This window comes from Panthera onca, chromosome C1 (assembly GCF_046562875.1).
Source record: "Panthera onca isolate mPanOnc1 chromosome C1, mPanOnc1 haplotype 2, whole genome shotgun sequence".
In the NCBI taxonomy this organism is placed as follows: domain Eukaryota; kingdom Metazoa; phylum Chordata; class Mammalia; order Carnivora; family Felidae; genus Panthera; species Panthera onca.
In genome coordinates, this window is record NC_138346.1 from 31,954,889 (window position 1) to 32,099,067 (window position 144,179).

The following is a 144,179-nucleotide window of genomic DNA, read 5'->3' on the forward strand; positions in this document are numbered from 1 at the left end:
TTACAATTTCCAATAATATTTATTTACATCATTCTTGTTTCCCATCATGCCTTTTGCACATATTTTGTTCTCCCCTGTAACTTCCATTTGCCCCTGTTGCCTGCTGCCCAGACTCTAGGACACTACCTTGTGGGTTTTTGGAATCAGCTGTGACTCAGCTGAACTTGGCTGAGCATGGGTTAACCTCTCATTCCATGAGCCAGGTTGAAGGTGTAATGGCCACTTAAGTCATGCTCTTCTCGTGGCCATGGGCTGTGATGCAAGAGAACAAGCAGAACTTTACTAAGACTGTTAAAGTCTGAACTTGACGGTGACACACTCACTTCAACACACATTCCACTGATCAAAGCAAGTTACATGTCCAGGCCCAATGTCAGTCAGGCAGTAAAGTATCCTCAGCCCATAGAAAAACCGTGGCCTGGGTGGAAAGGAAGAAAGAATTTTGAACAAATATTATAATATATCACAGTGCATGGAATTGTTCTGAAAACTGTAAGATAACATTTGGATGTTGAGACAATAATGATGATTACTTTAGCCTTGGTTGGTTAACAGTTGGAACTTGTCTAACAAAAGATGAGATTTGGAGCTTTGTAGAGAACAAAGCACTCAGGCACATACTTCTACATTTTTTTTTTTTTTTTGAGAGAGAGAGAGAGAGAGAGAGAGAATCTTAAGCAGGCTCCACACTCAGCATGGAGCCTGAAGTAGGGCTCGATCCCACAAACCTGGGTTCATGATCTGAACCAAAACCAAGAGTTGGGCATTCAACTGACTGAGCCACCCAGGTGCCCCTATAGTTCTTTTTTTATTTTTTTTATTTAAAAAAATTTTTTTTAACGTTTATTTATTTTTGAGACAGAGAGAGACAGAGCATGAATGGGGGAGGGGCAGAGAAAGAGGGAGACACAGAATCGGAAGCAGGCTCCAAGCTCTGAGCCATCAGCCCGGAGCCCGACAGGGGGCTCGAACTCACGGACCACGAGATCGTGACCTGAGCTGAAGTCGGACGCTCAACCGACTGAGCCACCCAGGCGCCCCTATAGTTCTTTTTTTAAATTTTATTTTATTTGAGTATATTTGACACAAAAGGTTACATTAGTTTTAGGTGTATAACAGTGATTCCTCTTCTCTATACGTTATGCTATGCTCACCACATTACCATCTGTCACCATACAATGCTATTATGATATCATTGACTATATTTCCTATGCTGTGCCTTTTATTCCAGTGACTTATTCATTCTATAACTAGAAGCCTGTATCTCCTACTCCCCTCCAACCATTTTGCCTATACCCTCACCAACTTCACTCTGGCAACCATCAGTTTGTTCTGTATATTTACAGGAATGATTTTGCATTTTGTTTTTTTATTCATCAGTTTTGTTTTTGAGATTCTGCATATAAGCGAAATCATGTGGCATGATGTCTTTCTCAGACTTATTTCCCTTAGCGTTATACCCTCTAGGTCCGTCCGTATTATCACAAATGGCACTGCCTCATCCTTTTGTATGGCTGCATAATATTTAATTGTATATAAATGTTACAGTTCTTGAACATAATCTCAAAGTCTGGATTTCCAGCTAACTAAGCATGCAACTAATAGCCAAGCAGATACAGATTGGAATATCCTGATAGAAGGTCTGATCAGTGAGCACAGCTTCTTGAGTTTTCTCAATCTTTAACAGAAGATGTGTTAGAGTTGGTGGATTCTGCCTATTCAGGAGAAGGAACTGCCAGGACACAGGATGTTCCAAAGTGAGGCCTTAGCAAGCCTCTTCTATTGCTAGCTATGTCACATGAAAAGGCAGTCTGGGTCCTTCATGTAGTTTTGTAAGCCATGTCACCTGTTGTGTATTTCTACAACAGGTAAATAAGGACTAGCCTTCCCATCTTTCAGTGTACTCACTGCTACCATATGACATCAGCCAAACTGAGGGCGTGAGTGACAAGCCACCTCCTGTGTTAACACGCCCAGGAGGGGCAGGGCACAGACGGTCTGGCCAGGGCTCTCTACCCATTTCACAAATGCTCCTTAAATTTGCAAGTGCTTGCAAACTGGCATAAATGATGGTATCTAGGATCAAAATTATAACTCTACTTGGCAAATCAGGGGAGTGATTGGAAATAAACAGGATAAATTTTGATGGTGACACAGGGTAGTAAACACACAGGGGTGCAAAACAAAACTGAAAATTTCAGAGGCAAGGGTGAGCCAACTATACACAAAGATGACTGGAAAAGACAGGAAGTCCCACGGCAAGGCAAATGCTTACTGTGATTTTCCCAAATGACCATGATCCTACCCTAGAGCAGCATTCAGTTTCCAGCCCAGAGCCAAAATAATAAACACAGAGAGAATGCACCTTTTTTTTAGGAGGATAGAGTACAGAAGGACAGAGATTTTAAAAGAACATTCTGCAATATACACATTATTTATTTAAAATATATTTTATCTGGTATCTATTTTGTTCCTTGCACGGTGCTAGGTGCTGAAGACACCAACATGAGTGACAAGGTCCCTACCCACAAGTATGTAGAGCCCATGACAGCCCAGTCTGTGTGCATGACCATGTGTCCAACATGTGTATGAAATGTGGGAGGTGGACATGAAAACAATCTTGTAAAACACAGTGGTTATGTGCTTGCCTAAAGTTTACCACAGTAATGTCTGTCTTCTCTCTTAGTCATCATTAACCAAGAGGAAACTGGAAAACTGGGCAGATTGGGGGTGGTTAGAGCTAACCCAGAGATTTGGATAGTCTTCAGGTTGGGCTGGGTCTTAGGGCAAACTGGACCACTCTGGATAGTGGACCTAGGGGTCCTAATAAGATTAAAGTGAGCTAAATGGCTAGAATAATCCAAAGGAGAGTTATTGTCACTATAGGAGTCTGTCTGACTTCGGGCAGAGGTCACATTCTCAGCTGGGCCTAACAGAGAATATGAGGATGTGTACAAAGTGCTCCTGCCCTCAAGATGCATATGGTCTGGGGTGGGGAGGGGGGGTTACCCATGTATCTTACCTCCCTAGCAAGCTATAACAAGCTTGCAGATCCTAAGCTGTGCATCATTCCTTTTTTACGACTTCCAGCCTCTAGCAGGTACCGAGGTTGGAAAGAAATGGTTAACACAAGAGAATACATGAATAAAAGGCGTTGAAGGTGAGACGAGTATAGATGAATCTGAAAAGTCTGAAATTTAGCTACAATCCTAGGCCAGAGCTGGTTTTGGAAATATGTGCCCCCTGGTGCTTTGGTTCTTGTCCCTAGTGCCTCTGTAACCTGCTGAAACCATGGCGTGGCCACCATACCCTCTCTAGGGTCAGAAATGGAGAGAAGACATTGAAATGGTATCATACCTCCATTTCCTAATCTGTACAATGAGTATAAGAATATCTATTTTGTAAAATTGTTATGAGAATTTAATGAGATAATATATGTGGTAGTATTTAGCCCCACGCCTGGTGGATAGTAAGAGCCTGATGTCAGCTCCTTCTCCTTCCACCATAAATAGTGGTGTTCTTCAAGTCCTGAATTTAAACACAGAGACATAAAATTAATCACACATAATATGTTTCATAAGGAAACTTGCTCTCCAAAAGATTCACTATTAGTTAGCACGTATTCTTTCTGTCCAAACCTACATGCCATATGACAAAAATATCACCAGGAGAAGGATGTGTATCTATAGATGTGTGCATATCTATAAGTCATTAAGAGGATTACATGAGTTAATAAGTGGAAATGGTTTGAATGCTGCCTGGTGCATAGTAAAAGCTCAATTATTGTTGATTATTATTATTATTATTATTATTACTTTCACTAGTAGTAGTGGCATCATTATTATTGGCTGAATTGGCCACAGATTTCTTGCAAACAGCTGACTGGTCTCATTACAGATGGATCCCAAGCTTTATAACTCAAAGGCTCAGATGGGTTGAGGGTGTCCAGGAGAGAGAAAGGGAGAAATGACTGTTTTGGCTCTGAACAGCCCTGTTTCTGGTACTGGGGCACTGATCCTCTTTATGGCTACCGGGAAAATTGAACTAACATGACAGTCATTTGTGGACCATTTCCAGGGTGCCTGCACTTGCCTTAGAAGGAGGCACTCTGGCCCATTTCCAGGAAGATTGACAGAAAATCCCGGTTAGTGGTTCAGGTTTGGGATTTAACCCTTCAACTTCTCTGAGAAGGAGGCTTTTTGTTGTTGTTGTTGTTTTAACGTAAGGGCAGGAGAGCTGTAGAAATAAAGCCCAGAAGAAACTTAGAAATGATAAAGCATAATTGCCAATGCTTTAAACACCATTGTTGCTATTTTATTTTTTGACTATGACTCTTTCATTATCAAATGGCCTGTGTGTAGCCCGTTTCTCCACGTTCATGGAATTTGGGAGAATCTCATTGCAAGACTCACTTTCTCACAAATGGAGATAAAGAGGAAAGATCTCTCCATCTCTTTACCTATGCGAGAACCAGGCCTGGAACGATCCTCCTGGTAATATTACATAGCTCCAGTGGCTTTTCAGTCTGTCCTTTTGGTACACTAGCTCATAAGCTGACATGATTCTGAAGGGGTTTTAGTTGTAAGGGAAAAGGAAAGGTAGCAGGCCGACAGCTTACATTTTTGTGACCAGTTCTCCACACTGCAGCAAGAATAAACCGGATTCAGGCATAGTAGCTCAGATTCCCTCACAACGTGGGAAAAGCAGTAAGAAATGGAGATGATGGCTCTTGCCCATCTATCCTCCCCATCTTACTTATCTCTACTCCTTCCCAGGAAAGGTGTATCCATCGCTAAAACTCTTTACGTGGGCTCCTAAGTCCCCTTGAGGTAAGAATTTGAGATCAGAGCTTCCTCTCCAGGGTTCACGTGGAAGCAAAGGACTCTGACAGGGGCACACATTCAAAAGCCATTTTAAAAATATATAATTATGTAAAACCTCACAACAGCTTAATTAAGTTTGAGAAAAATTCAGGTTGGATACCAAGAGGTTGACAGTTTAAGTCATAGAAGGGAGTTCTCAGGGGTCTAATGAAGTCACCCCAGTTTTGGAGAGCTTACTTCTGAGCCCCAGTATTGTCCTTGGACGGCAGCTGCCTCAGCTCCAAGCAGCAATGAGCTTTGTGTCATGGCATTAGTAGTGTCTCGGCCAAGGCCATATGGCCAGACAGGAGCCATGTCCCTGGGGAAATGGGGCCCGGTGGGATTGTCAGATGTGGGTCCATTTTCACTGTAACAAATTTTCCTCTCTGCTTCTTCGGCTGTTTGCTCTCTGTCAGCAACTTCACAGGTGGCCTTGACTCCAAAAGCTGGTCATCAAAGACCATGATCAAAGAGAACCCTTAACACAGAGTATGGACCACCTGCCTAGAAAATGCCTCAGTGCGCATCCTCCCCCTTCCATTCCCAGTGACCAAAGATTCACATGATTTTCGATTCTTCCCTCTGATGCAAGCTCCAGGCATCAGTCTGTGTTATTAGATTTAAGTAGCCAGGTCAACAGCATACATCGCCAGCCCACCTCACATCTGGGAGGACCGTTGCTGAGTCTCTTTTATACTTGATGTTTTCATTTCAGCTCATGGCTTCCTCCTTCCAAGGGCAGTGGCATTAAGGATCATTAGGGTAAGGCAGCTGAGAACATGAAGCAGGGTTGATCACGAAACCAGAGACTAAATCTCCATGCTCACCAGGCCTGGCACGACCTTGTCTACCTCTGGGCTTCTGTGTGTCTGGAAAGGAAGACTCCTGCTTTAAAGCAGTTGTTCCCCAGTGGCAAGGGGCAGTTGCTGCTGAGATCAGATGTGCTGTGGCCTTAATGCTCTGAATTTACAAAAGGCTGTTTGTGAAATGCCCTGCAGCTTTATTTCTCTCCCCTGGATGCATGAAATCCTGGAAGGTCCAAGGATTGGGCTGGTATTAATAGAGTGAAACCTCAACTAATTGCAGAGCATGTACCGCAATACCGTCTGTGACACAGAAACTACGTTAGCAGAAGGAGAAGTAATATAGAGACACATGGAGGCATTTAGGACGTCAGAAAGAGGGAGTTATAAAAATAAATTAGTTAAGCTAGCAACAAATGAGCTGGAAATGTAAAACATGCATCTGAATCTCTTGGGTCAAAGGTAGGGAAGGAAAGGAGATTGTTTCAAGTCTGGTGGAGGCAGGGGGGTACAGCACAAAAAAAGAAAGGAAGAAAGAAAAGAAAAAGGGAAATGGCTGGAGTGTTTGGAGAGCAGAGAGATCTCTCCGAAGGGGAGAAAAAGCTTCAGGACAGAGAGAAAGCTGGATGTGTCAGCTGGCATCTAATAGTCTACGGGGCACCTGGGTGGCTCAGTGGGTTAAGCCTCAGACTCCTGCTTTCAGCTCATGTCATGATCTCGTGATTTGTGAGTTCGAGCCTCACATCACACTCCTCATTGACAGTGCAGGGGCTGCTTGGGATTCTCTCTCTCTCTCCTTCTATCTATGCCCCTCCCCTGTTTGTGCTCCCTCTTTCTCTCAAAACAAATAAATAAACTTGAAAAAAAACATGCCTAAGACATCAGCATCTGGGAAGAAGCTCCAGAAGCCACACCTTGCCCAAACACTGACCCGTCTTCCACCTGGAAGTGGGAAGAGCTGGGAAAACACATTCTGAACCCAGGGCAAAAGACAGAATTAGCTAGACCTTCAGGGCTGGCTTTGCTGACAGGACTCCCTCTTCCTCTGCTATTCTTATTCCTCATTTTGAAGGTTTAAATGACAAACACATGCACATGTGCACACACACGTACTTACACACAATACCAATGCTCCCCTCAAAAAATAAAAAGAGCCACTTTGGGGGAGGGGCAAGCGGTTTACTGGAATGTGTAACAGTAGTAGGTCTTTGTAAAGAGATGGTTCTTACGGGTTTTCTTAGTTTTTATTTTCCCTCCTGAAAAAAAAAGCTATGTGATTCATTTTTATTTTTTTATTTTTTACTGTAGTAAAACAAGTAGAATTTTAGTTTTGGTTTCTTATTTCCCTAGCTGACTTCAGTTACTTTTCAATGTACATAAGTAGCTGTAGATTCCATTATTTAAAAGCGTTCTACTGCACTGGGAAATGCAGTGGGGGAAGGTTCACATCTGATTCACCCCCAATGGCCTCCGTAAGCGTTTGCCTCATCCCCCTCCTGGCTGCGATCTGAGTATACTTTCAGAGCTTTGTGCCACAATCATAGACAAAGTTGTTAAACACACAGTCCTGGTTAAGTGACACAGTGACTGAAAGTCTTTCACTTTGATCAGTCTGTCAGTCAACAAGGGTAAGTGACTGAGAGAAAATTCCTTTCAGTTGGGGAAGGGTTGTTTGGAGCTCCAGGGTTTCTAACTGAATTCCTCAAGCACGGATGAGAGGTGATGTGGAGTGAGAAAAAGAAAAGGTGAGGAAAGATATATCAAGGATACTAAGATTTTGTCATTTGTGCTCCTTGTCCAGAAAGCAGACATAGAGAAACTGTGGCTAGTAGCATTTAACTCACATACTCCCATACTGCATTATTCATACAGCTTTGTGTTTTGTTTTCATTTGTTTAGTATTACAAGCCGAGTTCATTCATTCGACAAATACTTGTTGAATGTCTATGTACAAACCATGGTGACAAGGTAGGTCTTGTATTATGCACTTTTTGACAAATAAATAAGTCTTTTTCTCAGTGACTTTATTTGGTAAGAGCAATACTATGAACGAATGCAGATGTTTAGACAACACAGAGAATAATTCTCTAGGACTCTGTACACAAACTCATAGAATCCCTGATTTATCAAGGACATCAATAGTCATTTGTCCTGTTTTCCTGATACATGATTTCACACTATCACTCCATTAAATATGTTCCATGGATGCTTCCAGTGGCAAAGAACTTACTATCCGTCAAGACTACAATCTTTATGGCAACTCTGATTGTTACAGAATTCTTCCTTATGTTGAGCTAGAAGTTCTCTATGACTCCCTTCACCGGGTCCCCTTTTTGTCCACCAGCACTATTCAGATTGTTTAATCTTCTCCCTCATGGAAACTGTTTCTTTATTGGAAGATATCCTCATGTATTTCTCACCATTGAGTCTCTTCTCTGGACTTAACATGCCACATTTAACGCAAGCATTCTTTCTACATCATGGTTTTCAGCTTCCTTTGCCAACCTTGGTGATTTACAGTTTCCCCAACTGTCTTCTGAAAATATGGCAAAAAATATTCCAAGCACACTTTCTGGCCAACTTAGACATTAGTGGGGCTCAGTCCCCTCGTTCGGAATATTCCTTCTTTATTAATACAGATTAAGTGTGTTTTACACTTTTTGTATGGCTGCTTACCTGGTTGGCTCACACTAAGCTTATAAGAAATCACGGTTCCCAGGTTGGTAGTGAGCATGCCTGCTGCCCTTCGCCCATATCTTTGCCATCTGTACACATTCACTTACTTTCTGCACTCAAACACAGGTTCTTTCCACTGTTAAATTTCATCCTGTTAGAGCAAACACATTGTTATACCTGGCTGAGATTCTTTGGGAGTCTGTTTTGTCATCAAACACGATATGTATGGCTCCTAGCTTCACCTGCTGATCTGCCATGACCAGCATGTCATCTACATCCTTGGGCAACTTATGACAACTGTTGAATAGGACAAGAGTTCAAGAGAGACTCCTTTATGAGAAAACCAGACCATCAGTGAAAACAACCTGAAGCCCCTTCTCCATTCTGGACCCTGTCCAGTTCTAGACTGAGCGCTGAACACATCAATCAGTGTTGACTTGATGACAAAATAATATGACAATTAAAAACCAGTGCAACTGATTTATTTTGGCAACCTGGTTTGTGGTAAATTATACCTCAACCAGTTTGTATCAGACTTTTTTTTTTATGGGTTAGGTCTCCTTAAAAAATGTTCTCCTTGGGTGAATTTGCCCAAGATTTCCAAAAAATGGCTGGTCCCAATGATTCCAAAGTTACTGCCAGGTAAGACCTCTTCCAAATTGTAGCCTACCAATTCTGATTTCTGGATATCATAGAATTTTCTATTTTGCGTTATATTTATCTATGTATGTATCACCTCCCTTATGACGGTATAAGCTCCTCAAAGGAGTCACTGCATGTGACTCGTCTTTGCATCACATGTAGAATCTAATATAGTAACTAGATGCTCAATAAATGGGTGTTGAATGACTGAATCACTGAGCTGATATAGACAATAATACCATTTTAAAGAAGGCTTCAAAGAGGGATTTATGACTGTGTAGTACTTTGAGGTTCTGACACAAAACACAACCTCACGAGTACACATTCTTCTTCCAGATTCAAAGCAAGCTTATGTCCCTCAGCTTCATGATCTCCGAATAAGAAGTATTTGCCTTCACAATAGCTTGAGGCTTCTCATTCAACACAGCAAACTTTTTTTCCTAGTATATTCTCCCCAGAATCAGTAAGTTTTCCATCTAACCTGCCCGAGACAGTCAGTGTCTCCCAATCTGCAGTAATTATCCTGACAAGGTCAATTAGTATTTAAAAAAATGATAACAGTCACTTGGCTGCTGATTTTCCTTTTACTCCTGTTTCTCAGCAGAATGCTCCCGGCACCAATTGATGTGGAAACTCATTGCACCAGAGGAAGAAATTGTCTATGTCGATGCCAAAAGGAGGTGTCCTTCAGGCAGAGAGAGAGAGGGAGAGCAGTTCACAGGTGCTCTGGGAGGCACAGCAGCTCCAGGCATATCACCCTGTAACTACACAATGTTCTGAGATGCTGGAGACTTTTCCCTTCACGGTTTAAGTGCCTGAGGAGGCTTTCCAGATGCCAAGCTGGAAGTTTAGAGCCGAGAGAAATCACTGCAAGTGGGAAAAAACATCCTTTGAGTGGAAGACTTTTAGAAAACCAGCACCAAAATAATACCTCTCCCGCTGGCCTGTGGAGAGAATGGATATCAGATCAAGCTTCAGTCAAACACTAAATCTTTACCTCGTTTGGGGTTGTTTTTCTCATGCCGCAAAATTCCTAAGGGTTTGCTAAGTTTGCCCGTGAAATGATCTGTGTCTTCTACTGCCTGTTACGGGGGGCTAATGTGATCTAGGCAATTTGTTAATAATATTTTATCTTTCATGTTAATGTTTTCTTAATAACATCTAGAATAAGTTGCATGATTTTTAGATCCAGGTTTCAGTTATGGTTAGCAGCACAGTTTTATTCATATAGGATGTTCAAGGTTGCCCTTCACATCTACATTGAAGGATATGAATCCAAGATAAGGAGGATTCTTCAGGCAATAAGATTAGCCACTGTAAGATGGGGAGTGGGAGCTTTGGGAGAGAATTAAAGGGGTTGCCAATAAGAACCAGACAACAGATTTTCTCCTAGAGCACTTCTGTTCCATGTGGTATATTCTCACCACATGGGTCTTCTCTCCTTTAAAACGGAGCTGGTCCAGAGCAGAGTTTAGGGAAAAGGGGTTATCAGAGAATACAGTCTCTGATGTAGGAGTCGTGCAAAGTGTGGCATAGAAGCCAGCTCTACTCTGAGCGCTGCCAGAACGCCTGCTTCCTCCTTCCTGAGTGTGAAGATCCCGATGGCCAACGGACAAGACACAGGGACAGTCAGTGTCACCTGTATCTGGTGCAGGCCTCGAGTTAAAGGGACAATGGGACACTGATTCTGTAGGGCTCTGTTGAGGTGGGGATGGCCATATGAAGCAAATTTCATAGGATTTGGGCCTGGGACACCAGCCACATAAACATGAATAACACATATCATAGCCCTATCAAGAGGAAGATTAAATTTCCCTCAACTCTGGGAAACAGCACAAGAGAAAAATTAGGTCCTTGAGGTACCTTTCAATATTGATCGAAAGGCTGACCTGACAAAGAACCGCCTAAAATCTTGTTTGCTGTTGCTTCTCTCCAGGGTCCTGGGATAATTTGTAATTCAAACTTGGAAAGAATCCTAAGCTATTTCCTTCAGATTTATTCTTTCCACATGTGAAACGAAATAATTAAAACACCTCATCAGCTTTTAGAGCTTGAGTTTAAAAAAAAAAGGCAAGGAATTGCTGATTGAATCCATATTCCCCCCAATCTTCCACTAATTTAATTTAATGTCAAAAATTATTTACTATAATGAATAATGATTTTGCATACAAATGGATATTTGTAAGTGGATTTTTAATTTGTATTTGTTAGTAAATCATAATAAGCCTATCATCCTCATCCTTATTACTCAAGATCAGTTCCATAATACTTAAGGGTAAGAGGTCTCATGAATATTTGAGTTCACTTGGGAGATAATCGTTCTATTAGGCCACAGGATGCTAGAATTAGTTGGTACAGTATCCAAGTGCCTTCATGTGGACATTTGCAATGGTCATTAGGCTAAATTAAAAAACATTTTATAATTATGGTTATTTGGGACAATTCCAGTTAACTCAAGTTTCTTATATGGTATATATCACATTTATAATAATAAATAATCTGAACATAAGAAATTCCATGCTAAGATACATCTAATGGTCCCTTCAACCAAGAATCCTATCTTTGATACAGACACAAGCAACATCTTCTGGGAGACCACGATGAACATGCCTGATACCAATTCAAAAGTTTGTTCAGGGGCGCCTGGGTGGCTCAGTCGGTGAAGCGTCCGACTTCGGCTCAGGTCACGATCTCGCGGTCCGTGAGTTCGAGCCCCGCGTCGGGCTCTGGGCTGATGGCTCAGAGCCTGGAGCCTGCTTCCGATTCTGTGTCTCCCTCGCTCTCTGCCCCTCCCCCATTCATGCTCTGTCTCTCTCTGTCTCAAAAATAAATAAACATTAAAAACAACTTTTAAAAAGTTTGTTCAGTGTTAACAAATGTCTCTAACTGTTCTTTAACAACCCCCAGATATCCTCACATTACACTTAATCCACATCCTCTTGAATTTGTATAGATTTTCAACCTGCTTTACTTCTTGAAATTGCTCCTTCAAAGATGTCTTTACACCTTTGTAAGATTCACCACCCACACCCTAATGGCTGTACTGTAAACAACAGGACAGCAAGGTCTCCAGCTGTATTCACATTCACCTTTGTTTCTCTAGGACCTAGCTCCACAGGTTCTCAAAACAATAAAAACAATAACAACAACAACAAAACCCAACAAACAAACAAACAAACAAAAAACACTTGTTGTTTTTAATAGATTGTTGGTACTGACCACTCATCCCAAAGAAACAAACAAACAAAAGAAATGTGTGAGTTATTTCCTTTTATCTTTTACTTGTATGAGATCTCACCAGAAGCACAGCAAGAACCTACTCACAGGTTTCTTTCGGTATATTGCCAGACTCACTCACTGTAGGCACCTTCTTTCCCAACGCTCCCTTCCCTCCCAAAAATACTACACACACACACACACACACACACACACACACACACGCACGCACACACAACACCGCGACTGGGATCTGTGTGAAACTGTTGGTGGCTACTTGTCACTTCTAGAATAGAGTCTGATCTTCTCAGTCTGGCTCTCCATCGTTTTCACCTGATCCCTCCCTGCACCCTCCCCTCAACCTGCCCACTTCACCTTTTTCGCCTCACCTCCCACTGAGTCCCGGCCCACTCAGTGCTCAAGCCACTCCACGGAAGTCACCTTCCCAGCTGTGTGTTGGGAGTCTGGCCCGTGCTTTCCCACTTTCCTACGATGCCCCTCCTCAGCTTCACCCTGGGATGTCTGGCACATTCCCATCCATCAGTCCTTCCACATCTAACTCAAATATTACCTCCTCAGAAGCTTCTAGATTGACTCCCCTGGACGTTCTTATGCATGCCTCAATTGCAGTGACTGCGAATCCTGCGGCTGTACGTTAGAATCATTTGGAGAGCTTAAACAAATGACTGGGCCCCACCCAAGAACAATTAAATCAGAATCCCCAAAGGTGAGATCTAGTCATGATATTTTTAAAAAATTTCCCAGCTGATTCTAATGGGCAGCCAGTTGTAATCTTTTTTTTTTTTTTTTTTTTTAATTTCTGTTTGTGGTCTCCTCCTCTCTTCTCACAGGCAGGGACAATGCCTCATCTATCTCTGTCTTCCCGGAAACTGGGATGGTTCTTGGCATATAGTCGGTATTCAAGCATTCTTTGTAAATTGAAAATGAAATACTCATGATGGCAAAGCTACCTTGACGGAGCTTAGAAAGTTCCTAGATTCAATTTACAGTGAATCCTATAGCTCAAAACTTTTCATAGACATATCCTTCCAGTTTCCAATCCAGAGCCCAGGCATAGAAGTGCTTGATTTTATTTCTAAGCCGGGTCATAATTGTAACTGAAAGCTGAAGTAGTAGCAAGGCGAGCAATCGTTTCTCTTAGGTATGTGCTCTTAAAGAAGGGTGTTATTTTTTCAAAAGATGTAAAAGCTAGTCTGTTCACATGACAGTTTTTTTTTTAACGTTTATTTATTTTTGAGACAGAGAGAGACAGAGCATGAGTGGAGGAGGGGCAGAGAGAGAGGGAGACACAGAATCCGAAACAGGCTCCAGGCTCTGAGCTGTCAGCACAGAGCCCGACGCGGGGCTCGAACTCACAGACTGCGAGATCATGACCCGAGCCGAAGTCGGCCGCCTAACCGACTGAGCCACCCAGGCACCCCGACATGACAGTTTTAAGACTACAATTAAAGAAAAAAAGCTTTCGTGAAAACAGTGGGAAGCAATAGCCAAAGACATATAGAGAAGCAACGTACAAGTGGACCCTTTTTAACATGGTTTCTCCTCACCCCAGTAATCCTTCCACATCCCTCATTCCACATCCCTTTGTTCTTGCCCCCATTCCGTGTGAGGATGTGGCTGATGCTCCCTCCACTTGCCCTCAAGTTGGTGGGGGTTATAGGTAGAAGGTAGGTAGGCTGCAACTGGGTCACAGGTTCTGGTGGTATCCCCTTGCCCATGAGATGACCTCACTAAACCTCAGCTTGCTTCCCTGTTAAATGTCAACAGCTTCCTCAGTGGGCTGTTAAAAAGATTAAAGTGTTTTGTATTTAACCTGTGCCTGAGATGTAATAAATGCTCAATCAATGGTAACTGCTATTATTGTTTGGTTGTTCTGAGAAGACACTGTCTCATCACATGGCAAAACGGGCCAGTGCTGCAAACAGAAGCAAAAAGAAACTATTGGCTTTTCTTCGGAGAAGAAGAGAGAACATTTCCTTATATAAAAACATACTTTTACTTAAGTTCAGACATTATGACCTTTTGAAATGCATTGACAATCTACTTAACACACAAATTTAATTTCTGATCTCCAGACATGATAGAAAGGAAACCATGCTCATTTCAATTGTAAAGATTTGAAGCATAGTATTCAAGTAATTTAATCAGTTAGAAAAATAGAAGTGCTTCCTGAAAAAAAGAAAGAGCTTTTCTAAATTGTTTTTTAAAGCAACTAATATACTAACACAGAAACAATATTTCTGTTTGTTGAATATCTGTCAAGCCCAAACTAGGCAATGACTGAGTTCACTGTCTCCGCTGGGGGAGAAGGGTTCTTCACGTGGACTTTCCCTGCTTTTCTAATCATGTTCTTTCTGCTCTCAGAAAGGACTCATTTGTCTTCCTTCCAAGGCCACAGCTGAGGTTGGCGGCTCCTGCCCCTTGTAAAGTCTCTTCCTCTTCCTTCAGTGAGGGGAAGGCTCTCTTTGGGACAGCCGTGGGCTGTGACCGTAGGCTGTCTGCACATCCCCCACTTTCCACTTTTAACATATTCTAATCTCCTTATAAATCTCCCTTCTTGGGCTGGTCTGCATTTTGACTACAACACAGAGAGACGCCTCTGCCCTCTCCTGTGATTCCCTTGGATCCAATGTAGTTTCCCTGGATTGGTTTTGTGATTCTTCAGTCTCCTCGGTTCTTACCTGTGAACTACCCCCCATCAAATGACCACCCCCACACTGACACCATTATTGGAATTATAATAGTAAACATTGAGCTCCTAGAGTCAGAGCAGAAAGGACAACCCTGTGGGGTTTGCCACACAATGGAGTTCTCTGAGGTCAGGAGATCTGAAACATGTTTACATCATTCTGTTAACCCTGAACTTCCTTGGTTGAGGTATCATTTGTTCACTGGGCAGCTTCTTCATCACCTTAACAACATCACTTGTATTAATACACATCGAAAGCCCTATACTCAGCATACCATGGACACACAAATTCTATGTTTAGGCATTTATTCTAAGAAAATAATCACAGATGTCATCCAAGATTTCCTTTAGATTCAGGATTCCCTTTGGATGAAATTGAAAACCATCATGAAGAGTTCCGTAGCAACATGGGAAATAATGTAAAAATCTGAGCATAATTAGTATTTAACTAATAACAGAATTAGTTAAGTTGTAGTCCAAACATACAATGGAATACCTTATAGTTTGTACAATATTGTAGAATTCAAATTCTATGGCATAAAAGGCGTTTGTTAAATTACGTGATCAACCAGTCCACACTGTAGCGTGAGTTAAAAAAGCACATCACAGAAGACTGGCCACATTCAACGTGATGTGACATAAATGGAGAGATGACAGATGGATAGACAGATAGGCAGACAGATATAGAGATTATGTAATATGTCAAGGAAATAATAAAGACAAAATTCAACATAGTGATTCTCTCCCCTGGCCAAAGGAATTGATGCAATGACACTGGTAATGATTCTGCTCTTCAGTTGGTTGATAGGTTCACTTTTAAAGTTTTTTGCCTTATGGGGCAAAAAAACTTGCATTTTTATCATAAGTACTGTTTTGTATATATCCAATATTACAATAGGTGCAATTATCCTCATTTTCAGGGCCACCACATGCGGTCACACCAGCTATCCTCTGACGGGGGCACAGAAGACACGCTGGTAAGAGAGTATTTCAGGTCAGAGGGAAAGGTGCTCTTTTTCTAATTTGCATGAAAGTACTCCTCACCTGCCAACATGCAGCTAAAGGGGCTACATCTGCTCGGTGGGGTCATCTTTTTCTAACGTGATCCCCAAAGAGAGATACTTTTTTCTATTTCATCTACAGGTGCTGTATGTGCTGACAGGAACACGTGTGCATTGGTGTGTGTGTGTGCTTTATGTGTTCTCGATTTATCACCTACTACTTTTAACATGAAAAAAAATTTTAATGCATATTTTCAGGGAAGGGGTTTTCTTTCTCAGAGGGCAGCTGACCTTAAAAATGTATCTTCAAATATGATGCAAATCCATTAGACAATTTCACATCTGACCTAACCTTTTGGTCTCAACTTTGCTATTGCCCTCCTTCCCCCAAATCCTACCTTTGACAGAACTCCTTCGTTCGTGAATTGAGACAGAAGATATTCCCACAGAAGGAGCCCGTCTTTCCAAACATGCTATGGCACCACCCTTTACACTGTGGACATTTAAGAAACGCTGTGATTCTCAAATGTGTGTCAGCATATTGTGGCTCTGGCACTGAAAGATATCAGGGAAGCCAACACAAGTTTTGCACGTGGAAAAATATGGAATGAGAGAAAGGAAGAGCTCCCAAGGCTAGGAGAGAATATTTTTAAAAAATAGTTGTGTGGCTAACTTAATCTAAAATGTCTGGCTTATTCATGTGTGCATATATGTAACAAAAGGATACAGAATCTAATAAGTCTTGTTCTTTCCTTAAATAGAAATGGCTTGTTTCTTTAAAGAATTAAAAAAGTAATATATGTTTAAAAAGGTTATGAAATAGAGGCCTAGATTTTAAAGAAAGTAAAAATCATCTCAAACAGTTAACACCTATAGTAAATGACTACTATTAGTGTTTGGCCAGTAAGGGTGGGTGGGGGGAGAAGGGGTGTCAATCCTTCCAAAACTTTTTTTTTAATTATAACTAGTATTTATTGAGTGCTCACTGCAAGTTAGGCACTTTGCTAAACACTTTTTTTATGTTATCTCTTAAACTCCTATAAGAACCCTGTGAAGTATTATTCCTCACCTAAGGTATTAATAAGAACTATCCCCCATAAGAAAACTGAGGCACCAAGAATTAAGATAACTTGCCTGTGGTCTACAATCAGCCAGAGGCGGAACCAGGATCAAAATACCATTTGTCTGACTGTCCAATATAGCTATCCAATAAACTCTCTTTTACATATATATTTGTATAAATACATATTTTAATATTTTAAAGAGAGTCCAATAAACTCTCTTTTACATATATATTTGTATAAATACATATTTTAATAAAATAAAAATAAAACCATATATAATGGATTGAACTGTGGATCCCAAACTATGTCTACCTGGAACCTCAGAATGTGACCTACATGAAATAATAGTCTTGCAGATGCAATTAAAGTGAGGATATTGAAATTCAAAATGGATTAAATACCCAAATGTGAGACCTAAAACCATAAAACTCCCCAAAGAAAAAATAGGCAGTAATCTCTTGGACGTCACCCTTAGCAACATATTTATGGATAGGTCTCCTCAGGCAGCGGAAACAAAAGCAAAAACAAACTATCAGGACTGCACCAAAAATCAAAAGAAACTATCAATAAAACAAAAAGGCAACCTAGTGAATGGGAGAAGATATTTGCAAATGATATATACAATAAGAAGTTAATATTCAAAATATGTGAAGAATTTACACAACTCAATACCAAGAGAGAGAATTTATTAAAAAATGGGCACAGGACCTGAATAGACAGTTTCCCAAAGAAGACATCCAGATGGCCAACAGACACACGAAAAGATACCCAACATCACTCATTATCAGGGAAATGCAAATCAAAACCACAGTGAAAGATCACTTCACACAAGTCATCTAGTATCAAAAACACAAGAAGTAACAAATGTTGGCAACAATGTGGAGGAAAAAGAACCTTGTGCACTCTTTGTGGGACCATAAACTGGTGCAGCCACTGTGGAAAACAGTATGGATATTCCTCAAAAAAAATTAGAAATATCGTGTGACCCAGTAATTCCACCAGTGGGTATCTACCCAAAGAAAACAAAAACACTAATTCAAAAAGATACATGCATCCCTATGTTTATTGCAGCATTATTCACAATAGCCAAGATATGGAAGCAACCCAAATGTCTGTTGATAGACAAATGGATAGAGAAGATATGGTACACATACACAATGGAATATTACTCAGCCAAAAATAAATAAATGAGATCTTGCCATTTGTGACAACATGGCTGGACATAGAGGGTATTATGTTAAGTGAAATGAGGACAAACCAAAATGTATGTGATTTCACATACATGTGGAATCTAAAAAACAAAACAAATGAACAAAGAGACTCTTAAGTACAGAGAACAAACTGGTGGTTGCCAGAGACAAGGTGGGGATGGGTGTGAGCAAAATAGACAGAGAGGAATAAGAGGTATAAATTTCCAGTTCTAAAATAAATAAGTCAAGGAGATAAAAACTACAGCAGAGGAAACACAGCAATAATGTAATAATTTATCATGATGAGCATTGAGTAATGTATAGAATTGTCAAATCAGTGTGTTGCACACCTTAAACTCATAGATGATTGTATGGTAACTATACCTCAATTTAAAAAATAATAATAAAGCCAGGGTTTCAAGACGAGACCCTCCTGTATTAGAGTGGGCCCTACATCCAATGACAGAAAGAAGACATGGAAACACACAGGGGAGAAAGCCGCGTGAAGATGGAAGCAGACGAGGGAATAGCATGTCTTTAAGCCAAAGAATGCCAAGGATGGCTGGGGATCACCAGAAGCAAGGAGGGAGGCATGGAACAGGTTCTCACTCTGAGTCTCTAGAAGGAACTAACCTTGCCCGCACCCTGATTTTAGACTTGTAGCCTTGAGAACTGTGAGATAATAAAGTAGTTTTAAGTCTTCCAGTGTGAGGCAATTTATAATGGCTGTCCTGGGAAACTAATAGACTGTATTATCCAGATTATTTGATGATTGCTTTTTTTATTTATCAACACATCACAAGGATCTTTATTTTTTCTTTTTAAGTTTAACTATGTATTTTGAGAGATACAGTGTGAGTGGGGGAGGGGCAGAAAGAGAGGGAAAGAGAGAGATCCCAAGAAGGCTTGGCACGTGAACTCACAAAACCGTGAGATCATGACCTGAGCCGAAACCAAGAGTCGGACGCTTAACCGACTGAGCCACCCAGGCGCCCTCAAGCATCTTTAATTTACCAGCAAATCACAAACATACATGTGAACAGCATTTCCGTTTAAAATAGCTAAGTGGAATTCTATAGTGAAGAATTTAATGAAATTTAATCAATCCCATATTGGTGGATTGTTAGGGTATTTTCAACTTTTCATTTTCACAAACAATAGTGTGACTAAAATTCTTGGTTGATCCCATCATTATTAATTTTCCCCTAAATCACTTCCTCAGGATAAATTTGCCAAAGTGAATGCCTGAGTCAACTCTGTACCCCCAGTTAAGGCTTTTGATACATTATTTCCAAGCCACATTCTAGGAAAGTGGTACCAATTTATAATTCTACTAATTTTGATAATATATTTCTTGAGAATGTGGTTGGTGTAGGCATCTTTAGTATAATCCTCTTCCTTCTGGGGCTATCATTATCTAGCACCAAAGGTGGGATTCTGGTACATTAAAAACAATGATGCTGTAACGTACAAGTTCAAAACCTCTAAGTCTAATGAATATAGTCTTAAATTGAAAATCAGGAGGCTCATGCTGGCTAACTAGTTTGTTCATATGATACAACTTCTTCGTATCTGTGTTCTGTCTCCAATATGTGGAATCTCATAGGACTGGTATGAACTCCGGAATCAAATTGCCTGGGTTTAAATACTGTTTTCCCTACATTAGCTAATGTGCCCTAGGAAAGTTACTTAGACTCTCTGAGTTTCTATTCTCTCACACAAAAAATGGGAATGGATTAGGAGTCCTTATTTCACAAGGAATTGAGAGACTCCTAGGGGATAATCCCCTTAAAGGCACTCAACAAGAGCCTGACACATAGTAAGTGCTCCGTAAATGCAAATGTGTATTCTTACTCTTATTCTTATTCTTATTCTTATCATATATAACAGTCTTGCCATACATGTGGCCATTTAGTGCAATTGACTTACATTTCATTCCCAGGAGGCTAAGGTCATAGGTTCAACCCCAGTTTACTTGGCCCAGTTCCATAGTCACAGATTGCATCCTACCCCTAACTGGCTGTCTCCTAGGAAGCCTGGCAAATGCATGATTAAATCATCAAGGTCTATTGTCATATCATCCAGGAGGAGGGCTTGGAGAATCTGCTCCCATTGAGGACATTGTCTGTGAAGATGGAAGCTGGGAGAATAGGGAATATTGAAGGAGACCAGCATCTCTGAGCCAAGCAGATTAGGGCAGAGCTGAGCCAAGAACCTTGTGGAAATAATGTAGAAGAGGTCTTGGTTCCGAGGGGAAACGACAACAACAACAAAATGGTAGGCCTTTTTGTTTTGCCCTGTCACCTTCACCGGTAGCTCCTTGAGTAAGTGCTGATTCTGATGACCCCTTTCTGAACAGTCTGAGTCACACTGAACTGACTTCATCCATGTGAAGGGTAAAGAGTAAAATGTCATGTGTTAGTTGGTGCAGTTGTAGCCAATTGATACCTGTTTATCTTGGACCTACTTACCTCTGTTTTTGGTCTGAAAGGGAAAATGAATGATCTTTTCTGAATCATTGAATTTTGGGGATTCTTTGTTACAGCAGCTTAGCCAGTACCTTACTTAATACATCATCTTTCTCATCCATTCCTATATTCCTTCTGCTTTGGTTGACCCAGGACTGGTTGACTGTGCTGTCTCCTTAATCCATTAATGCCTACTCCACAATATGGCATTTAATTACATTTGATGACTTTGAAGGACAGCAAAACTAGTTCCCTTTGGGCAAAGGATTATCTCAAGTCAGAGCTAATAGCCTTAATGGTTTAAAATGGCACTAAATGGTTCTCTACATTTGGGCAAGGCCATCTGGTCATTTGCAGATAAGCATAATAATAAGCACGCGGGCAGATTTCCACATATGGGCTAAACACAGACATGTTCCAAATTATATAAACTATAAAATTTACTATCCTTCACTAAAACCCAAGCCACAAACTATCCCTTACTTGAATTGCAGTAATGAGTTGTCACTCAGATAATATGACTGAAATGAGTCTGACTACAAACAAAGCTCCAAAACCACAGTGCCCAGATTCCAGTTGGGGTCAAAATGCAATTTTAGTTCTGGGGAGAGCTCCTGAGCTTGCACGTCATTAATGGCCCTGTAACTCTGCCCAAACATGTACGCGACCAATGGGTTTGTTTAACACTGAGCTGTAACAGTTGCGTGGAATCATATATTTTCGCTTTAGGAGCATTTACATTCTCTGAATGTGATTGATAAGTAATAAAAGCAAATTGAGGAAATAATGAAATAATTTTCTTTGCAATCATACTGTTTACTTCCATTTCCTGCTTCCCTTTATGTCAAGGTTTCAAACTAGACTTGATATAAACCTTCAATCTCTAGTAATGAAATTATTATGGTCATGTCCTATCCATGTTTCCTTTTGTAATTCAAAGTAGATTAATAATGAAGCTTAAACTAAGGAGTGTCAAGGAAAGTTCTGAATTTTATCATGAAGACTACTTGGTATTTATATATCCATTAAATTTAAAATTTAGGTCTCTTAAGCCACACACTTCATCTGCCCATTGAGTCATCCAATAATGCCCCCTTAGACCTGTGGTACACTGATGACAATTCTCCATTTCCATTTAAAAATCTCTCAAAATCATAAATTATTTAGAAAAAAACATGTCCTTGTAATGGACAAAGCACCAGACAGAGAGACCAATGACTGGCAATCTTGAATGCCCTTGGCAACCATGCCTCAGCTGCTTAATATGTAAAAGAAGATAGACCATATGACTGGCTAGCCACTTCCCTGAAAACACTGTTGAAAAGAGACACTACTGGGAGAATAATGAAAGAATACTTACAACCTATCTTGAGTTACTGTGAATGAAGCTTCTGTATGCATATCACCATGGCTTTATTTCTTTAACTAAAAAGCATTGGCCGTGAACTTGAGATAATGGTTGAGGTCTTACAGTTCTAGTAGATGATTTTTGTTTTATCTCTACTACTAAAACGAAGGCAGTGAATGGATTGAATTTCCTTTGTGAATGGCCTGAGAACATGGAAGGCTGAGGCCAACCAGATCTTTATCAATTTTATCAGATGAGGCAGGCCAGGACCAAATGGGCTTTGCGCTGCCCTAGCATATTTTAAACTCCCACCTCATCTGCCATCCGGTATAGCACCTGGGTCTCTTTTGGCACCAGTGTGGTCCAGATTTCTTTGGCCCAATGAATATCTGCTTTTTGAATTATCTTTCCCCAGATGTAGTTTCCATCCAGCCAAATTTAACCTTGTTTTATTATTTCCTGCCCCTCATTTCTAACCTCTTTGGGGACATTGTGATCTGCTGGGTGTTGACAATGCTGCCTAATTTAGAAGCATCTGTGATTTGCATCAATAAGAGAATCCCTCTTTTCAATTTATTAATAAAGACACTGAGAAATAATATTTCTATCAAAGACTATGCTCCATATTTGAAAACACTGGCATTTCTCACAGACTGTTTCACTTATTAAATCCCAGCCTATTTCCAAACCACAATCTTCTCCAGTCCAATTTGATTTTAGTGCCAAGCAAAACATTGAAACACTGGTTTTGTGGGAAATGATCTGTTCATCTCCAAGCACATGCAACTTTGCCTTCATCGGCTGGTGGTTGGGAGAACCACACTGTGAAAGTGACTTTGGGACCGTCTGGTATGGCCAGTTTTTCACTTGTAGCTTGTGACTCCATTTTCCTCTTGAATTTGATGGAACTTTCCCTTTTATATTCTGGCCTATTATTTAAGTAGAACATGACCCTAGTAAATCTATTGTTCTCTTGTCTCCTGGAGTTCTCCACCTCCTGGAACCCACTGGAAAGAGCTAGTGTTCATTGAACACATTTTTGCTAACAATTTATTAGGCATCTAAGAAGTGTTTGGGCCTTCCAGGAACCCATTTATAATTAGATATATGTTATCTAGATAAATTCTCAGTGGATGTGGTTCCTCCCTTTCCTTCATCCCATCACCATTGCCAACAGCTCAGGTCAGGCCACTGATCTGATTAGGGCCATCCTCTCCCAACTGGTCCCTGCTTCCAGCATTGCTCCTCTCCACTCCATTCCCCACACTATCAACCCTGATCATATCAGTGTGCTACTTAAATCCATCTGTGGCTCTACAGTTGCTCTCAGAATTAAGTCCAAACATTTTAGCAACTCCTATAGGTCCCTGTTTGATTCCCTAGCCTCATGGCTTGTCACTCGCTTGCTCACACACTAACTTTGGTCCTGCTAAATAGTTTGTGGTTACCTGAATGTGCTCTGATCTCTCTCACTCTAGACCTGTGTGATGATGGTTCTCCAGCCTAGAATAATCTTATGCTTCCCCCACCCCCACTCTCTAACCTCTCTTTGTCTTCTTCTTCTTCAGTATGGCAAACTCCTGTCCCCTCTTCAGGTTTCAATTCATGTGACATTTCCTCCAGGAACCTTAAGTAAGAGTCACCAAGACTGGATTCAGTGACTGGGTTAGACTCCCCTCTCATACCGAGCTAAAAACCTTTCTATAGAATGTTGGCTCTGTATTCTAATTCTAATGGTCTGTTCCAATGGCCTGGTAAACTACAAATTCTTGGAGGACGAGATCTGTTGCATTGTTCACTGTGAACACCCAGCCCCGAACAAGAAACTGACATTTAGGTAGGTGCTTAACATATATTAGATTCTTTGTATGTAACTTACATAGAAATGCTACATGAGAACTAACTTGATTTTACTAAAATTTTTATATCCAACTGATTTTTTTTTTTTTTTTTTTTTTTTTTTTTTTTTTACTTTGACAGTTTTTACACCGTGGGCGTTTCTTTTGTCCTTGGTCAGGTCTTCCTGTTTCTCCCAGATGTCTGCAGATGTTCCTTTGGAACAGACAAGCAGGAAAGCTAACATGAGATAGAGACACAGAGTTATTATGAGGGGGTCTAGCTGTCTTATAATTTACACTGCCCCTCTCTCTAATGCAGAAGGGCCACCAGGTTTTAAACCACTGATCAATTTTTCAATTGTTTTTTTTTTGTTTTTGTTTTTGTTGTTGTATTTCCTGCTTGGGTGCATTGGAAATCAGTTCCACAGGAAATGGAAGTTGCTGTATAATTCCAGGTGACTTTCTGCTTATGATAGGAGTTGCCAAAATGAAGAGTGGTGTGGTTTTGTGGATAAAGTGTTCTTCTAAACATATGAAGCAGAATGAAAAAAAAAAATATGGCTTCTGTGGCCAAGGATAGGCATACTTGACTTTCTCTTGAGCAGGAGAGGAGGGGGAGGGGAAAAATAAAAAAGGTTTTCTGATTCCTATTTGGCCAAATTTTCTTACCTCATTTTGCCAGCCAAAACTAGCCTTGAGAAGTGCCTGTATTTTTCATTTTACTCTGTTTATTTCCAGGTAGGTTTTTTTTTTTTTTCTCTCTAGAGCTTTGCCTATCCCTTTGGCTTATCTTCACCTTACCTCCTCCCCCACTGTAGTACCTCCAAATATTAGGTAAATGCCTTCTTCTAATCCCTTTGGTTGGCATGCTTTTGGTCATCCATTCTATCTGCCTGCAATGTTTCAATCAAAGCAGCACATTCTTGTTTGGCTGTATTTCTAGGGGGCTTCTACCTTGTTACTCCCCCCGCCCCCCGCCCCCCTCCATCTTCTTCTTTCCTCTTACCTATAAACTTTTATTAGACCTTTGTGAAACCAATTATGATAGCAGGGAATATACATGATAATTCATTTGAAGAGGAATCAGCTGCATTTTGATGACAGAGATGATTTCACAAGACTTGTGGGAAGCACAGCTATTGTTGCCCCTTCTGACCGCGGGGTTGGAAAGCCCCAGCCAGCACTGGTCTGTTCTCACCCTGCCTTAGCAGTCTGGTCACATACGCGGCCTGGCACCAATTGCTAGCCATATCTCACCCTCTATGGCAGGAGGCGATCAATAGATGGATTAATCACACTTTGGGGAGCTCACACCCCGGGAAGGAGAGAAAATGAGAATTGGAAAAGGAGGCTGTTTGCCAACGTGTTCTGCCTGGAGCTTACAGACGGGAGCATACAATGCAGGACCACAAAGAAAACCACTTTGCCCACAAGTGCCCACTGACCAAGACCAGTTGTATAATGAGAGCTTCTGGAAATCTACCATTAGCTTGATCTCAGCTGATCAGCAGTGCTTTAAAAAAATATATGGGTTAAAGACGGCTCAAAGCCTTTAAAAAAACAGTATAATGAGACCTAAGTGAGCTAGTGAATAAGGTTATGCTTTTTCATGCAACCAATCTCCAAATATGCATACTTTTCAATGTGAAAAAGAACCCTGTGTGTGTCTTTTAAGTGTATTTTTAAAGACTCAGAAATTGGAGAGGGTGCAGGGTTTTTTTGTTTATTTGTATAGCTTACGTATTTATTTGTAACTGGGAGGTTTGCAAATTAGGAACCCTAGCCATTAAAAGTCAGCTCCTGAGTGCTTATTTGGGGCAGGGCTAGGGCAGGACTTTGTTAGAGAGAGAGATCTTGATTATTGAATAAGAGGCTCAGAAATGCAAGAATCCAAGATCTACTCTAGTAGAAGCTATTGTATGTGCAAAGTACCTTGCATTTTGGATAAACTTAAGTTTGAGTCTTCCCTCTGCTACTGACCAGCTAACGGAAAGCAACTGAATCTCTCCCTGAGTCTCAGCTTTTTCATCTCTGTAATGGATTAACCTGTCTTTGGAAGTTGCTAAGAGCAGGCAAGACAGTGCAAATGGAAGTATTTCATAAACTGAAGGGAGCTCTGCAAATTTAACCATTATTACAAAGGAATGTGCTTAGAGAGGGTAAGGAGGGAGAAGTGCCTGCACATTTGGACTATCATCCCTTGACTGGTCCTCTAACATGGATGTTCAAGGTAATAAGACAGTCACAGAAAATGGTGTTATTTTGAACTTAAAAAACAAACAAAAAACCCTCTACTGACTTTTATCTTCCTGAGTAAAGCTATTTGCTTCCACCAACACTTATTCTCAAAATCCACTTTGGTTCAAGGGGACTCAGGGCTCTGTCCCTGACTGTTTTACCTCCCACCCCGGATAAAATCATTATCATTTACAAAACGGTTTGATTAATGTTTGATTAAGGAGTTCTGACCTTTTGGGAATTAGCATCATAATTACAGGGCTGCACGTAGTCCCCAGCCACTCGGATGGCTCCCTGGTTGAGACCTCTTTTAAGCAGCAGTGAGTGACAGGCATCCATGAGCAAAGCTCCCCTAATACCGTAATCACCAGGTACCGCTAAAGTGCGGCTGACACTTTTGCTGCAGACCGGAGAGCAGAGAGCAAATAAAGCCGCCGTTTAGGGCTTTGAGTCCTTTTCCATGTGTTCCATTTCTGCTTTTAACAGCTTTGTTAATTCAATCACCACCTCCATCCAAACAATAGCCAAAGGCGGCTGGGAGGAGGGTAGGAGGCAGTTCTGGGGCTGAGTCAAAACTTCATCACACTTCTCTGAAATGGCTCATGTGCTGGGAGGGAGGACCAGCTGGGCCAGTTGGCTGAGATGCTGGGCTGCAGAACCAGCAGCAGGTGTTCCCAGTAACGGCGACACGCTTGAACCAGGCGTCACACGAAATGTGGAGCAGGGGCCTTCTTCTGCTTTTCCCTTTCGCCTCCAGAGCCTTCACAAGTGTAAGGGAAATGAATCCGAAGGTGAGAATTAGCCTGTTCGGTGGGAACTGTCATGTTTCACTGCTCTGTCTTCTCCCATTGGTGAGACATGATAAAGGAGAAAAAAACACAGCCACCCGAGCCTGACCAGGCTCCTCAGCCATTTAGAAGTACCAAGTAATGGTGCTGCAGAAGCAACGTGAGGATTACTGTCCAATGAGCGCAAGTCAACTGCACCATTTCGTCGCATGTGTGTGAGATGCAAATAGGGGTCACCTGAAAAAAAGGGTCCTGGGAAAAAAACTCTTGGAAGTTCTGGATCAACGAAATTTAAACAGGTCGCTTCACTGCAAGACTTCTCAGGGCCTTGAATTCCTTAATGTGCTTAGTCTCTAAAAGGAAGGTAAGGAAAGCAGTATGTCCTAAACTGGGCTGACCCACAGCCCAGTTTTCTTTCTTTTACCCTCTTTTATGTAAAATATCATTTGGGAAATGGTAGTCTAGTCCAGTCTGGATTTTTTTTTTAAGAATTCAGGTTTTCTTGACTCTCTGGTCTGGACTTCCAATTTTGTTGCTGTATGCGTATGTGTTTTTAAAAAATGGAAGTATGTCTCAAAGCATTGCAGATAAATAGTAGCAGCAAAACATTCTAGCGACCAGGACTTGTGATTTGCTTTATGTAGAAGGACCCCGATGGTGTGGTGGGTGCTGACCTCCCACGACAAGCAGCTTAAATCCTGGAGCCATTTGTACCTTCTTCCTGCATAGAACTGCTCTGAGAACATAAACATGGGCAGGGAAGAGATAAAAATGCAAGATGTTGTGGACCTTTACTTCCTAACCACAAGTGCTCTTGAGGGAAGAACGATGTCATTGTAAAGAGTAAGGGGCTGTGAACTACATAGGTTCAAATCCCAGCCCTGCCTCTCATCAGCTACATGGCCTTGGACGAGTCAATTCATCTCTCTGCTCTTCTATTTCCTCGTCTGTAAAGTGAGGTCAACAATATAGCGACCATTAGAGGTTGGTGTAAGGGTGCAGTCAGACCTTCTCTGACAGCTTCAGGAAGGCCTGCTCCTCATCAGAAGCCAGTTGCTATCATGATGCATAACATGAGTGCAATAAGCAACCGATGTTTATGTAACCAAATTGGATACTAGGAATCTAAACCTCCAGCGACATTTCTTTCGGAACTTTCCTGGCCATGCCTAGTAAGGAATCAGCGGATGTTAAGTGTCCAATGTTGCCGGAATGCAGGGGGAAGAAAGAGAGAAAATTAAATACACTCTTCCTACGGTTATTCAAGATGTTTCTCTTTATAATTTTTTTAAGCTTCAAAAGTGTTCAGGGGCTCCTGGGGGACTCAGTCCATTAAGCGTCCAACTTCAGGTCATGATCTCATGGTTTGTGAGTTTGAGCCTCGCATCAGGCTCTGTGCTGACAGCTCGGAGCCTGGAGTCTGCTTCAGATTCTGTGTCTCCCTCTCTCTGCCCTCCCCTGTTCATGCTCTGTCTCTCTCTCTCAAAAATAAATAAACATTAAAAAAAATTTTTTTAAATGTTCATGTGATTTTGTTATTGGGAATATAAAGAAAGAAAAATTTTATTTAATAAAAATGTTTATGGGGTGCCTGGGTGGCTCAGTCGGTTGAGCATCCGACTTCAGCTCAGGTCATGATCTCACAGTTTGTGGGTTCAAGCCCCGCATCGGGCTCTGTGCTGACAGCTCAGAGCTTGGAGCCTGTTTCAGATCTGTGTCTCCCTCTCTCTCTCTGCTCCTCCCCTGTTCACGCTCTGTCTCTGTCTCTGTCTCTCAAAAATAAATGTTAAAAAAATTTTTTTTTTTAAGTTTATAAAAGAAGATGTTTAGCAAACCTTTACTTATACTGGCAATAAATGGACACAAAGCAACCTCTCAGTAATAAATGACTAAATTATGTTATAGCTATATGATGACATATCGCACAGCCATTAAAATATAATTTATAAAGAGTTTTATAAAGAGAAGATGATTATGGTAGAATATAGTGAAAAAATGAGGTACAAAATGACACAGCATGTGATCTCCATTACACAGAAATAAGAATAGAAAAGATCTGATGAGGGGCGCCTGGGTGGCGCAGTCGGTTAAGCGTCCGACTTCAGCCAGGTCACGATCTCGCGGTCCGTGAGTTCGAGCCCCGCGTCAGGCTCTGGGCTGATGGCTCAGAGCCTGGAGCCTGTTTCTGATTCTGTGTCTCCCTCTCTCTGACCCTCCCCCGTTCATGCTCTGTCTCTCTCTGTCCCAAAAATAAATAAAAAAAATAAATAAATAAATAAATAAAAAAAAAAAAAAAAAAAAAAAAGATCTGATGAAAACAACCCAAATGTGAACAGTGACTTATTTGGATAAAGAATTTTTTAGCTCTAAATTTCCAAAAATTCTATAATAACTATGAATTGCTTTTGTATTTTAAAAAGTTAATTTCATTAAAAAAAACAAAAACAAACTTGTGCTAATTCTTCCAAGCATTCTTTTTGATTCCTGGGCAAGGGACTGTTCAATTCTAAGCAGCAATGACAACTCAGATCCAGGTGTTGTCTGTTGGCTGGAGGTAACAGCTGAGGAGAAGCAAGCATTTGTCTGAGGTCCACAGAGGAGGGACATAACATGTGCCTGATATGTCCTTCAAGAGCAGATTTCTTACCCATCACCCAGTCATTTCCATAAGGTCTATGATCCTAATCTGTCTTTGGAAAACAGCTTGTTTTATAGGAGTAAGAGATATATTCTCTCCTGAGGCTCTTTAAGTTTCACCCATTGCTAGAAAAAGTTGTTTCCTTAGTTTAGCACTCAGGGCCCTCTACAAGCTAGACCCCAAGTATCTTTGCAGAATCATCTCCCACTCCTCCACCCCACAAGTCATTTGCAACAGTTAAGCTGGTCTATTTGCCAGATCCAAGTACCAGGTAGAATCCTGCGTGTATGAGCACAGCAAAAATGTAGCTGGGGCATCCCCTACATGTTTACTTAATAGATAGTGGGTGCTTAAAGAGAAGAATAAGGTAGAGATGATATTTTAGCTGTGAAGTGTTCACAAAAAGGAATAAATTGAGGCAAAAATGCAGGGTAGCTTGTCTATGTTTTCTCTCTTTGAATATTCCCCATAGCATATTCAAATATCTAAACTATCTTATGAATTTGAACTCCTAGGTATTCACCCAAAAGAAATGAAAACTTATACTCACAAAAAAAATTACATCTGAATATTTATTCCTAATTTCCCAAAGATGGAAATAACCCTAATATTCTTAACTGGTGAATGGATAAATTGTGGTATGTCCATACGATGAACTACTCAGCAATAAAAAGGAACAACCCGCAAAATCCACAATGTGAAGGAATTTCAAATGCATTATGTCAAGCGAAAGAAACCTGACTCAAAAGATCACATAATGTATGGATCCATTCATAAGACATTCTAGAGAACAAACTGAGGGTGGCTGGAGGGGAAGGGGGTGGGAGATGGGCTGGATGAGTGATAGGTATTAAGGAGGGCACTTGTGATGAGCACTGGGTATTTTATGTAAGTGATGAATCACTGAATCCTACTCCTGAAACCAATATTGCACTGTATATTAGCTAACTAGAATTCAAATAAAAATTTGAAAAGAAAAAAAAAAATAAGACATTCTGAGAAAGATACAACTATAGGAACAAAAAACAATTTAGTGACTGCCAGGGGCTGGAGTGTTGGAAGAGATTGAGTACAAGGGGGCACAAGGGAACTTTCCGAGATGATGGAAATGTTCTACAACTCGAATGTGGTGGTTGACACATGACTCTGCTGCATTTGTGAAGACTCATAACTGTATGCAAAAAAATGGGTGCATTTTACTGTATGTAAGTTGTATCTCATTAAACTTGACTTAAAAAAAAAGAGAAGACAACATGAAATACACATACACACACATATAAGCCTGTGGTTCTCAAAGTGTTTGGTTTCAGGACTCCCATACACTTGTTAAAATGATCGGTGAACCCAAAGAGTTCTTTTTTATTTAATTTATATCAATTGATATGTACTGTATTAGAAACTGATACCCAGAAAACCATTTTAAAGACTTATTTGCAAACTCAATTAAAATAGTAGATAATAACCTCATTTCATGTTAACCTAACCGATTTTTTTTAATGAAAAGTCACTCTATTTTCAAAAACAAAAAAAAAAGTACTGAGAAGAATAGCATTTTTGCAAATATCTCTGACGTATGGCTTAATAGAGGACACAGGATTCTCATATCTGCTTTTTCATTCAATCTGTTGCTATATATTGTTTTGGTTGAAGTATATGAAGAAAATTCTACTTCATGCAAAAATGTAGTTGGAATAGGAAAGCACATTTTGATATTTCTCAGATAATTATAACTATTCTTTTTTTTTTTTTTTTTTTGATGCTATAACAAAATTCTCCAAGCAGTGGTTTTTTTTCTAAAGATGGTTACAGGAAGACTAAAATCATATTGTGAAACTTTTCATACTCTGTTACATTAAAATCCCTTGGTCTATCTTACACGTTGAATGAACCCATTCATAGTTTGGTACCATCAGGCATTAGTCACTTGGAAAATACTGACTGAGTTAGGCAAATCTGCCACATTTTGGCCCATTTCATTATTTTATTTACATATAATATATTACATATATGATGTGTGTATATATATATATATTACATTCATTAATATCATCACCTATCTCATCAGAAAACTCTTCAAGTATTGGGAAGCTGTCAAGCTTATGGTAGCAGATATGGTTTGCCAAAATTCTCATTTTGACTTGAAATCTCTCATTTTACTTTTGGCAACAGACATTGCCAGTTGTTTTCCTTGAAGTGACACGCTCACTTCCTTCATTTTCAAGAAAATGTCTGCCAAATATCTAGGCCCGAACAGCCATAGTTTGTCTGTTTGTCATTTTTTCAAGAAAAAAAAAAATGTTCTGTGAAGAAAAAGCAGCTATTTCTATTTCAGGTTACAGCTCAATCACACAAGTGCTTTTCTCCCAGATGATCATCCTTCAATACACAGCAGAAGTGTTTTTGGTATACTTCCCACTTTATCACACAGCATATTAAAAAGATTTGTGCTCTAGAGCTGAGAGTTAATCAAATCATTTTCTTGTTTCATCAAGAACATTCTTAAGCTGAAATTGGCAATTTGGTTAAACTGCGAGTGTTTAACAGTGAAGAAAACTCATATGCCCCCGTGGCCGCCCGTACGGTTTAGTACCCTTGCAGTTTCACCCAGTTTTTTCCACTATCAATACAAAGGTCAACAGAGTGAAAAAAGGCAAAGCCTTGCATCATTATAAAAATAGTTTTGACCATGCAGACTTCTTGAAAGGATCTCTAAGACGTTCCAAGAATTTTCTGACCATACTTGGAGGACCACTGATCCAAGCTTTTCTCATTTATATGTCCTTTTTGAAATCTGTCTCCTTAAAATCTCCCCTTACTAAACCATTCTGCAGCCATCACCCTTGCATCTGTATTCCAAAAACCCTGGTCTGCTTCACCCTTAGGGGTCGTATTGTCCACTTTTTACCTCTGCCGTCTCTCTAGTTACTTTCCAGACTTCTTGAGAGTGAGGAATGTTTCTTTGAATCCTTGCCCCACCCCTGGCCCAGTAGCTTCTAGATATTTTACACATAATAGACACTATAAAAGATTTTGGTGATTTGCAAATGTTAAATATTATGCACAGGTGGACAGCTCTGGGTACATAGACACAATGTCAGTGTTAATCTAATTTAGGAAACAAGTATTACTGAGGGCATCATCACATCGGAATATTTTCAGGCTCCCAACACCTGAGGCCAGCCCATTTTAACCCCAGTCTTTCTCCTCTGGATATTTTCTCTTTAGTCTGCCTTTACTCTCGGCATAAGCTAAAGAGGAGACTGTGGTGTTATGCAAATAGCCAATGTTTTAGATTGCAAAAAAACAAAAAAATGTGGGTTCATATTTTACTCTCATTGACCTGACCTTACTTAGCAAGATTCTTTAGATCTCTGAGCCTTATATCTGAGATGAAGACAGAAACTGCTGCCTCAGCTACTTCATACGGTTGTAAGGATTAAAGGAGATAACAGCTTAAAAAGCACTTACTTAGCTCATAGATTGGCTGGAAAGTGCTAGTTCCATTGGCCTAAGTTCCATTTGACTTTCTCTTCTGGGAGGGAGCAGATGCCTTCTCCTAGCTGAGGTCCAATGCCCAGGCCAGCTCCCCAATTATTCCAGAACTTTCACAGAACTCTTCCTACCCTTGTCTGCTCATGATGCTTCCCCTATTCCCTGGTCATTTTGTCTTTGAATTACCAGAGCTCACTCATTCAGCCTAATGATTTCAGTCTTTGCATTTAGGGTCAAGCCATCATCAGGTGTCTTACCAGTCACTGGACAAGGGGACAGATGGACCCCATAAGGCAAGAAGACTTCTACCAAATAATAATAATAATATTACTATAGTTATTCATTATATTTATAATTAATATAATTATAATTAATATTACTATTATTATTATTACTATTATTATATAGTTTTCTTTATCTAAGAAAGGAAAGGTTTATTCATTAAATACTTTTTCAGGTTTTCCAAGGTTTGCAATTCTTGCATGTTTTAGTGGTGGAATTTTGTGAGTACGTAGTTTTAAGTCTTGTTTGTCTTAAAACAAGGGGCTAATTTGTTTTGTTGTGTTTTTACTTATTCATCCAACTAGTGTTCTTTTAACAATTAAAAAAAATACTACTGTGTGCCTGGCACTACACTGCAATCATTAGGAACAAGAAGAAATTCTCAGTTGGTAGGATACAAGTCTGAGCCGGTTACTAAGGGAATAAATAGCTTCAGCATCTCCTCTACAGCAGTATTCGGTATCATCCTATTACATTTAAATGCTAATCCACATCCTGTAGAATTCTGATTCACCGGAGGACTAATGTTGCTGATAGCTGCACAGATAGCCTAGTCTGATATTACATTCTGAGCAACAGCAGAGCAAAACCCTCTCAACCTTCAATTCCTCCAAAATGCCCATAAACACAGCTTTCTGGCTGAGCTGGGAAATATCCACAAGAGAAGAGACATTCTGTAAGTAGATACAAAACACGATGAATTTTAAATAACAGATATGCATTTTATGAACATTGCTGGTTTCATTATTTTAAAATTTGACTGAAAGTTCATTATGCTTTTTTGTTTTAAAAAACAGGAGGTGTAAAGATAAGTTTATTCCACTCTTCAGTTCACAGAATATTGGCACCATCAGTTGGTGACAGGCTCTTTATCAAATTTTACTTTATTATTTTTTCCCTCTCCCCCTTATGCATTTCCATACTTTTATTTTCCTCACCCTACAAGGACCCAGTCAGATTTATCTGATATATGTCTTTATATATGTATTTATTCTTATAAAAATTTAATGTTTTTCCCATGTATATGTATTTTTAATTTATAAAACTGGTATTATGTTATAAATCATATTCTGTTCCAAATATTTCTTGCTCAACACTGTGTTTAGATATCAACACACGTTTCTGTGTGCATTTTGAGTTTTTCCTTGCCCTTTTTGCAACAAGCTCCAGAACATCCACATTTGATCTGTACATTCTCCTACCGAAGGACCCATAGGTTACCTCCAACTTCTCCCCAGGGCAAATGATTCATCTATGAACATCCCTGCACCTGTTTTTTTATGGACTTCGCAAGAAGACTTCGAGATAACGACTAGATTGGAAGCACCAGATTGTAGGATATATATGGATATACACGGATCCCCCCCAGGTTGCTGTCCCAAGTACCATTTTATTTACACAGCAGGGCACTCTGTTCCTACATTCTCACCAGCACTTGCTATTATCCACATTTTTAACTTTGCCATGACTGCTGTTGTGAAGTGGTATTTTTATATTATTCCAAATTCTCTGATCACTAAGCTAATGTGAGCATCTCTTCACATATCAGTTATTCTTTCTTTGAGGGCCTCCCCTTCTATGAACTTCCTATTTATCCTGTCTTCTTTGTTCATTTATCCATTTGATTGGTTTACTTGCTTGCTTGACTAACAAGAGTTATTTGTAAATTTAGATATGTATTCCTTGTTGTTTTGATGTTGCAAATAACTTTTTCTGGTCTAATATGTATCCGTTAAATTTTTAAATGGCATCTTTAATAGAACAAAAATATGCTATTTGATGTAATCAAACCCATCAAATTTTTACTCTGTAGTTTGTGCCTTTGGGGTCTGTTTCAAGAGAATTTTCTCTATGCAACGATCATAAAGCTATTTTCTCACAATTTTCAGCACTAGGTTTTCAGTTTTACCTTTTACATTTATACTTTAAATCCATCTGAAATTCACCTTTATATATGGTATAAGGTAGAAATCCAACTTCATTTTTCCACATATACTAAACTAGTTGTTCCAATACCATATCCTTTATTTAATGTTTATTTTGAGCGGGGGGAGGGGCAGAGGTAAAGGGCCAGAGAGAATCCCAAACAGACTCCACATTGAGCCCAATACAGAAGGGCTCCAACACAGAGTCCAACATGGGGCTCCATCTCACAACTGTGAGATCATGACCTGAGCCAAAACCAAGAGTCAGACACTTAACCGATTAAACCACCTAGACACCCCCCAAGGCCATATTCTGAACAACATTTCCTTTTCCTATTGCTTTTGGTGCCGTAATTACAAGTTTATACACATACACACACACACACATATATAAGTACATGCATGTGTATGTTTCTGAGCCGTCTAGTACATCCCACTGGTCTTTCTGTGTCTGCATCTATTACACACTATTTTTGATACTATGGCTTTTACTGTGTCTTAATAATATCTGCTAACATGCATCTCCCTTCTTTGTTTCTTTGTTTTACTTGGGTATTTATACTCATTTATTCCTTTATCATACTTTCTATTTATTTATTCTATTGTATTTATTTATTATTCTATCTGGTGTGTGTGCACCAGAGTGGGGGGGAGAGACAGAGAGACAGAGAGAGAATCTTAAGCAGGCTCCATGCTGTCAGTGCAGAACCTGATGCAGGAATCGATCTCAGGAGCCATCAGATCATGACCTGAGCTGAGATCAGGAATTGGACGCTTAACCAACTGTGCAACCCAGGCACTCTCTTCCTTTATCATAATTTCTAAAGTGAATTTGTCAAGTTCCTCAAAATCCAGACAATAATTTGATAAGAATTGCGTTGAATTTATAGATTTTTTAGATGGGGAGAATTAGATTAGGGGAGAATGGACTGCTATGATAAATCATCCCATCCTACACATGATATCTCTTTTATTCAAATGCTTTTTTTTTTTGAGAGGGAGAGAGAGAGAATGCATGAGTGGGGGAGAAGGGCAGAGAGAGAGAGAATCTCAAGCAGGCTCCACGCTAAGCAGGGAGGCTGGGTTTGATCCCACAACACTGGGATCATGACCTCAGCCAAAATCAAGAGTTGGACACTCGACTGACTGAGCCACCCAGGTGCCTCTCAAATGCTTTTTTAAATGGCATTTAACAAGCTCCTTCATAAGGTATTATGGATACCTTATGTTTACTTTTGAATATCTTATATAAGTTGGCAAATTTTTTATGTAAAGGATATGATAATAAACATTTTAGGATTCATGGGCCATACTCTCTCTCTCTTGCAACCATTAAACTCTGCAGTTGAATCAGCCATAGGCAATATGTAAACAGATCGACATGGCTGTGTTCCAATAAATCCTCACAACAAATAGACAGTAAGCCATGAGTATGTCTCATGGGCCATAGTTTGCCAGCTCTTATAACTGTTGTGAATGGTATTTTATTTTTGTGATATTTTCTGGTTTGTTTTGCTGATAGAGAACACTATAGATTTTATTAGATAATTTTGTATCCATCAACTTTATTGAACTCTTGATGCTTCTAATGATTCGTTGATTTAATTCTATTGCATTTTCAGTGGCAACAATCATCAGCAAAACATTATAGTTTTAGCACTACTTTTCTAGAACTTCCTTTTTTTCTGGTCTTATATAATTGGTCAGGACATCTAGCATTATGTTATCGGTAGCGATGATAAATATATCTTTTACCTGATATTAACTAGGATAAATCTAGAGTTTTTCTGTTAATATAATGTTTACTATAGGTTTTAGGCATGTAGACTTTATCAAATTAAGAGTGTTTCCTTGGGGCGCCTGGGTGGCGCAGTCGGTTAAGCGTCCGACTTCAGCCAGGTCACGATCTCGCGGTCCGTGAGTTCGAGCCCCGCATCAGGCTCTGGGCTGATGGCTCGGAACCTGGAGCCTGTTTCTGATTCTGTGTTTCCCTCTCTCTCTGCCCCTCCCCCGTTCATGCTCTGTCTCTCTCTGTCCCAAAAATAAATTTAAAAAAAAAATGTTAAAAAAAAAAAAAAAAGAGTGTTTCCTTTTATTCCTCATTTACTAACAGGTTTTATTATAAATAACTCTGATGAACATATATGCTATATATAACGTTATAATCCAGCCTGATTTCTCTGACCAGGATTGGTCACTGTGATCTGAAGTTATCCTTATAACTATATAAGATGCTTTCTCCACATATATTGAGATAATCAATGATTTTTCTTCTGTAGTCCTTTAATGAGGTGAATTTCTGATGTTAAGTTATTCTTTCATTCTTGGAATAAACACTTCTTGATAATAATATAGTTTGGGGATTTGATTCAATTTGGTTGATATTTGATTTAAGATTTTTGCATCTATTTTCTAAGCGAAATGATCCTGATTTTTTCTTTTCCTGTACTGTTCTTATCTAATTTTTGAACCATAATTATGTTAGACCCATAAGATTACGGTGACAATATTTTTTTTCCTTCTGAAACAACACATATAAGCCAAAGATGATCTATTTCCTGAAATGTTGATAACTCTAATCTGTAAAAATCATCTGGATCAGGGACTTTGGGCAACAAACACAGATAATGGATTTACAATTCAGTTTCTTCATTGTGTATGCTCTATGTTATAATGTAAATATATATGTAAATATATATATTTTTACAAAATTATATACACAATATATATAATACACACTTGCACATACAAATATCAGATACAAGTCTTCTTTCAGCTTGCAGCTATGTGACTACAAAATAATTCACATTTTTATGTTTTCCCCCCATAGGGTTCCAAGAATTGAATAGATGAATATTATGTATGAACACTAAAATGCAAAATCTCTAGCTCTTCAATCCTTTCAAATAACAAAGTAATAATTATTTAAGTTGTTTTTGCGCATAATCCACTTGAGGCTCAAAAACAAAATAAAACAGTTTGGATGAATTTTGTTTTGCTTTAGGGCAATGATTCTCAAATCTTAGTGTATAAAATCACCCAGATTCCTGATTAAAATTCTGAGGCTCTAATCACAAACGTTTTAGCAATAATTCTGAGGTGAAATTTAGGAATATTCTAATGCAATTGATTCACAAACCACACCTTGAGGGACATAGCCCTAAGCTATTTTATATACAATGATCTTTTACCCACAAAGATACTAGAAAGAAGTGGAACAAATTTCTGGCTAGTTTGAACGTGAGCTGCAAGATCAAGATCTCAGCAAATCAGGATTGAAGCTTAAACAACGTGTTTTTTGTGGTAGAGAGACCAGGGTCAGAGAGAGAGGACTTCTTCCCAACTATATGACCTTGAGCAAGTTACTTATTTCCTCAGAATCCCGAGTTCTCTTACATATAATGAGAAGAAATAATTAGATGATTTTAGGTTTTGTTTCAGTTTTTACATTCTGCTGTATGATTCTATCTGATAGTATGACTCTACCAAGGAATTAGATCAAGTCAAGGTTTGCAACTCCATTTAAAAAATAATCCTAATGCTGATTCTTTGTATATAACATTTTTTCTTCTTATACAGCCTTTGTCTTTTTAGGGTGGCATCCAGCAAAGAGTTCTCTGTTCTTTCAGTCTCTAGTAACAAGAGCTTTCATATCTCATATTCAAGGCCCATTTGCTGTAGTTAGCTCTATAGCTTTCTGACTTCTAATAAGATATTCCACCCTAATCAAACAAGACCGCTTTCTACTCCCAGAACACACCATGCTTATCCCCAATACCGAATCTTCAGTCATTACAGGTCCTTCCAATAAAATGCCCTCTTCCTTCTACTTCTCTTGACTGAATTCCACTCATTGTTCAAGTCCATAGTCCAGGCCACTGTACCTTAGATGCCCTTCCTGAGCCCAATTTCTCTGACCTGGATCAATCATGGCACTCTGACTTTTTATAGCATAGAATTCATAACTCATATAATAAATGTTTCAACATTCAGTCATACACTGCCTTAAACCCCTAGCTAAAGTGTTCTGTGTAGGAATAAGATTTTAAGCTCCTCTAGTCCAGGGCTCAAATAACCTAAGGAGGATCCCAGAAAAGTGCTAAGCACAAAACATACCCAACCAATTCAAATTCAAATTCTTTTTTCTCTTTAGCCTTCCTCTCTCAAATAGTTCCAGGAGAAGACTGGAAATATGCTGAGAACAGAGGAAACCCAGCATTTAGCGCACACAAACTTTTCCGTGGCTCTGAAACCCATTTTACCTCCAACTTGTAGCACCAGACTAGCTTCCATTTCCTCCTGATTCTATTTTCAGGTTTATTTGATCCCATCTTAATAGCTAGATGGAAGCAGATTGCAAATGGATAATATTTTCCACATATTTTTTAATCTACTGTCAAGGTTTCCGTTAACATTTTGGACTTCTCAAAATGTCTCAGTCCAAATTTCATTGGTTTCCAAGGAATAATTTCACCCCACTGCCTAACCACCATCTGTTTTGCATTTTTTACCCATGACTTTTATCTAGAAGCACAGTTCACCCACCAGATAATTACTATGACCACTCTCTTAAGTACATACATTAGTTTCTGAACCTTTCCTTCTATGACCTATTTTTTATGTTTCCAGAGTTTTCAGCCTCCAAGGGACCAGTTAAGACTTACTTTGCAAATGTTACTTCATCAGAGAAAAATGACATCTTGACCAGGGAAGGGGGCTTAAGTTAGAATTCCTGGGTTCACATCCCATCTCAGTTAAAAACCAACCATGTCAGAATCCAGAATATTAAAAGGTGAAAGAAAAATTTGAGATAATTTAGTCCAACTCTTTTGTTTTATAGCTACTTAAAAAAAGTCCTTGTGTAGTTTACTTCTCTACCACTAATTTAGAAGTACTAAGCTCCATTTGAGAGACAGTTCAAATAAAGTTAAATTAATTAACTTTTGAAAAGAATTTCATTTCATTTGTCCTTGGTATCAGATGAAAGAAGATTAAAAAAATAAATCCAAAGTGTTAATATCAATTATCTTCAAGGAATGTGAACAAAAAATGAGAAAGAGGGAACGAGTGGAAAAATAGCTCCCTAGTGCAGCTTAAATTTCTTGATCATACCTGCAGACCAAATAAAATGAAAGAGGCATCACCCTCATTCCTCAAAAACTTTGGAAACCTCAGAATTTTCTGATAGTGCAGATTATACCTGAAGGAGCTATAAAATATGGCACTTTGTGGAGATGTTCTTAGATTAGGTCATAAGATATGGCAAAAATCTCATTACTATGCAAAGGATTTGAACAGACATTTCTGTAAAGAAAACATACAAATGGACAATAAACACATAGAAAGATGCTCAACAACATTAATTTACTGAGGATATGCAACTCAGACCACAACAAGTTGCTACTTCACACCCACTTTGGTTATAAAGACAAAAAGGAACAAACAAAAAGCAAGTGTGATAAGAATGTGGATGAACTGGGGGCGCCTGGGTGGCTCAGTCAGTTGAGCATCCAACTTCGGCTCAGGTCATGATCTCACTGTCTGTGAGTTCGAGCCCCGCGTCGGGCTCTGGGCTGATTGCTCAGAGCCCGGAGCCTGCTTCCGATTCTGTGTCTCCCTCTCTCTGCCCCTCCCCTGTTCATGCTCTGTCTCTCTCTGTCTCAAAATAAATAAACGTTAAAAAAAAAAAAAAAAGAATGTGGATGAACTGGAACCCTTATCCACTGCTGGTAGAAATGTAAAATGGTGTAGCTGCTATGGAGAACGGTCTGACAACTCAGGTAGTTAAACATAGTCAGCATATGGCCCAGCAATTCACTTGCAGGTATACACCCAAGAGAATTAAAACCATATGAATAAAACTTGTACATATACAAAAACCTTACACACAAAACTTTACAGCAGCATTATTCCTAATTGCCAAAAAAAAATGGGAACAACCCAAATTAACTGATGAATGGATAAAATTGGTATACCGATATGATGAAATATTATTTAACCTAAAAAGGAATGAACCCAGCATGTGTTGACACATGCTACAACACAGATAAACCTTGAAAACATTATGTTGAGTGAAAGAAGCCAGACACAAGAGGCCACACATTGCATGATTCCATTTATATGAAATGCCAGAATAGGCAAATCTACAGATAGAAAGTAGATTAGTAGTTGCCAGGATCTACAGGGGCAGGGGTAAGGGAGTGACTACTAACAGGCATTGGGTTTCTTTTTGGCTTGATGAAAAATGTTCTGGAATTAAATAAGGGGGATTGTTTCACAACTTTGTGAATCTACTGAAACAACTGAATTGTATACTCTAATTGTACGGCGAAATGTATGTGTGACAGTTAACTTTTATATCAACTTGACTGGAGCCATGGGGAACCAGATTAAACCTTATTTCTGGGTGTGTGAAGATGTTTCCAGATGAGATTAGCATGTGAATCGGTGAACTCAGTCAAGGAGATAGGCCTCCCCATTGTGGGTCAGCATCATCCAATTCTCTCTGAGAGCCTGTAGAGGAGAAAAAGTGGAAAATTCATTCTTTTCCTGCCTGCCTGCTTCTGCTGGAACATCAGTTGATGGGAAATATACTATCGCCTCCCCTGGTACTTAAACCTTTGGACTCAGGCTAGAATTATACCATCAGCTTTTCTGAGTCTCCAGCTGGCAGATGACAGATGGTAGAACTTCTCGTCCTCCATATCCACCTGAGCCAATTCCTCATAATCAATAAATTAATCAAATTCTATTGGTTCTGTTTCTCTGGAAAGCACTCTAATGCAATACGTGAATTATAGATCAATAAAAAGAAGCAATTATCTTTTTTAAATTTTTTTAATGTTTATTTATTTTTTGAGGGAGAGAGAGAGAGAGACAGAGCACGAGCAGCGGAAGAGCAGAGAGAGGGAGACACAGAATCCGAAGCAGGCTCCAGGCTCTGAGCTGTCAGCACAGGGCCCGTTGTGAGGCCTGAGCTCATGGACTTCGAGATCATGACCTGAGCTGAAGTCGGACACTCAACCAACTAAGCCACCCAGGCAACCCTAGAAGCAATTATTTATTCTGACCGTATAAATTCAGTCCCTTTCCAAATGCAGCAGTGACCCTATGCCTCTCCCTATCCTTGCATCTAAAGAGTCACTGAGCAACCTGTATTCGTCAGATGGGCTTCCCAATGATTCTACCTCCACAGCCATCACCCCAGCCCAGATTTTCATCATGCTATACTAGATTTACAGCAACTAGTTTCTAACTAGACTCTATTTCCACCATGAACCATCCCACACATAACCCCCCCCCCCCAATATTTTTAAAATATAGGTCATTTGTTCTTCTATACAGGTATTCTCCAACGGACTGAAAATCTGTGAGGCCTCCCTATTACCAAATTATCACATTTAAATCTTGTCTATGAGGGGAGGCCTATATTAAGCATCAGATCTTCTCCTGCTCTATAAGTTTCCTCTCCTTGTCATGGAGATGTACCCCATATAAGTAGCCATGCCAGTCTTCTCCATATCTCTCACATTTAACTTGTCAATCTTGCCCCTGTACTCTATTACAGATATCTTTTTCTGAAATACTCCTCTCTTTTCCTTCATCAGTCTATGACTCCTATTTTCTTTAAGACTTTACTTAAAGCTTCCTTCCTTCAGGAAGCTTCCCCTATTCTGAATAATACCTTTTCACAGTAAAAGTAGTAATTACTAGTTCTAAATATCTACTGCATGCTAACACTGTACTAGGAGATTTACACATGCCATTGCAAAGATCTGGTGAGGTAGATAGTACTGTTCCTACTCACAGATGAGAAAACCAATGCTCTGAGAAGTTAAATCATACACAAAGTCTCACAGCAAGAATGAGATGTAAAATCATTGCTCTTAGCCCCTAAATTTCATACCCTTGTTTCCTGGAATATCATATGATACATTCAAGGTTGTGTTCAAGAGTCTTCTTTGAGAATGTTGCTTCCTCAGACTACATAATATTTTTCAAGGGAAAATATTGGGTCTATGAGTACCAGTTAGCTTTCTTGGTAGCAAGCAATCAAAACTATCTCTAGCTATCTAGGAGAAAGCAATTAACTGGGTCAATATCAGAAATCATCTTGAAGACTATAGAACCAGGCTCAGAAAACCAGAAAGACCAAAGGAAGGCTAGGCAAAGGAGAACATAGCCAAGGTCATTGCCCCAGGAAAAATCTGGCAAGAAAGCTACTGATGACATGACTGTCCCTCATTTGATAGCACCATTGCTGAGGGAGTGATCTCTCTCACTGCTCCTTCTTTGAGAAGGAGTGTTCCAGAGCCATCCCCTCTGGATTGTCTAGTGGCCAAGCCAAGGCAGAAGCCAGAAAAAGAGAGGTCTTACCTCTTTTAGCATCTGAAGTGAGAGGTGGAGAGCTCTGAATCCACCAAGACCCACTTTAGAGGGGTTGTAATAGTTTGGACAGTGCCAAAAATATTCACTTTTCTTTCTTTCTCATCACAGGCTTGACCATACAATTTGCTTTGGCCAATGGGATATCAACAGGAGTGACACGAGCAAAGACTTGACATAAGTCTGCATAATGGGTCTTCCTTCTGTGCCACTGCTATTGTCATGAGAAGAACATGCAACGAGCGGTGGCTGCCCATCAGCCTGAACCCAGATTGATCATCTGTGGAGCAGAGCCACCCCAGATGACTCAGTCCCATAGTCAAGACAGAGATGCCCAAGCTAAACCACAGAATGGTGAGGATGATTATAAATGCATATGGCTACATGCCTCTGAGTGGTTTGACAAACTTTTCCCAAATAGAAAGAATGACACACTCCTCCCAAATGTCCAATGTTCACTATACTGCATCTTACTCTATTGTATTCTCTACTTCCCAATTCCTTGCATAGGGACCAGATAGCACCCAACACAAAATATTCACTCAGTATGTCTTTGTTATCTATCTCATGATAATACAGAGTTTCTGATTGCAATTTATAAAAAGTAGAAAGCTGATTTTGACATTCTTTTGGGTCAACAAGGCCCAGGGCTTCCCACGTTCATGAATATGGAATGTAAAATAATTAGTAATGCTCAAATAAGCAATTTACTTCTTAGATTGGCAGGCAGAATTCCATAGAGTTGGCAATGATACCGTAAGTAGAGAAGTTTGGTGTGGAGAATTTAGTTACATGCCTTTGTTAGTGTGAATTAGACTTTATGTGTGGTCCCATAACCAGCCAGCTATATCTGTCCATCCTAGTCAAGGTAATCAAGTCCAAATGTCTCTCACTGAGACTAAAGCACAGGGTATAAGAAAATTAAAAATTGTTAAACAACATTAAGAAGAAATCTTGCCCTTGTTCCAGTTCTAGACCAATCAATCAACAAGTGTTGACTGATCTTCATTTAACTACCCTGTACTAGGTCTGCCCCTAAACCCTACAGGGGCTGTGTTCAGAGTAGAAATAGAGATCCTCATATCATATATCTAAATATTGAAACGTTAAAAGTCAAGCTAACATACCACAAAATAACATATGTTCTATCCTCCTACCTTGACAAATATACTTTCATAAAAACATAGAAAAATGACAACAAAATGGAAAGATGCATAGACATCTATGGTTTTTATATGGTTGAATTTTAAATGACAAGGTTTAAATATTTTGCTCATGCTTCTGTGTGCTGTTGATAGGCTCACAATTTGGGGTGAGTAATAAGATACATATATGATTCACAAACAGTTATACATTTATTTTACATGATTTCTTTTTCTTGCCTTTTTCCCATCAAAATCACTAGGTTGATAATAATCAAGATTTACATATAACTTATAGTACTAACAATAATAGCCTAAAGGATTAAAAAAAGGAATATTGGATTCTAAGCCAACAATTTAAATGTATTTTTATTAAAAAGCAAATTAAAATAAAAAGTATACACTTATTCTTCACATTTCCAAAATTTTACTTTTTCAAGATATTTTAAATTATCTATTAAGAATAAAAGATGAATTCAAATTGCAATTAATGAATATCAAAATTTTAAGTCGATGTATTTAAATAGAGCCGAAACTTTAAAAGTGTTCACAAATTTAATTAAATCTTGCCAACAATTTTATTCCTAGGTATGTACTCAAGAAAAATAAAAATGTACATCCAGAAAAAACCATCAACATGAATGCTCATAGCAGCGTTATTCATAATAGCTAAAAAAAATAGTAGGAACAATCTAAATATCTACCAACTGATGAACGGATACACAAGATGTGGTATATCCGTACAACAGAATATGATTAGGCAGTAAAAAGCAGTGAAGTACCGATACGTGCTACAATATGGATGAACCTTGAAACCATTATACTAAGCGAAAGAAACCAAGTCACAAAAGGCCCCACGAGGTTGATTCCATCTACAGGAAATGTCAAAAACCGGCAAATCCGTAAAGACAGAAAGCAGATTTGTAGTTGCCAAAGGCTCAGGGGCAGGGATGAGGAGATGGGGCACGACAGGTAAGGGAAGCAGGGTTTCTTTTGGGGTGATGCAAATGTTATAAGATTGAGGTAACAAATGCACAATTCTGTGAATATCCTAAAACCACTGAACTATACACATAAAATGAGTGAATCATGTGGTATGTGAATCATATCTCACAAATACATTAAAATATTAACTATTCTTACAAAACTAGGAATATTTACAATTCTAGCATTTGGTGTCCATCCAGTTACCCAGGTAAAGAATTGGTATCATGTCTCATGAATGATATATTTAGGCTTACATATATGAAAATTAAAAGGAATATGAGTTACTTAACATTGCAAACTGTTGCTCAGCCATCACATACACACAGCCGTGGGTACCTCTGAAACCACAAATCGGGATGTGACAGGAAGATAGTGCTCTACACTATTGAAAAAGAATACTTCGGGGCGCCTGGGTGGCTCAGTCGGTTGAGCGTCCAACTTCAGCTCAGGTCACGATCTCACAGCCCGTGAGTTCGAGCCCCGCGTCGGGCTCTGGGCTGATGGCTCAGAGCCTGGAGCCTGCTTCTGATTCTGTGTCTCCCTCTCTCTCTGCCCCTCTCCCGTTCATGCTCTGTCTCTCTCTGTCCCAAAAATAAATAAACATTAAAAAAAAAATTAAAAAAAAAAAAAAAGAAAAAGAATACTTCATGATGTGAGACTCTATTTCAAAGATACTAAAAGGGAAAAATTGACAGTTTTTTTTTTTACTCTAACCTAAATGTTTGTATGGACCAAATCCTCCTCATAGTTTAAAGCAAGGTCCATCTTTGTTGTCAGCAGAATAAGCCACAAAACTTCACAGCATTATGATGAGTGCCATTGTCTTTTGATTGAAGGAGGCAGGGCAAGAGATTTGGAGAAATATTTCTCTGTGTCCTAAACAATATTAATCACTAGAACAGATGTGTTAAGTCACAGGTCGCACTGGGCTGGAACTGAACACTGGATTCTGGTAACAGAAAGGTCCTTGTGTTCTTTATTAAATTGATTTGGGAAAAGCAGAGTAATCCATTTGGCTGCCTGTAGAGGTATGAAAAACAATTTGTCAGCCCTATGCATCCAAGGTTAGAATGAAGGAAGCAAGGCTGTGGAGGACCCAACACCTAGCCAGAATGATCTGATCCTGGCTGTTTCCTTGTCTTCTCAGTTATCTCTGTGTTTCTTTCTACACATTCCATTCCCTTCTAAACCCTGATCAGGTAAAAATGCTGACAGGGTGCACAAAACCCATTTTCTTTTCTCACTGGCTACACAGCTAAACTTCGTATCTTTGTTTCTCTTGCAGTTCGATGGGTCCTTATGACTGAGTTCTGGCCAATGGAAATTTAAGGAAAGTGTTTTCCTGCCGGCGCTAAAACCACTCACGTAAACTTCTGTACTTGGTCTCCTTGTCTTGTCTGCCAGTCAGATTCACAGGAGCCAGTGGAAGACTCCAAGTTCCTAGAAGACGGTGGAACCACATCATGGAAAAAACCTGGATTCCCAAAGGACTGTGTGGAACAGAGCCCTTACTCCAACCTGCAGTTAACTGGGATACTGGCAAGAAACAAACTTGTATTATGCCAATGTCCCAAGGTTGTTTGCTACAGTAGCTAGTATTACCTGCTCTGGCTAATACATCGTCAAAAATCATTAGATAGGAAATAAGAGGCTTTCTCTAATTACATAAATTAGTACTTCATCTACTTCAGTTCTGCTATTTTGAATCTTTTTGTCTCCCCAGTTCTGAGTTATGAAGAATTATTCTAAGGGCAAGGTGGGTGGAAGACACAGCCATCAGGGTTAGATGAAGCCCTCAGACCCCAATCTTGATAAGAGTTACTTATCTTGTTCTTTGCCTTCTCTTGCCTGTTAAATGATGAAGATCTTAGAAATCGAGCCCCAGTAAAATCTGAAAAGCAGAATAGAAATTATGACAACGGCACCTGGGCTGATTTATCCTGAGATAATCTCGCAGTTGATGGAACCAAGGAAGCGCGGTCACTGCTGCGGAGATCGGCAGCTCTGTGACACATCCAGAATCTTGCCATCTTCGCACCACTAAGACCCAAAGTGGCCAGCCCCAGGCTGGAGAGGAGTCTCTTTAAGGGTAAGACCTTACAGAATTCCTACCAGTGAATACTCAGCTGTCACTGAGAGAGAAACATAGATGGCATCAGGACATTCTCTGGTCTGAAGAAGGCAGATCAGTGATCCCTGTAGCATAAGGGCTGCTCCAGAAGGGGCTGAGAAATCACAATGATGAGCCAAAAGTTAAAGAAAGAGCAGGCAGGCATTGAGCTCTTGTTTTAGGATGATTCTTGAGCAAGGGTTGCAAACTCAAATGCCTACGTGAAACTGAGCCGGTAATGTAAATCTGTAAAGTGGGCTACGTGTTTTCCTCATTATTTGTGGCAGACGTGGTCTAACTTTTACGTTCCCACTTTCAATAGAAATATGGATAAAATAAAGAGGAAAGATAAACATTTCCTATGAGAAAAACAACAACACAAGGAAAATGAAAATGGCAACGACCCTCTGGTTTCAGTGTCAGGAGGCAATAAGGAATGTCAGGCAAATGGAAAAGCATGAGCCCTGCTCCCCATGAAACAGGTCCTGTATGGGGCCAGCAGGATTGTTTTCATTTGGGATGGTGAGCCCAGTATTTCTGGATCTTCAGATTTTGTAATACATACAAAAATAAAAATACATATTAAACTATTTTTATGTCAGTGACATTATATTTTTTGGAAAACATGGGGTGGGCCAACATTTGCCGGGTGAACCAGGATACCTAGATGGGTTTCACTTGGGTTTGGGGTGCAATGCTACCTGCTTTTAACCTCTGCTATACAAGCTAGACCAGCTTCAGTTGCTTCCATTTCTTTGTAAGGGTGTAGAGAAAATGAAGGAGAAGAAAACTGGAAATACTTCCTCCTTTTCTGGAAAGTTTCTACGATTTGTTCTGTGATCTGGAACTCCTGTGTCCAGCGTGGCTCTAAAAATACAATGTGAGTCGCATATATAACTTCAAATCTTCTGGTAGTTACATCAAAAAAAGTAAAAAGGTACAGGTAAAGTTAACTTTAAGAATAGATTTTATTGATGGGCTAAAGGGGTGATAGGCATTAAGGAGGGACCTGTCATGAGCACTGGGTATGAAATGTAAGTGATGAATCACTAAATTCTGCACTGGAAACCAATTTTACCATATATGCTAAATGGCTCTAATTTAAATAAAAACTTGAAATCAAGAAAAGAATATATTTTATTAAGCAATCTTTTCAACGTATAATCAATATAAAATTTTTCTTTTTTTAACGCTTATTCTTGAAAGAGACAGAGAGAGAGAGATAGCACACAAGCAGGGGTGGGGCAGAGAGAGAGGGAGGGAGAGACAGAATCTGAAGCAGGCTCCGGGCTCCAAGCAGTCAGCACAGAGCCCGACACGGAGCTCAGACTCGTGAATTGCGAGATCATGAACTGAGCCAAAGTCAGACTTTCAACCGACTGAGCCACCCAGGCGCTCCAAGATAAAAATTTTCAATGAGATGTCTTCTCTTGTCTTTACTATATATACTGTTCCTGAAATCCAGTTCTGAAATCTAAGTTTTACACTTAGAGCACATCTCAGTTTGGACTAGCGACATTTTTCGTGTTCAAGTGGACACACGCGGCTGGTGGCTTTCGCATTAGACAGTAACGGGTCTAGAGTGCTGCTTCGGGAGAACCCTCGAGCTGGGGCTTGAACTAACAACTGGTAGGCATCATCTAATGCGGCGTCTGTCAAAGTGGGGTTCAGGAAATGCCTGTGTCCAGCTCACTTAGGGAAGCTTATTAGCAAGAAAGATTCTTGGGACCTCACCCTCAAAAACTATAATGAGCAATATCAGAGGAGAAATTGAGGAACCTGGTCTTTTATCGGGCAGCATCGATACCAAAGCACAATAAATTTTGAGAAGCACCGCCTTTAAGCCGTGGAACAGATATTTGGGGTTTATTTTGTTTTTAATAATGTCTTTGTGGCCTGGATAATTTTATCCACTCAGAATAAACCAGAAGTTGATTGTTGCCATGGCATCAAAACCACAGCTGCTGTCAGCCAGTAATTATTAAGACTCTGCTCCACCTGTGCGATATGAAGCCTATCACAGCAACCTCACCTCTGGCATAATTTCTCTATCTGAAAGGGGACCGATGGCACTCGTCTATGCCACTCCACTCCTCCTGGGGAGAAACCCTTCACAAATGGAAGCTGTGACTCTCCCCTTCCTCACTTGGATTTATCACTGTGGTTTCTCAGCTTCGAATCCTGGCCATTGCTTCATTTGGATTGAAAATGAGCAGGGCTGTATTTTAGTTGTTGTGCCTAGAGTCCTGGTATATTTCTACAACTAGATGGTTTTAGTTTTGCACAATGTGCCAAAAGAACGTTGGGATGCCTCTCTGAGCTCACGTGTGTCACCAACTGCTGAGGTAGAGTTACAGATTCACTCTCCCTCCGAATCCCCACTCACCTTCCCGCAGGAAGCTTACAGCCAAATTTCCTAACCTGTTGATGCATCCTTTCCTCCAAGCGTGGAGGATTCCAGTATCTCCCTGATGCTGTGGCGTTCAGAAGCTTTGCAAACTGTGGTTAACCTGGGATCCTCGCAATTTTAAAGCATTATAACATGGTGTCTGGAGCAATTTTCAAAAATGCCTTATTCGTCATTAATTTCCCAGGGAGGGGTAGCAGGTGATTGTATAAACGCTTGACACGGGGAGGGAAGAGAAACCTACCTGAGCCCTGATTGATCCTGGAACAGAGGGCAGAAGCTGCGGTGGTTGCAAAGGGAATGTTTCGGGGGCGGCTGCCTGGGCTGGGGTGGGGAGCAGCCCGGATGTTGGCCCGGCTCCTTCTACTTGCCTCCTCTTTCCCCACCTCCTTCCCTGTTGCTACTCCTACTTCCTGTTATTCTGTATCACCCTGTCAGTTTCTTCATGGTTCCCCACCCCCTGCCCCAATAAGGTCACAGGAATTCTAAGCTCCTGAAAGACAATTCTGTGATACTAATTACATGTCTGGGAAATGAAGCCCAAGCCTGCAGGTGGTGCCCGCTAACAGCTATCACTATTACTGTTATTATTGTTATTGTTATATTATCACTTTAGCTTCCCAGGACCGAATTATCTTTCTTTGCTTTTGTTGCCTCGCTGGCTTTGTGTGCCTTCATTTGCTTTTTGATAAGGCATGTTTCTTATTCCTTTAGGCATCCTTTTTTTCTTTACCCAGAGTTAAATATAGCAAGAAAGAATTCTTAGATATAGTAAGACAGAGGCTGAGAAAATAAAATGCCTCTTTCAAGCCCAGCACTGTTGAGTGGCAGAAATATTAATGAAAAGTGTGACATTTTAATATATGTTCACACAAATATGTAAGGACCTATTCTGTGCCAGGCAATCCTCCACGGCTCCGCAGATAATACCAGTGAACAGGACTGAAAAATGTCTCTGTCCTTCTAGTACCGGAGACAGACAATAAACAAATTATAAGCAAAACGTGTATTGGGGTGATGAATGCTAGGAAGATCTCACTAAGAAAGTGACCTTTGAGCAATGATCCCAAGACAACCAGACATTCGGACTACCTGGATCGTTCTCTCCCTGGATGAGCGCATAGCAGGTGCAAGAGCCCTACGGTAGGACAGTGAGGGCAAAATTTCCAGAACTTCATCAGGTTGGATTCATAGTGGCTTATAGCGGAGGTGAGGGAAATAGCTCTGGGAAGAAAGCATTTTTTTTTTTAAATCAACCCCTCGGGGAATTTTTTTTTTAACGTGTAAATGACTCTACTTTTGCTTTAGCGAAACTTGTTTTAAAACAGGATGGTAGATTGAGCCTTAATACTTCACCGACGAATTAGGATAAGGTCCCCATACATAAGCCTTCTAGAGACGAGAAAGAAATGGAAGAAATCTCACAGTCATTTCATATTAAGTCTGCCCTAGATGTTGAAAAGGTTCCTTGGAGGCCCCCAAGCCTTCAGCAGTTTGAGAACACGAAGCAGATCCCACGGACCCGAGCACTCGCAGCTGTCTGCTTCCTTGCCCCTACCAGCATACATAGGACTCCCACGTCCAAGGTCTCCTCCTCCTGCCAAGCAAGTATTGCTGGGGCCCTGGGAGTGTCACCTTATGCACTCAGGCATCAGCGCAGCCACAGCTGCCCTCTGCTGCCAGAATGCCCTCCTCACCGCTCCCCTACACCCTCACTGCCACCTGCCAGTCATTTGTCTGGCTGCTGCTGCAGCTCACTGGCTGCTGGGCATGGGGGCTGAGGCAGCCTGCCTGTCCTCAGTCCCAAGCATCAGCAGTCCAGCATGAAGGGAGGTAGGCCTTTCTGCTTGAGCCTGATTGGAGCTGTGCTCAAATCTCACGAGCCTGGTGACACCGGACAATATCCTCCTAAGGATGTCCATTTTTCCTTAGAATGAGTGGATCGGAGCAGGCTCAGGAGCATCCATTCAAGCTGTTCTTGAAATCAGCACACCTCTCCAACCTTCAGGTCCCTTCCAGATTCCAACCTTTTCTTCCCTTAAAATAAATTCTGTCTGGATCCCCCAGAGCCCACACCCTGCACACCATCCCCAGCTTACAGTTTGATTTCTGTGAGCCTCTCATCCCTATGCCATACCTCCCAGTCAACTAGACAAGCTCCTATAGGTTGGCATCCTGGTCCCAGAAACCTTTTGAGCTACCTCCCCCTCAGAGGTTTTGTTTTTGTTTTTTTTTTTGGTTTTTTTTTTTTTTCCCCCCCTCAGAGGTTCTTAAAACACCAAGTAAGTCAGGAGAACATGCACAGTAGCTCATGAACTTCACATATAATTGTCTCTTCATTCTTTTTAAAATTTTTTTAATATTTATTCATTTTTGAGAGACAGAGACAAAGCGTGAGCAGAGGAGGGTCAGAGAGAGAGAGAGAGAGGGAGACACAGAATCTAAGCTGTCAGCACAGAGCCTGATGTGGGGCTTGAACCCATGAACCATGAGATCATGACCTGAACTGAAGTCAGACACTTAACCGACTGGGCCACCCAGGCACCCTTCTCTTCTTTCTTTAAAAAAAAAAAAAGTATTTTATTGTGCTAAGAACACTTAGCATGAGACCTACCCATGAAGCAACATTTTTTAAGTTTATTTATTTATTTGGAAAGAGAGTATAAGTAGGGGAGGGGCAGAGAAAGACGGAGAGAGAAAGAATTCCAAGCAGGCTCCACACTGTCAGCGGGGAGCCCAACACAGGGCTCAATCTCACGAAATGTGAGATCAAGACCTGAGCCGAAATCAAGAGTCGGACACTCAACCAACTGAGCCCCCCAGGGGCTCCCCCTTAGTGAATCTTTAAGTGTACAATACAGTATTAACTAGACGCACAATGTGGCACATCACACCTTTAGAGCTTATCCATCTTATTTCACGGAAACTTCATGCCCATTGGCCAGTAGCTCCCCATTTCCCCCTCCCAGAAGCCCCTGGTGAACACATTCCACTGTGGATTCTATACATTTAACTACTTTAGATACCTCGTGTAAGTGGAGCTGGGCAGTATTTGTTTTTCTGTGACTGGCTTATTTCTCTTAGCATAATGCCCTCCAGATCCATCCATGTCACAAATGGCAGAATTTCCCTCTTGGTGAACTTAACATTCAAACCCCCAAGACGTGTAAGAGGTTTCCTTTTTTGTATCTTTAGCCCTAAAATGTGGTAAAATTCTGAGTTCTTAAAACCGCCCTATAGGGACCATAATTCTCTGATTGGTTCCATATGTTTTACTAATGTGGTCTCGGAGGTTAGAAATCAGCATTCCTCTGTCCCCCAAGTTCCCTTCCTGAAGGCCGGAATCCACCAGAGCCTCCTGGTTTGTAGGTTCCACTGGGTCTTTAGAGACCACCTCCTCAATGACTTTATACGATGCCTTTATCTTATTAACTTGCTTGGGTTGTTTTGTAGTGGTCCAGCGCTCTGAGAGTTCTGGAAGGTGCCAGATAGTTATTAAAAAGCTCTTATTACTTTATGGGTGCCAGTTTATTACTCACTTGCCGATCCCAATCAACAGATGGAAAGAATTTTTCTTTTATATCAGCACACACACTTTGACTCAGGCCCCTTCATCAACTACTTGCTGTTCCCAAATACATCGAACGTGGCACACGCCTTAAGGGCTTTAAGATCCATTGATTTCCCCCTATCCTTAGTCAATTTATTCTTTTTCCACAACCAAGTCTATTTTTCTTCCTCCTAACTGAACTTCCCTCCAATATTTGGGGTGGGGGTAGAGTTGGAGTCTGAAATCACTCAAATCTAAGATAAAACCAAACTAACCCAAATCAGGCAGCACAAAGGGGAAACAAGACAATGGCATGGAGAAAACACCGAGCTGGAGTGAGACCCAGGTTCACATTACTCCACTTATTCTCTGCTTTGATAGCTGGTTGGACCCCATCAGATAATCTCCAGTGCTGACATTTCACAATCAGTCTCTGGACTAACATGTAGTCCCCTCCTTCCCTTGGACTAAAAGGTCCAGCTAAGGAATAACAATAGCACATATTCAAAGAAATGGGACTGTAATAAACAGGAGAGAGAGAGAGAGAGAGAGAGAGAGAACAGCACCACTACACTTGGTGTTACAATTGTGTAAGAGTGAGACAGTCAGTTTACAATCAGTGTGGCCTGAGAATGACATAACAGAAAGATTTACCTGTGTCTGAATCCCCCCCTCTTATTTCCAGTACCTTGGGTAAGTTACTCAACCTCTCTGACTCAGTTTCGTCATCTGTAAAAAGAAATCAATTGCATCTAAGCCACAGAGTTATTACAAGGACTAAAGGAAATTACATGGAAAACCCTTAGCAAAGAGCTTTAGACAAAGTAGGCACTCAAAAAAATGTTATTTCCGCTTCCTTAGGGAGAAAAATAGTGCACATATGAAGCAATTAGAGAACAAGACAATAGCTACAAAACGCTAAATTGCTGCTAGAGTCAGTAAGTGCTCAAGGAGCCTGAGGAAGGATAGATCAAGCAGCCTGGCGTCTCAGGGAGGGTGGAGGAATGAGTCAGCCAGGAACCCAGCACCTGGAGCTCGCTCCTTTCACCTCTGGGTTTGAACCTGACACTGCGACCCTTTCGGGACAGAAGCCCTTTGCCCCATTTAGACTTCACAATGTTTAAAAGCAGTGGAGGATGCTAACCAAACCATCGTAATAAGAACGTGAAGTTTTAAAAACAGACAACAAGGCTCCAACGGGATTTGAAACAAAAAAGTGACAATTTGCATCCGGGTCTGTTCGCGGGGACCCTGTTCCATATTTTTCCCTTCCTGGATCTGTGCTGTAGGGAGGATGTGGTGGCATGATGCAATACAAAATTCTCAGCTGCTGATATCAGCAGAAGGGACCAGAAAGGGGGTGGGGCGAGGCAGAAATCATCTTTTAGTTTAAGTTGTTGTAAATCAGACCCGAAAACTAGGCTATACATTATGCTTTTGTTACTCTGAGAGTTAAATTACAAGGAAATGAACTGCGCATAATAATTCCCCACGTCACTGATTTCCCCCCCCCACGCTTCTCACTTCGGAGGCCGGCGCTCTCCTTCAGAGGCAGGTTGGCTGCTCGGAGCCGGCTGCGGCTGGGAGGAAGGCGCCCTCTAGTGGCGCCTCGGGCGCGGCCTCGGGAGGGGCGAGCGGCTCCGGGCGCCGAACAAAGGGGAGTCTCATCCCTCGCCTGTCTCCGGACACCTCGGGCCAGGAAGCCCAAGGCAGCGGCGTCCCAGGCAGCTGCCTGTCGTCCGCGGACTTCTCCGACTTGTTGATAAAGGACTGGCGGTGATCTTGTGCCTGTGTCAGTACCTACTTGTAAATTCCCATGTAAAGAGTACATTTAGAGCATGTCATCGAATACTTGCTTAAAGTGGATGAGCCTATGTCTGCCCACCCCTCACCCCCAAACACCCACCCTCCCTCTTGCCCTCTGGCCCTGCCCTCGGTTCTTCTGGGGCTCCATTTGCTGAGAGGACGTGCCCATGTTATTAGAGAAGGCTGCCTAACCGAATTCCTGCCTAACACAGTGAAGGGTTTAGATTGTTCTGGGCCCCCGCAAGCCTTTGCCTGGAATGTATTAGTTTTTCCTCAGACCAAAGCAATTTAAAAAATAAAAAAGTCAGAGTTTCAACCAGAGAAGTCATAAAGAGGCTTCCAACTGACTAGGTTTAAACAACTGACCAAAGGTCTAGTTGCAGTGGAGTCTCTCCCCAGGTTTTCCTCTCTCTTCAGGTGACTTGAAGAGGCAGGCCGGAAAGAGATCACCCTCTGTTGCCTGCCCTTTGATTATGACTAATGACATTGAGAGCTCTCTGTGCATTGAACATGCCCTTGCCCATATTCCCCTCCTTCTGGTTTTTAAAAGGACAGGGGACGGAGGTCATGGAGCCACACAGGCCTAAATTGCTTTAGCCAAACTGTCCTTCCCCTTCCCATTCCCCAGCAGATGGAGAGCCAGAACACGTGGTTCTATCACGTCTGATTCCGCCACACTGATAATGTGCTGGAAGCACACACACACACACACACACACACACACCCTGGATGAGAATGGGAATTCTCCATTTGCTGGGGACGCACGCACAGCGTTTCATTTCCAAGCCCGGGTTCTAGATTGGGCTGGAGCATGTAGGTAAGTGCACCCAGTGCCTTGTGAGGGGTGGGGGGTGCACACGGGCCGGGCTGCACAGACCAGCACGCAAATACAGGCTCTGTATTTAAGCATTACATACGGGCTTAGCCACGGACAGGCTCACACAGAATTTATGGAGAGCCTCATTCAGCATAGCAGCAATGGGCTCCATTTTAATAAATCCCCTTGGTAGTCTAATCATCACTCAGACAGGAACAACTGCTATATGGAGCTCTGCACTCTCTCTCTGACCTTTGTACCTTCCCACTGAAACCAAATCCTTCCCATCTTTTTTTTTTCCCCCATTGCACAAAAATTTCACTTTTAAAATGAATCAATATGTGCCTGGGGAGTGCCGTGGGGGTGGGGCAAACAGGAGGACAGGGGTGGGAGTCCCCAGGCCAGTGAGGAAGGTAGTCTGCTCATTTGCAGGCATGATTTCCCTTCATAAATACCATGAAATGGAATTTCATGTTACAGATTAATGTGTGTGCACAATTTTTTTCAGGCAAACGCTTTGTTTCTGAGAGCGCGCGTAGGCACCACATGCTGCAGTTGCTATGGTAATTACTAGCCTCTGTTGAGCAGGGACACAAGGGGTTACAGAGAAGTGAGCCACCTGGCAAAAGTGCATGTTCCAATGACTAAACCCACTTATTTGTGAAAGGTTGCAAGAGGCACTCGAACCAGAAAATAACGGAGGTGCAGGTAGGGGCACATTTTTACAAAGACCCAACAAAACTACTGCTGTGGTAGATTTTCATCATATTTCTGGAGTTGCAAATGTCAAAAGCCCTTGAGACGTTTGCACATGGGCTTCCATAGGCAAAGGACACAGTCCTTTCTCTTCTTTTTAATATTTATTTTTGAGAAAGAGAGAGCACAAGTGGGGGGGGGCAGAGAGAGACAGAGACACAGAATCCGAAGCAAACTCCAGGCTTTGAGCTGTCAGCACAGAGCCCGATGCGGGGCTCAAACCCACATACCGCGAGATCGTGACCTGAGCCAAAGTCAGACACTTAACTGACTGAGCCACCCAGGCGCTCCTGCAATCATTTCTAAAATTAGTACAGCCCCAAGTGGTTGTGGTATTGGTAGCAATAATAACAATATGATTACCGTTTACTGAGTGCTTGAGATGTTTCCAGGCCCTTTCCCATTGTATCCCATTTAATCCACACAAAAACCCTGAAAGATATTCATTAGTTCACATTTTCACTTCTATTTATTAAGCAACTTCTACAAGGCAGTGACGTGTACCCTGAAGATATCATGATGGGAAAATGTGGCCTCCTCACCCGGAACGCATGGCCAGTGGGAGAGACAAGAAGCAGATAGGCTCATGACAGGGCAGGGAGCTAAGGAAGCTCACAGAAGAAAAACTTTCTCATTGGACTTAGAGGCAGTGCTGGGCTTGGGGAAGGGGAAGCCGAGGGGACGTCTGAACAGGGCCTCTGAACAGTGAGAGCCCAGCAGAGGCCAAGGAGGAGGGGTGCTGTAAGCTGAGCGAGAAATCAGCACCAAGGTTCAAAGAGGAGACAGAGCCTGATGGGCTCCCTGAATAGGAGACAGTTCACTGTGGCCAAAACATGGAACCAACTGGGATTGGTGAGAGAGGCAAGAGAGTCTAGTCGGGGCTAGGTTAAGAAGGGCCTTACGGTCTACGAAAAGGGGTTTGTCCCAGGACAATGTCAAATTGGAAAGCATATTTAGTAGTGACACGAGACAGTTTGCGTTTGAGCAAGTTCGTTTGGAGAATGAAATGGAGGAGGATAAAACTAGGAGCGGGGAGATCAGAGGGAAGGCTGTGTACAGTTGAGGGAGAGGCAAAGCGGGGCTGAAGGAGTGGCAGGAGGAAGGCAGGTGTATGGCCACTGACGAACCACCAGTAAAGGGCCTGGCTTGGTGGCTGAGGGAGAGGAGGCCACAAAATATCCAATAAGTGACACTATCCCTGTTTCACCTAAGACGGAACTGAGGATAAGAACAGCAAAGTAACCTCCTAAGGTTCCTGCTCCTCAGTGGTAAGATTTGAACCCATGCCCACCTAGGTCTAGAGCTTCCATTCTTTCCAAAAAGCCAGATCACCTCTGTGAGTGAAGAGACGGCTCGCTACCATAATCAGCCTGAGAAGCATTATTTACCAACGAGAGAAGAGGTGCCAGCTTTGGCTAACTGAAAAACACGATGTCCAAAGGCAGACTGGGAACTTTTACAGATGGACAATAAGCTTTAGGCATAGAGATGCAAGCTGAAATGTAATTTATACATTTAATAGTTGGTTCTTTCTCTTAGCGTCCCATGGAAATATTTTCCTTCAGTGATATACCATCTGCTTTTTCAAAAACATGTTTTTCTTAAGAAACACTAACATGGAAAACATCATTGCATCTTCTGCAAAGCCAGGGTGAAATGTATTGTCTTCTTTGTCATTCCAAGATATCCCTTCTGTAAGCAACAGCATAATTGACTAGCTAATAAATCAACAAGTGCTATACTTAATTCCAAGAATAATTTAAGATACAGGATTCAATCCTTTTAGAATTGAATGACAACTCTCAGTTTAACTATCCAGGCAAAAGGTTGTTTTTCAGAAACACCCAGAAACAGAGGGAGAGAAAGGGGACCAAATGAAAGACAGTAACAAATTAGATACAGAGAATTCTATAACCCATCAGGTTTTCCTTTGTCTTAAGCTGTGGAGTTTTGTACTTATCTACTTCATTTTAGAATCACCATCTGATGGGTCTTTGCTCTAAATCATTTCCAAGCTCTCGTTTTTAAAAAAAAAAATACTTCCTATATCTTAAAATGTAAGCCACTTCCATTTGTTTTGGGGAAGAGGTGAAAATAAATATAGCAACAATGTGTTTTCTCTATTTGCATCTTTAACAGGACTGTCTTAAAACACTGAGGACTGATATGTGTAAGATGCACAGGACAAGCTTATCTGTGCACTGTCTTCTCCATTTGGACATAGCCCTTTGGAAACCACTGCAGACTGGCTCAAAACCCTCAATACAAGGGGCCCTACCATCAAGTGACCAGAACATGTCAGTCTTAGGCCTCATGAAAACATTTAAGTGTCTAGTTTAAATAGTAAAACAGTGGACTTGAGTAGGGTTTGAAATTTGTGAATTGAAACCAGAGTATATCTGCTTAGCTCCCCTCTTTTCCCTCTTCTTACAATACCCACCACACTCCTCCTCTTAACCCTGACCCATTACTCATTCCCTTGGTTTCCTAGCTTTGGGGGATGTAGGATATGGGGCAAAAATGATAGCACAAGTGTCCCAGAGAAGAGCTGAGAAAGGAGGCTAATAGCCAGAGGGATTCAGATCAGAGTTGTCAAAGGGGAGCCCATCTTTAGGTGGTATGGCTTCCAAGCCACTTAGAGAGGCAAGCTGATGTTGGTTTTGTGCTCAGTGACTTGACATTTGTGTCATCCCTAGAAAACTCGGCACTTTATACTTTAATCTGAGAAATTCATAGGCCTTATGAGGCTCCTTTTAATCATCATACAACCCAACTGTGAGACTAGAAGGTGGTAAATGATACTATTCTCCTTTGATAGAAGCACATACTGGGGCTTGGATCCATTGAGAGCTGCCCAAGGACACATAGCAGGGAGTGAGTCATTTGACAAAGCAACCCAAAGCAACAGCTCTCCAATTTAGCATTTATCTCCCAAGCTATATTGCTTCCATTTAGTTTAGGAGGCTCTGTTTTCAGTAGCTTGTGATTGTTCTTTTGTATCCTGTGGGGACTGGATAAAACTTAGAACCCTAATTACAGTCAGATAGCATTGGCGATGTTTTCCAGAAAAGTGGATCCCCTCTGCCCTGCTCCTGCCTCCCCACATGAACAGTGGCTGATCTCAGCCTCTCCTGTGTGTCCTTCCCCTTTCCCAGTGGTTGGTTTAGGGGTAGGAATCTGATGCAATTCTAGCCACTGAGATGGGGTGGGGGTAGGGAGAAGTTGGTGTCCCACACCCCTTTCTTCTTGCCTTTGAACACTATCACATGAGGATTTGATGCTTAGAATTGTGGTTCTAAGAGAATTAGAAAGAAGCCACGTGTATCATTTCTGATACAGTTAGGATAGTGTCATGGTTATGCATATTGACTTTAATGAATTGTGCAGTTGCAAGTTTATCTTTCGGCGGCTACATTGGAGATGTGCTATTCGTCATGCATACTTACCTTTCTTTGAGAGAGCAAATTCAGGTTGCCGAGGCTCCAAGCCTTAGCTGGGTTTTCACACTTAGGACTTTTTTTCTTTTAAGTCCAATGGAACCAAGGATCATGGCATAGCCAGCGGCTGACCTCAGGCCATCTTTTTGGCCGTGGACCATGGGTGCTCCAGCACCAGCCCTGTCTGTTCTTCACAAGCCCCCAGCTAATTAGACCAGCTTGCTTTTCACTCGGTCCAAGGAAGCTTCTCGTTCTGTACCCACATCTGTGCCTCCCAATTAGCAGGGCAATGTATGACTAGTGCTGCACCAGCCCAACCTGCTTTGCTGTAATGGCTTTCAAATACTGTTGTGACCTCACCGAGGTCCCCCTTTGTTGAACAATTACAGCCTATATGGGCTAGACTTACAATTGCAGTCTGTATCATTGAGTTGTGAGAGATTAAGAACAAACACAATAGAAAAATAGGCAGGAAGCCCAAATACCTGCATTTTAGACCTTTAAAAAAATTTTTGATGAATCATTCAGGCAAGAGAAAGTGCCTGTATTATGACTAAATAGAAAGAGTCTCCATATTGGGAGGCAGGGCAGAAGAGGATTCCTTTTGAATTGTTGAGAAAACATTTTACAAAAAGGCAAATCCAACTTCAAGCAATTGACCATTGTTGGTGGTTGGCAAGTGGTTGGTAACTACTTAGTATGAGCCTTGTCTCTAAATTGAAATATCGCAGTGTAGGTGTTCCTCCCTTCACACATTGTTGAATGAAATGTCTATACATCAAATCCCATTTTCTTTTTTTTTTTGTTTTGAGAAAGAGTGTGTGTGCACACATGCATATGCACATGGGTGAGGGGCAGAAAGAAAGGGAGAGAAACAATCCTAAGCAGGCTCCATGCCCATTGTGGATCCCAATGTAGGGCTCAAACTCACGACTGTGAGATCAGGACCTGAGCTGAAATCAAGAATTGGACACCTTGCCGACTGAGCCACCCATGTGCCCCTCAATGGACATTTTAAATGTCCAATGACTGATCCCATATTTAAAAGAAACTTTTTTGAAACTAGGGATCATATGTATGAAAATATTAAATTTTTTGGTACTTTAAGCTTTTGGATTTTAGACGTGATATTTTCTCATCCAGGGGAAAGGTGGAAGACATCCACACTGCCAAGGTATTGCTCATTTATGGCCCCAACTTAGATCGGGGACCGTGGGCATTATACATCTCTCTTTGAGGGCAGCCCAAGCATACCGTCTTGGCTCGTACACCATCATTATAGTAAAAAGTGAATAGAAATTGAGTAGGAATTCACATGAGAAGAGACATTTCTGAGCGCATGAAATGCACTGCTAGAAAAGAATTATCCAGGAAGGAAGGGGCTTGGGACCTGGAAATTCGGTGGGATGAGCACAGAGTTCACATCTTGAGCACAGATTCCCACAGGCATGATCACTGCTGCGTGTGCACAAGTTCCAGGCCAGGACGAGGGTATCCATGTCTCAGAATTCTGACCCCCTGTCCCCTCAAACATACCTCCAGTGGAAGTGGGCTTCTAGAAGCTGAAGCTCCCAATACCCTATGAAGACTTTGTAAATGTCAAAGAGGAAGAAACAGATTTTCCCAAGGCCAACTGTTTTCTCCATTTTCTAAATGAGTGCAAACGTGTTTGTGTAGGAAACTTTCACAAGTTTATAAGAACTTTGTAGCTGGACAAAAGGAGCCCAAAACTGGTTTCTAGACACAAAGAACTCTTTAGAAAGTGGTTAACCTTTAAAGCAACTCCTAAGAAAGACAAAGATTTTGTATATTCAATGAGACCCTCAGAATAACAATTGCTTGTGTTTTCACTGCCCAGGAGTGTGAAGAAGCAAACAAACCAATTTCCATTTCCCTTAGCAGTAGCTTGTTTGTTGTTATTTTCTTTAAGAGTATCAGGGTCGGTGGCTGCAAATGGAATTTAAATATGTAGAGTAAAGAGGCAGTCAGACTAAAGTAAATGAGATTTTGAATAACCTCTGTAATATTTATAATCTTATACACTCTGAATTCCCATCATTTCTTACTCATCCAAACAAACCCAAATAGGTTTTTGGCCCATGAGCCTTCTTTCCACTAAGTACAACCAGTCTGTGGACACACACACACACACACACACACACACACACACACAGCCGCAGTATGAAAACGTTCTGACCTAAGACATTTTGATGGTTACAAGAGAATGTTCTTGGAAACTACAAGAATCCCTCATGGCAGAAGCCTGGAGTGACTTTCCAACCAAATGTTTTGAGTCCAAACCTGCATCCACAGGAGTCATTCTGGAGTCAAACACATGGGTCCGGTCAAAAGTAAATGTGAGAAGGGAAAGGGATTAGTGAGTAATCACACTGAGGGGAAAACAGAGAAGAACAGCTCTGGGGAGCAAGAAGGAATCTGCATGGGCAGGAACACAATTCCCTAGTAATCTACTGCCTCCAAAGTGAGGCTGGAAACGGTCAGGGGCCTCCAGAGTGCGTGCAATTAACTGCTGGAATGAGATCAGCACACCTGCCTGCTCCTCGGTGCACACACACTTCTGGGGATAGTGCATCTCGTGGCCTGAGCCTCTCCAGGCTTCAGCAAATCGGGGCGTAGATGCGGATTCTGGGGCTTCACCTTTGTCTCACGCTGTTCAGTCGGAGAAACTCTCCTGCGTTATTTCATGACTCTCCCAATAGTAGGAGGAAGGATGCAGAGTAGATACTATAATCTCTATTGTACAGCTTCAAAGCGAAAGGTAGATAAAAGTTGGGTGATGTTTTTCCAAGTCAGATGGCTGGGGGGTGGCAGGACCAGACGCCGGACCCAGGGTTGCTGACCTGTTGCCTGGTCTTTGTACTTCTCCTGCAGCGACACCATAGCACTGCCCATAGATCTCCAGCTTTACGAAAGGCTCAAGCACACATTGTCTACAGTATTCCCTCCATGACACACAAATGTAGACCTATTCAAAATCCATAATAATTCGCTACCCTTCTCTGCTTTGATGAGTCAGAGGTAAGTAAACAAAACAATGAAGCGGGTTGGGTTTGACGATCCCAGGTTCCTCCCTTTTCGTTGTTCATCTTCAGTGTTGACTTCCTCCTTTATGAGGAATATGGCAACATCTCTTCTCCCAAATGAATCATTAAAAGTCTTGACAGAATACGTGTTTTAACAGTTAACGCAGCAAGCGTCGTGAGCCAAGTACTGCTGCTGGATCCTGGGGATACAGAGACGGGATGCGGGACACATATGCCAAAGAAGGTCCCTTGATGACAGGAGTGACCAAGGTCCACAAAAGCTGTAATAATTGCAAAGGTGGAGATGGGAGAAATAAGTCTGTGCAGAGCACCCGGGGCGAGGCAAACCATAGGCTCTGCCCTCCTCTTTTCCCACCTTCGGGCTTCCTCCCTGGAGGAGATTACAAGGTTGTTCTAGGGATAGGTTCTGGAGACCTGTCGCTAGGAGGTGAGAGAGTGTGAACCCCTGGAGCGATGGCATCGCTACTCTCTGCCAGACGTAGCCCATGAGCACACAGCTCCTTACTTCACACTCAGTCCCGCGTGCCATCATTGGCTCTGGGAATTTGCTGCACAGATAATGGTGAAGTGTGAAGGTTAGAACTGGGATAGGATGGAAGGGGAAAGATCCGGAGGTGGGAGAAAACTCTCGGGAAACCTCAGCAGTCTGTGCACATGAGATGGTGGTGAGGGAGGGTGTGGGACTGGTCAGATAGGATCCCAGGTGTCGCAGAGTGGATTCGAGAACTTTGTGTGCATTCAACCAAGGGAGTTAGACAGAGGAGGATAAGCCTGTGTGACTCATGCATCTGTGCCTTCCTAGGGTCAGGCAAAGTGCACCCGGGCTCAGAAGAAGAGGATTTAGGAAAGGACAATTGCAGGGGTGCAGGTAACGTGAAGGGAGTGCACCAAGAGGAGGCTACCAACAGCTGACCTGGGGCTAAAAGGACATTAAGACCCAGGGTTGAAAGGACAGAGGAAGGAATTCGGGCAACCAGAGCCCCCTGAAAACAGAGCCTTGGTCGGCACTGTGCTCACCAAAAGATCCAGCTTCTGACAGAGAGAAGGGGATGAGGAAGATGGGGTTGAACAAGCCAGAGAACCCCTAGCCTCTCTCTTCCTGCCCTCTGATTCACTGGTGCCCGTCATTGTCCAGATCCAACCAGAAGCTGGCCTGCAAGGGAGCACCAAAGATGGAGCCCACAGGGGCCAGACTCAGAGTCAAGAGAAGGACAGAGATGGGCAAATCTGGGGACCAATGAGCAAACCCAGTGCCTTTTGTTAATAATATTAATGAGCCGGGTGGAAGAAGAAAAACTGAAAACTGGATTTGACTTTGTAAAAGAAACATTAATTTCAGTCATATGTGAGCCACTTGCTATCAGGCCCTAATCAACACTCAGTACGATAACAATTATAAATGTTATTAAATAGCAAAACATCACCTTGTTTTATTGAGTTCACTCCATTATTCCAAGGTATGTCCAACACCTATGACTCTTATATAGCTATAAACGTTAGATCGATAGCACATAGCATTTCGTGCTTTACACATAGTGAAGCTTTTGACTTACAAGTTATACAAATGAGGAAGAGCTTTGGTGAGGGATCTTTAGTCCTTCTAGATAGATTGTATAATCCAGGCATTCACCAGGATTCCTCTTCCCCTTTTGGGGAACAGTATTCTCCAGCTGATATACAGGAGTGGTGATGATTTGTTTTACTGTTTCTTTTGTGTAAGTCCTCTTTGGAATTGACCTCCAGCTCATGGAGCACTAACAGAATCTCCAAGTCCACCACAATCTCTTGGAGCTTAGAGCCATAGGTCCTTGGATGAGTGAACACGCTGTCTCGCAGGTCAGAAAGAGATGAGGTTAGACCGCCCCGTCAGCCCAACCCCTTCCCTACCGCGCGCACGACCCATCAGCCTCCCTGTAACTATAGAGCAGACACTGCATGCTTCGACAAACTTCTACTGAAGAGCCAGGGTGGTTCTAGAAGAAATGATAAAGGATGACATTTCAACTAACTTGCACTTGCTTTCCAACCTCAGGGAAGCCACCTTTTAAAAGCTCTCAACCACTAGGTCCTACCCCCTGAACAATGTCCTAAGTCTGTGACCATTTCTGTCCTGAGTGGTGCCCTGGGGTTATTCTTGTGGCTTTGCTGCTCTTGTATTCCAGTCTTGTGGCCATGGGAAAAGGCTCCTGTTCTGGAGGTCGAGCTCTCTGTACACCCTCAAATCCTTTCTAACATTCCCTTGAGCTCTAGGCCTACTGGCCGCTTATTTAGTCAACCTATTAAAGCAATCTCAACTCCCAAGGACAAATCTTGATTTTTCCTCTGAGAGTGAAATCTAAATCCATATGGAGGGGTAAAGAAAAACAACATTTACCCAATTAATTAGCAAGGCTGTCTTGACCTTTGAATCAATGGATCCCAATTATCTTGATGAGCAGCCTTTCTTTGTTTCTCTTGTTCTGCATGAGAGGCCTGGGCACATCTCATGAAAACTCTACACCAGTTTTTGATGGCTACTCTATTTCAAGGAGAGCTTCTGTGCTGCTTTAAATCCAGCAGTTTCCCTCTCCTGAGCAGGTTGTAGCCAACCTCTAGGTAGAGCAGATCAAGTGGCAGCCTGGGACACAGGCTTACAGTTAGGACTGGCTACCTAATTTACAGGCCCAGTGCCAAATGAAAATGTAAGTCCCCTTGTATGAAAATGATTAAGAACTTCCAGATGGCAACAGCAGAGCATTAGAGCAAGAGCAAGCCTCTCTGAGCATGGGGCCCCCATGAGAATGCACAGGTCGCATACCCACACGGCCAGCCCTGCTTGGAGTCTCCAGGTGGTTCGTATCCCAGTGCATGCAAACAAACAAAAACGTAACCCTAACAGCAGACGCTCTGCAAGTGACTGGCCTGAGCTGATGAGGGCCCTAACCCAGCGGAGGTAGTGATACAGAGCAGTGCTAACCTAGTCACTGGGCCAGAATGTGTTGACTCAGGAGGCCTCGGGAGATTTCCAAGAGTGCTCAGGGTAACAGTCTCTGAGAACCTTCCCTGGCTGCCAGGACCTCAGCTTTCTCAAACTCTTTCTCGCCACAGCCCAGGCTTGCCCTTTTACCTTAGATATTCAGACCGCCTCTGATGCGTGCTCTCTCTCACCATCTGCTTACACTGTCCAGTGCAGGGCCCCCGCTGCTTCACGGGAAGGCAGCCTGGCGAGCTGGGCAGGTGGCTCTGACGCTTTCTGCTAAGCTCCAAGGCCAGGTGGCCCAGGAGGAAGGTCCACCCCACCTCTTAATCCTTTGCCTGTTGGTTCTACAGCATGTGCTGAACACATCAAAGGTGGCCGGTAGTGCTGGAGAGAAGGTATTGGACGGCTCTATCTGCAGATTAGGATGCCTGGTGATGAAGAGGTTGGGCATGGGGGTCCTTGGTCCGGCTGTGCTTGAACAGTAAAGAGAGGAAGAGGAGGACGATGGTCTGTGGTCTCAGAGCAGCTTCATATTCTAATTACCGGGATTGAACACAGGCAAAGGGCATTGGGGTGGTGTTTTATTTAGCTTTTGCTTCCATAATTGTGAAATGAATGCTCAGGCTATTATTGTATCTATAACTCTCCATATGCACCCAAATCAGTGGGCTCCTTTTTCACCTCTGGAAATGAAAAGTACATTTTAAACTTGGAGCAAGGGGGAAGTAAAACATTGTTTTAATAACAGCTCTTGTTGCGTGAGTCAAACGGTGTTATCAGAAAGCTATTTTCAAGGCCTAAATCTGGCTACCCTCTTCTTCCCATTATATATAAGACTCTAGTAGAAGCTTGATCTTCAGTCTGTAAGAAGTGGTAATTCTGCTACAAAGTTTTTCTTTGACCTGAAATTTCATTTTTCTACTTTGCTGCATCCTCCCCGGTAAATTGCTGGCTCCTTATTAGTGCAAGAAGTCTCCTTGAGAAAGCTGGGGTGAGCCCCACCTCTGGGGACTCCAGTGGAAATTGATTTAATTGTCATAAGCTTCTCATACTAAGTACCTGAAAACTGGAGAGTAAAGGGAGGAGACTCTTTTAAGTAATATTTGCAGCTCTGTGCTACTAATAAGTGCAAAAAAAAAAAAAAAAAAAAGAAAAGAAAAAAAAACTTTTTTTTTTTTAAATTCAAAAGCCTGTCTGTCCTGATGATTTTCTTTTTAAAGGTCAGGCAACATCCTGTGGACTTCTTTTCATTGGAGCTTTTAATCTAGCTTAAAAATTGTTCTAGATTAATGGCCAGAAAGCAAATGTGATATGATGTGAATGTCATCCGGGCTCTCCAGCTCTCCACGCTGATCTGCAGCCCCATCCAGCTGATCCTGCTGGGACTTGTGGGAAGTAAGGGCTTCTGACGTGTGGACGCTTGTACTCTGATGCTCTGGAAAAATACTTTTAAGTTGGCCATCCTATCAGCTTCCCTTTGCACTGAAAATATCCAGCAACCTTGCTAAAAGGAGACTTTTTTAATCTGCTTCAATGTCTCTTCCTTTTTCCTCAAGGAAACATGGACAATACGGGTGAGGTGGACCTAATGTAATGCTGGATGATTATAAAGGACCTAAACCTGTAGTCACAGGCACACCATCGACACCACCACTCCCGGACAGAGGGACCATTCAGTGGAAGTGTGCAGCGTGAACAATTTCGGGATTAGACATCAAAACATTTGCGATGATGCTTCTCAATTGCCAATTACAGCTGCTTGTACAACTCAGTTACCAAAAGCATTGTGGTATGCCTTGATGAATAAACACTTATGACTAATTGGAAAATGTATTTCTAGAGTACCATGTTGCAGTCCTACATAGCTCCTTTATTACTGCGTCCTGGCATCCTGCCCATCAAGTGGAGCACACTTTCCTTTGAATAGCGCTTAGATGTGATAGGCTGACTCTTTCTTCCCTCCACCCGCTTCAACAACACAGCTGATTATTCAACCATTTTCTCTACCCTTTGCTGCCTTCTGTGTGTTCTTTTTTTTTCTTTTTTCTTTTTTTTTTTTTTTTTTTTGGTTTTTACCATTCAAAAAACCTGGCTGTTAGAAACTCCAAAATTACTAATTCTCTGAAAATATGCCTTCAAACCTCACTTTGCATCCAGTTTATAAAAATGTTTCTCTTAAGCACAGTTAGGAGTATTAGGGAGAAAATGGCAATGTAATTTCAAGCTGTTTCCTCATTTGTTCATATTAAAGTGAGAATTTAAACAAATTCAAGTTAATGCAAAATACACACGTGTGTGTATACACATGCACACACAACACATAAGGATATATATCAAAGTAAACAACAACTGGGGCGCTTGGGTGGCTCAGTCCGTTAAGCATCTGACTGGCTCAGGTCATGATCTCGCGGTTAATATGTTCAAGCCCCACGTTGGGCTCTGTGCTGACAGCTCAGACCCTGGAGCCTGCTTCAGATTCTGTGTTTCCCTCTCTCTCTGCCCCTCCTCCACTCTCTTTCTCTCCCAAAAATAAGCATGAAAAAATTTTTTGAAGTAAACAACTGATTCTAGATATTGTGGTTAGGGGCACCTGGGTGGCTCAGTCTTTTAAGCGTCCAACTTCGGCTCAGGTAATGATCTCCCGGTTTGTGAGTTCGAGCCCCACGTTGGGCTCTGTGCTGACAACTCAGAGCCTGGAGCCTGCTTCGGATTCTGTGTATCCCCCTCTCTCTGCCCCTCCCCTGCTCATACTCTGTCTCTGTCTCTCAAAAATAAATAAATGTTAGAAAAAATTAGATATTGTGGTTAAAGTGATTTTTCCCTGCATTCCCTAATATTTTAACTTGTGTATCAAGAATATAATCAGAAAAGTACATGTAAAATGGCACTAAATACTGTTTTCTTTACATAGGATCATTTTCTAGATAAAGAGATTATCATGGAAACTAGAAGTGTTATTACTTTTTATTTTTCATGGGAGTGAGTGAAGAGAAGAGAGGGCTGTGAGAAAGTAAATTTGTGTCTATCTTTCTGGAAGTCCCTGCCAATTTGCTTGCAGCCTCATTTTCAGGGGCCCAGACTGAGGTGAAGAGTGGAGCCATTGTCACTCATTTCTCTCAATGCCTCCTCCTGTCTGCTGGCAAAATTGCTCTCTCTCTCTCTCTCTCTCTCCCTCTCTGACAAAAGAGGCAGGAAGGACTGCGGGAAATGCCATTTTTCCTGTGATTGCTTCATCCGAATCCTAAGATGTGACAGTCTTGTGTCTTCTGGGGATTCACCATTTAATTGCATATATATATATGTTGTGTGTGTGTGTGTGTGTGTGTGTGTGTGTGTGTGTGTGTGTGTGGTAACCGCTTGAAAATACAGGAGATAAAGAGTGTAGGGCAGATTCTGAGTATTGAAAACTTCCCTTCTATTGAGGAAATTGGAGAAAAGGTAAAATAGAGAGGCAAAAGAGAGAAGACACAGAAAAGCCAGTACAGAACAGAAATATATTGAAGTTTTAATGAAGTTTATCAAAGTGCATTTTTTTCATATACAGAAACAATCATATTATAGATATGGACAGCAAAATTAGGAATTTTGCAAAACTCTGAAAGTCTATGCTACCCTCAAACAAGACTTGTGAATTAGAAACCTTTATTTACTTGGGAATTGTGAGGCTTTAACAGGAGGGGAGAGAGAGTTGTATGGGTAAAAGGAATGTCAAAGTTGAACTTTATCAAAAAGGGAGATGTAACTATGCTGAAATTTTAGAAACTTCCAAAGGGAATTAAAATTTTCCTCTTGTCTATCTGAATAATTTATGTTTCATAAGATATCCCAGAAATCTTTGCCAAGTTTCACTACAGTACTGCATGCCTAGAAACAAATGGGTGCATTAGGTGCTGGAAAAATAACCAAAGTGAAATCTTCTCCCTCAAAGGAGTGGTGCTAAGTCTCAGCCAATGGCCCTGTGGTCATGTCACACAGTTTTCTCATTCATTACCTGTACATAATCATTTTCTGGGGTTTCCAAAGTGATGCTAAGTCCTGCCAGGTGTGACGTGTATGTCCGGGAAATGGACTGGGATTCAATCTATATCATAACCTAGTGGTGAAGTTGGGTCCAGTGTTTCTTGAGCACTAAATAGATTTTAAAGTATTTTGATGGGTACTATAGAGGATAGCAAAATGAACAAAATACTGTTCTTTCAAACAGAGTATGAAATGGTATAGATTATAACATGCTTTTTTTCATGTTTATTTTTGAGAGAGAGAGAGTGAGTTGGGGAGGGGCAGAGAGAAAAGGAGAGGATCTGAAGCAGGTTCCCCACTGACAGCACAGAGTCTGATGCGGGTCTCGAACTCAAGAAATGCAAGATCATGACCTGAGCCAAAGTCAGACGCTTAAACAACTGAGCCACCCAGGCGCCCCATAGACTATAATGTGCTTTAAGGACAGTCACTACATCAGAAAATAATCCTAAGCAAGAGCAACTATAAAAAATCACTCACACAAAGAAGAGTCAGTAATAAAAGGTGAACATCTTTGAAATCTCACTGGGAACAGGGGAAGGAGATAAACTTCATTGCACAGTTATGTGGGTGCTCCCTTCTATGGGAGGGCTTTTCCTACTCCATTTTCATGGACTTCTGGCAATAACTCCGAGACGCATGTTGCCTTTACACCCACTCAGCAGATGAGAAAACTGAGGCTCAGGAGTGTAATGGAAATTACAGAAGAAGAAGCTAAGTAACAAATCCCTGTGACTCTCCCTTTCCCCTCTCTCCCTGGGGAGAAAGGGGCTCTTCCTCCCTCAGGCAGTCCACGGTCTTCTGTGGTACAGAAGCTGGGGACTCAGGGCAGGAGAAGGCCAAGTCACTCTACAAACTAAAGAGCTGAGTCGGAAATAAAAGAAGAGAGGAGAATAGAGAATCCATGTTGGCTGAGACACAGAAGTGTTTTGAGGAATGCTGTGGGAAAAGAAACCTCATGATAGAGACATTAAAAGGGAAAGAGATGAAAAGATGAAAGGCGAACACGTTGTAAAGGCCATTATGAATGTCTTGTCCCTTCAGCCTATTTAAGAGAATGCCAGCAGACTTGTGTTTCAATGACTTTTAATGCTGGAACAATGTTTCTGGAATTGTGGCATTGCACTGAACTGGGGCCAGGAAGCCGTGGGATTTACAAAGATTCCCGTCATGTACCAGACACAAGGATGGTAAGTGACTGAATTAGGCTTTGAACCTTTTACAGTAAGAGAGAACTCTGCGAGGCCACCTGTGGGGAAATGCGTGAACTGGAGATGGAAGGGGGGAGTGTCCATAAGTCTCTCTCCACCATCCAGAATCCTCTCGTTGGCATGGCCCAACAGCTGTTCAGACTAGAACAGATGAGAGCAAATGGAAGGAACACTCACCTGGCACGAATTTTCCAGCACAAAAGATGGGGTTAAAACAGAGGAAGGCAATTCCAGGAGACAGATAAAAATATTTCAGTCATACAAAACGATGGAGATGTCCTTATCATGACAGGATGTGAGAAGCGATGCCACTTTTCCACTGTAATGGACCTCACATCTTTTGAGGATTCATTTAGCAATATTAGGTTGGAAATCCATTTAGCTCTGAGTCAGTGGGACCACACAGATACAATTACAAGTATCAGTTTTCATTATTGTATTTGCAGATTTAAGTGGCATATTTACATCCTGTCTGCATGGGAACTTGATAAACAGCTCTAGCAAATTGGGTTGGTATGCCAAGGAGCACAAGATCTTTCCATGGATTTCTACAGTGAGCAATGGCATCAGGGTCCAGAGCTCTCATTGGCCCCGTGTTCTTGCCGCCTTCCTTCAGCTGTTCTTCTTGACAGCGAGAGTGCTGACAGCCCAGCTGAATTCCCTAAACTGATTTTCTATCAGACCAAAAGATGACAAATGAGGTTTTCACTCCTGTTGATGAGCACATCACGAAAATGACATAATGGTGTGATTTTTCGCCTGAAGACAAGGAAAAAACGTATTGGAAATCACTGTGTTTCATGTTTTCGTTCCCTTTCCACCTTCATCTGACCACAGTTGTCACAGAACTCTAAAGAGGAGCGGAAATGGATGCTGTTGTTGAGTGGCTGCCTTGGTGTGTGTCAATGACAAGGTCATACTTGTCGATGCCCAGGACATGCTTCCCTTATTGAAAGAGGTTATCCCGGGAACACTTTACAGGCTGTTAGCTGCCATCCCTGAAATTGGACGTGACACCCCAAATGACATCTCTTGGGGGGAAAGCTTGACAGACACCCATCTAGAGAAATAACTACTGTTATTCACGCACTGCCTAAGACAATACTTGGACAGAATACACGACTTCTCCTCAGTCTTTGCGATATTGCTCTTGACCAACTCCTCTGACAGGGAGCCCAGACTGACCTATGAAGTTCTTCAGGTGGAAGTTACCGGCAAAGCGAGCATTAAGGTGAACAGTTTTGTGGAGGGTTTTTTTTGTTTTGTTTTGTTTTTCATTCTTGTGAAAGATCATCCAGTGTCACCCGCTAAACCAGCGCTCAGCCTGGGCCCGCACTCGGGTTCACTGTGAAGGAATCACTGAGCGGGAAGGTTCTGGCTCTATTCCCCCAAGCCAGGGCAGGGTTCACAGAGAACTGACGCCCCTGCAACCCAGTGCCAAGTCAACGGAAGGTCTGTGACGTGTTTGCGAGGTTCCCAACTTCAGTCAAAAAGCTTGCTGTCAGGGTGTGTGGTAATGTTTTATCTTCAACAGCATTCTGAAGCCAGTAGGTGAGGCCAACAGTGTTCGTACTCAAAACTACCATTCAAACGTGGGCAGATTTGTTCCCCTCCATTAGTGCAGGCTGCCATTTGCTTGGCTTAGTAAAAACATTCAGTGAGCTTGTATTTTTCTGGCTGCAGTTTTACACTGTGAGGGACGTACAGAAACTAGGACTGTCCAATCTTCCGCTCAGATCATGCCCCCATGAAGGGAAAGGGCTTTTATCTATTGCACAATTGAAATGGTTTTCCCTCTATCTCTCTATACTTTGTACAAACGTTTGAGTTCTCAACATTAAATACATGAATGATGTGACCTCAGGGGTACCTAGTAGAAAATCTTGAAAGGCTTAGAAGACTGATTTAGAGAAAAATCAAGTGGTTTAGATTTATTAAAAGAGTAATTTCCTACAAATCCAAACTACAATGAGATATCACCTCACACCTGTCCAAATGGCTAAAATTCACAACACAGGAAACAACAGGTGTTGGCAAGGATGCAGAGGAAGGGGAACCTTCTTCTTACACTGTTAGTGGGAATGCAAACTGGTGCAGCCACTGGAAAACAATAGTTTCCTCAGAAAGTTAAAAATAGAACTACTCTACCATCCAGCAACCCCACTACTAGATATTTACCCAAATGATACAAAAAATACTGATTTGAAGGGATACATGCATCCCGATGTTTATGGCAGCATTATTAACAATAGCCAAATTATGGAAAGAGCCCAAATGTCCATCAACTGATGAATGGATAAAGATGCGGTATATATAGAATGGAATATTACTCAGCCATCAAAAAGAATGAAATCTTGCCATTTGTAACAACATGGATGGAACTACAGAGTATTATGCAAAGCGAAATCAGTCAGAGACAGGCAAATACCCTACAGTTTCACTCATATGTGGAATTTAGGAAACAAACAATCAAGCACAGGGAAAAGAAAAAATGAGCTAGAGGCAAACCAAGAAACAGACTCTTAAATATAGAGCACAAACTGATGGTTACCAGAAGGGAGGTGGGTGGATGAGATGGGTTAAATAGGTGATGGGTCTTAAGGAGGCACTTGTGATGAGCACTGGGTGTTGTATGTAAGTGACGAATCACTGAATTCTACCCCTGAAACTAATATTACACTGTATGTTAATGGACTGGAATTTAAATAAAAACATGAAAGAAAAAAAAAGAGTAATTTCTTTTATACTCCCATATTGTGCTGCTTGGAAGCTTGCCAGAAAAATCTTTCCTGATAAACCAGACTACCACTGGATACTCTCTTTTTCTTATCACTCAAAAACCTAGATTCTGCAGCCCCACCTGTTTGGCCACTTTTATAAGAACATAAGACAATTTCCCCATTAAAAGACAGAATGTATCAATGGCCCTTTTTTCATACCTCCTTGTATCCAGACCCCTCGGAAGTACCCTCCCTCATGGACACGAGGCTAGGCCATGTAAGTTGTTTTAGCCGATAAGACAATAGCAAACTTAACATAAGCAGATACTTGAAAAACCTATTGTGCTTTTCTGTTCCCTCTCTTTGCCTTCTGCCATCACCATGAGAATATGACAAGGCCAGCCTGCTGGAGGAATGTGAGAGACATGTGGAGGAGGGCTGAGTTGCCAGGACAACAGCCAGCACATCTGCAGCTGAGTTCAGATGGGTAAGTCCCCAGTTGACTTCCAGCTGAGACCTGAACACCAGCCCCGCCCACTTGCCCCCAGCCGAGGTCACCATCCTGCACGAACGGGAGCAATGAAAGCTTACTGCTGTTTTGTGGTTGCTATTCAGCAATTTTTGTGGCCCAGGATCCCTGACATTCCCCACATCTCAGTGTTCTTTTTGGCACAAATGATATCAAGAAACGTTTTGTGGGGAAAAAATTATATAGAAAAGAAAAAGTGTATAGTAAAAAGAGAGCTTTAGAGACTATCTGCATAATAGTAATTCTCTGGGCGCCTGGGTGGCTCAGTTGGTTAAGCACCCGACTTTGGCTGAGGTCATGATCTCACAGTACGTGGGTTCCAGCCCCACAATGGGTTCTGTGCTGACAGTGAAGAGCCTGCTTGGGACTGACTCTCTCTCTCTCTCTCTCTCCCAGCCCCTCCCCCATTCACACGTGCTCTCTCTCTCTCTCCCTCCCTCTTCCTCTCTCTCTCTCTCTCTCTCTCTCTCTCAAAATAAATAAAAAATTTTAAAAATAATAATTCTCAAATCTTTATAAGGCAGGAAGAAAAGGAAACCATATCTGGACCCACAATATATGAACTGGATTAAAAGTGGTTAAAGTGTGTACACAGAAGTGTCAACAATGGAACCTCACTCCTACTTCTCACCCATTCACCTCCCGGGGGCACCTCCTCAGGGTTGTAGGGCTCTGTGGGCATAGTTTAAAAACTACTTCTCGTTTTACAGACAAGGAGACCAAAATCCTAAAGAGTTTAAGCAAGTTAGTCAAGGTCACATGGCAAATCAGTGGAAGAACTAGGACCAGAAACTGGGCTTCTTTATGGGACACTGGAGTTATCAGAAGCTCAAGGTAACTCCATGGGAGCATTTCTTGGTAATCTACCTGTAGTAAATTTCTAATATCAACTCCCAAAGACTATATACCTGGGACCCACCATTTATACCCTCCCAGACTTCAATGATTGGCTGTATACAACTACTCTGGACACTGTTTGGTAACAGGCAGTAAAGAAAAACCACCTTGCTATTATGGGAAATTATGTTGAAGTATATAAACCATACACAGCTATACTAATTCCAATGCTATGGCTCTATTCTCCTTTAGAAATTTTCTTTTCCTTAATTAGCTTTTATTCTCCTGTGGCCAGAGCTCTCTGATCAGCTACATAATCCCTGCACCTCATTTTTTCCCTTGGCTTTTATACTTTTTCCCTTGAACAAGTTCTCCTGCTGGTTTGTCCAGTTTCTCCAAAACATTCTTATTTTTCATCATGCTGCCTTTTTGTCTCCCTGCTTCGCTCCCTGCTTATTAAGCTCGGCTTTGCTCATCTTCCTCTCAGTACAAATATTAGCATATCTATGTTTAAAACCCATGTTTAAAACATTAATAATTTTTCCATAGAAAAAGACATTATAATCCCTAATCTACATAGATTGCACTTATTTGATCATTCCTTCCTTTTTTAAAAGATCTATTAGGAATCCAAATTGGTTATTAATTTACAAAGCCAATTTTTTAATGTAGTCATCATATGAAGCATTACGCTCAGAGTATCTTCTAGCTCTGAATTGGAAGGTCGGTTTTGCTACATGGTCTGCATAAATTGATTTCCCTCATTTTCTCAGGTATCAATTAAAGAGTCAAAACAGTGGATCCTGTCACCTTGATGATGATTTTCACACACGCTAGAATTTTCTAGAGTCATCTTCAGGGTGTTCCCCTGTTTACCAAGTGTAAAAATCAAAAGGAACTGGTTTGCAGTTGACTGCAAAAATTAGATATTCCACAGAAGAGACCCTCAGAGAAAGGAGTTTGAGCCAACGAGAAAGGTTAGATATTATTTTCAGCTCAAGTTATTTTAATACATCAATTTGAGAGACCTTTGGAGAAGGCAATACAGAATACATATCCTAGAGGTTCTGAAGGATTTGAACTAACAAGCGGTTTGGAATTGGATAAAAATTAAGATTTTGTGGCAAACCATTCACACTGACATATTTAAGCACTGTCATTTCTTCCTTGCCTTTAGGTACAGAAAGATGTCATTCATTTTGTTCTTAGGTATGTGTTTTTCATTTCTATTTAAGCTTTCAGAAGATACATTCATCAAGAAATAGTCACTATGACCATTTGTTTCATTTTCCACAATTTCAACACAGATTATTTGAAGACTCAATAAATGCCTGTTATTAACAATTATAGAAATATGTCCAACTAAAATGATCAGGATAGGCTTTTGAAGAATACGAAATCAATTTGATACCTTTCCTGACATCCTAATTTTAAGTCACCTACACAACCCCCAAGTGTGAGTGTGTGTTGGGGAGTGGGTGTGAGATGTGGGAAGGCATTTGGGTCTGAAGGGAGATTTGCTATAAAAATCCACCTTTTCATCTGCATACAAAAAGACTGAGAAACTGCCATCACAATCTGAAGACAGGTATTGCGATTTTGCATTATTATTATTCATCATCACAAGGCATCATCATTTTGCTTATTCCTGCTTTTATGCCCTAGAGGGAGACATGAATAGGGCAGGAACACCTCCATTTCTCCCTGAATATACAAGAATGAATGCCATTTAAGCAACCCCCATCAGCCCCACATGTCACTTTCCTGAACCTCTAAAGGCTGGATGTTCTCAGCAGGGTGCCAGCTAGAAGTTTACTTTTTTAAAGGGAAAGAATCAAGGTAACTGTATACCAAATCTTTTGATGGTTGCCCCAAATTTGGTTAAGAAATATTAACAAGAATAAAAGATATTGTGCTAATCTTAAGGCTGACTAGAGGATTGGTTTTGACAGTGTCCATGATGTAAATTAGGATATCATGTAATTTGTCCTGTTGACAGTGATGTGATTAGTCATGCAAAAAGGATTTGAAGGGTTTCCTAGATTTGAAGATGGAGCAGCTATTACCTTGTTCTTTTTACAGATGGGGAAGCACATCCACCAAAATCCATATGCCTGCTTCATTTTGCCCTCTGCCATGTTGAGACATTTGCTTTCTTAGACACTACAGTGTCAGGGGCGATCCTCACAGGCTGCTCTACTCCCAGCTGCCCTGAGAAATAGGCTTCCAGAAACCTAAACTTGGCTCGCCTTCCTCCTCACTAAGACGGAGGGAACCACCTGAGTATAAAAGATAATGCTTTTGACCCTCTCTCCACTCTCTTCCAAATCAGGTTGATCACCCAGGAGTGGACAATAATTTCTTATGCGTCTTCATATCTTAAAATGTATCCACATATGCCTGATGATGCTTGACTCTCCCTGTATCAGGGACAAAGATTTTAATACCAACCATCTTTCAGTTGCTGATTAAAAAACATACATATTGACTAAAATTTCTTCTAAATAACTAGTTTTGAATAAATGAATTCCCACTGAAATAGAATCCGGTAATGAATCAGTAGGTGTAAATTCTTTATGGTTGTTAGCGTGGAAAAGTATTGGGTACCTGAAGTTGGGGGTAGGGGGCACAGGCAGGAGGGGTTGCCACTGGGGTGGGGGTTTATAGTGGGGGGAACAGCACCTAACAGGGAGGAGAGGTGGGCAAAATGGCCCTCTCCCCAGACTTACCATTTGGAGTAGAATCGATCTCTTTGCTTTGAATGGGACGGGGACAAACAGAAGCTTGTTGAGAAGGCGTTTTTGTCCAGTTAGCACTTGCAGGTGGTTCTGTTTTGTATGATTTATAAGGAGTTAATCTCGTTTTTAATATGGGCACTTTATTATAGAAGAGCTTTGCTCCCAGGGGGTTTGTTAATTGAGGTGTCACGGTATTCCCAATGGTTGTGAATCTTCATCCTTGGAGGATAGCTATGACCTTTTGGAGATAGCCAAAAGTCATTTAGAACCAAGCAGGGTGGGACAAGCCGAAGAGCCAGCTGGAGAATACAGTCTGAAGACAAAACAAAGAGAGAACATAAAACAAGAAGAGTGATTCTTCCATGTGGCCCAGAAGCAGGTGCTGAAAACGGCTGGAGAGGATCCGACATGTTTGGAGCAACATCATTAAATTCATTACCTTCCAAGGTGACTCTTGGAAAAGGAGACTGCATTCCCATGTCGGCATTCGCATGCATTTATATGAAGACCAAACCCACAGACTCATGAAATTTAGCGTGCAATTAATACTATTGATAGGTGTTTAGGACACTTTTTTTTAAAGATAACACTGGAATCTTTCAATTACACTCAAAAATGCATATTTTGTATGAATTCTTGCATAGCAACTACTATGGTAGGTAGATCCCAAACTTCTAGACTGAGTGTGGAAACATAGTTACTTTATACACGTGAATTAATTCTGGCCAATCATCTCCCTGTTGGTGAAGCAGGACACAGTGATTCGTGTCCACAATAACAAGATAAAGGGGTATTCTCTGCCCCATTCTGTAGAAATTCTAGATTACTTCAGTTTCCTCTTAGATAGCTCTGGAAGTTTCTAAAAAGGTATCTTACTTGTTTCTCTGATGTGAACACTTTTCTTGGTGGGTAATGTTCTCCCAAAATAATAAGGTTGCTAAATTTAGAAAATGAAAACACAGGACATCTATTTGAATTCGAGTTGCGGATAAATGACAAGTGTCATTTTCAGTAGAAGTATGTCCTATGCAGTATGTGGGACATTCTTCCACCAAAAAATTATTTGTCTCTTACTAAAATTCTTAATTTAACTAGATGTCCCATTTTGTCTCTGGCAATGCTACAAAAGGAACTAAGAAGCGGGGAGAGTCAGCGAGTGGGGTACTTGAGCTCCTTCCGCAGGGAGTGCAGTGTCCACATTCTTCCAACAGCATAGACAGGTACGCCTGCACGGCTCCAGGGCAAGGAGAAAGGCGACTGTGCAGGTAGGTGTCTGAGAGTTAAGGGGACAGAGGGTTGAGAGTGAGAAGCTTGGGGAAAGAGAAGTTCCAGAGACCCCACGTGTGCGTGTCGTGGGAGGAAAAGAACTAAAAAGGAGAAGAAAGGGGATTTTCCCATGTATTTCTGTAGATTATGAACTGGATCCCTTTAGTGTTCCTTGAGAGAACAAGTAAAGATTAAAGTTTCTTTTCAATTACTTTCAGTTAACTGAAACTGGATTGGGTTTCTTTCAGTGATGCTGCACTAAGATTAAGTCATAAATCCTGAGGGATTTATTTGAGTTGCAAACAGTGTGATATTTCCGGTTTTTCCTCCTCTCCAGTTCCCTGTGGTCGAATATGCTGCTGAGCTCCACCCCTGAGGCCACCCCCAGGAAGCTGCTGGGACCACCATGTCTCCCCATCTCGGTTCTACTAGAGCCCGGTGTCAGGAGGGAAGTTTGAGCTTTCAATGTCTAACGGATCATTAATGAAATATTCTCCCCGCATGTGTGTGCTATGTATGTTTGCATGTGCTTATGTGGTTACCGGTTGCCTGAGTTTCACAAGGATTTCAATCAGTTAGCAATATTCTACAAGACGGAGGCATTACAGTAGGAGGAAAGAGGCAAGAGGGGAGGAAGACATGTCTGTGAGTTCAGGGCCTTTTGAGTTACAAAAATCAATGCCCTGCTCTCCTCCATGTTCAGTGGGCATCCTGGTGAATGCTAGCCAATGGCATTTTTTTGGAATTGAGTCCCCCCATTCATGATGGCCTTGCTTTTCTTGAAGCTATCCTCAGACTTACATATCAAAATAGGTTCTGGTTTCCATTTTTCTGCATGTTTCATCGTGATACCTTGTAAATTATCCAGGTGCTTGTTTCTATGGTTTTGAGTCCTAGTTTTGCTCCCATTTCTTAGAAATAGCATCTTCCTCAGACTGCAACGGATGTTCACCTTTTATTTTTTAATGTTTATTCATTTCTGAAAGACAGAGAGAGAACACAAGCAGGGGTGGTGCGGAGAGAGAGGGGAGACACAGAATCCGAAGCAGGCTTCAGGCTCTGAGATGTCAGCACAGAGCCGGATGCGGGGCTCGAAGTCACAAATTGCGAGATCATGACCTGAGCTGAAGCTGGACGCTTAACCAACTGAGCCACGCAGGCATCCCAAAAGTTCACTTTTAAATGGGAATAACGAGCTAAAGACCAGTTCTTACATACTTCTGAGAATACACATGAAATGTTATTTTCCAATAGTCTCTCTTTTAGTTTTCTTTTCCCAGCGACTTTTTCTCTTTATCCTTCTAAGAAGTGTGTGTTTGACATTTGCTGAAATTCCAGATACTAAACGAGAAATGCCAGATGATCTCCTTGCCATTCAATAAACCTCTCACTCTTGCCTTAAAAGTTGACAGGAAACAATTATTGTGACAGAGTCATTTGCAACCACGAAAGGACTTTGTGAATTGGCAAAGGATTTTCATCGACATGGGTAGGTGCTTAGGCAGGAGGTTATTTTTAGTCTCTAAATTCACACCTTCTTTGTAAACTCAATGTTCAGTGGGAGAAGGTGATTCTTCCCCTAGTTTATCTAGTTTCTTAGAGCGTTCTTAAACTGCATTTCTTTTTTCCTTCATCAGAGCCAGCATTTCATGGAGAAGAAATAGGTAGTCCCCATTCTATAGGATTTGAGCGCCCAGAAGGCCAGTTTCTTCTGTAATAGCTCTACCACACACCTGTCTTCCTGTAAAGAACAGAAATTCTCACCAATAAAAATTATCCAACATCTTATTTATTTTTGTGTCCCAACAAGAGACATACAACACTGTGGTTTGCCCAAATTAGGCAATCATCAAATGTATGTTTGTGCAATGGAATTGAGTTCCTTTGCCTGAAAGCAAAGGACAATTGAATTAGTAAATAAATAAACAAATATGGCTAAATGGTGAGGACTAGGGCTTGAGAGTTTTCTACATGTTGTCCCAGGATCTTTTTTTTTTTTTTTTAATTTTTTAAAAATGTTTATTTACTTTTGAGAGAGAGGGAGATAGAGTGTGAGTAGAGGAGAGGCAGAGAGAGAAGTAGATGCAGAATCCAAAGCAGGCTCCAGGCTCGGAGCTGTCGGCACAGAGCCCAACGCGGGACTCAAACCCACAGACCGTGAGGTCATGGCCTGAGCCAAAGTCAGACGCTTATCCGACTGAGCCACCCAGGTGCCCCTGTCGCAGGATCTTTCATCCACCATGAACTGTATAATCTAATATCGCTGAATGAAGGCCAAAAAAAAAAAAAAAAAAAAAAAAGGCTCAAATTTATGAATATCAGATATATGGAAAATAACGATATCAGGTTTCTAAATGTTCTTGACAGGCAAGAACAATAATGAACTGACTAAAATGATCAAATTTAACAGGGATAAATAAAAGGCCTTACAACTGTGCTTAAAAACCTAACTAAAAATAGGCAATATAAGAGAGACCTAGTTTCACAGCCTTGGATGTTTTAGTCAGTAGGAAGTTTAACATTTTCTAGGTCTACCCTATTAAAAAAAACCGATATCCAGGGATGAGCTGGAAGTGAAAACCAGCAGGAAAACAAAAGGCAATCATCAGAATCTGGAAAGGTACACAGGACACAGTTTAAAAAACAAGTCAAGGAAAGCAACTCAGTATAAAATCCATGAATGACAACTTGGTGCTTGGCACTCTTAACCGGGTTCTCTAGAAGGTCGAGCCAGGGGCAAGAACCAAAGTACAAACCCAGGGTATGGGGGTGGTAAAAGAAAAAGGGATAGAAGATAAAGGAAGACGCAAATCAACACGAGATGCATGTGTATGCTGGCCCTGTTTCACAAATCATGAAGAAGCATAGCAGGCATGTCTGTTTGGCAATTAGGACTTCTCCGGAAGGGATGCAAAAAGGGAGAAAGGATGGGGAATTTCTCTGGCTCCTTCCTTTCTCCTGTTTCCTATTGAGCAGGAGCCAAGTGAACTCCCCACTTTCAGCTTGCATTATCCAGCCCCTCAGTGGCGGTTCGTGAAACCAGATGCATCAGGTCAACTTTTCATCCAAGACTGTAAGCAAAAGAGCAATTTTCTCAGCAGAGAAAGATGGTGATCAAGAAAAGCCGAAAGACCCACAAAGTTTTGTCTGAAAGAGTCCCCTTTTATCTGCTTTCAAGCACATATAAGATGGGCAGACAAGGCAACCAAAAGAAGCCACACTGGGCCAGAGAAAGGAAAACCAACAATGTGGTTTCCAAAAACAGCTATTGCCATCATAAGCCACACACGTCTGTATCAGCTCTTCTATCCCCAAAGAATGTGAAAGACCCACTATTATTTAGTCACTAATAACATGGCACTTGTAGGCTTGTTCTTCTCAAAGGCTTATCTGAAGGTCTCAAAAGATTTACTGTTTCCAAAATACAAAATTGATAAATTGAATAAATGTTTAATTAAACATCTACAAAATGTATCATGTCAACTTCATTATTTGTTATATTTAGTGTTCATAAATATTTAATTACATCTGAAAAAAAATGTATAGGTTAGATTCTCTTATTTATTTTTAAATGTTTCTTTTTGAGAGAGAGACAGAGAGAAAGCAAGGGAAGGGCGGAGAAAGAGGGAGACAGAGAATCCAAAGCAAGTTCTGTGTTGTCAGCACAGAGATGGATGCAGGGCTCCAACCCACAGACTGTGATATCATGAGCTGGGCTGAAGTCAGACGCTTAACCACCTGAGCCACCCAGGGACCCCTAAGTTTTATTTAAGTAATCTCTATAGCCACTGTGGGGCTCAAACTCACAACCACGCTATCAAAAGTCGCACACTCCCCTGACTGAACCAGCCAGGAGCCCCAGATTCTCTCATTTTATAAGAATTCCTGAATGTGTGTGATGTTTGCCAAGAAAGGATTGCCAATCATAAATTAAATGAGTTACTCTTACAAAAAATTGTATTTTGAAAGCACATGATTTTTTAAATCCCTTCAGAAATTTTACACTGGAAAATGCATTTCATGTGGGCTATCAATGTACTTAACTATGTAGTATAATGTAGAAGTATGTGTAACTATGTAATATAATGGATTGTCAAAAGAAAGGGGTTAACACTAAGAACTGTTTGCTATGCCGGGAGGGAGCAGATGGTCTTGTCTGCCATGGACAGGGTACATGGGAAGGACATACTTCATCACTTACAGATGCTGCCCCTTAAGGGAACACTCTCAAACTGGAAGTTTTAGAGTCTGTACAAACATCCCACCTATCAGCTATTGGCTCATCCACACCAAGAATGTATTTATCTCTGATAAAGTAATCAAGAAGAGTTACTTTATCTCTGAGCCACAGTTCCTCATGGCAAAAGCCAGTCTGACAATGACTACCTTGCAGGAAGTGGAGAATATTATAGGGGCTAGTTCTGGGCCTACTACACAGTGGACCCTCAATAACTCTTCTTAGCAAGAGTGTTTTCATTGTGAAGTCTGGAGGAGGAGATCCAGATTGTGGAGGCCTCTCTGTGTTACAAAAAGTTGAGAAAACTGAGTGTTTTCAGATTGAACGAAAGAAATGAACACAAATGGACTGAAGAGCCCTTAGGTGGGGATGCAGGTCTAGTTAACATCATACATGACACCATAGACACTATAAAATGCAGACTGAATGAATTAATGAATAAATTCAGAAATTAAAGATAGCTGGGTTTTTTTAATGTTTATTTATTTTGAGAAAAAGAGAGAAAGAGAGAGTGCACATGAGCAGGGGAGGGGCAGAGAGAGAGGGGAAGAGAGAATCCCAAGCAGGCTCCATGCTGTCAGTGCCGAGCCTCACATGGGACTCAATCTCATGAGCCATGAGATCATGACCTGAGCCAAAATCAAGAGTTGGACACTTAACCAACTAAGCCATGCAGGCACCTCAATAAGCTGGGTGTTAGTACAGAATTGGCTATAAGGTGGGCTCTACATGGCAGAACCAGAGCCATGGCAAGAAGTGGTCTCCTTATTTTTAAGAAACAACTTCATCACAACTAGAGCTGGCCCAAACTAGAATCAGCTTCCCTGGGAGGAACTGAATTTCCCATGACGAGAGATGGGGAAGAGAATGGCAAGCTAGGATTGAGGGCTAGATGACCCCGGAAATTCTCCCAACAATTTTTACCTTTCTCTTACACTAACATCAAACAACCTGATCGTCAGTAGGTTCTTAATTGTAATTCCCAGCCTTACCATCCTAGCACTGAACAAGCCGATGAGATCAGGCCTCTGGTATGAACACAAAGAGAGAAATGTGCTAGCCTATCTGAGAAGAACTCCCACCCGAACGGATGTGAGGCACCAGGAAAAAGAATGGGAGAGGTGGCCTCGCCCTGTCCTTTGAGCAGCTGTTACTGCTTGTCTTGGCTGCTTTCTGTTCCCTGATGAATGTAAGTCTCAAGGAAACCATAACCACTTAATAAAATACCGCAGGTAGGAGTGAAAAAGAAGCTGCCGAACCTCTCTGCAACATGGCTAGAAATTCCTTGATGAGATAGAATTTAATCTACGTGCCGGCTGAATCGTGTAGTAATGGGTAAAAAACCTTTTTCAACAATGCTGATTTGTTCAAGTTGTCAAAAGACACCACAGTTAAAACGAGGTGCCATTTCTGTGATGCTTAAAGTTGACTTTACTTTGGGGGGAATGGCAGGAAGTGTCTGGCCTCTGTTGCTCTTGGAGCTCTAAGGTTACTATTTAGTTGCTTGGCTTCGCTTCACGTCTGTAGCCCCTCAGCGCCTCTGTTTGACTCTCTGTGTTTGATATTGACAAACTGTTAGTCATTCCTGAAAAGGACAAAGTCTATCTGGTTAACTATGTTGACTTCGCATGAACTAGCATGGCCTGAAGCAAGACAATAAAGGACCTAAAGAGCCACGTGGACATAAGTACCCGTGATGTGCCATCACCTGTTTATCTTCAAGTTTGTCTCACCTATGGCCACTCCTTCCTGCCCTCTGTCCTCATCAACAGGTCTTGGGTTTTGACTTGGGAAATAGGGCTGAGGCCTTGCAGGCAGGACCACAGAAGACCTCTCGTTTATGTCTGTTTATATTTTGCCCAAGAAAACTGCTGTGAAATCATGACCACATGTTTCTTTTTTATCCTTGGCCCAATCACGGAAAGAAGCTGATTTTCCAGCTGAGCCACGACCTAGCACCTGGATGTAACTCAAAATGCTTTTATTTTTCTGTTTGTGTCAGCAAAGTGGTAGCTCTGTGCTTGTAAGTAGCTGTGATGTCTGGTTTACTGGGAAGTTCAGAAGACCTAGATTTAGGTCTTGAATCTGATGTTCTCTCATTGCCTGATAATTGGATTTAAACAACAACAACAAAAAAGATAACTTTATCTCTTTGGGTCTTAGGTCCTAATCTGCAAAACTAGAATAAAAATCCCTTTTGCTACCATTATTCAATGATGTGAAGAGAATGGATGTGAAAATGTGCTCCAAGCAATCCCTGGCTTTCAGCCTTAATAAAACATTTTATTAAAGCTCTGCCCTGAATGTAAGGTGAGTCCACTGAGAAACGCCCTGAGTTGTTTTCCCAGCAAGGGCGGGGGATATGTGCCCTGTCCCCCTCACAGTCTCACCTGGTTTCCCCGGGGACCTGGCAGACAGAGTTTGGGGTACGGTCCAAGTCTGGGAATCAGTCTCTTTTTCCCATTGTGTGAAGCTAATTGGCCCTTATGGAAATTGGACCCATGCCCTCGGACTAATTAACACTATTGCCTACGAGCTCCAGTGGAAGGAACTTCCTAAGACTTACACTCATTTTATTTAGTAGATAGCAATTTGCATTTTTAAAAGATATCTTGCTCATAGCCTCTGGCCACTAAATATGCCTCAGATTCCATGCACACTCGAAGCGATGCAGCTTTAACATTACACTCTGGCTCCTGAGGTCTTACCAGCTATTTAATACTTGTTAATTTGTCAGCATGGCATCAGTGGAGGGAGGGAATAAACTAGGGGTGTAGCCCTCACTCTGCCACTAAGTAAGTGACCTTCCTCGAGTAAGTGATTAGCCTCACTAGACCTGTTTCCTCATCTTTAAAGGGAGAGAGTTAGGCGAAATGATCTCTAATGCCCATTCTAGGTTTAAAATTCTATGATCTTTACCATTACATGCTCTGGGAAAGTGCAGCTTCATTAATAAATAGCAGCATTCACTGCCTGTAGGAGAGAAAGCCTCAGTTAATAACTGTGTCTTCTCCTCACATGCCACACACATAATTCTTCATGAGAGTTAATGGGAATTAGAAACATCACTAGCAAAACAATCGATGCCCAAACCTTTAACCCATGACCTCCCGGTCTGTCATTTTGTTGCCTGTATCTGGTCATCTTTCCTAACTGGGGCAACCTTAACCCCGAGCAGAACAGGCCGACGTCAGGTCACCCTGACCTTTAGGGGGAGGTGTCTTCTCATCAAAGGTCAAGTCCTCCTGGCACAGCAGAAGCCAAGACAGATGGAGAAGGAAGGGAGGTGAACACCTCACACCCCATTGTTCACGGTGTCGGTAGCCTGGTCTGGAATAAGATGTGTGGGAGGGAATCCTCTTGAAGAATTTACAGGGAGGGTTTTTCACGTGCTGTTTTCATGAAGCATTTCACCATACACCATTGTTACTATGCACACCTTGTGATTTGCCATTTAGGTTATTAGATCAATAGGGCCTGGTGATGAATTATACATGAAATTGGTGTTATTTAACCAATACCACATAATTTCAGTTAAAGTTCCTGGCTCATCTGTACACAGGAGATTGGAAAACCCACAGTCTAGGGTTGCACCTCCCGTGAAACCCTCAGCATTTCTCTAGCAGCGTGGACAGCTGTGCACAAACGCAGTCACAGCAAAATCTGCTGTGGTTTTCTTTCCTGCAGGAACCAGAGATAGCAAACAGGAGGAGTCACATGTAAAGGAGCCTTTCCTGCCTAGCACCGGCCGGACACTATCTGGGATTTCTCACTGTTCCCTGCATTCTTACCCTTGACCCTTCGGTGCTATCCAGTTCCCCCTGTGTCAGGTCCCTCTGAAAGTTGCGATTTCCTCTCCTGACAGGCGGCAGGAAGGGGAGAAAGCTGCGAGCCAACCTTTGCTCTGAGAGCACTGGAGGGTTATTAACAAAGGGGACACATGACAGGGTGTTTTCAGGAAATATTGATAAAGTGAGAAAAAAAAAATGAGGAGAGAGATGCCTTCACACCACCCCCGCCACACACACCTACACCTACACTCACGGTCTCTCTCTCTCTTTCTCTCTTTCTTAGATTGAAGGATGTGGCTATACAATGGGGAGAAGATTAAAACCTATCTCATATGGAGTAAATGAGTCAATCAATGTAAAGACCTTAGAATATAGCCTGACATAAAGTAAGTGCTTTATTAAGAGTGAATTACTGTTAGTGTTTTATTACTAATTATCATGTGATTTGGGGGAAAGTAACCATACACAACAACAGACCATTTCTCACCTTGATTTTGCTCACATTATGGGCAAGAAGACCCTCAACTCAGAGGAGCAGCAATATACATGTGTTCCCATAGTCCTTTGCTCTTTGACTTTGTTCTGTTCTTGCTGATTCCAATTCTTTCCCGCAGATCTTGGCCTTCGGTGGACATTAGACTATCCAAGCTCTGCTGCTTGCAATTGGTTTCATTTTAAAAATATATTGGAAGCACAGGTATAAAAGTAAGAAACCTGGATCTGATCTCAACCCAGATACTTACCAGCTAGTTAACCTGGGACAAGTTCCCTAGCATTTCTGAGTGATGGCTTACTCACATGTAGAACAGGGCAGCAGTGTCTATGCTGACTGCCCCATGGCATTATCATGAAAATCCAATGAGACCCTATAGTTTGAGAAGACACGGGAAGAGTAAATTGCTATAGAAACATAAACAGAGTCTAGGCAGGTGTTTGAGTTAGCTTTTATACCGCGTCCAACACTGGTTACATAGTTTTTATTGATAACGAAGATTTGTCACTAGGCCCAGGAATAGCTACATTGCATCTTATCATACCCGCATCATCGTCTTCGGCTCTCAAAAATCCCAAGCCAGACGTGGAAAGAAAGCTTAGTTCAATACTCTTCAATACCACCATTTGCTAACTCAGATGCCTGCCTTTTTTTCTCTCACTAAATTCTGGCACTATAATCAGGTTGCAAGCTCCTTCTGTTTCAATGGAGGTTTTTACCCCTTGCCTTTAATGTAAAATGACAGCCAAATCTTCAGAAGGTTTGGTGTTAAGATTATGTCTTTTACATTCCTACAGTCTCTGTTGTTTAGTTCAGCTTGTCAGGCTGTCAGATAAAGGCCCATGGAGCATTCTACAAGGAATTATTAATGAAGATTCGGCTGGTTTTTCTTCTGGAAACGGATCACTTCACTTTTCATCTCGCTGGCTTTTTACATTAACACACTAAAAATAGCTGTGAGTATTCCAGAGAAGGAATTATCAATATTTGGCAGTGTATTCCTTGCTTGTTAGATTTGGTTCTTTCCCTATCTAGGGCACAGAAAGATGAATAAATCTTAGTAGTATAATCCCCGAATCGGGATCCATGTATTTTTACTCGGAACGTGAAGAACTGAATCTGGTCTTGGGACCCCTTGCTTTAAGTATAGACCTGACTTTGCTTGCCTGGAAAACCACTATTTAAAACACAAAATTTAAGGACGGTGGCTTAAGGAAAGTAGCCCACGTTGAACTCACACTATACCAGCCCAACCTTGTCCTTCCACAAATGTCCATTCAGGATAAGGTTGACAGCTGAAGCTCCATAGCTATTGGCTGGTAATCCACACGGTCTTATTTGTGTGCGTAAATTCACCGAGGCATGTTGCAGTTCTGTGGACTCCACTGTAGTCCTCCTTCATCCCAGGTCCTCTTTCACAGAGACAGCCACGTGTGTCAGAATATTATATGGATGGAGTTTGACATCTTTATTCATCTTCTATTTATGGGATGAATGTACAGTGAAAAGGTGGCTTGAGACCATCAAACCCACGTCTAGCTGTGATCTAAGAGGAATTTAACGTAGGTCTCCTGAGGTGAAAGGAGAAATGAAAGAAAGAAATGAAGTGCCTGTTTCAATTTAATACTTTGGGCCTTTTTTTTTTTTTAAGAAAAAAAAAAAAATCAAAAGCCTGGGACCTTCCTTGGCCCCCTGAAGTTTTAGGGTTTCAGATGCTCGGAGATACAATCTGCACAATTTCTTGGCATCTGTTTTTACCAGACAGTATATTACCACTATAAAGTAGCCTGAACAGTGGGGTCCTCCCTACTGGGGGCCCACTTCAAAGGCAATGTCTGAAGCCCCCTGATGCTGGGTGTGGGTGAAAAGCACTGATTGTTGTGTTTGGTTTATTAATTACTTAAAACAGAAACGTAAAAGCTAATTTTCTTCTCAATTTTTTATCCTGTGTTCCTTCTTAGAGTTAACATCCTCCAATCTGTTTTCTGTCAGATGAGTGACTTTAGTTCCAAATATTGGTATGATGTAATTATTTAACGCCTTTTAACCTGGGGCTAAGGGCATGTCTTGCAAGAAGTACGTTGCTGCCTTGTCCGAGATTTAGAAAACACGCATTTAGAAGCTAAGACAGACCAAACCCATCTCCCGAAGTTACACTGTGAAACAGGAATAGAGCTAGGGAGAGAACCCAGGCTTCTCTTACTCAGTTTCACCACGAAAGGAAGATTCTTCCCAGAACATCAGCAACTCTGGAATCCCCTGAAATCTGAAGAACACGTCCCCCTGCGTCCCCACGAACCACACGTCCCAAGTCTACTTGCTGTCAGTTGTTTCACCTGACCACAGCCTGCTTTGTGCTGCATATTTTCTCAAAACTGAAGCAAGTCAACAGAGTTCTCTGTGGTGTGAAGCAAAACAAAAACACCCCAAAGTTCATGTGTTGTCACCAGACAAAAATTTGCTAAGAACAAGCAGAAATGAGGAGTTAATGGATCCCATATGTGGCCACTAACCTAGGTTTATGAGATTTTTTTTTTTCCAAGAGATTTCTGAGGAGTTTCTTATAGCACAAAACAAGATCAAACACCCATTTTCCTGTCACACAGGACAGTGCATGATCAATCCATAGGTCCCACCGCCTCACCCCGCATTTATCTCTGTAAACACGGAAAGAAAAATTGGCCCCAGTGTGTGCTTTGCAAGGAGGTGACTGCACCATGTGGTATCGGGGAGCAGGAAAGCGTTTGAAGATGTAAGCTGTTTTCTCACAACCCAAGTGGACCGGCCCGCACAGTCCCCGGGTTGGCATTAAATTCATCCTAGACAGCCGGACTGATCAAGCAAAGGTGACAGCTGTGGAATTTTCTTCATCTAGGAAGATCGCACGTATGCAAAAACTAACTGTTTTCCTCAAATGTCAATCAGCCCCTTGAAGTCTCAGACTTCATTCAGCGGTCAGGGAAGGCATTTCCTCTGCACATATTTCCTATCATATTGGGCAGTTCAGCGACGCAGGGTTTCCGGGCGCATTAACCACATTAGGCACAGGGTGGGGGAGAGATGGGTGGTTGTGCTTATTGTTTTTGTTGTTGTCGTCGTCGTCGACGTCGTCGTCGTAGTGGTCGTGCTTGTTGTTGTTGTTGTCGTTGTAGTCGTGGAAGGGGAGGCAGGGCAGCTGTTGGGGCTCAGATGGTTTCCATTGTTATTGTTTTCTTTCCCCTTTTGTGTGTCCTGAGCTCTGAACTGCAGAAAGGAGACCTGCACTTCTGTTAGTGGCAGGGCTTCTGCAAGGAAATTCCAAACCGCTAGAATGTCCCGTCAGTTGCAGAGACAACCGCAGCCGTCTCGGAAAGAGGTCTGTGGGGTGGTTGCTGGGCTCCCGGGCCACTTCCCTCCTCCCTCCGCATGGAAACAGAACCCACCAGACAAGTGGGAGAGGGGGAGGGAACCTGGCTGAAACGTCTGGCCCCGAAAAACGAATGCTTTGGGATAAAATGTCCCGTTAACCGGTTAATCAAGAGCACACGAAGCAAGAGCACGCTGGCAGCAGAGGCTCGAAGCACCCCGCGAGGCCCCAAAGTCTTGGGCTGCCCCGTGTGACAGAGAGATGGGTCTCTCCCAGACAGGTTCACAATTTCAGAGCCGCCCGAGGCCATTTGGAGGGGAAGTTGAACGGCTCACCTTGTGAGGAGTCAGCGTGATCTGTAGAGATAATGGAGCGTTCAGCCTGACATCCGAAACCCGGTGTATCTAGGAAGAACGGATTCTTGCTGGGAGGGGAGACAGTAATTGTTTTTAGCATGACAGATGAGACATTCTGCAGATTCCCCACACCTGGGAAACAACTCCTTCCCGGTGCTCAATATTTAAATGAAGGTGTGCAAAATCTTCAGCTCCTCTCCGTCTCCTCCTTCAAGATTACTTTTAAAGAAGAATGTCCTTCCTCTGTAATGCTACACAGAGAGAGGCAAAGGTGGCATCAATTTTAGAGGATTGTTTGCTTTTTAATCTGATCAAAACAATTAAGTCACGGAGAGTCATCTAAGAGACTGTAGGAAACATTAATCGCATAGCTGGACTGGGCTTCGTGACTGTGGGGAGCCTCGTAAATAACCCTAGGACTTGAGCCGAAGAATATAAAAGGGGAGAGAAAACAGAAGCCGGTGGTGAAAGATCCCTGATGTCTCCTTTGAGGTGAAAGTATATAAATATATAAATAGTTGTTTCCCTCAAGGTCATTTACAGTTTAGTCCCTCCTCGGGTGTTCCCATTTAAAGCTGTGGTCAAGTGAATTAGCCAGAGCTGTTACTATTACTTAAAAAGAAAACCAGCATTCCTATAAACATGCCAGTCTCAAATTGAACGTGTGTGTGTGTGTGTGTGTGTGTGTGTGTGTGAGAGAGAGAGAGAGAGAGAGAGAGAGAGAAAGAGACAGAGAGAGAGAGAGAGATGTCCCTCCCTCAGTCTCCTATCCCAGGGTGGACAAGATATTTGACCTGCATAAACATTCATTTGGGGAAATGCAGCACTATTTTCTCCTCCTCCTGACCTAAAGCCTCTTCTTCAAAACATCAAACCAAACAATACACAGAATAATGTTGCCTCTCAGAGGGATTTTCCCTCTCATTTCCCTCCCACTTCTGCTAGGTCAGTCTGTCTTTCTTTCCCTCCCACCCTCCAACCCCTCCTCACCCTCCCCAGCAAACTCTGGAAAAACAGTAGTAACTAACATTTGTGCCTTTGGCAATAAAACCACAGGCCTCGCAAACCCCAAATGGCAAAAAGACATTTCCATTCCAATCCCAGTTTTAAATTAAACTGTAATGAAAAATCAGCAGTGGCAGCTGGGACCAGAGACACTGATTGTCTCTAGGAACAAAAAAGGAGGGGAACAGAGGGGGAGAGGAAAAAGAAAAGAGACTGCAAGGAAGCCTCGCTCTGGTAATAAAGCAGCTGGTAAACCTTCAAGTAAAAAGAAATTAGAAAAACAAATCTAGTATAGAGACAAGCAAAGATGGCTGTTTCCCTCTACAATCACAGTGAGGCGGTCACAAATCACCCACCACTTTATGAATGGACTCAGAGGGGGCAGGGAAGGAGGCAGATGTGTGAGCCTCTACTGACACCTGGAGGAAGATCAGGGAAATTCTCAGGGGTGGGGCGGGGGGGGGGGGGGGGGCAGTAGTTGGCCCCACCTCTGTGTCCTGGGAAGGAGTGGGGATTTGGGCTTTCCTTAGGATCTGTGATCTTAGGCAATAGTGAGGATCTAGAGGCTTTCTGGAAAAACAGGAGGACCTCATTGCCTCCATATTCTCTGTAAATAAAAACTGTGTCAAAAGCATTTGACTCCAACACAAGTTTTGTTTGTACCAAGGAATGTGCAACCTGATTTTTTTAAGATGTTTTGCTCTTCGCTTGTATTTTTTTAATGTTTGTTTATTCACGGAGAGAGAGACCAAGAGAGCAGGGGAGGGGCAGAGAGAGAAAGGGAGAGAGAGGATCCCGAGAAGGCCCCGTGCTATCAGCATAGAGCCCGATGTGGGGCTCGATTGCACAAACCGTGAGACCACCACCTGATCCAGAATTAAGAGTCAGACCAACTGAGTGAGCCACCCACGTACCCCTTTCAGCCTGATTTTTAAAAGTGTATGGCACAGGCACCCAACCAGAAATGAGGGGGGAAACCCCAAGATTCGAGCATTTTAATCTACAGTTTTCTAAACTTGCAAGGCTCTGCAGATCATTCAACATGTAATTTATGCATATATATCTGAGTAGAGGTGATCAGAAATCCAGAAAAGACCTATACTAATCTGTAAGCGTCAAAGATGCTGCCAAGTAGTTAAGGATCAAGACAGTGAGTGGCCTTCTAGCTCACAGGTAAGAACTAGACCCTGGGAAGCCAGCTTCCTGAACCTTAATTTGTTTCCAGAGCACTTCAAGAAGCTGATGAAGTGAGTGGAACCTACCCAGAAAAACTCTCCACTACAAGAGTGTGTGTGTGTGTACACACAATCGTAGATGCTCACAAAACCCCTTGGGCCAATCTGTAAGACCCAGGTTGGCTTCTGTAAAGAAACAAAAGCAGAGAAAGACTGCAACCCATCCACAATGAAGACTATCGTGATTGCACATGTGAAGAAACTCGGATGAAATTTAAAATGACGATTGCCTATTGAGATGTCAAATGAGAATTCTTTACAGAAAGGAAAACTGCCGGAACCAAAACCACACAAGAGCTGTGCAGAATAAACAGCCCCTTTAAAGCATGCCCTTGTGATTGCAACTTACTCTTGATAGACACTGGGGAGACCTATGACATTTGGGGGCTCCCTCTCTGAAAACCGTCAGCAGCACGTATGACGATGCCAAATGATTGCTAAAGTAGAAAATTCCGTATAAAATTAAAATTATTTATGTTAACTTATCATCAGGTGCTTTTTGTCATGCCTCTAGGATGTAGAGTTGAGTGGGGGCCTAGTAAAGCTCTGGAGGATCCTTCGGGGAGACATTTAATGAAGTCGGTCTTGGTACCTTGAGAGAAGTGATGCATTCATTTCCCAATGGGTCCAGCTGACCTTTACCAACTGTCCCAATAAGAGCTATTGTTTCATTGTTAGTATTTTTTTAAGTGATCTTAGGTTTGGCTGTTACCTTCTGATCCTCTTTGCTAATTTCTAAAGTAAGATACTAAAATTGTATTAATTGATATAGCTTAATACTGACAACGTCACCTGTTTAAAGTGTGCAGTCCAGTGGGTTTTAGTATATTTGGGGTTGCACAACCATCACCTTAATCTAATTGTGCAACATTTGCATCACCCCTTGCCATCAGCATGACAACCCCCATGTCTCTCCCCAGCCTTCATCTCCTTTCTGCCTCTATAGATCTGTCTATTCAGCATATTTCCTGTGTTGCAATGACAGTAGTTGAAAGCAAAAAAACAAAACATAACAAAAAGACTTTGGAAGACTGTGTGAATGGAAATGTTTTCGACCCCACCTTTGTGGTCTAGTTCGTTGATTGTAGATTCTACTCTTCCTTCCTCCTTTTTTTTCTCACTTCCTTTTTACTGCCTTAATTTCGGTCTCTGTGTGTTATCACTAGAGGGTGATCTGGAGCAGAGAGAACCACAACTTCCTTAGAAAAGATTAGATGCTGAAGTTGAGCCCAACGGCTATAGTTAAAAGTCTTTTGACTATTTTTATATTTCATTGTACATACATATTTGTTGTGGCTATTTGAGTCCACTTCTCCTCTGATTTTATTTAGCAAAAGTTATCCACTTCATAGAAATGACTATAAAGATTAAGTTAAGAAAATCAAGGGGCACCTGGGTGGCTCAGTCGGTTGAGCGTCCAACTTAGGCTCAGGTCATGATCTCACGGTCTGTGAGTTTGAGCCCCGCATCAGGCTCTGTGCTGACAGCTCAGAGCCTGGAACCTGCTTCCAATTCTGTGTCTCCTTCTCTCTCTGCCCCTCCCCTGCTCATGCTCTGTTAAAAATAAATAAACATTAAAAAATTTTTTTAAAAATCAAGACGATTTTATTTCATTGGTTAGGCAATATTATGAGCTTTTTCCACACCAAACTTAGCCATGAGCCATGATATGTATCCAAGCTTGTTTTTATCTATGTTATTGTATGATATTTGGTTATGTTTCATAATATGGTGCCCTCCTAATAAATGGGTGCTTTGTAGAATCAAACACTTATTTATAGCTATTTATTGCTTTCTGAGGTGTAAATATAACTACCTGATACAGGTTTTAAGACCTTTGGTCTTCCCAAAGGTAAGACCTTCCCAAAGGTCTCTGAATTGTGTTTATTTATTTTGGGTTTGCACAAAGAAACAAACAAAACCGCATGAATTAAAGGTTTCTCCTCACCTTTCCATTTCCCAAACATTAAGTAAATCATAATCATCCAAACTTCCTGTCAGAAATTGCTTACACACATAGTATGAAGAATGCAATCAGGCCCTATGGTGGTGGTGGAGAAGGTAGTTGGGGCACCTGGGTGGCTCAGTAGGTTAAATGTCTGACTGCGGCTCAGGTCATGATCTCAAGATCTCATGGCTGGTGAGTTTGAGCCCTGTGTTGGGCTTTGTGCTGACAGCTCAGAGCCTGGAACCTGCTTTGGATTCTTTGTCTCCCTCTCTCTCTGCCCCTCCCCCCCCCCAAAATAAATAAACATTAAGAAAAAGAGAGAAGGTGGTTTAAAATCAACAGAAGATAAATCCTCTGTTGCCGAAACCACATAGTGATGGATGGAATGCAGATTTGGGAATAAGACAGAATTGTATTCCAATTTCTTATGTGCTGTGTACAGCCCTTGAATTTTATGCCATTCTCTAACTTCTCCGAGCTTCTGTTTGCTTATCAATTAGGAAGAATATTATCTTACCAAGATACGCTCAGTATTTGACCAATGCCTACTTTCCTCCTTAGAATGGAAGGTCCCCAGGACAGGGCCGTGCCTGATGAACTCACTGCTGGGCCCGGATAGGTGTTTCACATATACATTGAGTAAAAATTACACATGTGCCCATCTTGTGGAATTTAATGGCCTACAATAACTTTTAGTTTAAGGTAGAAATTAATCTTATTATAACAAAGGTCCATGGAGCCATTTGCTATATTTTGGACACCCCACTAAAAACTCTACATATAAGCAGGTTTTCACAGAAATCCTGAGTGATCATCTCCGTTTCACAGAAGAGCAACTGAAATTTGCCTGAGTTCCCCCAGTTGATAAGCGACAGCACCAGGATTCAACCCCGTGTGTCTGGCACCAAAATTTCCACAGGTAACACTCCACAACTCTTGTCATCAGGGTGGAGTGCAGGGTGTGGAGAAGTCATTTAAGTAAATGTAGGAGAGAAACCACAGAACCCCTGAGCCCCTGACCAGGACTGTTCAAGGGTATGAGGGAGAGTGGGCTTGGGATCAAGCTGGGTTCCTACCCAAAGCCCAGAAAAAGCTGAGTGAAGTCAAAAACATGAAGTAAGAGTTTTCTTTTGGAGACCCTCCTTACTCTAGCAGTCTTTACCTCTAGCATTGCAAGGGGTCTCCCCGCTCCCAGGTACTCAGAGCCACTTCTAAGAACCCACTGAATCACTGCTTTATGCTTCTGAAGGAGGGTGACCCTCTATACTACTTTCAAAAGAACGTCCACAAATGAGGATTGACTTAGAAACAAAACTCTTTGGAACCATGAACCTCCAAGAGTTGTCATTTAACTGAACTTTCTTTCACTTTTTTTTTCCTCCAGAAATTTCCACTAGAGAAGAGGCACTCTTCTTAATTAAAGCCACTGTCAGAGACCACAAATGGCTTTTTATAATGGTTTCTAAACCAGAAACACCATGGTTTGGTCTGTGCAGTATTTCTGAATCTTAGCAAAGAGACCAAATTCTTTTCTTGTATTGTGAAAGGCTTTAAATAACAATATTATGTTTACTAGCGCACTGTGCACAGAACAGAGACTACACATGGTAACGTAGAACTCAAACATATAAAATCCATTTTCCATGGGAAGTAGCACATGTTGTATTTTAAAAATATGAATTCCTGTATGTATATGTATGCAGATGTTCAATCTTAGATCACTTCCAAATGATCCTCCCCAATGAAAGAGTTCTTAGCAGTGTCTCTCAACGTGTGTTCTGAGTCTCCCCTACATTAGAAGGTCACCTGAGTGCCGTTAAACACGCAGGTTCCTGACCTCCGCCACAAAAAAAAAAAATTAGAGTCTCTGCGGTAGGGCATTGGAATCCTCATATTTAACAAATATAACAAAACTTTTCATTCATGCTAAGATCTGAAAGCCATTGACACATAGTATAGTGCAGTATTTAAGAACGTCCACTCTGGAATCAGATCTTGGTTTGTAGCTTAACTGTCCCATCTATTGAATGATAATAATCAACCCTACCCCCAGATCTGTTGTCACAGGTATAAGTGTCAGAGCCTCTCTTCTCCCCCTTCCTCAGAGGATGTTCTACGTTGCTGCCCGGCTCCTGGCAGGACTGAGGAGGGGGAAAAGAAAAAATCTGGAAAGTGGGAGAAGGAGGAAAAGACTGAAAGAGTAAGCTAGTAGGGGCTGGAGGCTGGGTGAGAGGTGAGGAGGGGGAGGAGCCAGGGACAGAGATTGAGGCAGAGTGGAGCTTGGGGAGAGAGTCAGGAGAAGGTTTTTAGACATCTTTTCAGCGTGTTAGATCCTTAAAGTCTCCCTTTACAACTTTTTCATAAGCGTTTTCAAAACAAAAGCTCTTTCTCAAAGCACTTAGGAGTCAGGTTTCAATTTCTTTTAGACACATTACCATTCAGAGACAAACATGAATACTGCGGGGTCCAGATTAAGCAGTTGTTGCAGACAACTGAGATAGACACAAGGCCTGGCAAATAAGTGCCACTTATCAAAATACCTGGCTTGACCCTAAATAATTCAATCATTCTACCTGTCCTCCTAGTTTCAGGCCCTACTCCTACTCCTATTCCTTAAACACTTGCTCCTAACCCAATCTGCCCTAAATTTCCACTGCTTTTGCTTCCCTTTACTACCTTTGCCTGTTCATCGTCTAATGTGTCCCTTATTTATGTTTCTTCTTCCCCCTTTCTGAGGCTTATTTTCTTCTTGCCCCTTTGCATGCATTTCCCTCCTATCCCACCACCTTCTGGGGCAGCCTCTCTCTGTAAGCTCCTAGGGTCCAAGCTTAAGGCAGCACCGTCAAGGAAGTCTACACCCTGGCTTTCTGACTTCATGGACTGGAGCGTGGTAATGTGTCTGGTATTTAAGAGGGAATTGGAAGAGATAACCAGAGACCTAGTACTGTGAGAAGGAGCTGGCCTGATCTTGCTGGCTTCGAAGATGGAAGAAGGGGATTAAGGCAAGGAATTAGGGCAGCCCCCAGAAGCTGGAAAAGACACTAGATTCTCCCTAAAGCCCCAATAAAGGGATGAACCCTGATGACATCTTGATCTTAGCCCAGGGATATCTGTATATGACTTCTGATCTATGGAACTGTAAGATAATAATTGTTCGTTTGTTTTAAACCACTTAGTTTGGGGTAATTTGTCACAGAAGCAGCAGAAAGCTAATACACTTAGTCTCGGGATGCACTTTGGGAAAAACCCAAATTTAAGATGGTAATTGCTTTTCTTCTTGTTCTTGGGGTGTTCAGTCCTAATTTCCCTGATATATCATGGGGTAAATGCTTGGTGGATAGGACTGCCAAAACAATGTAGAAAATTGAACTAATTTGGAATGATGTCTGGCTAATTACACTAAACCTCTGTCTCTTTGGCAGAGGAGCCCTTACCTTGGAGCTCCAGAAGAGTCTCACTAGGGTAACGGTTTTAATTAGCTCGGCTCTAGCTCATATCCACTGCCTGGTTCTGCATCTGTTGATATTTCCCATTTAGAAATAATGAAATAATCGACACATTCCAGTATGAAGAAATAATTATTGTTAGAGACACTGGTGGGTTAGGCTATTACCTGAATGCAAATAGTTTCATATTCTCCTGTAAAGGCAATGATTTCTAGCATTAGAAATAATGTAATATTTCTTCAGATCTCCTAATGCAGTGTTCCTTTAAAGTGAAAGCTCTGGAAATAGACGACCATAACCTTCTTATTTATTTATTTTTTAAATCCTCAAAGTATTGGCCCATCTCATCTTCTTAGTCAAAGCTTGCTTCCTGGTTTTGCCCTGCTAATGACCTCAGCTCTCTCTTGATGCTTTAGGACCAAGAGCTCTTTGATTAATCATTCTCTGTGTTAATATCAAACAGCTCTTGCATTCTTCAAACAGATCGCTGCTTCTGTTAAATAATGCCCTAAATATACAAAGCAGATAAATGATGACCATTGAGCCAATGGGAATAGAACTGAGCTCCAAGACTGCGTTGCAATTATAATGAAGAGACACATAACTGATGAGCTCCATATCTGAACTTAAAATGATTTGTGAAGCAGAAGATCAAGAAGAGGACAGACGGAGGTCTTCGAGTTGCTATGATGAAGTATAGACAAGGGGTAGAAAGCATTTTCGGTTGCTCGATGTGCATGTGCGCGTGTGTGAATATGTGTATTTTTTTTTCTTTGAAATGGTTAAATGTTTCAAGGAGTACACCCTCTTTGGGCCAGAATGATAGGCATCAGGGTTTTATTTCATTTCGGTCTCTTGCTTATTTTAATTTATGAGGTGTGGAGAATATTAGTTTTTAGGATGATTTAATATTTTATGTTGTAAGTGATCTTCTGCAGTCAGTTTGTTAATTAGATACTGCAGACAGGCTGTTTAATATCATGTGTTGACTCTGCAGGAAAAAAGGAGGAGAATATTTCTCATAGGCAAAAAGAATCCAAGGCACATGATCAAAGTTCTCTTACAGACCATGTGTTGGAGGTGCTTTGCTGTAGAACAAATTGTATTTTGCCCTTAGAAAGGCTCCCTGAGAGTGCTGGAGATAATTGGAGCCCTCTCTTGCTTTGCTCCCTTAGAAGTTTTCTGGAGCCAGGCAGGAAAAGAAGCCAAGAACCTAAGCTTTTTATTTAAATTTTAAAAAAATATCTGGGAGAATTAGAATACTTTTGGAAATCTGGAATCCATTGAAATGGATTGTCCTTTTTTGATGTCCTGGAAGGACACAGTTTGAAATGGTAGCTTCATGTTATTTCCTATTGGCCCGGTTCCCAACCCCACTACCTCCTAAATAAAAAAAAATAATAATAATGATGTAGGCTACTAGTATATTAGTTACATATTTAGTTTTTCCCCACTCCTAGGCTCTCCAAATTCAAAGCTGACATTGAAAATATAGATGTGTTCTCTTCTACCTCTGACAAAGGAAGAAGCTGTTGGTTGGCTTCCCTGGTTGGTGTCTACTCTATGGGTTGACCTTACCAAACCTTTGCAAGAGCAAGGAAATACACCAACAATATGCTTTATCACACAATTCCATTACACGTACCTTATTTTTGCTTTGTGTAAAACTAATGTGTACAGCTACAGGGAGATAATTTTTAGTGAATATTCAAAATGTGTTGTAAAGTCAGCAGACTGATAAATTGGGGGCGCCTGGGTGGCTCAGTCAGTTGAGCATCTGGCTTCGGCTCAGGTCATGATCTCACGGTTTGTGAGTTCGAGCCCCGCGTCAGGCTCTGTGCTGACAGCTCAGAGCCCGAAGCCTGTTTCAGATTCTGTGTCTCCCTCTTTCTCTGCTCCTCTCCGGCTCATGCTCTCGCACGTGCGCGCGCTCTCTCTCTCTCAAAAATAAATAAACATTTAAAAAATTAGAGAAGAGTGATAAATTGAGTAGTTCATTTTAAGATGAAATTCAGGTACATAAAACTGAAGGCTATTTTTTAATGTTTATTTATTTTGGGACACGTGGGTGGCTCAGTCAGTTAAGAATCTGACTTCAGCTCAGGTCATGATCTCACGGTTTGTGGGTTCGAGCCCTACGTTGGGCTCTGTGCTGAAAGCTCAGAGCCTGGAGCCTGCTTCAGATTCTGTGTCTCCCTCTCTCTGCCCCTCCCCTGCTCAGGTTCTGTCTCTGTCTCTCTAAAATGAATCAACGTTAAAAAAATTAATGTTTATTTATTTTGAGAGAGAGAGAGAGAGAGCGCGCACACAGGAAGGGGAGGAGCAGAGAGAGATTGAGAATCCCAAGCAGTCTCAGGCACTGCACTAGTGCCCCAAACACTAGTATTTTTCCAAAATAAAACCCCTGCCACAGGAGTTCAACTTTCAGAAGCAACTCAACAATAGCAATTATGTTATGACATGTTATAAGGCTTTAAAAGAGGTTTGTTTGTTTTTTAATTTTTTTTTTTAACATTTATTTATTTTTGAGACAGAGACAGAGCATGAACAGGGGAGGGGCAGAGAGAGAGGGAGACACAGAATCTGAAACAGGCTCCAGGCTCTGAGCAGTCAGCACAGAGCCCGATGCGGGGCTCAAACTCACGGACCGTGAGATCATGACCTGAGCTGAAGTCAGACACTTAACCAACCGAGCCACCCAGGCGCCCCATTTTTTTTTTTTAATTTTTTTTTAACATTTATTTATTTTTGAGACAGATAGAGACAGAGCATGAACAGGGGAGGGGCAGAGAGAGAGGGAGACACAGAATCTGAAACAGGTTCCAGGCTCTGAGCAGTCAGCACAGAGCCCGATTAAAAGAGGTTTTGAGTCATGTTTGGTAACCAGCAAAACAGTGACACATAGTATGACTAAGAATACGTAAGAAAGTACGTATTCCCTAATACAAGCAAAAACAATATTTTATACCTCATAACCAACACTAAAATGGACTTTTGGGGGTGCCTGGGTGGCTCAATCAGTTAAGCATCTGACTCTTGATTTCCACTGAGGTCATGATCTCATGGTTCATGAGTTCAAGCCCCAGGTCAGGTTCTGTGCAGCACAGAGCTTGCTTGGGATTCTCTCTCTCTCTCTCTCTCTCTGCCACTCCCCCACTTACGCTCTCACTCTCTCCCTCAAACATAAGCATTTTTAAAAAACTGAATTTTTGCCTTTTTAAAAAATGTTTTACCTTTTGTCTATCTTATTCCATCCCTAATATATGAATATTCAACTTATTGTCTTGCTTTTCTGGAGTTACTGGTATTAGTGTATAATAAGAAATTAGCTTTCCCATAAAATAGCACTTCCTGAAGGCAAGATTTGTTATCATGTGGATGTATGTGCCTGATATAAATCTAACTGAAGAAATATTGAAACTGTGGAACTGATGTATGTACATATAATCAAAAATTAAAATTTTAGGGGTGCCTGGGTGGCTCCGTCGGTTAAGCGGCCGACTTCGGCTCAGGTCATGATCTCGCGGTCCGTGAGTTCGAGCCCCGTGTCGGGCTCTGTGCTGACAGCTCAGAGCCTGGAGCCTGTTTCAGATTCTGTGTCTCCCTCTCTCTGACCCTCCCCCATTCATGTTCTGTCTCTCTCTGTCTCAAAAATAAATAAACGTTTAAAAAAATTAAAAACAAAATTAAAATTTTATATGTAACATATATCCATAGTTTCATAATTAAATAGAGAAAGAAACAAACAAATGATATATACATTTACACAGTGTGTGTTTAGTGAGGAGTTTTGATTTTGGTTTTGTTTTGCCAGTATATGCCCTTACCATAATTATACAGTTTTTAACTTAGAATATGAACTTTTCTTGTATAAAAACTTATCTCTGGAGATATTTTCTTCTAGTCATGTTATATCAGCATAGGTGCACTTTTTCTCTTCCAAGAGCTAATTCAGAGGTGAGAAAAATAAGCACAACTAAAAATGGGATAAATGTTTAAAAACTCAGTATTTAGTGAGTCGCCTTCGAAAGAAGGAAGATTAGACACATCTACAATCAAGGTTCTCTCCCAACAAAGAAAACTCTAGTCTCCCCATTAGAAGTAATGGGTAAAAAACAAACACTTAATTTGCAGAGTTGAGTGCTTAATATTTGGTACACAATTATCATTCAGCAAATGCTGTCAACCAACGCTGCTATTAGAAACTTCATGGTACACCCTGAAGCATCAATTGTAGCTTTACCTGCAGAACAACTTTACACATTCAATAGTCAAAATACGTGAATAAAAGGTTGTCTTGATCCATCGGAGAAAAACATTTTGTTCTCTTAACATGGGAATTGTTTAAACCTCAAGGCTCTGTTCCAATCAGTTATAATATACTGACCTAGCATCACTATATGGAAATGTATCATGTACTTGAAATGCACATTTAGTATGATAATACCATCCAACCAAGCATAGCTCTAAAGATGGAATCTTCTTTCTTTTCTGTCTGCTGTTTAATTTCATTATGACTTCTCAAAATTCTCTGGTCGTGTACAGCTGCTCCACTGTTAATAGCCTTGAAATAGAAACGTGTTACTTTGCTTGGCGAGAGACATCTGCACACTGTAGAAAAAAATCATTTTGATGTGATTAATACAGGAAGATGCTTATTCGTATTTTTAATGCATGTTGTTTAAACTCAAATATGTTTGCCTTCCAGTCATTTTTAGATAGGTTATTCACATCTATGATTTAAATGTGTGATGCTTTTAGGATCTACATTAAAAAAAAAAAAAAAAAAACACAGGAATGTTTGCCAGCCCCATCTAATACCTCCTGCTGCTAGTTGGCTGGGGTTTTTTGAATGTCACAAACAGAGCTTTTGATATGGTACCCATGGGGCTCTTTATCCAGGATGATGTCAATAACTACTCCCAACATTTGGTCCTTCTACCATCTTTGATCATGTCATCTTGAAATCTGCCCTTGCAATGAGCAAGAGTCTTTACTTTCACATTAGAAGAGCTCCTACTATATTTGAAAATGTCAAACTATATAAGCCCTAGGAGGGCAATAGGACAGGTTCAAAAGTTTGCAGGTAGATGGATTATTACAGGCTTAGAAATTACAATCAGAAAAAGCATACATGCCTTCTCTCATTCCCTCATAGTCTTGCAAATCTCTTACTACATCATAAATCTTCCTGTGTCCATGCTCCCATTCTCTAGCCATTTCACAACTGGTCACTCTCAGCCTCAGATTTACGCACAAAGCCCTGGAACTGACCTCGTTGGAGGGCACAATTTATGTGATGGAGCCAGTGAGAGTGTGCTGTACCTTGCAGCCCTCTTGTCATGCAGCTGAGATGCTTTCATCAGGCTCTTCCTGCTTACCATTCATGGCATGGCAGTGCTTAAAGGACTTTGGAATGTACCTACTTCAGCTCCTTGAGCAGCTAAATATGAAAAGTCAAGTGAAGTGATTTTCTTGAAGGTTATACACCACAGAGAACTTCCTCTCTCTACTCCTCTGGAATGCCTGCCCCTGTCATCTCTTTCAGAAGGTATAGCCTCAACTCCAGCCATAACCTGGAGCCCAGGAGCCTTGACTACAGAAAACCTTAAACCCTAAGGATTGCCAAGAGAGCAAAACACTGCCTTGTTCCCAGAGTCATAAGAGGGTCTACTTGGGACACCCTGTAAGAGTGACAAGACTAAGAGACCCAGGAGAAGTTCTTCCCTGCCCAGCAAGGCAAACCCAACAGATTTGACAAAGGGCAAGTAAGACATTCGAGGAACAGGTTCTTTGATCTCCACTCAATTCAACAGTGAGCATTCCTGAATTTGGTAAATGTTAAAAATGGCACTTGAAACCAGGGGAGAAGATGGGCTATTTAATAAATGGTGTTGGGACAAGAAGAATAGGCATCTGGAATAATTAGACCTTTACCTCCCATTCTATGCAGTGATATATTCCAATGGATCAGAGATTTAGATGTTAGAAATAAAACCAAAAAATTACTAGAAGAACCTAGAAAGATTTTAATCCTCACAATAGAATTATTTTTAACTGATTCAAAATCCAGGAGCCATAAAAGAAAATACTGATAGATCTGAATACACAAAAATAAGAGCTTTTCCATCTCTCTCTCTCTCTCTCTCTCTCACACACACACACACACACGTTCTCTTTCTCTCTCTCTCTCTCTCTCTCTCTCATAAGCAGTCAAAAGATTTTTTAAAACCCCACAAACTAGGAAAAAAACATTTGCAACTCACATATAAACAAAGAGCTAATTTCCGAATAGATGAAAAGTTCTTACAAATAGAGAAATAAAAGCCCAACAAGCTGATAGGAAAAACGGGGCAAAAGATATAAACATCTTTCACAGAAAATGAAATACGAATGGCTCTTAAACATTTGGAAATATGCGGAACTTCACTCATAATAAAAGATATGCAAATTAGAACTACATTGAGATACTATTTTTCTCTTAGGCGGTTGGCAAAAATCCAGAAGTTCAGTAACACACTCTATTGGTGAGGCCGTAGGAAACAGGCCCTCTCATACATCGCTTGTGGGAGTGTATGTTAGCATAACCCCATATGGAGAGCAATGTAGCAAAATCCATCAAACTCACAAACGCATCTATCATTTGCTCTGGTACTCTCACTTCTGGAAATGTGGGTTACAAATGCAGTGGCAAATGAACGAAGGGACCTACGTGTAAGATATTTATCACAGTATTGTTTTCAAGAGCAAAAAATGGAAATAACCTAAATTGTTAAATCCAGTAAATTGTTTACATAAACCAATTAACTAAATCAGGGCACATCCGTACAACAGAATACAAGGAAACAAAAAAGAGTGAGCTGACCGTATAGTGACATAGAAAGATTCTTGAGACTTTATTGAAAGACAAAATGCAAAAAAGTGTGTAAGATCCAGTGCCTTTGATATTAAAAAAGGAGAAATAAGAAACTGAACTTACACTGGCTATTACACACATAGAAAAACTGGACAAATTTACAAGAAACAATACAGCGATTACTACTAAGAGGTGGGTATAGGAACTGGGGATATGGGCTACAGGCATTTATGCATAGGTTTATCTTTATGCATATTTTTTAGAACCATGCAAATGTAGGACCTTTTTAAAACTTAGAAAATTTTAAGTCAAAGAAAATAACAGAGTAAGTCTCCTGTTGGGACTCTGAAGATGTTGACAAGTCTCTATCTTAGCATGAAGGCTGAGACTTCCAGATTGACATGGGGTGCCCAGCGTCTTTATTCACTCATTTGTCCTTCTTTCCTTTATCCACTTAATATTTATTTATAACCGGTGGTGTGACAGGTGCTGTACTAGACCCTGAAGATGTATGGAGAACAGGACCCACTAGATCTTTGCTTCACAGACTCTACAGTTTAATCCAGGGTCCCTTTCATTCGGAGTCTGGGGGTCTCCAATCAGAATGGAAGGACTCTAGGATCCATATCAACAAGTTTCATTCTATTAGGATATCACGTTAACTGGGAGCACATTAAATCTCCATTGGTACAGAGTTCAAAAATTCAATATCCTTGATTTTTATGAGCAAACAAGATGTGTACAGGCTGGAGGCATTTTTGGTTTCTCTCAATGGCACCTCTTTGTAGAGTTACACAATATCTTTTATTGTGTATAATACAATATAATTTGAAACTGTTCCAAATATGGCCCCTGCTTATACTTATCCAGGGTTGTAATAATTTCCTGTGATTTATATTGTTGCTTTTTTATTAGTGCTGTAGAATTATATAGTGTATCACTATACTGCTTTCCTTTGTGTTTTTTTTTCTTAGTTTTATCCATTTACATGCATGATGATTCATTTTTCAAGCCAAATATCTGTTCCTGGTGTTCATACCAGTGCCTTGAATGAAATTGCTTAGCCTTTTAGGCAGATGAGAGCTGAGGGCAGAGCTCTCTCAGCTCAGTGCGTGTTTGTACGTGAACGTGTGTACCTCTATAATCAACATCAGCATATTTCAGGGCTAAGCCCATTTGGTTCATGAAAACAAAGTGGTGCTTTCAGGGCTGTCTAGCAAAACTTTCTGAGATGACTGGAGGGCTCTCTGGTTCAGGCTATCCAGTATGGTAGTTGGTAACTATTTGTGGATATTAAGAACTTCAAATGTGCCTAAAGCAACTGACAAATAAAATTAAACTAAAAATACAACTTAATTTACATTTTAAAAGCTGGCAGAAGAGGGCTAAGATGTGAATGCAAGGTATGTGGCCCTAAAGAGAGTAAGCAGCCATCTAAAATGTCCACGAAGGTGGAGAGGTCACAGTGATGGGCATCTCTTGAGTCTTGGATATTCCAATCAGATGGGGAAGCCTTCTTGATTTGTGAGGAGTAGTCTACACAAATTAGAGATGGCTTCCAGGTAGTTTCTGAGGTAATACAAAACACAATGCATTCTTCCCACACTCGGTCATAAAAAGAAAGTCAGCAAGCATCGAGGAGGTTTGGTTGGAACCCTAGGCACTCTCATTAGGGTTCAAGACTCAATTCCAGACCCAGAATACACATCAGGAATGTGGAAGAAAAATTCCATCATCTCATGACCTGAGTACCCAGGCTGTGTCTGGAGGAAGATGGAATACCCAAGGGACATCACAGATGGCAGACTTAGAAAAGTAAATCTAATTTTAGACCTCATTCACTGGTGGGAATAGACTCCTAACACACAGGCCATGTTAGCTCAAGACCTGACTGCAGTTGTGCCAGTGGATGCAAAGTCTTCAGTATTTATAGGTAGACAGGCTGAGGAAAGCAGAAACTGACAAACCACAGTCTATCCAGTTCAATCTCCTTCATTTGCCCTTCATTACTACTACTACTACTAGGCACATACATCCTGCCTGAGCATTACAGAACAGCTTTCCATAGAATGGAGAGCTTTGCTTAGCCTTTGTCTCCACAAATCCCCACACTTACCCCATGCTCCAGTTAAACCTGGTCATGCATGCTTCCTTCAACATGCTCGGCCCCTCCCACATCCAGGCCCTCACTTAAGCTCTCACCAGAAAGCCCTCCTCCAGCTGCTTCCTCTGTCAAAACCCCATTGACCTTCATGGCTTACTTCAGGAGTGGCATTCCCTGAAGTCTCTTCCCTGGGCCCCACCCCTGTGTGTCCTCACTCCCTCCATGGAGTCTTGGGACACCTGGTTTGTGGTGTTGTTTCACTTATGTTGAGAGATTCAGTGAACGCTTCTGAGCTTGTCTCCTTTTCTGTGAGCAGTTTGAGGAAGAGGACTGTGTCACCCACATTCTGAATACTTCATAGTATTGACACAGGGTTGGTCTCCAAGAATTATTGTCTTTGAATAGGATTTAGGACAATTCCACACATAGGAATTTTAGCTATAGTCAATCAAAAAGAGATATTTTGCTTCAGAAGGGAAGAGAGCCCACGTAGTTCTGAGCATTTATCTGACAAGTACACTATTGTGGCATGGAACATTTTGCAAATAAAAAGTGGCAAACTGGAAACCTAGAGGTCACACGTGGCCTGTGACATATTTTGACATACAATGTTTTGTTTAATTGTCGGCAACCTTTAAAATTTTGGAGTTTGCATAAAAATCCATGCTTCCAGTTTTTCTGGGTCAGGGCGGGGGCAGGAGGGTGGGGAGTCAGATCCAGCATACTGGTCATTCATTCCCCTCTGTCAACTTACCAGTTTATCATAGTCCCTGGCTAACCCAATGCCCTCAGATCCTACAAGGACTGTCTTGTTCTCCCTTCCTCAAATCTTATGTGCATAGAGCCCATCACTTTTTTTTTTTTTTTCAACATTTTTTATTTATTTTTGGGACAGAGAGAGACAGAGCATGAATGGGGGAGGGGCAGACAGAGAGGGAGACACAGAATTGGAAACAGGCTCCAGGCTCCGAGCCATCAGCCCAGAGCCTGACGCGGGGCTCGAACTCACGGACCGCGAGATCGTGACCTGGCTGAAGTCGGACGCTTAACCGACTGCGCCACCCAGGCGCCCCAAGCCCATCACTTTTAACAATGACAACGATCCACACACATCGTTCACGAAGCTCATAGAGCCTTTTGTTAAATCATGCAAATTCTGATGGCTTTACCAATGATTGTTTTGGCCAGCTACTTTCTGTCTCACTCCAGCTCTCTAGAGTGCAGCATACGTCCAGATAAAAACAGGCTTGGAATCATTTTTAAGGGGCGTAAGGGCAGCTCGATGTCCATTGGCACTTATCTGCAAGTGCAATTTTTAGACACCAGAGAATTAGTCAAGAGACTCCGGGTGGCAGGGTAAAAGGCATACTTGTTGAAAGAAGTGGTAGACACTTGAGAAGGAATGAAGAGTGAGACCTACGTGATATTGGATGCTAACATTTCATTTCGCATCCATGGCACCTTTTGTGTGAAGACTTCCAAGCAGATTTCAGGCAGTAATGGAGCCTCACAGCACTTGATGAGAAGGGGCAGTGTTTTTCTCATTTTCGGATGGAGGAAACTGAGGCGGTTTGCTCACCATAGTAAGGACTTCTCTGCAAGAAAACCGGTAGTTAAGTTTAATTCTCTTCATTTCTGGCCTCTTCCCTAATCACTCGTTCTCACTCTTTGGTTTCGAGGATAATTTATGTTAGATCCATTTAAACCCACTCTCAGAATTTAATCAATACCATCTGCAACTTGTAGGCTCTCCTTGGCTAAAGCTTAATCTTCAGAAAAATGTAAGGACTAAAGGGCATAAACAGGTAAAATATGAAATCAGATGGGCCACTCTTGGCTTATAGGTAAATACCAATGTGTCAAGATCCCCGCCTTCCATCATCATTTTCCATTTCCCTTATGGTCTACCTCTCACACCTCCTCACACTAGCTGGAGACTAGTGTTAAAGCAACTGTTTGTGTCCAGCTTTTATTTTCATGTTTAATTCTTGAAACATCTGAAGGGAGACTTCTAACTTCTAGGACCCATGAGAAGTGTAAGTTTTTAAGGAAAGAAAGATTTTGTTGGCTAGATCAACATTTTAAAGTGTTTAGCGAGTGCTTTAAGTTTAGAAAAGAACAGGGGCGCCTGAGTGGCTGAGCCAACTTTGGCTCAGGTCATGATCTCGTGGTCTGCGAGTTTGAGCCCCGCGTTGGGCTCTGTGCTGACAGCTCAGAGCCTGGAGCCTGTTTCAGATCCTGTGTCTCCCTGTCTCTGACCCTCCCTCGTTCATGCTCTCTCTCTGTCTCAAAAATAAATAAACATTAAAAAAAAAAAAAAAAGAAAAGAACAATGTGCTACCTTTGACTGTTAAATCCATTACTCTAATCACACTTTAAATGAACCATTACAAGGTACTGATTTATAGAATGCCTTTGTGGACACAGTATTTCTAGAGTGTGGGTATTTGTGGTATTTTGAGTAGGATCTGGTCATTATATATTCTAATAATCATTAGTGATTAAAATTACTTCTCCCAAAACATTATCTTTCCAAGGCCATCTCCCTAACCAAGTAACCTAACCAAAACAAAACAAAACCAAAAACAAACAAGCAGAGAACGCAGGAATTAAATTCTAAATCCTATGTTGCTTCACCAAGTTCCTGAGCTAAACTTTTACCTCTGGAAGGAGGAGATTGAATATCACGCAGATAAAGGTGATCTAAAAGCACTCTCCTACGTATTTTTGGAATCAAAAAGAGAAAAGGAATACTCAGGCCTATCTAGAAATTCCTGTTGTAGGAGATAAAACATACAAACAACATTTAGTCTGTGTTTCACACTCCCACACTGCAGCAAGACCTTAATTTGAGCAGATGACATTTTTTTTTTTTTTTTTTACCAACTTTAAGTAGAATTTATGATGCTCCCAGTCAGCCGTAGGGGAGAAAATCAAAGTTGCACCAGCTTAAGCCCACAAAGATTGTTAGCTATCATTTCATTTCCCCCTGGTGGGGACAACGTTCATCCTCAGCCATTTCTGAATTGCCCTATTAGAACCCTTGGCCTCTGCCAGCTGCCCCTTCCCCGGCACATCCCTTTTACTACCATCTGACCATCAGCTTGTTCGGTCTGTCATCTCTTCTTATAGCCAGGTGACCTGCCCTGGATCAGTTCGTGTTCTGTATCTTTCTAAATTACCTTGTTCTTTGGAGTCTGTTGCTCAACTGAAAGAGTTACACATTCTTTCTCTGTTAGTTACTCAAAGTATCAATCATCCTGTAACCACCTGTACTACCGTTAACCTTCTTCCTGTCTTCCAAATCAAAACCCATTTCTCACTTCCATATGTCAACACCAGCCACATGCATTGATTAAATGTCTTTCATTTGAAAGCACACAATCCTGCTATCCCTGCCTATGTCTGAATGCCTCCCATATGCTCTCCACGCAAGCCTAATTCTTCTGTTCTCTTCCTCTGGAAAGTCATTCTTCATTGTAATAAGTTGCCCAAAGTAAATGTATTCATCATCTTTTTCTCTGACAACCATGTTTCTCCACTACGGGAAATTAAACACTGCAACATATGGCCTGAGCAGCAAACTTTAGTGCTTGTTCGCTCAATTGTTTTAACACATTGCCGCCTTCACATAATATTCTGTTTGCCACTAGCATGTCAGGCTTCCGCTTGACATATGCATTAGACATGTTAATGGCAAGACAGAAACCAACTGAAGCTGACAGTATGACGAAAGAAGGGTAAGTGCCTATTAATTACTAAAATTCACTTTTTCCCACTATTTAGTGGGGGGAAAAAAACAAATTAATGCCTCCAGAACATGCCACCACATTAGCCTGCTGTGGTGCCATCTGACAGATTTTTTACACCCTAAGTACTTGGGAAGAGCTTTGTGTGGATTCAGCAAGGCGCTCTCCCCATTGTCACAGGCCCTTTCTGTTTGCTCTTTGTCCTTCCCTAGTCGACCACTTACACAGCCAGACAGGCTGTAGTTGCTGAATTCTTTATGTGGCCATCCGAATACTACTGGCACATGCTCGGGGTTCTTTTCTCTATTATTCATGCATGTAAACTACTATGGAATGTTTAAATGCTACATATTTGTGGAAAATAGAATACAACTTTCTTCTGACTCATCACTTCATAGGGGACATTCCTTAAATGTTTATGAATCTTTAAGGTTCTATAGGAGTTTACAGATTTTAAATTCAATCAGTCTTTCAGTCAAGTCATTTTGACCTCAGAAGTTATTTAAAGTTTTTGTTTTCTAGATCTTATTTTTTTATTAACACAAATTAATTTTCAGGGCTTATACTTAGGACTTCAAGCATGTCCCTAAATAAAAAAGTTTAAACATTTTTCAGTGGAGACTATATTCAATTTTCTTTCACATAAATAAGTTAGAGCTATTGTTTGAGGCATTGGTTTTACTTGATGCTGGAGGACCTCCCACAGCTATAGTTTCCTAGAATCTCTGAGTCTGATCCGTCTCTATGACATTTTCTGAGATCTCAGGAGTCTATGGCTCCTAGGGCATCCCCCTATCAATAACCGTATCATCCTGAATGCCATGTCAGCCAACAGTTACCCAAAGCTTAATTGAAAGAAACAATTTATGGATGTCCACCCATGACTCTGACCCTCTAAAAATCTATCTTGAGATTAAGCTAGATGGCAGAGAGCTATATCCCTGGACCTCATCAAATTGGTCCTCTGTAGAATTGCTTTTACATGGACTTCAAGGTCACAGTCTATACTGAGGGACATTACCAGAAGCAGTCCTGTGAAGCTCGTTGTATTTTCTATAAGGACATTGTTGAAACCATTAACTGCATTACACAGTGTCTTCTTGGTGACGACCTAGGCGACAAGTTTTTTTTTTTTTTTTCAGGCTTCAGTACCTGGAAGACTTGGGCCATACCTCAGTGGGGCCATACCTAGTTTTATCTTACAAAAAAGAGGAAATGCATTGAGTTCTGGTTTATAAATTGCCTGTTAGAATGCTTGGAATAGGTAAGTAGGACTTTGTAACTTATAATTTTGTACCCTGGCCTCTTTGATGGAATTTTTTTTTTTTTTCTAACTGACCTTATTTTCCCATTGTTCCAATTTTCTTTATTCTTTTTTTCACTGAAATGAACATTATAATATACACACTTCTTGTCCAGTAGCCTTATAATCTTTCCAAAATTATATGTAAGATATGCATAAAGACTATAGGAAGTATACTTATAAATAGGTCTATAGACCTATTTATAAGTCCTATAGACCAAATATAGTCCTTATAAGTCCTATAGACCTATAGACCAAAATTATATGTAAGATATGCATAAAGACTATAGGAAGTACACTTATAAATAGGTCTATAGACCTTTCAATATTTCAAAATATACCTTTCAGCAGAAGAAAAATGTAGAAGCTGCTTATGCTTATTATGTTTGACACCACATAAGCCAATAGGGGAATTTTCTCTATTCCATAAAGAAAATACAGTTTTTTTAATATCTATTTTAAGAGAGGGAGAGGGGGAGAGAGAACATGCACATGCACATGCTGGTGAGCAGAGGAGGGGCAGAGAGAGAGAGGGAGAAAAAGAATCCCAAGCAGTCTCCGTGCTGTCAGTGCAGAGCCTGACATGGGGCTTGATCTCATGAGCTGTCAGATCATGACCTGAGCTGAAATCAGGAGTTAGATGCCCAACGGACTGAGCCACCAAGTATCTCTTGAGAAGAAAGTTATAAATCAAATATAGGATTCCATGCCTATTATGCATTTATAGATCTACTTAAACAATTACATGTAAAAATATACTTAAGATTTAGGAGGCTACTGAGGAAAAAAAAGTCAGGAAAGTAACTGTATACCGTCTTGCTCTAGTCTCACATGACAAAAATACTGTTAACATCCCCTGAGTAAATACTTAAGCATATTAAGGATTTTTATACCATCAAAATATGTATTCATTCCATAAACACGTGGAACAATGTGTTAGGTACAAGGTATACTGGGATGAATGAGACACAGTTCACTGCAATAGGAAATAGGAAAATTTATAGTATATGCCTAGAGAGAAGCATCCTGTAGTGTTTCATGTGTCTGTGAATCATTCAACGTAGATATTAAAGTACAACAGAATATTCTAAATATCATACTTCAACATAGCCTTTTATAGTCACAATGCAAATATTGAGTGACTCAGTGGAACCCATCTTGCTGGATGAGGAACACGTTCCTGGAACAAAGTTGAACACTGGAAACTGCTCCTTCTCATGACAGTGTTGAGTGACTAGCTCAATAATTCACTAAATGGCATTCCTGTGACCACAGATGCTAATGATACCAGGGTAGGAATCATCACTGTCATTATTTTCTTCCCTTTTTGTCTAGATCTTTAAAGCAGCTTTAAAGTTGCCAAATGAAGATGTTCTGATATTGTCACTATATGAGCCAAAGAGGACAGAGAAATTTGCACTGAGCCATGAGAGAGGTCATAAAATGTGGACTTCTTTTTGAAAATCATGGCTCCAAAGTCAACTATTTGGATTAAAGTCCATCCTAAGGACTCCGGGTTAGCATTTGCTGCCAGATGTCCTTTGTTTATTTCGATATTTAAGCAGAGCCCCAGGAAGAAAGTAGCCTATAAGACTGTTTGAGTGAGTTGAAACATCAAAGTCATTGTGTTGAATTGCACCTGGGGCAAGATGACAGTAAGTGCAATCTTCAAACACAGATGTAACAACCTCTATATGGCACACCAATTAGGAGACTTACCCTGAATTAGCAACCAATAGATCAAGGAAGACCCTGAGAGCAAACACTGTGATAATTCAATCTTGTGGACACAAAAGGTCTGGGACTTTGAGAAGTCTGACAAGAGTCCATTTAGTTTGTTTTTCTGCTACACATAATATACCCAATGGGGAAAATGTGGTGCAGTAATCCAGTGGATACAAAATGGATTTCTAAACCAGGAGGCTGCAAAATACCTTCTAATCACAAAGGCTGACAAGTAAGGGTCTCCTTAGGACAGAGCATTTAAGATCTTAGTGTCTTAATACTTCTTGCCACAAGAGTGTGAGAAATAGTGGGAGAATCAAAGGATTTCTGCTGGAACTTCTTGTTTCCGTTATGTTTATCTGGCTTTAGAAACTGGTTTTTACCACTATATTCCTAATATTGACCAGAAGTAGGGAATGTAGCCCTTCACTACACTTGTGCATTAAAAAGGCTTCCTAGTGGTTTCTTTTCTTTGTCCCATCTTGACTTGTACCTCCTACTCACCAAGATTTATAGTTTTCCTCTCCTCTGGGACCAGGATAGGACTTGTTTTAGTTAACCAATGTGAACAAAAGAACTAAAGAATGGACACATAATTGTCTATTGTCTACCTTCTCCTTTGTGACCATGTTGATATGGACTGGTCTCAAGAGCAAAAGCAGTCTGGAATGCTGAGACATCACATGAAGGAGGACAGCTTCCTAGAGAGTTGCCCAGACCCACAGCAGACTTTGCAGGAGTAAGAAATAAACCTTTTTGTTGTGTTAAGTCACTGAAAATGTTGGTTGGTTGGTTGTTACCTCTGCATAAACTAGACCATTCTAACACATTCTATTGCTTTCCATCTCTGCATCTCCTACACGGTTCCACATATGAGGTATCTAAAGGACTTAAAGATATCTCAAGTAAGTAAATGGAAAGAGAATATAGACACCCGATTTGGGTTCCAGGTCTTGCCATTTTATTAACGGACATAAGCACCAGGTCCTAGCACCATTGTCTGAATCGCACATCTGGAATGATACAAGCTCTCAGGCAAAGCCATCTTTTGCCAGTCATCTTATAGCCTGGAAGGCTATATTCATATAGCCAGACATTCAACACACATTTAATAAGGAACTATTATAGTCCAGTAGCTGTTTGGGAAACTGACAATACGGGAGTGAGTAAACAAAAGAAACAAGAGTTATGCTTTGATCAAGCTCTGATGTAGCAGAGGGGGAATATGTGCAGGGGCACACATATATACGCACACACATTAACTTGATTCTAGAAGGAAAATAAAGAGAATGAGAGAGGATGGTTGGAATGGACAATACTGTTTCATGCAAGTCTTCTCTGAGGAAAGGACATTCAGGCTGGGACCCGAATGACAAGAAAGTCAGCAGTGCAAATATTTGGGAGAAGAGTCGAAAGGCAGAAAGAATAACAAATGTGACAGCTCTGATATGGCAATAAGCTTGGCTTGTTAGCCCAAAAAGAAGGCTAATGTGGCATGGCACGAATGAAAGAGGGTGGAAAGAGAGGTGGTCAGAGGAAAATAAAATAACTAGATCCTATAGGATCTTGACAGCTCAATAAAGACTTTGGATTTTACTCTTAACTGCAATGAAAAGCCACTGGGGTATTTAAAAAAATTTTTTTAACATTTATTTACTGAGAAAAGAGAGACAGAGCATGAGTGGGAGAGAGAGAAAGAGGGAGACACAGAATCTGAAACAGGCTCCAGGCTCTGAGCCGTCAGCACAGAGCCCGACACGGGGCTTGAACTCACAGACCGCGAGATCGTGACCTGAGCCGAAGTTGGATGCTGAACCGACTGAACCACCCAGGCGTCCACTGGGTATTTTAAACAGGGAGAGGACTTGATATGACCTACATTTTTTTTTTTAATTTTTTTTTAACGTTTATTTATTTTTGAGACAGAGAGAGACAGAGCATGAACGGGGGAGGGGCAGAGAGAGAGGGAGGCACAGAATCGGAAGCAGGCTCCAGGCTCTGAGCCATCAGCCCAGAGCCCGATGCGGGGCTCGAACTCACGGACCGCGAGATCGTGAGCTGAGCTGAAGTCAGACGCTCAACCAACTGAGCCACCCAGGCGCCCCATGACCTACATTTTTAAAAGATCACTCTAGGCGTGCCCATGACCTACATTTTTAAAAGATCACTCTAGGGGCGCCCATGACCTACATTTTTAAAAGATCACTCTAGGGGCGCCCATGACCTACATTTTTAAAAGATCAGTCTAGGGGCGCCTGGGTGGCTCAGTCGGTTGAGCGTCCGACTTCAGCTCGGGTCACGATCTCGTGGTCCATGAGTTTGAGTCCCGCGTCGGGCTCTGGGCTGATGGCTCAGAGCCTGGAGCCTGTTTCCGATTCTGTGCCTCCCTCTCTCTCTGCCCCTCCCCCATTCATTCTCTGTCTCTCTCTGTCTCAAAAATAAATAAACGTTAAAAAAAAATTTAAAAAAAAGATCACTAGTTACTGTGTGTAGAGTGGACGATGGAGGAAAAGAATAAAAAGATGGAATGGGCAGTTTAGAGGTACTGCTGTCCCATCAGTGGAGATGAAGAGATAGGACATATGTTATTTGAGATATATGGCAGGGATTCCCAAACTTGTCTATAGATTATAAGCACCTGGGGTAGGGACCATTTAGAATATCCAAAAGCCAGGCCACATCTCAGATCAATTATATCACAATACGGACAGAACACAAGTGTCAATTTTTGACACTTCCCAGGTGATTCCACCGTGCAGACAAGTTTAGGAACCCCGGATATACAGGATTTTGAAGACAGGTCCTGTAAGACTTACAGAGAGACTGAATGGAGTGAGGAGACGGAGGTGCAGGAAGAGAAGAGTTAATGACAGATGTTGGCTGGGGCACCTGGGGGGCTGTCAGTTAAGTGTCCGACTTCCGCTCGGGTCATGATCTCACGGTTCATGAGTTCCAACCCCGAATCAGGCTCTGTGCTGCCAGCTCGGACAGCCTGCTTCAGATTCTATGTCTCCCTCTCTCTGCCCCTCCCCCACTCACACTCGGTCTCTCTCTCAAAAAATAAACAAACTTTAAAAAACATTTAAATGATGGATGTTGGTATTATTTACTGAAATTAAGACAACCTAGTGAGGAATAGGTTTTGGATAGGGATGTCAGAATTGAGAGTCCAGTTTTGGATGTGGAAATTTTTGAGATGTCTGTTTGGCATTGTATATTATAGATTTTATACAAGTTGATGTCACACAGACAAAGGAAATATCAAGACTAGAGATACAAATCTTATAGACTTTGGTATAGAATAAGCATTAAAGCCATGAACAAGATGAAACCATGTAGTGGGTGGGTATAGCTTGAGAAAACAACAGTCAAAGGATTCAGAACTCACAACAAGCTGTAATCTGAATCTGATCTCCTTCTTGACCTTGCCTTGATCCCTTGCTCACAAAGAAGGAGGACTTCCTTTCTGCCCCCCACATGTGGGTACTGCACCACCTTTACCCTTTACCCTTGCTGTTGGTTCTGATTCCCAACGTTCAATAAAACCTTGGTTTGCAAGCACAAATTGTTACAGAAACCTGCTTGTAATCCAAAGCACTTGTATATCAAAGCAAATTTCCCCATAAGAAATAATGGCAACTCAGATGATTCATTCCACAACCCAAAAATATTCAATAAAAATTATTACAATACTGTAATACAATAAAGAAAATACAAAATGTAAGAAACAAATTAACCTGCACTTACTTTGAAAACCTTCAAGACTGGTGTGAGGGAGAGAAGAGAGAGGGGGGGTTATCGTGTAGGACGACTTTCACTATCACTAACGGAATCACTGATGTCTATTGGCTCAATGGAATCTTTTTCTTTTCATGCAACTTTAATGAGAAACCTATCCAATGACACTTGCTTTTGCCTCCTTTTGAGGATTTCGCGGAAATGTGACATTGCATTGTTGTTAAACAGATTCGTCACTCACACTGCTACAGCCCTATTCAGGTGGCGCTTTTCTACAAAATTTTGCACTGTTCCCCACATTTTACACATCTCCTTAATCTCACTTGAAGTGAGAAAAATCCTCTGCCTTTTTCTCTTCCTCCTCTGCAGACGAGATGCAGACGTAGACTTCCTGTAAAATCTTGCAATTTTGGCCACCTTGTTCATACTTCTCAATTTCCTTCTTAACTTCCACTGTAACCATCTCCTCCTTCTTACCACCTTTCTTTTCAACCTTTTTCTATATGGGTGCCATTGTTAAGCTCACACAGATGTTGACTACAGTACAATACAGTAACTCTCTCTCTCTCTCTCTCTCTCCCCTCTCTCCTCCCCCTCTTGTTCTCCCTCTCTCTCGCTCTCTCCCCCCCTCAAAATACACTTAAAAATTAAACAGGTCTGAGTCAAAACACCTGAGAAAGGTACCATGCACAGAGAAGCACTCAATAAATGCTTTCTACTCTAAGTATATACCCTGCTTATCCACAACATCCGTCCTTTTTAGGCCCTGGAGACCATTGATTCTTGGGCTTGCTCTTCAGTGGTGAATTGCTCCGGTCCCGTCATAGTTCCTTCTCTAGGCATTGGACTAGTTTCTTAGTTTTCCTAAGAAGCTGCTACGCCAACAGCTCCTGACTCAGCTACAACTGCAGAACTGGCCTTGGAGAGCTGCACCTGCCCATTCTTCCCCTTTCCACTCATTGACTTCAGCTTAGCAGCTGCATCTATTTCCCAACCCTAAACTAATGAATCCATCGGCTATGGTTTCCCCAGGGCAACTTTCCAAGGTCACCTTATTACAACACAATATCTTTAATCATATTTAATCATACACAGAGATGGAAAAACAAATAACTCCCGTCTGACGATAAAAGGATCTCTTTCCATATTAGGTGTAGCTGTTTAAGGGTCTTCTTTGGAAAGCAATATACAAAAGGTCTTCAGTAGCTTGAATAATAGAATTATGAGATGTAAGTGTTATGGGACCTTAAAGATGGATCAAGAAGTTATTGATTTTTTTAATTGGCCAAATGATTTAATAATCTACACCCTTGAGACCACATTGAGGATCAAATTTTCTACTACACAAAGTGTGGCTTATTTAAAAACCATTCTAACTTTTGCATTGTGGGAGGGAAGGAAGAAGAGTGAAAAGAAATTTAAACATCTCAATCAGAGGGAAATGTTATTTTATAATTTTCTTTTGGAAACAGTTCTCAGGATATGGAATACAAGAGGCTTTTTGAGGACATAGACCTTTGCAGTTTTTCAGCCAAACGTTTCTATAATCCTCATCAGTTATAGAGAAAAATCCCAGTGAGGGCCAAATAATCTAAGACTGATTTTTACAATTCTACATCCACTGCAGTTATGGAAAGCTTGAAGCCTTGCCCACACACCAGTTTTCCCAAGCCCAGCCTATGGATCAGAGCATACAGAGATTAGCTACACATGTTCTCCATCAGCATAATCGTGCTAGGGAGATGCCTGGACCTCATCATGTGAGATCTGGTTGATAAAAAACTGGTGTGATAAAAATAAACAGTAAAGTGATATTTTGTTTTTCAGCCCAGTCTTTCAATCTGTATGTGAGAGAGAGCATCCACGGGGTTCTTTCTCCCCATAATGCACATGCATAACTTTCATTAGCATCAATGAGAGGAACATGTGCACAGGGAGGAAGAGTCTGAGACCCCACGGTGAGCCCTAAGTGAACATAATTTTGGCAACATGAGAGCATGGGGCTACTCTGATTACTCTATACTTGGAGGAAATAATAGAACCAAGATTGCTTTGCAGGACTCATTTATACAAGTGCATGTGCTTCTATGATAAACACCCAGGAAGACCAACATGTAAAATAGAAGGGGCAAAGCGAATGTGCACTGAAGAAAGGGTGTGTGTGTGTGTGTGTGTGTGGTGTATGCTTTAATACAGTGCAGGATTAGGAGTATCCTATATACGAAAAGCAAAGACATGTTCTAACCCAAATATCTTAGATTTGGCCAAGCAGAGGTGTTATTTGCAATTCCCTCTCATCTATTCCAGAAGGATTAAGTTCGGATACAGGATGCACTTTAGATTCTATCAAAGCTAGGCCTGTGGATCCTCTGCTAAAGATTTGATCCAGTGGGTAACAGCCCCTGAAAATGGCTAAAGCCTGTCGGATCCCTTCCCTTCTTGCATTTAAGCATGGCAAGCACTTGTGAAGTAATGTTTTCATTTGTGTCTTCGCTACCCGATGTTACTCGATAAGGCTACTAACAATTACAGGGACATGCTGTTCTTTTCAAATTAGAAAACACTTTGTGAACAGTTTTGACAGCCGTGCTCTATCAGGGAGAAGAAAAATCACCTCCTGTTTGGAGGACCAGGAGTACAGACCTCCATTATTGGAGGCTCTGGTGTGTGGCAGCACGCAGCTACGTAATGACAGGAATCCTTACAAGTCTGCAGCCTTGAGTTGTAGAATTTGCCTATCTGCAAATAAAAACCATTCTGTGGCATTGAGGAATACGGGTGACCTTTTGGAAAGGCTTTTGATCTTGAGCTCAATGACCAATCTTCACACAGTTTATATGTATTATTTATATCATAAAGTTACAAATACATGCCCAACAGTTTGTTTCTGTATAGGATGGTGTATTTCTGACGTGGATACTCAGAAGCTGACTCTTAATAGTGTTTCCTATTTTGTAGGGTCGGTGATTATTTAAGAAAGCATCTTATCTACTTTTCAGTAAGGGACATAGTAAGGGACTGTGCTAGATAGAAGACACACATTATTTCAACTTAACCCTGTGAGGAAAGTGCTAGATCACTAACAGATGGGGAGACAGAAGTTTAAGGAGATTTTAACTAATTTGCCCAAGATCACACAGCTAGGGAGTACCAGATTATGACCCAACCATTCTGCCACAAACCCTGGTCTTTCAACCCTACCCTGCTGCTTCTCTAAGAGAGAAAGGATTTTCCTTGCTTGAGAGGAGAGAAAGTAAGCGTAAGCCTGGGAAGTATGAACAGACTACAAATGCCGGAACCAGGGAGAGATCCCTTTGCTCTCCCCAGCATTAGTCAGCATGTCTGCGCTGTCTATGCTCTGCCTCTTAGCCCCTCAGGCCCCTTTCCATTTTTAAATATTTATCTTTGAGAGAGAGAGAGAGAGAGAGAGAGAGAGAGAGAGAGAGAGAGAGAGAGAAAGCAGGAGAAGGGTAGAGAGGAAAAGGGGGACAGAGGATCCAAAGCAGGCTCTGTGCTGACAGCAGAGAGCCCCGTGTAGGGCTTAAATTTAGGAACAGCAAGATCATGACCTGAGTCGAAGTCGGAGGCTTAACCGACTGAACTACCCATGTGTGCCTCCATATTTAAGCATACCGGCTCCTAACTGTCAAAACCTGTACCTCTTTGTCGGAGGGCTGCCCTTAGGCTGAAGGAGGCTGCTTTGTTCACCACGTGAACAGCATGAAGCACTTGGAAATTTACATCCTCAGAGGGGCAGCCCTTACCCCCGACTGACAGGTATAGCGGTATAAATACCCACCTGGCTTGTCCCCTAATCAAGACATGCCCTCAGTTGATATCCACTGACTCCAGAACCCTGGCTCGATTAAAGCCAAAATTCCCTGTGGGATTTGGATTGACAGTGTACCTTCGGCCTCCTTTCTTTCCAGGTCCTACTTTCCTATTCTCCTGCATTTCCCCATATATAACTGAAGTATTGGGGAGAATTTTACTGGTAGAAAAGACTAACAGGTGATTTCCACTTCACGTAATTGAAAATAGTCATGACGATCACAAGAAGCACACCAAGTTTTCTCTATTCCAATCTCAACAGACTACCAATCAAAACAAATGAACTACACTATGTTCTATACCCAAGATTAACATAGCACTAATTAAACTAGAATTTCTTTTTTTGATTTTTAAATTTAAATATATATAAAAACAAACCAAAAAAATGAACTATGTGGGAGTGAAAATCTCAGCTTGATGTAAAGAAGCCTTCTTGATTATAAAAGTGATTGAATACTGAAGCTGTGGCTCTTATCCTTAACAGATATTACGAAAGAGAATGGACAGCTACCGAGATTACTACCAGGCCGTATTATACCACAATTGAGAGACTGGGTTTTGCTCTCACGTGGACCTGGGTGTGAGTCCTGAATTTTCCACGAGCTGCATGGTCATCTCTGTACACATCAACATCTTAATCTGTGAAATGGGACTAAAATGAGACCTATTTCGTCTTGTTGTTGTGAAGGCATTTAGGTTGCCTAGTATATAGCATAAGGCCTGTACGGATTTTACGGATATGTGCATCACCAGAGGTAACTGCCAGCTGCTGGTTCTAAATAGAGTATTGCCCTTTCAACTGGGTTTCACAAAGTAAGACCCATTTATTAAGCTTTTACTATGTGCAAAACACTGTGCCCAGTGTACCTGATTTAATTCGCACAGCAGCCATGGGAAGTAGGCATTATCCCCATTCATAGAGAGACAGACTCAAACAAATCAAATAACATTCTCAAGATCAGTTAGTGGAGCCACATCCAGACCCAAGTCTCCATGACTCCTAACCCTCTTACACTCCATTTCATGTCGAATTTCCGAGAACATGTCTCTGGTAAATTTGAATTCCTCTGCCCCTGTAAGAGCTGGTATTGTGACGATGTACTATGCACAAGTCAATGCATCAACATGCACTTTAACCTGCAGGGTAACAGTTATCCACGAGAGAAGCGTCAACCTCAACAAGGTCCTTACAACCAAAAGATAATTTCTACCCAAGGTGGTCTTCAAAGCCTACGTGATACCCTACTTTATCTTTACAACCTTTAACGGTGGAAGAGTAAACTTCAGCTGGCAAAAGAAAAGCTACCCAGCGTTTCCAAATGCTCTCTTTAGAATCTGTTAAATTGCTTGAGAGGCCCACTAGGGACGAACCCTACTGGTAGCCTTTCTGCATTCAATCCTTTAATTTCTGCAGACTGCTGGGGGATGCCCTGATAGTCAGGCACAGAAATGTTTCAGAGGGCTTTCCAATTTTCCTAGCAGTCCTCCAACCTAATGAGCCTTGAAAGAAATCCTGAAAGATCCACAGGGGTACTCCAAGAAGAATCCCTCACACTCGCACCCCCACCCCACCCCCCCAAAAAGAGTATATTCACACGGGGGCCAGCAAGCAAGGTCAGGGGACAGTCAGATGCTTCTGTCATAGAGACTGGTACTATGCATGATTTCCGCTTCCACCTCCTGCTGAAATTCGGGAAAACTTGTGTGAGACTGACCGCTAGCTCTTCGTGAGTACAGAGGGTTGGGAAGAGGCCAGGCATTTCTCCACGGACTTTTCTAGACCACCAATTCCCACAGGACTCCCTGGGAGCCTAATGCAATGTGTGCTAAAGAGGAGGTGATTCTTGTGGAAAAAAAGCTATATTCGATTCAAATGTTATTTGAGTAATAATGGTGGGGGGCGGTGGGGCGGGGGGGTTGAAGGGAAGTAAAGCCTGGATTTGTCCTGAGTCAGGGACAGCATTTTGAGTCTTTCCGTGAAGACAAAGAACTAGTATTAAGACAAGTACAGTCAAATTCTCTGCCCTGTGTTCCCCTGTCAGGAATCCATTCTTTTTTATTATGCCATATGCATAGCTTGAGGTTATATTGGAATGCATAAATCTCTTGTGAGCCACAAAACGCTAAGCTGCCGTTGTCCTCATAATTTCATTATCTCAGTTTCTGCCCTAAAACGTTTAACACTAATTGAACACCCGAGGTTTTCCTGTGAAGTTTATTTTCTGAACATTATTGAAGTGCTGTTGATAAAAGTCAGAATTTATGGAGTCAGCACTCCTTAAAATGCCATGATAAATTTGAGCAGGAGTATTTTTTTTTTAAGAGCAGGAATATTTTTATGAATTTGCCTGGAATTTCAAAGTCTTTCAATCATCCTACGTTATAAAGCTGTCTATTTCAAAGTGTATTTTCCAAGAACCACATTACGTTACTGAAGCCAACCTGTTCACCGATAGGCTCAGCTTGGACGTTCTCGGGTCTCAGATTTATCTCACATTTCAGGTTGTCCCTGGATGTTAATTTTGTTCCTGATTAAAAACACCGACTTCTTCCCACCTACATCTTCTGTGCTCGGATTCAGGCTGCACTGAAGGACGCAAATGTTGGCAGTCATCCCACTAATGGCAGTTCATTCCTTTTCTCTGAAAGAAACGTATTTGCATGACTCAAAGCTATCAAGCGTCCTTTGGTCTTTTAAGGGGAGAAACAGTTTCCTGTAAGTTTAAAAAAAAATCATAGTAAAGAGAAGCCATGTGTTAAAACTGTCTCTTGGATGGTGTTTGCATTTCAATTAATTTCACATGTCTCTGTCAGAAAGTAATTTAGTTCAAAAAACAAGTTATGATGGGTGTCTCTTATGGATTTGTATTAAGATTTAAGCGTACACAAATCACACGTGCACAAATATACACACAATTGATGGTACCTACTATGCAAAAGTGTAGTCTTTACAAAGCAGATGACTGCATTTTGGCTTCAGAAAATGAGGCAAAAACTTAGAGGTAAGTGTCCATTTCCCATTTAAAAGAAGTAAGTTGTTCCTGGTTACTATAGTAACTGCCAACAGACTAGCATTTTTCTGTCATTATTATAATTGGAAAAGAAAATAATCTATTTTGAATTATAAAGCATGAAAAGGACTTTGCATCCAAAATGGGTTGCTCCACCGGCTAAACCAGACACTAGCCACAAGTGGGGCTTCACTTTCCTGGACCAAAATAGGGTTTCTGAAGAACTCAGCAAAGGTAAGTTGTTTATCCTGATGCAGAGACCACAATGACCGAGACAAAAAATGGTATGTGTTTCTATCCTGGGCCTTAAAATAAGTAAAAAACTTCAAAACTGTTTTCATAAGGTGCTCCATAACTAAAAACCCGTGAGTTGTTAGTATTCTAGCAGCATACCCTGTGTCTCATTGTACATATTCAGTCTCTGCCCTCTATTACCATTTACTACCATCATTTACAAGGGATAATTTATTTTACTCATAAACGAAAAGACTTTCTCTCCCTTTCAATGAACTCTCCCTGTGTTCCCTACCCACCCCCACATCCCCATTTAAAACCTTTCTGCACAGAAAGAAGGCTGAAAATAAACAATTTGGGATGATGGGTGACTTTCACTTAATATTTCAATGTAAAATTTGAATTCTCTATAATGAATATGTACATCTTTTATAACAAGAAAAAGTTAAAACATAAAAAATGAGAAAATGAAAAAATGGACTTCAGATCCCTCATAGGTCCAAAAAGCTTTCTAGTAAATATAATCTCTACATAACCCATATATAATCAAAACGCTACATATCAAAATTCACATGCCACAGCTGAAAGGTTCTGAGAGAGGCTCCTAGGAGTTCCTTTGAGCAGGAGCCAGCAAAGCCTACTCCCTCTGGGTAAATTTTGCAGCCATGGCCTCAAAGACCACTAAATCTATTTCCCTGCTTAAGCTTCTGGAGGTTTCTGTGAGCATCAGCCAAGCAGACCAAAAGCGAAGAGAGAGAATGTGGAATTGGGGACACGGGGGAATTTAAAGTCAGCTGGAAAAGTTTGGCACTTAGGTTGCAGAGCAGCTGAAGTTCTTACTTAACAATTATGTGCTTGCACGCACCTTTAAACCCTGCAACTTAGATGACTTACATCTCCTTTCCCTCTGGTTCCCCCGCGGTATCGATTCCTTTTATAACTCTTACCATTACTCTTCAGAGCTGTAAAAGGCTATGATTGTTGGAGCATTTGGGTGGCTCAGCCAGTTAAGCAGTGGACTCTTGGTTTCAGTTCAGGTCACGATCTCATGGTCGGTGAGTTGAGCCCCACATGGGGCTCTACAAGGATAGTGCAGAGCTTGCTTGGGATTCTCTCTCTCCCACTCTCTCTGCCCCTCCCCCACTCACATGCGCACAAGCACTCTCTCTTTCCCTCTCTCAAAATAAATAAACTTAAGAAAAAAGAAAGAAAGCTATGATTGTTAAGGAATTCTAGTAAGACATTTTATCCTCTTTTAGAAGGACTCTTTGGCCAAATATGTGGTCTGTTTTAAGAGACTAAATATGTAAACAGACAGTGGCCAGACCATATACATTGACTCTGACCCACAGCCTTTGCAGTCAGGGATCCAGGAAGCTAAGCCTTCTTCCGTGCAGCAATTGGCCCAGAACAGTCAAGGACTGTCAATGACTGCCAGCTTTTTTATTTTTTGACCCCACCCCTTCCAATTCAGGATCAACCAGAGAAAGCTAATAGGCGCCACCCCAAACCAATTAGATAGATAGGTTCTAGTTAGCCTATCTCGAGCTTCCCCAGGCCAATGACCTCCAACCACCACTATAAAGCTTCCCCATTTCCCTGCTGACTCCCTTGCCGTCTAGTAAGCTCTGACTAAATGGTCTGTTTGTTCTCTCTCTTTTCTTTATTTCCACAACTTTGAACACTGGTTCAAAATATTTCAATCCCAGATATCTTTCATAGCTAAAAGGAACACTGAAATTCAGATTTGGGAAAATTATATAAAGAAGCTAGCTATAAGGAAATAGAACTCCACTATTTCATAACACTCATGTTAAAGAAGCAAACTCTTAAAAAAAGAAAAGCGTCTTTATCTTTTTCTGTAACCTCCTTACTGAGATATTCTCACACCTAGAGTCTATAATTCAATATTTTTAGTATCTCTGGGGTTGTATGATGTAACACGTACATTGGTTTTGGGGGGTTGTTTGTTGGGGGGGTGGTTTAGGTGTCGGGATTTGCAAGGTTTCATCAGACTGAAATAGTAAAAGCGAGCACTTAAGGGAGTACTACGTGCTGGGCCATGTGCTGGGTCTGCCTCGTGCATATGAGCCAGTGGAATATTTGTATCATCACCTGTCGGGTAGGTCCTATTATCACCTCCATTCTACACATGGAGAAAATAGCACAAAGAGTAAGCACAAAGTTCAATAACTTTGCTGGAGTCCTGTAGCTGGTAAGCAAGTCTTGATTCTGAGCTCTGCCTCACACCAGTCTGCTTGTCTCAGGTCAGTTGAATTTTGCCATCTTTTTTTAATTAGTCAAGTAGACATCGCTGTGCCTGTAAGGAAGCTTTTAGAAAACCAGTGCCTTTCTTGGGTTTTCATATCCTCACTTCTAGCCGTAGCCCCACCAGCCCTTCTTAGCTGCTTTCTGTGGAGTTGTGGTATGTAGCTAAAGGACCCCAATAGTTCTATCAGCTACTACTCAAGAAAGTATGGATCTTCACATCCTTACATTTAAGATACTTTCCTGGGGGTGCCTGGGTGGCTTAGTCTGTTGAGCTCCAACTTTGGCTCAGGTTATGATCTCACAGTTTGTGAACTCGAGCCCTGTGTCAGGCTCTGCACTTAGAGCTCGGAGCCTGCTTCAGATTTTCTCTCTGCCCGTGTGTGTGTGCTCACACCCTCTGACTCTCAAACATTTAAAATCGACCTTTCTGTTTAATTGCTCACTTCATTCTCTTCTCTCTCCCCTCTTTTCTATTTAAAATCAATGAATAAGCCTTCTACATAGTATCTCCATGTTAATTCCCACTAAGAAGGCCACTGAACCATTTTTGTTTTGGAGTGTTTTCAGTTATCCTAAATCCACTAAAAGGCCTGGACCACATCTATAATGACCAAGATAGTAACCCGAACAAAAACACTAATTGCATATATTTACAGTTCTTAACGTTTTTCATTTTTTCTTGTCCTGAAAATGTTCACCATTCACCTGGATATTTCCAAGTAGTTCCTATCTTAATGCTATTTATGGCTTGTGCTTGTCCTTCTATGTTACCCTCTTAGAAAAAGGTTTCTGTGATGGAGGGCATTAGATTTGGTGTGATGCTAGTCCTAAACTGTCATTGAGATAACTTATTCCTTGAACCAGAGCATTAAGCAAAAGTTTTGATAAAATTTAAATTTTGCCAGCAATTTAAGATTTTACGTTGTGCTGAGCTGGGAGAAAGGAGAGCCTCAGAAGTGGTGGTTTGCCAGGCACATTCAATGGAGCCCTGGCTGAGCACTGATTAGCATCTGTGCCTTGTTTGTTAAGGCAGAGGACAGATGCCCTGCTTACTAACTTCACAGGAGGGGTTATTGGTTGGAAACTAGGTTGGCTGTTTTTTAGTGACTGAATACGCTTTAGAAGGCTTTCTTTTATGACTTAAACTGGTTTAGCTGCCAAACTAGCTGCTGAAATTGGCCTATTGCACTATGAAACTTGTTCAAATAGCAGTAAATATTCTCCTAGGTCCCCTGCATGCTCTGGACAAATCCTAGAGGCACAGCCATGTCCTTCAGATTCAGGCTTGGGGACGACTTGTCATGTCTCCTCCCTGAGCTCCTCAGTCAGTATGCAGGAGAGGAAACCACGACAGCCACCTCATGTGAGCTGGCTGCACTAATATTGCTGACAGAGAGCTTTGGTTCTAAGAAGGGCCATGTAGGCAGTTAATTATATCTAGAGTTAATTGAGTGGTCATATTAACAGTCTAGTCTCATGAGGCCTAAAAGAGGATTCCAGAAATTTAGGTGTATAAGACCCTTAAGACGAAGTCGAATGAGACATCATGTTCTTTTTGACCTTCCCCTTCAATTTGGGATGATGATTTCATTAATCAGGATTCCTTCCCCCTGTCATTAGCTTCTAATTGACAGATGCTAATTAAATAGCAAATGGGATCCTCCTGGGCAGTTTCTTCTGTGTTTCTTCGGTGACCATTCTGTTCTTGACTGATTTAGCATGGCTCTTTCCCCTCAATTAACAGACAAGTTAAACTTTACATTCCCTTAAACTTTTATTACTTGTAATTAGGAACTGAAAAAAAATCATTTTGCATTTTACAACTTTAAAATGTGAAAGTAAATTGGGTACGCAAATAATGTGGGACTAATTGCCTGAGTCAGGTTGCGTTCCAGCATCGTCTCTGTGCCCCAAATCTGCCAGGTCCTCCACACTAGCACCCAATCTAAACGGATTTTCATGATAGAGAAACCTTTCCAGGAACTCAATTTTTACATTTGCCTGATAGTAACCTAAGACTCTAAACACAAATCACTTAACAAACAAAAGAAAACGTTGGCTCTAATTCTACAGCCTATGGAGTACATCATTTCCATTCTGCAGCAGATCAACATGGATGGACTCAGGTTAGTCTCCGCTTCTTGGGACCAAGAAATGTCTTACTCATTTTTGTCTTATGCAGCTCTGTGATCTTGTGTAGTACGAGGTCAGCAACTCTGTACCTGCTAGGTACTCAATGACTCTTACATAAACGACTGATTCAGCTGTATCCCCCTACTCCCTGGCTTACCCTTAACTTTGCATTTAGTACTCCTACATCTGTTTTAAACATTCAGCTACACTCCGCGTGAGGAACTCAAGCACTGAGGATCAAGTTGTAGACGGTTATAATGGCCTTTCATAAAAGTCTTGCCTTAGTCTGGTCCCACAAGAAGAGCGAGTATGAAGTACCGATTACACCTTAGCACAAAAACAAGACAGGAAATGAGCCGTAAATGAATTTACATGAAAATGAGATATGCTCGGTAATTACCTTTAATGGTATTGATTTTTTTTTTTTTAAACAAGACTTTTTATTAAAATGTGACTTTAATTTCTTGGCCAATCAGGTTTTTTTTTTTTCCTGAGTAGAAAACCTCAGATTTCAACTAGTTACATTTTGATTCTTAAATATAATCATGCCCTTTCCCTCAGAAGTGAGATAAAAAATTACCTTTGTGGAATTACATATTTTGAAAGGAAAGGGGGACAGGATGCTGGGGAGGAAAGCGGAATTTCTCATTCTTCATTCTTCCTCAGGAAAGGCTTGGTCATTAAATATCAACAATAATTTCCGCATTACATTAGGAAGAGATAAAATACCAGTGCAGTTGTTTGTAATAGCAGTGCAGCTAAGGTTTTTCATAACCGCCTGAGAGAACTCAAATTCACCAAGAGCTAACAGATATCTACACCCTTGGGTAACATAAATGCATTCAGGAGAATCACATGGTCATATAAATGTCTCAGGAGGCGGGAGTGAGTTATCCTGAAAATTAGCCGGGACTGTAAACTGGCTATAGGAAACATTCTCTCCTCACCTAATTCATAGATGTGCCAGAAGGGCATAACCCTGGAAATCCCTCCAGGACCAGAGGAAGTTTCATTGAGCATCTGTAATAATGGCTAAAGAAGGGAACTGCAAATATTTGTGAATAAATTGCAGCAAGTTTTCTCTTCTGCTCTGGAGTCTGCATAATAAGATTAGGGAGGCTGACATTATGGGGTGACCAACAACGCCTCCCGGTTTGCCTGGAACTGAGGCGTGTATCCCAGGAAGTGGAATTTTCAGTGCTAAAACTGGAAGCCTTGAGCAAACCAGGACAGTTGATCACCGTGCATTTGATAACTATTTTTTATTACATCAATTTTTGGGCCCCACTGAGTTAGCGTTATTAGATACAAAGCTACTCTACTGATGTAGAAAATGAGGCATATTAGGATCCCAAGTTTTGGGACTGGGGTTAGGAATAGAGAGAACTTAGCTACTGAAGAAAAATTTGGGGTCAGTATTTCCAGGAGAAGGAGATAGTGCTAGGTTAAATAATATATAGAATTATATATAATTATATGTATTACATAAAATATATATAATATAATTTAAATGCAATCAGTTTATAAACTGCTCTAGTGCCCTGGCCATCCCCTTCTTCCAAATAAGTTCCCTTACCCCCTTTTTTTTTTTTTTTTTATCTATTGGCATCAGGCTACCCTTTACCTATGTAAACATTAGTGTAATGCATATTTAAAGTTTCTAAGTTTCCAATACAAATTTTGATGGACCTACATCAGATTGCTTAATCTGTACCTTATACACATGGCCTGAGGGCTTTCCCCTACGTCAACTTCCCAGAATACAGTCACCTGACATTGACCAGGCAGTAGTTTGGCAGGCAGATGGATTCAAAGCTCTTGGGTTAAGATTTCTTACCCTTTGTTATTCTGCATCAGGCCTGTTGTCATCTTGTACTTCCCTATCAAATTGGACAACAAAGATATCCTTGGTGCCAGGGTCTATCCTTTTCGGGATCCAACTTTTTTTTTTTTTTTTTTCTTCAGTGTCCAACTTTTCAGTGCCCTAGGTAGGTGCTACTTGCCAGAGAAACATTAAAACTTGGGGAAATAATCTAACATGAAGCCCTAGAGATTGAATTTGGTCATGTGGATGTTCCCACTCCTTACCACGTGGTGGGAGACTCCTGATACAGGAAGTGGATTGTGAAATACTACACTGGAGAAAGGGGACGTAGGATGTAAATGAGTCTTGTTTTCTGTTTCTCTTTGGAAGCAGTCTACAAGCACCTATAGCTTTGTTTCTGTGGTAGCAAATAAAAATGTTTCCCCAAGTTTCTAGGCACCAGATTCATGTCTGGGAACAGCTAATGTTCCTGTCTGGATTTGAAGAGTCTACAACCACTGAGAGGAGGGCACTAACAGCACAAGCCTCAGCTTAGAGGCACAGAACTTCTGTGGCTACAAATAGTTTGTAGGGCAGGGGTTGATGTGCCTCCACTTTGGAGCTCAAGAGCCCCAGTGGGACTTCCTAGAGGTGTGACCTTAGGTGACTTGCTCAACCTCTCTGTGCTTCAGCTTTCTCATCTGTAAAAAGAGGATAGTAATAGTAACTACCCCAGAGGGATATTGAGAGGATTCAATAAGAAAATGTGCTCCGTGCTTAGCATAGAACCAGGCCAATGGTGCTTACTCTGGCCCCATGCACTGCAGAGCACAAGGGCCTGTTCTGGCACAGATGCACATCTCACATGCAGGACCTAGATTGGTGGCTCCCAATTCGACAGCATCTAAAACACACTAAGTCCGTGGTTGCCAGGGGTTGAGTTTGGGGAAGGGCTACCTACGTGGAGCACAGAGGATTTTTCAGGCAGTGAAACTGTCTGATATTATAATGATGGATACATGTCATGATACATTTGTCCGAACCCATAGAATGTGCAACACCAAGAGTGAACTGTAATGTAAATTATGGATTTGGGGGATCATGATGTGCATTGTAGCTTCATCAGATGTAACAAATGTACCAGTCTGGTGGGGGATATGCTATAAGGGGAGGCTATGCGTATGCAGGGGCCAGAGGTATATGGGAATTCTTTGTGCTTTCCCCTCAATTTTGCTGTGAACCTAAAACTGCTTTAAATAACTGGGAAAAAATTAAGGTCGAAGGTCTCCCCCAGGCCAATCAAATTATAATCCTAGAAAGAAGGGCCCAGGCCTTGATTTGTTTTTAAAGCTCCACAGGTGATTCTTAAGAGCAGATGAGGTTGAGAATCCCTGACTTCCCAGCTCTGTTGGTCGTGGCTTAAGACCTAACAAGAGGGGCGCCTGGATGGCGCAGTCGGTTAAGCGTCCGACTTCAGCCAGGTCACGATCTCGCGGTCCGTGAGTTCGAGCCCCGCGTCAGGCTCTGGGCTGATGGCTCGGAGCCTGGAGCCTGTTTCCGATTCTGTGTCTCCCTCTCTCTCTGCCCCTCCCCCGTTCATGCTCTGTCTCTCTCTGTCCCAAAAATAAAATAAAAAACGTTGAAAAAAAAAAAAATTTAAAAAAAAAAAAAAAAAAAGACCTAACAAGAATCAGCTCCTCTGATTGCCAACTATTGAGTCAGCCGTATTGAGGGAAAATACGAAGACTGCCAGGCTATACAGGATGTGGACAGAGTTCGGAGATCCTGGTTTTCAACTTATTCTCACTTTTGGCTGGTAAACTTTCAATGTTTCTAATCACAGAGCAGGACACCAAGGCTCCATGAGAGTTGAGAAAAGGTGTAGCAGATAGGAAGTAACCCTTAGCTCTTTCTTAGGTGGATTCTCAGGAGTCCCATGTTTCTTTAAGAAACATAAATTGGGGAGGGGAGTTTGGAGTTCTGAGCTGGGGTTCAAACTAGGGTACATTCTCCCACTGGAGGGGAAAAAAAAGGAGGAACCAACTTGCAAATCAGACCAAAGTCCTAAATGAATGGTTAGGAAACTGGACTCAAACTCAGCATATCCAACTGTGAAGGTAATAGCACAGATTTCTCCTTTCTGGCTCTAATGCGGGAGAGGATTCTGAGTTCTGTGAAATTAAAGGGCATTTTTTTTTTTTTAATGTTTGTTTTTGAGACCGAGACAGCGTGAGAGAGGGAAGGGTAGAGAGAGAGAGAGAGAGACATAGAATCTGAAACAGCCTCCAGGCTCTGAGCTGTCAGCCCAGAGCCCAATGTGGGGCTTGAACCCAAGAACTGTGCGATAGATCATGACCTAAGCCCAAGTTGGACGCTCAACCAGCTGAGCTACCCAGGTGCCCCTAGAGGACATTTTTTTAAAAAGAATGATCATCTAGCTGGTTGCCACCCAGGCTGGTTTAGCTTCATTTAGGTTAAGGAGGGTGGGGTGCCTAGGTGGTTCAGTTGGTTTAGCGTTGACTTCTGCTCAGGTCATGATCTATCTCACAGTTTGTAGGTTCGAACCCCACATTGGGCTCTGGGCTGACACCTCAGAGCCTGGAACCGGTTTCAGATTCATTCTCTCTCTCTCCCTCCCCCCCCCCCCCCCACTCGTGCTCGGTCTCTATCTCTCAAAAATAAACGTTAAAAAAAATTTTTTTTTTTTTTTACAAAAAGATTAATGAGGGCATTTGGATTTGCGTTAAGCTATCACCTGCATGTGAAAGCAGTGGCATTTATTTAGGTCATTCTGAGCTTCTGTTTCCCCAACTTTAAAATAGGAATAGTAATACCTATCCCTTACTTTCCTCAAAGGGAACTTGCAATGATAAACAGAAATAATGTTTCACATAAAACTCAGTTTGAGCTCCTGGAAAGAAATACGCACAACTTAAATCAAGGTAATATTGTCATGAAGGAAGGTGCTGGAACAAGTTAATATTTTTATTTTTACCAAAGTACTATCTGGGCAAAGCACAGAATTTTCCCAGGAGAGATTTCTCTCAAGCATTATCCAGTAAATCCCAACATTCCATTCCTTCTAATGAGCCACACATTGAAACTTGCTTCCAAGACCTATAACGCACACCCAACAATAAGACAGTCAAAAAAAAAGTTTATGTTAACCTTAAACTGAGTTCCAATCTATACCCTGACATGTTTAATAATGTTTCCAATCTCCTCGTCTGCTTTGAAGTGAATATCTCATTGAGGTGAGCAGTGTATGCATTTCACACATTTGTGCTTGCTATTGTTTTTCAGGCCACCAACACTTTCTACAAGGCTAGTTTAAGTAGCTCTCCAGGGTTTTTGATTATAGGAAGTAATGTTGACTCTAGCCTCCCAGTTAAATCTTAAATACTTCTTTTCTTTTGTACAATGGGCTGTCCCAGTATCCAATCATAATCCCTTTTTAGGAGCACATTTCACATCTCTACAAAATTTGCTTTTTATTTTTTTCTACTTAAGCTCACTATTTCTTTTAACAATTCTTTCCATAGACTCCTATTAGCATTTTGCACCTGATAATACATTACAGCTCTGAGGCACATCAAGTCTTTTGTACAGGCTGTCTCCGAAAATGTTCTCAAGAATTAAAACAGAACAAACAATGCACTCTAATTTGTTAAATTCTGCTCTGTGAAATTTAGGCATGCAGTAGGACTAAAAAGTGGAGGGGAGGGAGAGGTAGAAGTGTGGAGGGAAAGTACAAAGTATGAATGTTTTTAAATACTTGAGAAATTGGAGGTGGAGGAGAGCAGGCAGAGACAGTGATACAAATAAGGACTAGAAATAACCTGGTGGAGAGGGTGATGTTTTGCTGGGATGATTAAAATAATTATAATATCCTCATTTGGAGACTTCCCCAAGTAGAAGCACAATCAGCAGATAGTAACCTTCTGATGGATCTCTAAACTCTTTATCACCATAATCTATCTTTCTTCTTGCTCTCTTGTGTGCTGTACGGTTTCCTACGAGGGCAGTGGAAATGACAGGTAACTGATGTCCACTAGAATATATGTGCATCAAAGAGTAGAATGAAAATGTGTTTGTTATCTATTTATCCTATGGTAACCGTATTCCAATTTCCTTCTAAAGAACCACTTCCTCCTGTAGAGCCCATGTTGTTTGGGTGTAACCAGAATACATCCATCAAAGCATTGCATTCCCCAGGAATAGATATGTGGTCGAATGAGATAACATGAAATTCCACACTTTCCCCAATGGGATGTGCTGGATCAGTGGCAGCCGTCTTGCAATCACAAGCTCCTTCCTTAAAAATAGAATCAACATATTAGAAGGTGGAGCTAAGAGATGGAAAAGGAGAAGCTGGGACTTGGTAACATCGCTGGAACACTAGTCAACCAGTGCCCTCAACTGTTAAATTACGTGAACTGCTAAACTGAGTATTTGCTCAAGCCACTTTGGGTTGGGTTTTTGAGCCCCTGTGACCAAAAGAGCTTACCTAATATAGGCAAAATCTGTGCTTTCTTCACTCTTTCCCCAGAGCCTAGCTTGGTAACTGGCATACAGTGGGCACTCAAACTTAGAAATTATATTGATTTTTTTTTTTTTTTAATGTCCCTGTCAGCAACAGCACTGTACTTTCTCGTCTTCACTTAACACTTCATTTGTAGGATATCCAACTTCCTCATCCTGTAGAAAAGAGAAAGCAGTGCCAAGACATTAAGGGAAGTGAAAAATACATTTTTTTCACCAAGACTGTGGACTCTGTTACTGTGTACCTAAGCTACTTCCCTGAACAATAGAAAAATATTTAATGTCTTCCCTCTTCTCTGACTTTTGCTGGCCAGTAAAGTGATTACACTGGCTTTCTCTACCAGCATAAACCTTCCCTTCCTATTCATGCTTTGGTACTCTACCACACTCTCCCCAGATGAACTTCCGTTCATTTCAGAACTTGTTGCTCTGCCGTTGAATGTCAAGGTAATTGACATTTGGATTTCTGACTTGGATTCCTCTAGCAGCATATGGCCAAAAAATTAAACCAAAAGAACATGTTTATAATAGAACACTTGTGCCTGGGAGCTGGGAAATTAACCAAGAATCAGAAGCTTTGGACTTTGTTCTTGGCTTTGCCAGTGACTTCCAGCATAACTTAGGAAAGCTATCATTTCACTTGGCTTTACATTCCCCCCCAAGTCTTTGAAAAGCAGAGCTAGAAGTAGCTCAGAGTAGGACACTCATACTGATTTGGCAATGGGAGGACACTATATGAAGAAAGACTTAGTTATTAGGACCTTCAGTCTATGAACATGATGGTGGATAAACTGAACCTTGATTTGTTCATTAAATACTAGGGTACTAGGAGACACAGATTGAATTTAAAAGGGGTACATTTCACTATAGCAAAAGAGCTCTCTTTTATATAGCAAGAATAAATTTTTTTTAATCCATAAGTTGGAGATTCCTCTTAAATGGATTAAGAGGAACTTTGTTGATTTGTGGTATATTCCACAGAGAATGCTGGACTTGATTAATCTGGGTCTGACCCATACAAAAATCTTATATTTATGTTCTTTATCTGACTATAAAGTGAATTCAAGAGCTCTCATAAGGATTTTGTTGCTGATGCCCTGAGAATGCTCCACATAAGGAAGACATAAATAGAAATGGTTTTTGCTTTGTCAAGCGGCCTTTGAGCTGGACAATTTTTACTACTTACTAACTTATAAGGTCCTGGGAAAGCTTCCTTTACCTACCTGTGCCTCGATTTCTTCATCTGAAAAATAAGAGAATAGTGACCACCTGTATTGGATTCCTATTGCTGTTATAACAAATTACCACAAACTTAGTGGCTTAAAACAACACAAACTTATTCTACAGTTCTCAAGAGCAGAAGTCTGAAAAAGGCCTGAGTTAAAGTCAAAATGTCTGTAGGACTGCATTTCTTCTGAAGACTTGAGGGGAGAATCCATTTCCTTACTTTCCCCGGTTTTAGAGGCTGCCCGATGCCTTGCCATCTTAAAAACCAGCAAACATGTCACTCTGACCTCTACTTTTGTTGTCACATCTTCTCTGACAATGACACACCTGCCCCCATATTTCATTTATAGGACACTTACAGTTATGTGGGTCCACTCCAACAACCCATGTTAATCTCCCCATGTAATATCCTTAACTCAGTCATACCTGTAAAGTTCCTTTTGCCATGTAAGTTAACCTATTCACAGGTTCCAGAGATTAAGACCTGGACCTCTTTGGGAGTGAGGATAATTCTTCTTCTTACTACTTACCACACTATCCCAAGTGTTGTTTTTGAGGATTAAATGAGAACCATGCTCAGAGTAAATCTAGAACAGTGTCTCAAAAGTAATCAGGATAGAACAAATGCTAGCTATTGTCATCATGTCTATTAGCAGTTCCTATTATTAGTCTCAGGATTTCTCCTGCTTTGAGTCAAAGTTCATTTTCCTAAAGAACCTGCTGTGCTTTTCTTCCGAGTGTTCCAGTTCTCTTTAGCTAAGATAGCCCATAGACCCAGTTGGCCAACCAGACTAATCTCCATGCCAACCAGAGCCCCCAATAGTCCTCTGTCCTCTATATTTAAGCCTTTCTTGATGAGGACCGCTGAGGTACACAGGAAATCCGATCCATTCATGAATTGCTCTTCTTGCTAGAAAGGGCTCAACTGAATTTGAATGGATCCACCTCCATGTACTTTCTCTACAGGTCCTAGATGTGCAAGATCTAGCCAGAGTCCCTTCCAATCTCTCAACCATGCAAAAGCCCTTAAGATGTCTAAGGATTACATTATATCCTTGTTCTTTTCTTTCCAAGACTAAATAGCCACAGGGCTTCCTTAGCATAACATCTGTGCTGTCTGAAATGTGAACTCAAAAACACTAGTGATACTCCAGATTTTTCTGACCAATCTTCACTGTCTCCACTCCACTCTCTAAAGTTATGATCAATTTTCTTACTATGACATTCTCTACTTATAAATGCTTATCAAAGTATTGTCACAGTAGTAGTGGCCATTACTATTCTACAATTATACTGCCTATAATTCTATAATTTCCAAATACTACTGGGAAGTACTTTTGCTTTATTTTTCCAGTGAGAAAAATAACATGAGACAATAAGGTAAATGTGTCCCACCAACTCTAACAATCTTAGAAATAAATTGGCCAGAAGTAGGCTCTATATACACTGCTGATTAAAAATACAGCTGAACATATCCTTTGTAGAAGACTGCATATATAGGGTTTTTAAAATGTCACATCCTTTCTCAGAAATTCCATTTTCCAGGATTTATCCCAAGGATATGACAAAAAGGCACACTATATTTATGGAAAAAGATGTTTATTCTAACATTATTTATAATAGAAGGATGAAAGAAAACAGCCTAAATGTTCAGGGAATTTCTTAAGTGAATCACATGTCATGTGATCAAGCACTGTTTCAAAGTATGTTTAATGATAAATAAAAGTGTAACAGTATTAAATGAAAAAGGAAGAATGTAAAAGAGAATGTGCAGGTGCCCCAATTTTTAAAAAGTAAAAAAAAAAAAAAAAAAAAAACACCAAAAACAAAAAAGTGTGTCAAATAGAAAAATGACTTTATGGAAATACCCCAAGATATTCAGTAATCATCTTTGCCTGGCTTCTACTTTCTTCTGTATGTTATAGAGTTTGAAGTTATAAGAAACTTTTTAAATTTTTACACGTCGACTTTAATTTTTATGTCTACTTTGAGAGAGCATATGTACACATGCAGTGGGGGAGGGGGAGGGGCAGAGAGTGAGCAAGAGGGGGAGAGAGAATCTCAAGCAGCCTCCGCACTGTCAGTGCAGAGCCTGACATGGGCTCAATCTCATGACCTGAGCCAAAATCAAAAGTCGGCTGCTCAACCAGCTAAGCCACCCAGGCACTCCATACAGACTTCATGTTTAGATCTGTTTTAGGCTCACAGCAAAATTGAAAGTACAGAAAGTTCCGTATACTCCTTCCCGCCATATACGGACAGCCTCCATCACCAGCCACATGTGCACCAGAGAGGAAGAGGGAGAAGCATGTCTGTCTACCCACCAGAATGGGACATGATGCGAGAGCTCATGGAAAAGGCCAAACTACCACTTCTGAGAAGCTATTGCCTCAGGGTATCTGTCCCCTGGATAAGTCAGTCTCAACCTCCTGGTGGCATACCTGGGGCCACTGTTGTCAGTATTGCCAGGAACCAGATGACAAGCTTGATGCAGAGCTGAGGAGGAGGAACTAGGGCCCACAGGACACCTCTTATCTGATGGTCAGTGTCTGACCATGATGACCTTCTAGGAGAATTAGCTTCTGTTTGATTTCTGCTTTCCAAATATCACCTAAGTCTGTCTTTTGATCAACTCTAACTTGGAACCATATGGGCAAGGGCATTTTGGGAAACCTGGTTCTGAACCTTAGTCAAGCTGATAAAATCCTGTACCACATAATTGCAGGATGTGTATTTTTTATCTTTTTATTTTGGGGTGTTTAGTATGTAGATATTCCATACAAATCACAGCTTGCCTCAGAGCAGCTTCTGAGCTAGCCAGTCCCTGGTCACTATTTCTGGCTCAATCCTATGAGAAGATGGATGGCTACTCCAAGGTTCACACACTTCTAGCCCAAGATTGAACCGGTTTAGAGTTCCCAGAGCTATGTACACTCCATCCCTCTTTTCCCTGGCCAGACAGCTCCCCGTGTGTCGCAGCACCCATTCGAGTTATACCTGCTGTTCTCTCCCGGCTGTTCAAAGATCTCCCTGAGGCTATAATGCCATCTTGTGTGGGACCTTGAAGAATCTTTCCTTATATTTTATGGAGCTGTCTATAAATACAGATCCTGAAAGTTGTGGCCTCAACCCTTACCAAATTGCCTATCCAGTTTGGCTCACAGCAGTATTATAAAGCTCAATCAATGGAGTAAGTCGCTCTGAAACTTAATCCCTAGTCTTTTAATAACTAGTTGTATAATTTTAAACACATCATTTTACCTCAGCGGCCACGGAATCTTCATCTGTTAAGTGAAGTTTGGATTTGACTCTAAGAACTCTTCTAAGATTATATAAACCACATAAGGAAACCCCGTAAGAGAGGCAGTAGAATTTTCTCTCTGACCAAGTTGGAGTATCGAAGAATCTTTAGACGTCTTTTAAATCCAAGGTGATTTGTACATGATAACAATGTATGGACTAAGAGAAATCAGCATCAGTGCTCTGCCGTGCAGGCTTCTAGTTCTTTTGGGGGGGGGGGGGTCTGTTTTTTTTTGTTTTGTTTTGTTTTTTGCTCTCTGAGAAGCTGAGTGCTGCGAAGATCAGGAAAACGTGGAAGGGGGGGCTCCTTTGTGACTGACAGTGCTGCAGGCTATGACAAGCAGTCTTTCATTGCAAGACTAGATAACAATGGAAATAAGACCTCCTCTATTTTATCAAATACAATATTTCCCATCTCTTGTTAGGAAACCTCATGCAGTTAAACTACCAATCTTACCCTCTGTGTTCCTCTCTCACTCACAACTTATTCAAGCAGATGTAGGTGGATACTTTAGAATATCTTAAGCAACACTCAAAGTTGAAAACGTTTGCCTTATTCTGTCCTGTGTCCAACTCTGTTTTTGAAAAAATGAAAGAGAACGGTTTTCCTTGATTGCCAATTCCTATGGGAGCTCTAAAACTTCTGCGGACAAATTGCTTTAGGTACACCGACTTCATAATTGGTGTGTGGCTAATTGGATTGCCTGATTAAAGGACATGACCATTGCTTCAAGATAGCAGTTGCTAGACTGGGGTCCTCGGATGGCTGGAAAGGCCTCTGGGGTGCCACACCTCGGATTTAATGCGATCATTGGTGTCTAAAGCCAAAGGAAAACCATGGGGCCTCTCAAGGCGCCTGTTCTGGTGAGGACAGTCTTTCCACAGCCTCCAAGATTCTCTAGAGCTCTGCAGAGTGCAGATCCAGAGTCTCCCCTTACACGTGACTTAAGCAGAATCAAGGATGCCAGATTGTGCCAATATTGGGACCCCACTAACCATGGGATAGGAGTAGGCTCTCCACCTAACCACTAGGGGGTCCCATTTGCTTTGAGGATGTCACTACCACCTTTGTACCCCTGCCCATCTTTATTAAACCAATCTTCCGTGAACTTTAATATATTTGACATTTTTAACAGGTCTACAAGTTCTGTTTCATCTACACTTTAACTACTAATGCTTTGATGGTACGACATGCCACGTGATCCTACATCTGGTTTATTGTCTACATCTAGATGAGACAATAGCCTATCTCCAAATAAGGGCTCAGTGCATCCAATTTTGAACTTATCCCATTTTTTTTACCCTAATTCCCGGTGTCCCCAAATAAAAGTCAAGGGAATACAAAATATTACCTAAAGCAAAGCTAAAATTGCATGTTTTAAATTTTCATGTCAGGAAATTCAAAATTAATACTCTCCTTGCGATATTGCTCATTAATACTGTACTTAGACTAAGCTATAGTTTTAATGGCCTAATTCAAAAGAGTGGAAAATTTTATTTTACTTAATTTAAATCATTTAGATGTATGAGCTCTTTCATTTCCACTGGCACTTTTACACTTAATGTGAAAGAGGGAAGAAGTCGATCTCAAACTCTCTCATAGAACATAAACTCTTGATGGACTGAAACGAAGCCGAGCCTCAGAATACCTAAGACCTAATGAACTGGATGGACCAAGAGAGCACACTGTTTGAGACTCCACAGACTGGGACACTGTAGGGGGGACATCCACATAATCTGGTCAGAGAAAGTGTACGAAGCAACTCAGAATATTGTTCCTCTTACCCCTTCAGAACAGCAGTGAAATAGGCCACAGCTTGTAAGAACTGCAAGATTTCAGAAGCGTGAAAGTGGTAATAATATCCAAACCTGCCATTCAGCTTGGTAAAGGAACACAGAATTAACGGAACAAGGCCTTATAATGAGCAGACCAGCTTCTAGTTAAAAGATAGCCTGTAATCCCCACAGCATAACAGGGCTATGGCTTAGGGAGCCTAGATAGCCCTTTCCAGCCCTGCCACCCTTTCCCCTGTTCTCTCATCTATAATATGAGGATGCTGGGCTGGAAGAACTCTTGGTTTAGCTAGCAGAACTTGTACTACCTCTGGCATTCTATTCTGTGGTGAAATAGCTCCAGGGAAATTGAGTTTCAATCACGGCTCTAGGAACATGTAAGAAATCATTATCTGCATATTTATCTTCTGTATGGATAGTTATACACAAGCAACTATTGACAGTATTTTTCTTTTTTTTTAAATTTACATCCAGGTTAATTAGCATATAGTGCAACAATGATTTCAGGAGTAGATTCCTTAATGCCCCTTAGCCATTTAGCCCACCCCCGCCACAACCCCTCCAGTAACCCTCAGTTCTCCATATTTATGAGTCTCTTCTGTTTGGTCCCCCTCCCTGTTTTTATAGTTTTGTTTCCCTTCCCTTATGTTCATCTGTTTTGTCTCTTAAAGTCCTCATGAGTGAAGTCATATGATATTTGTCTTTCTCTGACTAATTTCATTTAGCATAATCCCCTCCAGTTCCATCCACGTAGTTGCAAATGGCAAGATTTCATTC

General features: G+C 41.4%; 1 long non-coding RNA gene across 1 annotated transcript; it reads right to left on the reverse strand.

Annotated features, from left to right (window-relative positions):
• Nucleotides 1–88,879: 88,879 nt before the first annotated feature.
• Nucleotides 88,880–90,774, reverse strand: LOC132671807 (uncharacterized). Its single transcript, XR_009607251.3, has 2 exons — nucleotides 90,648–90,774; nucleotides 88,880–90,015 (listed from the first exon to the last, which is right to left on the reverse strand). It is a non-coding gene; the product is annotated as an uncharacterized LOC132671807 (long non-coding RNA).
• Between the last annotated feature and the right edge of the window lie 53,405 nt (nucleotides 90,775–144,179).